At 40.2% G+C, this 130,889-nt stretch overlaps 5 protein-coding genes across 6 annotated transcripts; 2 read left to right on the forward strand and 3 right to left on the reverse strand.

The window, feature by feature from the left end:
• Nucleotides 1-3,861: 3,861 nt before the first annotated feature.
• On the reverse strand, nucleotides 3,862-17,805 carry ipmkb (inositol polyphosphate multikinase b). The gene is made up of 6 exons (XM_058406627.1): nucleotides 14,019-17,805; nucleotides 12,646-12,731; nucleotides 12,311-12,407; nucleotides 11,184-11,356; nucleotides 7,128-7,209; nucleotides 3,862-6,644 (listed from the first exon to the last, which is right to left on the reverse strand). The coding sequence occupies exons 1-6, from the start codon at nucleotides 14,353-14,355 to the stop codon at nucleotides 6,148-6,150; spliced, it is 1,272 nt and encodes a 423-aa protein (XP_058262610.1). The 5' UTR covers nucleotides 14,356-17,805; the 3' UTR covers nucleotides 3,862-6,147.
• A 146-nt stretch (nucleotides 17,806-17,951) lies between these two features.
• Nucleotides 17,952-24,388, reverse strand: ube2d1b (ubiquitin-conjugating enzyme E2D 1b). Its single transcript, XM_058406631.1, has 7 exons — nucleotides 24,133-24,388; nucleotides 21,155-21,218; nucleotides 21,037-21,068; nucleotides 20,519-20,596; nucleotides 20,329-20,434; nucleotides 19,612-19,705; nucleotides 17,952-18,470 (listed from the first exon to the last, which is right to left on the reverse strand). Exons 1-7 carry the CDS (start codon nucleotides 24,154-24,156, stop codon nucleotides 18,425-18,427), a joined length of 444 nt encoding a protein of 147 aa, XP_058262614.1. The 5' UTR covers nucleotides 24,157-24,388; the 3' UTR covers nucleotides 17,952-18,424.
• Nucleotides 24,389-25,111: 723 nt separating this feature from the next.
• Nucleotides 25,112-28,949, forward strand: tfam (transcription factor A, mitochondrial). Its single transcript, XM_058406630.1, has 7 exons — nucleotides 25,112-25,582; nucleotides 25,798-25,925; nucleotides 26,398-26,468; nucleotides 26,967-27,116; nucleotides 27,877-27,972; nucleotides 28,082-28,138; nucleotides 28,240-28,949. Exons 1-7 carry the CDS (start codon nucleotides 25,500-25,502, stop codon nucleotides 28,492-28,494), a joined length of 840 nt encoding a protein of 279 aa, XP_058262613.1. The 5' UTR covers nucleotides 25,112-25,499; the 3' UTR covers nucleotides 28,495-28,949.
• Nucleotides 28,950-29,594: 645 nt separating this feature from the next.
• zgc:171971 (uncharacterized protein LOC569690 homolog) lies at nucleotides 29,595-34,879 on the reverse strand. Of its 2 annotated transcripts, none has more exons than XM_058406628.1 (9): nucleotides 34,784-34,879; nucleotides 33,185-33,360; nucleotides 33,012-33,058; nucleotides 32,784-32,932; nucleotides 32,581-32,705; nucleotides 32,413-32,509; nucleotides 31,143-31,408; nucleotides 30,906-31,058; nucleotides 29,595-30,683 (listed from the first exon to the last, which is right to left on the reverse strand). In XM_058406628.1, the coding sequence occupies exons 2-9, from the start codon at nucleotides 33,350-33,352 to the stop codon at nucleotides 30,558-30,560; spliced, it is 1,131 nt and encodes a 376-aa protein (XP_058262611.1). In that variant the 5' UTR covers nucleotides 33,353-33,360; nucleotides 34,784-34,879; the 3' UTR covers nucleotides 29,595-30,557. The 2 variants fall into 2 exon arrangements, with proteins under 2 accessions (XP_058262611.1, XP_058262612.1); XM_058406629.1 differs by having other exon boundaries at nucleotides 34,796-34,866.
• Nucleotides 34,880-38,212: 3,333 nt separating this feature from the next.
• Nucleotides 38,213-117,524, forward strand: LOC131363494 (protein bicaudal C homolog 1-like). Its single transcript, XM_058406073.1, has 21 exons — nucleotides 38,213-38,603; nucleotides 59,874-59,920; nucleotides 68,398-68,467; nucleotides 85,630-85,709; nucleotides 95,713-95,871; nucleotides 98,595-98,648; nucleotides 100,918-101,106; nucleotides 103,195-103,446; nucleotides 104,702-104,833; nucleotides 106,348-106,570; nucleotides 107,778-107,939; nucleotides 108,945-109,117; nucleotides 109,216-109,357; nucleotides 110,010-110,163; nucleotides 111,223-111,379; nucleotides 111,776-111,815; nucleotides 112,449-112,603; nucleotides 112,988-113,141; nucleotides 113,266-113,426; nucleotides 113,628-113,727; nucleotides 114,590-117,524. Exons 1-21 carry the CDS (start codon nucleotides 38,414-38,416, stop codon nucleotides 114,718-114,720), a joined length of 2,925 nt encoding a protein of 974 aa, XP_058262056.1. The 5' UTR covers nucleotides 38,213-38,413; the 3' UTR covers nucleotides 114,721-117,524.
• Nucleotides 117,525-130,889: the final 13,365 nt, after the last annotated feature.

Below are 130,889 nucleotides of genomic sequence, written 5' to 3' on the forward strand. Positions count from 1 at the left end.
CACTGAACCCCATCAGTAAGTTCAGCAGAAACCCTTAAAGGGATTGAGATGTCTGCTGGCGGCGATGTATCATCATCGACAATCACTAGCAGAGACCATTCCTTAGCCTAAAAGATGCTGTTTACTTCACTGAACATCTCCAGCCAAAATATCTAAAGGCTGCAAGGCTTTTGCCACATGGGAGGAGACGTCTGCATCTCACTGCCTTTAAGACTAAATACTGCTGCATTATTTATAACTCACTAAAGCTGCTAGTGGGGGAAAAAATGTGAGTAACGTGAGTAAAATACATGCAGGAGAATCGTCGCCTGTTTCAGTAAACATTTACCGGTTTGCAGAATCGCCAGTGGCCAACACGTGAGTCTGGTCACGTCTAATCAACTGTTGACTGCTGAGGAGCAGAAATGCACTGACGTACAATATTAAACACCTAAAAATGAACCAGAACTTGAGCTTACAGGGTTGATTTAGTTATAAATGCACCAGATGTAATTAGAGATTGGACAGGATTTCTTCTTTTAATTCCAGAAAATGGAAAGTTAGTTAACCTAATTACTTAATTTATTAATAAAACGTTGAATCAGTTTAGCCGAAAGTCTGACTAGGATCGAGTTCGGATTGACCAGAACGTGTTATAATGCCATAAAACCTCGGAGCCTATCATCTTTCAATACGGTGAATCCGAGGAACCTGGTTTATTCCTCTAATAGGTGGCTAATTGTCTGTGTAAATGAGACATGAAGTAACTCTTTCATAGATTTAAGCATTAGCAGCTAATCAAGGCTGTACCGAAATTCAGCATAACTGCAATCTTGTTCAATATCGCTTTGATAAAACGGCTTGATAAAGATAAAGTAATTAATATCAGTTCAACGATACTTCATACACAGTTTGGTCTGTTTATTTTTGATCTGCTAGTAGAAATCGATCTCAGAGAAGTTTCGATAACTTTATAGCATGTTGGCTAGCTGAATAATTTTGGCTGATTTTATTCCCGTTAAAGTTGCTTCCAGTAAAATCGTCTTCAACTAACGAGCTTCTATATTTTAAACCACAAGTTATATTCCTGAAAAGTATGATTCATGATGTCCACTGATATGATGATGTCAAGGAAGAATTGTTTTATAAAAACATCCTTCGGTAAACTTTAAAACCTAATGTAACCTGAAAAACAGCATCTAAATTAAATCATTATAACTACATTACATCACGGCGTTTCTGATGTCAGCACAACATAATTAAGAACCTTCCAGACTGAACGGGAATGCGTCCACTCTGGCAACACTCTGAGGAGTATATTTGCAGAACCCACTATATAACCATTAGTATACATTAGAACTGCTCATTTTTTCCTCCGCAGGAAACAAATCAATCCCTGGAATGTTCCCCAGCACGTTTCTCACAAATTTAAATGATTTTTTTCTTTAAAAGAATGCTTCGTTTCGTTGGGCCTCGGCACTGAGGAAGCTCAGGGCATCGTTTTCATGCTGAGCAGCTTCTAACATCTCCAGATGGATCGACTGGGAAACGGTTGGGGTTGCCAGATTGGGTCTAGCACAAATGCCAGATTGGGTGGACTCTTTTCCAAACCCAATCACCCGTCCAATTTGACATAAACCAGCTCATTTAGAACTTTGCCAGCCTTGTGCCTGCCAGCCCCTAACTACAGAGATGGTGTCAGAGCAGAATTAATAGGGATATAGCACAATCTGGCAACAGCAAGTAGTAATCTTGATGAATATATTGGTGCCACCTAGAGGATAGACTCAGAGGAAACGTACAATTTTGACTCGAACCTTTTCAAGAGGTCATGTTGATTAATCAAAAAAATCAAAATATATTTGCATTTTTAGTTCTTAATTTCGGTTGTGAAATTAGAAGACGCTAAGGATGATGAGGGTCTCAGATACTAGATAAATGGAATAGATATCTAAGGAACAGAAGAAATAAGATAAATGGTAAAATGATATAAAGTTTGTTGTATCAATAAAAGTAATAACATCTCATTTTATAATTTTATTTACATTATAATTATATTTTAACATTTTTTCCTATGCAGCTCCATATTTCTCTCCTTGTTCTGCAAGTCAGACTTGTGATAGAGGTCATGTTAAATCCAGAGATAAATCCAGTGCATATAAAACTAGTCTTACACACTAGAACCCATTTAATAAAAATCTGGCATATTAATGAAGTCATTTCTGTTAGTGTTCAATATTCCAGAGCAGGCAGTCATCAATATTTAACTGTGATTACCTCCAGGTTAGCTCTTGTGCCTCCATCACTGAACAGCGGATAACTTCATCAGCTTTAAAGTATTATAGTTATAAAGTATTATAAAAAGGAATTTCTTGGTTCCGCTTTCTGACCATTCAGTTATAATCCAGTTATAGAAGGGGAATGATTTATAATAATGTTATCTGATGAGGATGAGGTTCTTCCTAAGGTTTTTTTCTTGGGGGGGGGGGGGGGTTCCTGAGTCCACCATCACTAGAATTAATATAGATATTATTTAGAATGAATATCCTGAACTGATCTATTTCTGTAAAGATGCTTTGTGACCATAATGCTACTGTAGACAAATCAAACCGAAATGAATAGCGGGGAGAGCCGTTTGGTTTAGTTGTGTCAAAGCCAGAGTGAGGAGTGACCGCTCTGTGTACAATGACCTCAGACATCTGAACAAGAATCTCGTCTCTCTGTTGCGATCAGAGAAGCTCTTCTGCTCCTTGAAGGCAAACACAGAGAGAGAGAAAATGAAGAGAAGCTTCTTCAAGGAGCTATTTAGTCTCTCAACCAGGACGCTTCTGGACACTACCTTGGCCAGATGTTTGCACAGCATGTATTATAAATATTGCAATAAAACCACACACATCTGCACTCTATAATATATTGCATCATATACAGATCTCTCTCCTTCTCTTTTTCTCCACTTTGCTGCTGTACAGGTGATTCTATTCCTATGTTTATTGCAGCTCTTTTATTCTATATTTTTCACCAACTTGAAGTCAATAGCTACAGACCTCCAAACTTCATGTGGCCTTCAGATTTTCTCAAGAACATTGTGTAGAGAGCTTCATGGATGGCAGAGCAGCTGCATCCGAGACTTACATCACCAAGTTCAATGCAGAGCGCCGGATACAGTGGTGTAAAGCATGCCGCCACTGGACTCTAGAGCAGTGGGCACATGTTTTCTGGAGTGACCAATCACGCTTCTCTGTCTGGTAATCTGATGGATGAGTCTGGGTTTGGTGATTGCCAGGAGAATGGTACTTACCTGACTGCATTGTGCCAAGTAAGGTTTGGTGGAAGGGGGCTTGGACTCGGTCCCTTAGTTCCAGTGAAGGGAACTCTTAATGCTTCAGCTTCAGACCAAGACATTTTGGACAATTTCATGCTCTTTGTGGGAACATTTTGGGGATGACCCCTTCCTGTTCCAACATGACTGCACACCAGTGACCAAAGCAAGGTCCATAAAGACATGGATGAGTGAGTTTAGTGTGGAGGAACTTGACTGGCCTGGACAGAGTCCTGACCTCAACCCCATAGAACACCTTTGGGATGAATTAGAGCGGAGCCAGGTCTTCTTGTCATCACAACATCAGTGCCTGACCTCACAAATAACCGTGCTTCTTCTACAGGAATGGTCAAAAATTCCCATAAACACACTCCTAAACCTTGTGGAAGAGTTGAAACTGTCCCAAAACTTTTGGCAATATAGTCCATCACAAAATATTGTATATTGATGAAAGTGATGACTAAAAATTGATGAATAAAAACTTTAAATAACTGTGTGTGACCTCACGTCTCGACAAGAAAACAAAACACGAGATGTCTCACAAAAGAAACGGAAAGAGAAAGTTATTAAGAGCGATTTTTTATTAATAATGATAGATTTGCCAAATATACACCTAATATATGAGTCTGATTATTAGATGTTATACAGTTATATAACCCAAAAAAAAAAAACAAAAAACTGGAATCGGTTTCATCTATAAGGGTTCACATGAGTAACGGTCATTCCAGTACTGACCCTCAACCTGGATTTAGTTCTTCCAGAGCCTTGGTTTAAGATTTTGCAGAACGATACAGCGCATGGGGGAAAATAAAAAACCATTTAAATTAAGCTCATTCCAGTAAACCAGGTCCAATTGTGCAACCCTGCGGCTTCATGGACTGGTTTTAAAAGATGGAAAAGAAGCCTGCGTGTTACAGGACAGCAAAAAATGATTAAACACGTTCCTCATGACATAACATCATCAAAGTTACCCTGATATCTCTCTCTTGATTAAAACCGAAAAGGTTATAAAAAGATTCTTCTGTTCGGAAACATCTAAAATGTAAGATGACTTTTTTTAATACAGTTAGGAATTAAACCAGTTCCAAAGGCAAAAAAATCCAGTCTAGCGAAATCAATAAAGTGCTTTGAGCACCAGCGCACGTCATTCAGGTGCAACTAATAATAATAATAATAATAATAATAATAATAATAATGAGAATAATGGATTAGTTCACAGCAGGAAAGTCGATGTATACATCATACAGTATTTCCACTTCAGTGCATGAATGAAATTAAACGCTGTAAATGTAAAGCAGGACTGAACAGAACCGGAATGCAAACAAAAATCCTAGATTTAGCGGCGCATGCTACAGAACAAATGCATCGGAGCTTGAGACCGGCCCATGGCCTTCTTCCTTCGAGTTCTTGCATACGGATGTCTTGACTGCTTCTTTGAAGTCCTCGTAACGTTAATACATTCCTGAGAGTGAGACAAGAGCCGGGGAATTAGACGCGCAGGTAGATTCGTCGACTTTGCCCAAAGACATCGCAATTCCAATTCCTTTTATTTTTCCTTTCCTTCAGGGGGGGGTTTGGGGGGCAGAAAGCACGCTCTGGTTCTGCTTAAATCGACAGGAATGTCAAAGTCGAACACGGCGGCAGTCATTCAGCATAAGACAAGGACATAAGACGTGTGTGTTTCAACCCAAACTCCACTGCCAAAGAACACTTTCCAGGGTTTTACAGTAAATGCAAAATAAAAGCAAAAAATTAAAAATATCAATATCAAATTAATATCAGCTTTGAGATGATTCATAAATTTCACAGGTTTTTTTTTTTTTTTTTTTTTTTTTTTTAAGTGTCAGTGTATACAGTGATTACGCACCTATACGGGAATCTCTAAAAAAAAAAAATAATAATAATAATAATAATAATAATAATAAAAATTTCAAATGCCCTAGAAATTAAAACGGATTAAAAAATAATTAATTAACATAAATAAAATTTAAAAAAAATTAAAGACTAATAAACAAACAAAATAGCTGTCTGAGGAAAAAAAAAATTGAGATTTTTCTCTTAATTTTGATATTAATAATTTCTCACCTCACCAAAATTTTTTACATTTTTTTTAATCCCTCTTTTTTTATTTTTCTATAACCGAGATGCTGGCTTTGCCTCTCCTGCATTGGAATCAATACTCTGCCCAATAAAGCTTCATTCGCTCAGGAACGTGTCTCAAAACACTTCATCAGCTGATACAGCAATAATAAAGCATGGCTTACAGATAGCTGGGAAAAAGGGTATGATCCCAGACGGGACGGCTCGTCGATAAAGGTCTGAGCTTTCCCGTCACAGGGTTTCAGCATACTGCGGGGTTCAAATCACAGAAAACATGACGGCGTATTTACACGGGGAATTAACATACGTGTAAAACATACACCAAACGTCATTATGGGAGCGCAGGGTAAAGAAATGACCTCTCCTCAACCGCAGCCATACTGAAGCAACTACATGTAAAAAGGATTTAAAAACAATTCCCGGTTTAACTCGGGTTAGGAAAATACAAGCCCATATACTGAAGCAGAAAGGTGTGTAAAGGTGAGAGAATTTCCATTTCTGCCATTGCCAAGAAAAAAAATACTATACATGACTATGTAAGGGGTTTACCTGAGTAAAACACTTTATATTCAAAGAAAAAACGAACCAGGCGCATGTAGACCAACTATAATACCAAGCTTTTTTACTTCATCATAGTCCAAGTAGTGCAGGGCCTGGATAAGGGAGAGAGGAATGAGAGAGTAGCTACAACGTTAAAAACCTCCTCTCTGATGAGATGAGCAGTGTGTTATGGCTGAAGAACCATGATTTCAGTCGTCCAGAATCTGCTGCAGCACCTTGAGCAGGTTCTTCAGGCCGTAGATGTAGCCGTGGTCGTGGACCTCGCTAGGGAAGACGTGGGCAAAGTCGATCATCCGGACCTCCACCTCAGGCAGCTCCTGTCCTCCGGTGTCTTGCTCGTGGGCGTCGGTCTGCGTGAGGAGGCCGTGCCATGCGCTGTTGTCCTGCTGGCTGGAGTGGTGGCTCTGCATGCAGGCTTTCTTGTGCAGGGAGTACATTGTGGAGAGGCTCTGCTCGATGTTGTTGTTGTACTCCAGAACCCCGTCGTTCTTCTGCAGGCTCCGGGTGCCGGATTTGTCCTCCTGTGCTGAAGGAAGGCCCTCGTAGACGAAGAGGAGCGAGCTGGCGTAAAAGTTTAACTGCCTCTGCTTCTCGAACCAGCGCAGGATGCTCTGGACCTTGGTGATGCCGGCAGTGACGACATCGCGACGGAGACGGTCGCCGTTGTAGAAGAACTTACACAGGCCTGTGTTGTTGAGAGAGACACCAGGGTGGTTAGGGGTGGAGTTAGAACCCTGAGCTTGTGATACTTATCACATGATAATTAGCCGCAGTAACGATAACGAAGTAATGAACAGAGCAAAGTTCCAGAATGCAATGCTGCTTATACATAGAGCAGTTTCGCCTAATTACACCATACACTCAGGAAGGCTAGTGAGTGACTTATGAGCTGACCGCAGCAACGGTGTTGATGTTAGTATTCGCCTGGAAGTCTGATCTGTTTGAGTGTTCGGACGAGGAGCTGAGAGAGCTGTGGATAAGGTAACAATGATTAAAGCGCTGCTGCATTTTTTTTTTTTTTCCTGAATCTCACTGGCGAGGACCGCTGAACGGCATTGTGGGTAATTGCTGGTGCTGAGGTCAGACTCATTCAGGGTGGACTGTTCCTTTAAATAACATGAGAATATATTAGAATTCATTACGGTGACACATGCCTGAAAAATCTTACCATCTTTGACGGTATCCTGTGTGAGACCACGTCCATAATGCTGGTCATATGTGTCAAAGCTGTCCAAGCCCACGTTGTACACCTATACAATCACACAGAGACACAGAGAGACAGAGAGAGAGAGAAAGAGATAGAGAGAGAATATTCATGGCTCTGAAATGTTTTAGTACGACATGCTCGCCCTCTTGTGGAAACTCAAGGATATAACACTTAGTTAACCAATTAAATAAACAAGTAAGCAAAGAATATCGGATTCTTGTTAAACGTCCAGGAAGGAGCCAAATTAATATTGATGCTCTGCAAATCTCTGGCTGTTAAGAGACAGGGAAAAAAATTTCTGGACCATCAACCAAATCAGTGGTGTAATTATCAGTAATGGCTCATGTTGCTCTGAGGCTTAACGGCTTGAAGCTTAAACTGATTTTTCCGTGATTTCCGCCAAAGTACAACCCGCCCGAGATGAGACGAACGCTTTCACACACTCGGGCACAGACATGGGTCCAGTCACAGTATTACGTGAGGCTGGAGAGACATCATTCACAAGTATTGATGTGTACACACACGAATATTTCGAATATAATTTGATTGAGTGTGTGGATATAATTGTTAATTATTAGAAACTCCCTTCAAAAACTGTGCGTTTGGAGATGCTTTTCTATTTCATTGTTGTAAAGTGTGATTATTCAGTTAGCGTACCCTTCTGTCCATTCTCCTTTGACCTCTCTGTCCACTCACAGCCTTCTGTTTACAGTTTCCTTTCATGTAGATATCGTGTGTAACCCCCACCCCACCCACCACTCTCTAGTATAAAACCCAGACATAATTATCTGTGAAAATCCCAGCAGATCCCCAGCGGTTTCAGAAACACTCAAGCCAGCCTGTCCGGCACTAACGAGCGTGCTCTGGTCAAGGTCACCGAGATCAGGTTTTTCTCCATTCTGATGTCTGATAATAATTCACTTTTACTGACGCTTTTATCTACTGAGTTGCAACAATGAATAAATGCACAGGGGTTCCTAATAAATTGGCCAGCATGCGTTTATATAAAATTACTCTTTTTATTGTGATTCTTCATCAAAGAGCGATAATAACCTGTCAGGAGATTCATACATCGCACTTGACCGTGTGACACTGCGAGAAGGACAGGCCACAACCCTCATAAATAAAAAATACCAGAATGCCTTACGCGACCGGTCAGACGAGCTCGGCAGCTTCGAGTCCACGTTTCCTCTTAGGATACTGAAAACGGCTCGGCCCCGCGTAACCACGACGGCTGTTGCGTAAACCACACGATGGACGACGGATAAGGACAAAAGAGCCGCCGGGGCGAGTCTGCGGAGACTGACCGGGGCTCTAGGGGAGGTCGGTGGAGCTGAGGGCTGATTACTGAGGTCTCTCAGGTCTGTCTGAGTGATAAGTTTATCCTGTCAGACTGAGAAGATGCACACATTCACACGGAATACTGATGACCAGCTCCGCGTCCAAAAGCTAAAAACGATGGCCTTCAAGGATATTAACCTACAGGAAAAAAAATAAAAATAAACAAAAGGAAGAATCTCTCCTCTCTCTCCCCAAACTTAGATCTGTTTCCATGACGATACATAATTCATCAGCCCATTACTCAAAGCACAGAGTTGAGCTGGACGACTCGAACATGTTACACAACACAAAACGCTGAAGCTGTCCACTCCATCTGCTGTGTAGGAAAATTAAAAAAAAAAAAGTATTTCCGGAAATGCTGTAGTGTTACTGTACTGTAGTAACTGTTACTGTAACCCAACTGTTGCAGCTGACCGGGTCCATTTAGGTCAACCTTCAAACCACTGAGCTTTAATTCTTCAAATTTGCCTTATTTTATTCTCTAGTCTAATTAGACGTGACGCCATGGCTCATTAAGAAAAATAATTTTACTGATGAAAATTAAATGGCAGAGGAGAGAGAACACCGTGTTTATCTGTCACTTCAGTTTGGCTCTGATCCGAAGTGGTAACGTGAAGCGCTGGTGGAAAACAAAACATAACCGCTTTGATGTCTTATTTATAGCCATCGACTAATAATTAATATTTAAGCACTAAAAGTAGATAGATAGATAGATAGATAGATAGATAGATAGATAGATAGATAGATAGATAGATAGATAGATAGATAGATAGATAGATAGATAGATAGATAGATAGATAGATAGATAGATAGATAGATAGATAGATAGATAGATAGATACTTCTCTTCTAGAAATATAGAAAATACTCAACACCTCAGACAGACCGAAACCTACACCATCGATCAGTAGAGCTTTTAATCTCTGCCACACTACTGTTATGATGTTACGACCCAATAATCTGACCTTTAACATCCTCACAGGAACCGAACTTATATATATATATATACACACACACACATTATATATATATATATATAGGTCCATGATGATCACATCACATGATTGTGTTGAGTATACACTGACCAGGCATAACATTATGACCATCTGGCTAATATTCTGTAGGTCCTCCTTTTTTCTCCTAAAACAGCCCTGACCCGTCCTGCACTGTGTATTCTGACCCCTTTCTATCAGAACCAGCATTAACTTCTTCAGCAGTTTGATCAACAGTAGCTCGTCTGTTGGATCGGATCACACGGGTCAGTCTTCTCTCCCCACGTGCATCAATGAGCCTTGACCGCCCATGACCCTGTTGCCGGTTCACCACTGTTCCTTCCTTGGACCACTTTTGATAGATACTGACCACTGCAGACCGGGAACACCCCACAAGAGCTGCAGTTTTGGAGATGCTCTGATCCAGTGGTCTAGCCATCACAATTTGGCCCTTTTGGTCAAACTCGCTCAATTCTTACACACCATTTTTCCTGCTTCTAACATCAACTTTGAGGACAAAATGTTGACTTGCTGCCTAATATATCCCACCCACTAACAGGTGCCATGATGAGGAGATACTCAGTCTGATTCACTTCACCAGTCAGTGGTCATAATGTTATGGCTGATGTATGCTCAGGTTTTAGACTGCTGTGAGCCAGCATGCCGAATGGTCAACATGAAGTCAGTGGATTTGAGAAGAAAAGATAATGCTGGTCAGAATCCAGCTTTTCAGGCCCAGTATGAGGTCAGTGCATCTTAAACCATCAACTATAAACCGAGTGGCTGCATTAAAGTGCTGTTGTAATCCAGCTGTGTGTTTACGATTCAGGACACTCCAGCAGCTGGCGCAGGTGAATACAAACACATCTAATACATCTGTCTGGGTCTATATTTGTCGTTCAGAGCTGGTTAGGGAATCCGGTCCATCAGGTTTGTGATGATAGTGTGAGTCATATCAGTGTGCACAGACACCAGGTTCAATTTGCATCAAATCATTTATCTGTTTTTTCCATTTACATAGAACTCATCTGTCCAGGTCAGGAAACTGCACAGGACTGCTGAGGAGCTCTGCTGTAGTGTGTAGTGTTGTGTTGTGTGTTGTACGTAGTGTGGTGTGTGTTGTAGTGTGTGTTGAAGTGTGGTGTGTTGTAGTGTAGTGTGTTGTAGTGTAGTGTGTTGTAGTGTAGTGTGTTGTAGTGTGTTGTGTTGTAGTGTAGTGTGTTGTAGTGTAGTGTGTTGTGGGTTTTCTGGATGCTTACATGCCCTCTGGCCTAAAGAAGAACTCTCTTTTCGAGCAGGAATCGTTACAGTAATCAGAAACAAAGACATAAAGAGACGAGACTCAAAGTACAGCGCTTTCCAGAACTCTACAAAATACGTGTATATTAAATAACCACTAATTAATCACAGTGTGACTTCATTATTCATTATGAAAACATTCCTGGGGTCGGGAATCATTTCCAAACAACTAGGAGACGTCCCCGTTACCGTGCGGATCTATCAGTTCTAATAAACCCCTCTGGAAGCTGGAAGGAAATTCCAGAAACTCGGAATTCATTGTGGAATAATTTAATGCTCTTAAAGGGGTGTCTGAGTAGCATTGGTCAAGAAAGGAACACATTTAAGCCTCTGGAGTGTGCTGTCTCTCTCACTGAACAACAGAAAGGAGCCCAGCATGTTCTTACCCTCATCCCGAGCAGCAGGAAGCCGATCTCCTCCATCAGGGGGTACTTCCTGATCTGTTGCTCACGCTTTTCCTGCGAGGCGAAGGGGTCGTAGCTGCGCTGGCCGATCTTCACGTCCATGATGCAGGGCTTCTGGAAATGGCGTGTGACATCCTCCAGTTTCAGATACAGCTCTGTGGGTGAAGAGGATAATTGTAAGCATTAGTATCTTCATCATAGCGCAATGTTATGACATGACTTCTTAATTTTCATGATATTCTCTCTGTTTAAACTACATTCTGTGTCAGACCCTGATGGTCAGTTTCATTCACTGAGACCATTAGACTGATATTACACCTGACCCTGGATATGCACACACACACACACACGGCTGCTACGCAAGCAACACTGCCTTCAGGTCGAACTGGAAAATGTTAGCAAGTCCATGATGACTCTTCTGGAATAAACATCTCTGAGGAGCAGCATGAAGAAATCATAAAAATATCAAGATTTCAACCTTCCCAACATCGTCATGGTTCATCATAATAAGCCATTTTATCATGAACATCTGTAGATGTTATGAACCTCCTCATTCATCAGAGGATTTTCTGAGATTTCACACAGACACACCAGTCTCTTTTTAGTTTACACAGAACAGGAAATAAATAAAAACATCCAGTGAGCACTTAGGAGAAGACAGGAAGGTTAACTCAAATCAACACTCTCTACAACCATGGTGAGACGAAAAGTATCTCAAAATGTAAAACTACTGAAGACCACGTCTGGTTACGCTCACCTCAGCCGAGAAACCAGGGATTCGAGGCTACAGTGAGCAGACGGTCATGAAAACCAAGGACTACGCCATTCCTAATAAAGTGGCCATCACATCACTGACATGAAAGAATAAATCAAGCGTCCATCTGTATAATAAGAAGCTCAGTAGAAATCAGAATGGTCAATATAAGATATACAGATTTTTTTCCCTTCGCTTTCACACTCTCATCGCCGATTCGGCTGAACTGGTACCAACACTGAAACATGACCCAGAACAGGACAGTATGTGGTTTGAATCATTGTGTTGTGACACATTTATGACACATGCGCTTCGGCTTGATTTCTGAGGAAAGGTCAGAACTGCTGCTCGTCACCTGTGGGGCTGTCCGGAGATGACCAAGTGCTGTAGTATTTGGGAAGGTGCTGCTGCAGCTCGAGTAGACACGGGTCACAACAATCCTTGGCATAAACCTGCGCGAAACACAAAATCGGACCAGGTGAAAGAGCAGTAATGAAGAGGAAACAGGAAACAGGAAACGTGCTGTGGTGAGATGAGGTGTGATGCAATAACCAGTGTGGTTGGTTATGTAACTGAACCACGAAATCCTGATTAAAAACACTCTGCATTCGTCTTACATCCATCTTTAATGCAAATCTGAATTGCAGTGTCCGATATTTATTAGTCGTGTATTATGGAAATATTACTTACCATGCTGTAGAACTGCAGCTCTCTGGGTCCTCTGGGTGGAGGCTGGAGCTGCTTTAGAACCGTACCATCAGGATGTTGCAGTATACCTACAGATCAATCCGACATCCACATGTGAGATCCAAACACTGATATGTATTTTATTGTTTAACTAGCAAGCCGATCGTCTTTCTCACAATATCCAATTCAATTCAATTTTATTTGTATAGCGCTTTTAACAAAGAGCAGTGTCTTCTAGCAGCTTTACATGAGAAACAACATAAGAAAACAACAAACATATAGTCGAACAGTCCACTCCGTCTGGACTATTGCACCAATTCCACTTCCTCTGATTCAGGGTCAATCAGTGTTTCGTACTGACCACTCCCACACTATCGTTTACAGACGTGAATTGAACCCGATCTCCACAGACACTTTTACGTCTTGAAGCTTCAAAACACCTCCTGAATGTAGAGATCAGGAACGAATACATTGGACAATCAACCTGATTCAACAACTCCAGCTCAGACTTCACTGAAATGAATGAATGAATTTCGACTGAGAAGAAGCTGTCTCATAGCTCTGCGCTTCAATCCTGACCTCAGGTCACTCTGTCCATCTGGGGTTTGTTTTCAGTTCTCCTTATAAACACGATGTAAGGTGGAGTGACCGTGTCCCTAGCTGTGAATGTGTGTGTGAAACTGTGTGTATGGTGTCCCTGCCTCACCCCCAGTACCAGAATACCACTACGCTCCACGCTCCCTGACCAGGATAAAGCGGTTACTGAGGAGAAATAAACAAACGAATTAATGAATGAAATATAAAACTGTTTGTAGTACACACCGGTCACTAAGGGGCAATTGATTTTTTTTTTTTTTATTTATTGCATTGCATCCTGGTATTTTTGTACAACATGAGAAAACATGTTCTGGTCCAGAAAACTTAGAACATTCATCCAGACTTCATCTTGGAAAGTCTTGTTTTGCTGGACCTTCAGCAGCTGCATAACATCTGTCACATAAGCATCAGCAGTATATGACCCTGGTATTGTCCAGATAAGGAAGACTGATACTCACCTAGCTAATATCTCTGCGCATGCGCGTTTTAAAGAATCGGGATTCATCGACCTCTTCTAAGCTGTGGCTAATCTTACTTATTGCAGCTTTAAACCTGACGTCACACCACTGACGTGTTCACGTGTTTATTGCTTTCTCGGTGTGGTCATGTGTGCACGCTCTGTGGAACTAAACTGTTATTAATCAGAACCTACAACTTGTTCTCAGCATGGCGCGCGCACTGCGTGGACACGTCATCCCGCTTGTTTGGAGAGTAACTTACTGTGTGAACGGGCGCACTGAGGTGGACACAAAAGATTCAGGGTTAATCAGTAAACTGACCTACTTTGTCCACGCCGTACTTGTGGCCCGCGACCTGGTGTGAGAGCGGCACACAGCCGAGAGGTCCAGAGCGCGTCCCCGTGTGCTGCTGCTGCGCGCTCCTTTCCCTCGCCCCCGGTCCGTTCAGGAGCGCGCCCGGGTTCACGGCGGCGCGCCCGAGCTCCAGCCTGCCCAGCGTTACCGACGAGTCCATTATCCGACGTAAATGACGCTTTGTCAGGGCACAAAAAAGGCACACCACAGTCCAGTCCGCTACATTACGACACGAGGGACACTTCTCAGTCTTCCAGCGCGAGGTGAATCCACAACGGACCTCGTCGTCGTCGTCCGGCTGCATGAAGCGGATGCCATCACTCACGTCTTTTTTATATCCGCGTGCAACAGAGTGTCAGTGCGTCCCCGAGGCGCCGTGATCGTGTCACACCGCAGACCGTGAGCGAAGATCCGGGCCACATCCCACTTCCTCACTCCGGAGATGTGTTTACACAGAAATCCTCTAATCACTCCGAGATACGGAGCCGCGGAACAACACGGCACCACACCCGCAATCAGGACACGCCATCCAATTAATGCGAGATTAGACTAAAATGGGATCAAAAACACAATTATTACACGCACTCATTCTTTCTCTCTCACACACATACACGCACGCGCGCGCGCTGCCTCCCCACCCCAGAAGACATGAGAGGCGCGTGACATCACGCGTGACGTAGAGCCGCTACAGAGGTCACAATATAACCGAGTGGAATGTAGGCTATGGAAAAAAAAATATGGTTTATTTTTCACTTCACATTCATTTTAAAAGTTTCAGATAGACTTTGAAATTAATTTTCCTTAAAAAAGTAATAAAAAAAGTCCTGTTGTGTAAAACCGCTGCTTACGGGTTGTTTTTTTTTAAATAACTTCCGGGTAATGAATGTATTTATCATGTTAAAAGTCATGAAGGCCAGAATGAAAAATTATATATGTTGTGAGAAATACAGAAACAAGCTTTAAAACCAGTCAATCATTTCCATTTAGAAATCTAAAGCGATCCTGGTGGAAACAAAAAGATATAACAGTTGTACTCTCATCCTTTGAGTCAGCTCTGTTATGCCATTGCACAAGTTTTTCCAGGAACACCACTGACTCAGAGGAAATTGCATCAGCTCTTGCCTTTTCCTTACGTCATATATAACTAATGTGAAGAGCTCCACTGTCCCATGTAGTGTAGGAGTGTCCAGTCTTATCCACAAAGGGCCTGTGTGTGTGTGTGTGTGTGTGTGTAGGTTTTCATCCCAATCAAGCAGGAGCCACACCCGATTCCACCTGTTTAATCAACCTAATCCTGGCTTTCCATAGACCCAGGTGTGGCTTCTGGTCAGTTGGAATGAAAACCTGCACCACACTGACCTTTTGTGGATGAGACTGGACACCACTGATATAGTGACTTCAAAATGAAAAGAATATCGAGGCCACAGGAAACCTAGAGACTCAATTCTTAACACACACTCACATACTATGGACATTTTAGAGATGACAGTCAGTCCACAGTGCATGTGTCTGGACCAGGGAGGAAACCGGAGAACCCAGAGAAACCCCTGAAGCACAGGGAGAGCATGCAAACTCCCTACAAACAGGACAGAGGCAGGAATCAAACCCCCAACCCCAAACACACACACATTCATCAGTTTCAGGATTATTGCTTACAGGATGAAACGTTGCAGGACAAATCAGCTATACGATAAATCCCTGACAGACTTCTTAATGCTCACAGCGACTACACATACACTATATTGCCAAAAGGTTTGGGACACCCCTCCAAATCATTAAGTTCAGGGGTTGGGCTCCGCCCCTTAGTTCCAGTGAAAGGAACTCTTAATGCTTCAGCTTCAGACCAAGACATTTTGGACAATTTCATGCTCTTTGTGGGAACAGTTTGGGGATGACCCCTTCCTGTTCCAACATGACTGCACACCAGTGACCAAAGCAAGATCCATAAAGACATGGATGAGTGAGTTTGGTGTGGAGGAACTGGATTGGCCTACACAGAGTCCTGACCTCAACCCCATAGAACACCTTTGGGATGAATTAGAGTATGAATTAGAATTGAACAGGCAAATATTCAATTCAAATTCGTGTAGCTTTACAGAAATCTAGATCTACATTTTATAGCGTTACCTGTCTGGCTGTGGCAGTTTTAACTCGTTTTACCAGGGAAAAAAAAGAGGAATTTCCCAGTTTTGTTGTGTTTATGTTCAGCATTATATATGTCTATCATTGTCGCACTCTATAATGGTGAATAAGAAGAAGCTCATATAAAAGTAGACACTCAGGAGTTTGTAGTGGTTCATAAGAATTTCTCTATTCTCTAATAATTTTAAATTATTATCATTATTACAATAACACTATGTTTTTTTTCTAGTCTACTTGGGGCAACATCTCTAAAGAAAAGAAAAAGTTTGTTTTTCCACACACATGTTCAAAGTAAATGTTGATATCAAACCCATTCCTGCCTCTGAGATGCTCCGAGTGTTTGTTCATAAGCAGCTCAAATGTGAAGGTGTTTATCTTCCAACAGAGGAAACACACACACCTCACACTGAAAGCCAACAGACTCATTTTAGATCAGACTCACAGAGATCAAATCAATTATTTCTTTATTCCGATTGAAAATGTCTGACCGGACAATTCCCTCTCCTGTGCCGTCATGGAAAGCCATTGTTCTGGTAAAAAATAGTCAATAACCAGATTGCGATGAAAGCCGAAGCCTTTTCAAACTCCGAGTCGTCTCCAAGGTCGTGTCCCAGTTTCATTTTTCCAGGTCATGTTATTTATCATCTTTTATATAACAATGTTTTCGGAGTGTTTGGTACCATGGTCCTGCACGGGTCATATATTTAAAATCCACTGTAGACAAATTGCCTGTAATGAGTAAAGGACTGAGGAAGCGACTGCAATGGAAAAATCTCTCTTATCAGTTAATGATGATTGCAGGTTATTATCCAGCTTACAAACAGTCCAAAGTAGAAATGTTATGCGACTTCCTGTGGGATGACATGTACAGACATGATGACTTTTTTCCATACCAGATGATGAGCTGGTTGAAAAGCAGAGTATTACATACACACGTAGAAGTTTATTCAGAAGAAAACATTCACTTTACTGCCTGTGACCCGGACCAGCATGTTGCCTGTACTGGACACTGTATGGTGCAGCGTTCTGGGGCTTCATCATACTCATCAACAGTGGCAAACAATATGATAGTAATTAAGATAAAATAGATTAAATTGACCTTGATTGTGTACATGTGAAGACTGTAAGATAATCTTATGTACTTTTATTTATCTGGAGTCTATATTGGGAGCACTGGACATGTGGCCTGACCGCTGTGCATCCTAGGGTTCATTGAAAGACACAACCGTATTCATGTAAAGGTCATTTACTCACCTAGTGTACCAGGAAGCCATGGTAAACATGTGGAGCTCCAGATAGAAAGGAACTTATGCTCTGAATCGAACCAATCCAACACACACACACACACAATCTACTGTACTTGGCTGTCTCCTGTAGTTCTGTGTTGTATGCACCACCATGATCCTGGCACCATGACACCAGCAGTATATGACTGACCTGACTCGAACCATGGACTCTGTGAGCTGTGAGGGTGGAGACTCTGGTTTACATAACATGTGAACCAGACAGAAACTTTCCTACAGATTTGAAAGAGGAAAAACGACATTAAATGTTTTAAAGCACATGCTGAGTGTCGAGTATTGGCATCAGCCCTCAGAGGACTGGAGATCTGTAAACAGGAATCATCATGATCTCACACTATTCATGATTCGTGATTCAAATGGAAGCAGGAGGAATCTGGGACCATCTAAAAGCTGCACCCGCTTTCTGTCTTCTTGCTGATTTGCGGTATAATTATGACAAAAAGCGTAAACCGTGTCATTTTAAAACAAATTTTAATGGAAAAAAAAATCAAGTATAGTTGCAATTTAACTATACAGTAAAAATATCTAAAGAAAATGAACTTGATTGAACGAGAAGTCGGTTAATTCCCCTCTCCTGGGGTAACTACAGCTGTACAACGGCATGCCAATCTTAAATACGATCGCGAATAAGGATAAAGAAAATGCAGAAAGTGCCCCGACACCGCCTGGAGGAGGGGGGAATGGGGCGGGGGGGGGGCAGAGGGGGCAAAAACGCACAGACTGAATAATGGTTTTCTGTTTTGTGCAAAAGAAAACGCTCCCCTCTGAAATACTAGTTCAGCTATCCTTATTGGTCATTGCAGATAATGGATGGTTATCAATACAATGTGTTTAAGAATATAACCTAAGTTCTCTCTCTCTCTCTGTTTTTTTTTAGATACTAGAATTGACAGTGATCTGTGACTTAAAAAAATGTCCATTAAGTCTTCACATTGCATACTTTTGGGTCCATTCTCTTGCTAGTCTGTTGTATCTGTAAAAAAAAGAAATAATAAAAATGTCAGAAATTCTCTCTCTCTCACACACACACACTCACACACACACACACATGTTCTGTATAACTGGTACATTCACACTGAGGGGAAAACGGTTCACTTGAGCAACTTAAAATGCTCTTAAGGGAAAACGGAGGATTTCCCTACATAATATATTCCAGGTAGAACCTGTTTGAAAGCTAGAATAATCCCTTTTTTCCCCTCATAAAAGTGTAGAATTACACTCGCTGAGCGTTTTATTACGAACACTGTACACCTCCTTATGCTCTCAAAACAACCTCATGGCATGGATTCCTCGAGAAACATTCCTTTGAGATTCTGGTGCATGTTGATATGACGACATCCATCACACAATCCCTGCAGATGTGTTGGTTCATCCTGTGAACCTCCAGACATCCAGAAGGTGTTACACTGGGTTCAGATCCTGTGAGTGGGAAGGTCACTGAAGAACACTGAACTCATTGTCATGTTCATAAGATACTCAACACTGTGGAATTCAAGTGATGACTGAGCGTGCCCAAAGTGTGTCAAGAACACATTCCCCACACCATCACATCACCTCCACCGGCCTGAACTGATCACACAAGGCAGGCTGAGTCCATGGATTCATGCTGGTGCCAAATTCTGTGATCATTCTCAGCAGAAATCTAGATTCATCAGACCAGGCTAGGTTTTTCAATCAATAGTCCAGTTCTGGTGAGTCTTCTTGACTCAGAGAAGCTGAGATGATCTTCAGTTGTAGCTCATCAGCCTCAAGGACTGACATGTTGTGCATTCTGAGATGCTTTTCTGCTCACTGCATTTGTACAGAGTAATTATTTTAGTTACTGTCAGCTTCGAATCAATCTCCATTGACCACTCACAGCAAGAAAAAACATTTTCCAAGAAATCAGCAGTAACAGAAATACTCATACCAGCCCATCTAAGCACTGGTCATTATATGAAAGTCCTTCCCTGTGAAAAATCTGTGTGATTTTATGTATCTCACTGCTGCCACACCAATGAATGAACATTTGTACAGGCGTTCCTAATAAAGTGCTTGATGATTGTATAATTCAATAACATAATAAGAATAATATTATTTAGAGCAGAATTCCCATGCCACAGTAATAGACTTACTTCTCTTTGTCTGATTTGTAGATGTGTGCTATGTCTGGGACTAACGGGTCATCAGGGTTTGGGTCGCAGAGCAAGGAGCATATGGACAGTAGAACTGTATAAAAAAGAAAACAAAGTACAGAGTGGTCAGCCAAGGCAGAGCAGAGATACTGTCACCACCTTTACAAGCTGTTTTATTCCTCTTATACCACAGAGACATGCAAACTATTACCATTTTTTTTATTTATTACTAAGTAATGTGTGCTTTCTTCCTTGAGACAAGTTTATTCCTGTTCTCACTTAACGTTATAGCAGCTATAAACACTCGTTCCCTCACCAGCATCACTTCCTCCTGCCTTCTTCAAAATAAAATTGTTTGCAGAGAAACTGGAAAATACAACGTCCTGTCCTGTTTTGGAAAACTTCCTGACACCCGAGATTCCTGTTTTTAGATGATTTAGAATGTCCACCATACAGGTCTCTGTATATATGACCTGAATATAAGTTCACTGGTCAGGGCAGTGATCAGAGAGTCGGCCATTTTAAAATCTCTCTACTTTTATAATGTATTTAAACAATGTCAAAGATGTCGGTCCTGCTGTAGTGGTGAGTTTGTAGTCGTACAGATCTCTGTATACGAGCTGTTACTATAGTAACAGTAATGTATCAGCCAGTCAGATTTGAGCATTCATTAGCACTGTGGAATAATTATAATATATCAGAATAAAGTGTCTGTACCTTTCGAAACCGTTAGTGCTGGGGACCACTGTGACCTCAGGATGTCCAGGCAAATACTTCCGTTACTGTTTATGTTGGGGTGATAGATTTTGGTTGTAAATGCTACCTGTTTAAAAGCAGAAAAAGATTTATAAGGATCTGTTAAGTGGAATTGCTGTTGGAATGGAAGGGCGGGGTTGTTGAGGATTACCTTCGGAGGCTTGAAGGGGTAGTCTGTGGGAAAGTGGATGGTAAGGAAGAAGACGCCGCCTTGGTACGGACTGTCAGTCTGTTAGAGGAAAGGAGAAGCAACAATGAATGACGTTATATTTCATTCACTAAATCTGACCGCGGTCATTCTGGCATATCTGCAGCACTGGTCTGATTCTGTCGAACCCCGGTGCACCGGTGCACATCTTACGTCATCACGAATACACAAACATTTCCATTCAACATGTATTATTTTGGTGCAAATACACGCACTAAGGCACCTGACTTGTCTCTTGTGTATCCACTCATACTGCAGGCGTGTTGTGGAAACTAATGATGTCACACGCTGAGGTCACTTTACTTCCTGAACGAGTGCAGACCCGAATAGCAGCATGGTTTCGGTGCGACACCTCCTACAGGTAGTCTCGAGCTCATGATTAGAGCTTTCACGTTAACAACTTTACATGTAAACTGTTTCAGACAAACTGCTAGTGTGAAAGCCAAAGAGAAAATACTTACAGGTCCCATTATTGTTGCCTGCCAGTGAAACACTGCAAGAGATCATAACATGAACTGGACATCAGAAAGGCTAGCGAGGACAAATAAAATGAATTCATTAATTCAAAAATAGACCTACGGTCATCTCCGACAGGTCCAGCTGAGCATTGTGCAGGAGGGTCCCTTTGCAAATCTTGAAGCTCCTGAATGACACACACACCATAAAAAAACACTTTTTATAAAAGTATACACCATAACAAAGCCCCATGATGGACAGGATTATATTGTGTGTTAACATGTTCCCCGACTACCAGGAGTTTATTATAAATATTTATCATAAAGTTCTACTTCAGAGGTCTTGGTATTTGGGTGTCATGATAAGTACTGATTATTCAGCATTCAAGTTACACCAAGCACCTGGATTTCTGTATTCAGGTAACCTGAGTAACGGGTATTTGGTGTTTAGGTGTCTGAGCTATTTTTAGCATTCTTTGTGTACAGTCTCAGATGTTTGGGGATGAGGTAAACCACCTAGTGCTCTGAATAACCACTTATAGACGTGTTAGGAGGAAGTAGAAAAGATCTAAGAGTCTTACAGTAAACCATTGTCACAGATTACACTTTTAAGCTGCGGTCATTAAACCTCCAGGTATGCAGGAAGTTATTGTAGTGATGGTAAAGTGAAAGTCATTAACTACACGGCCTACTACACTAAACTAATATGGCTGACTACACCAATCGGGCATAACATTTTGACCACATGCCTAATACTGCCTAATCATTCACTGTGTATTCTGACCCCTTTCTATCAGAACCAGCATTAACTTCTTCAGCAATGTGATCAACAGTAGCTCGTCTGTTGGATCGGATCACACGGGCCAGCCTTCTCTCCCCACATCCATCAATGAGCCTTGACCGCCCATGACCCTGTCGCCGGTTCACCACTGTTCCTTCCTTGGACCACTTTTGATAGATACTGACCACTGCAGACCGGGAACACCCCACAAGAGCTGCAGTTTTGGAGATGCTCTGATCCAGTGGTCTAGCCATCACAATTTGGCCCTTTCGGTCAAACTCACTCAAATCCTTACACTTGTCCATTTTTCCTGCTTCTAACATCAACTTTGAGGACAAAATGTTGACTTGCTGCCTAATATATCCCACCCACTAACAGGTGCCATGATGAGGAGATACTCAGTCTTATTCACTTCACCTCTCACTGCTCACAATGTTATGTCTGACCGGTGTATATGAGTGACTGAACTTATTTCAGTCATTTTTTATCATTTTTGGGCATCTCATATTCCAGCATGAATGTCATTAACAAGCTCGATTGTTTAAAGGTAATGTTAGTGAGCTGAAAGTAGATGTGGTCATCTAACCAACACACCCTTTTGTGCGCATTCCAAATCTATGAGCATTACCACTGAGATGTTTCTCCTTTGCTCTTATAACAACCTTCCTATTCTTCACTGTCCTGCACAGAGTCCTGCACAGAGTCCTGACCTGAACCCCATAAAACACCTTTGGGATGAATTAGAGCGGAGACTGTGAGCCAGACCTTCTCGTCCAACATCAGTACCTGACCTCATAAATGTGCTTCTACAGGAGTGGTCAAAAATTCCCACAAACACACTCCTAAACCTTGTGGAAAGCCTTCCCAGAAGAGTTGAAGCTGTTATAGCTGTAAAGGGCGGGACAACTCCATATTACATTCGTATACACTCTCATGTACATGTAAAGACAGATGTCCCAAAACTTTTGGCCTGATTTGCAGTCTCCGCTCGAATTCATCCCAAAGGTGTTCTATGGGGTTGAGGTCAGGACTCTGTGCAGGACAGTCAAGTTCCTCCACACCAAACTCACTCATCCATGTCTTTATGGACCTTGCTTTGGTCACTGGTGTGCAGTCATGTTGGAACAGGAAGGGGTCATCCCCAAACTGTTCCCACAAAGAGCATGAAATTGTCCAAAATGTCTTGGTATGAAGCTGAAGCATTAAGAGTTCCTTTCACTGGAACTAAGGGGCGGAGCCCAACCCCTGAAAAACAACACCTGAATTCAATGATTTGGAGGGGTGTCCCAAAACTTTTGGCAATACAGTCTATTATGACTGTAATGCTAAGGTTTTAGGGCATCAGCACTTCCAGCTGGCCAACACCCGGTCCAGCCTTAAGCTGTGTATCTAATACTGTACACACCATCAAACTACTCAATACTGAGTGTCGCCATTTTACCCCTGAGGAGCGGTTGCGTAGCAACCTCTGACGTCATATCTCGATATCAAAAAGTCAGCCGCACTTCCGCATTCCACAACACCGGAACTGGTTTCAGGTGAAGGCGCAGCGCAGGGAAGCAGCGGGGTTGTGAGTTCAGTGTAAACCAGAACACTCCAGAATTGTGTAAACTCACAACAACAACCGAGTCACATGGGGGCTCTGAGGAAAGGACAATAAAGTGCCAGAGTGGAAATAAAAAATGCTTAGCTGCAGTGTTGTGCTCTAGGTGAAGAGCGGCTAGGCTAAGCTTATTATTCCACAGCTTTGTTTAGCCTGGGCCTTTCTCCAAACTGACCGCTGGGTAAACAAAACAAACGTGTAAACAAGCACATTACAACCAAAATCTTGGATGTGTACAAAACCAGGGAAACGGACAACAAACACAAATATAGCCTTCTACCGTCAAACCGAGCTTAAATAAATAAATATATAAATAAATAAATAACGCCACGTCCGAGCACAACAAAGTAAACAAATAAATCTGACGTCAAATAAAGCGCGAGCAAAACTGAAAGCAGGAGCGATGACAAAGCACTCTATATGTAGATTTATAACTCTAATGTTCATACATAACTATAACACAGTCTAAGAGTTAGCTAAGCTAATGTTTAGCTAGAATCCTGTGTGTGTGTAAATAATATACACACAAGCAGAAAGGAAACGGCACGTGCACATAGACTATATAACACGCGTCTTCCTGGAACCAGACGTTTAGAAATAAATATAAATATTAATATAAATAAATAAATAAAACAATGCTAGGTTAGCTGCCTGGAGAGAAAACTTTATCCTTTATCTGTTTTGACTGTCAAATTCCTCCATGATGTCCACTTCTTACCTTCTGTATTCTTTTTAACGCCATAGCACCGCTGTGTGTGTGTGTGTGTGTGTGTGTGTGTGTGAGAGAGAGAGAGAGAGAGAGAGAGAGAGAGAGAGAGTGAGAGTGAGAGAGAGTGAGAGTGTGTGTGTCAGCTCTAGAACCGTGCCGATAATGTGTCTAAGTTTATTGCTATAGAAAGAGCTAACAATACTTTGTGTTTCCCTGAGAGAGGAGCTGGTGTAGATGATGGGAGCGAGACTCGAGCAACTTCTACTTCCTGGATCGAGAGGTTACGTTACAAACGACTCACCACGCCATGTATATGCACACTTAGACTTACGCAGGATAGGTATCAACATGGCGGCGTGTAGGGCGCCTATCTAGTGCAATAGTGCGCGGTTTAGGATCGAGCCGTAAGATGTTGACCGACGTCAAAATAAAAGTCTTATATCGGGCTAGTCGATTTGGTGAACAAGGAGTGCTTTCATTAGTGCTAGATTCGTCGGTGTGATGGAGAAAAAAAACACACAGAGAGCAATGTTCTTATGTAAATAATATTTAAATAATACACAAAAACGTGCATTAATTGATTTTATTTTACATATCTTCACTCTGGAGTTGGGAGAAAAAATGATTAAACAACGTCGAAACAATTACACTGAATAAATAAATAGTATTTATTTGTTTGTTTGTTTGTTTATTTATTTATTTATTTATTAACTAACTACTACAAAAAATACAATACAAACAAGATTATCTATAACGGTTGAGAACTACTCGATCCGTACCGGAAACACGATTTGTTCTGCGCATGCGCGAACAAGAGATTTCAACATTATATTATATTATTAGTAGTATTATAATAACTACAGTATTAGAAACACCCGAAAATCGTTTCGTCATACTTCCAGACAAGAAGCAGACGCATTTCCGCACATGCGCAGTACAAATCGTGTATAGTCAGTACACACTGAAACTTCCGCACATTTTCAATCACAGTGGGGTTTTTTTGCATCTAGAAAATAGTCTGATTCTATTCACATCTATTTAACAAAAAGCTCAACATAACATCCTTCCCAGACAGGTTTATCTGGTTGATCAGAGTCACGTGCAGCTACGATTAAAAATACACCGAATGTACCACTAGGAATTTCAGACTAGTCTGTCGTTATCCCACAATGCACCTGGGCTGCAGAAGGCGCCTTCCATGCTGCTGCAGAGGGCAGGGGTCTTCATGTAGCTTTAGCAAAACAAACTCGATAATCTAAAGAGTTTAACTGTGACTGACCCTCTGATATCCACACACCGGGTCAGAGTGTTGGAGTGTGTGTGAGAGAGAGAGACAGACAGAGTGAGAGTGTGTGGGACTGAAACTTATTTGCAGGATGGCTCCATTCGGATTGATGACAGTTGGCGCTAATTTTTTGGCCAGATCTTGGGGTGTGTTTTCGAGTGCAGTTACTGTAAGGTAAAGTATGATAACTGTGTGCGTGTGCATGTATGTATGAGTGTGTGTGTGTGTGTGTGCTCCTGCAGGTGCTCTTGTGTCGCTCCAACATTAAAATCATTGTGTGTGTGTGTATATGTATGTATGTGTGTGTAGTGGACTCCTTCACAAGCCGTTCACTTGCATGTCTTTCTCTGTATCTCTGTGTGTGTGTGTGTGTGTGTGTGCTCCTGCAGGTGCTCTTGTTTCGCTCCAACATTAAAATCCTTCAGCACCTCGACTGGTGGTCCCCCAAAAAGGCCCCTGACCGCGTACCTGCGATATGTGAAAGAGCAGCAGCCCATCGTGGTCAGACAGAACCCAGGTGAGGTGTTAGAAACTATTTGCCCCCAGCTGCCCCTCTCAGAGCTCCTTTCAGGGGAAATCTGACAGTACTCAGAATGGCACTAGATGATGTTGTGTGATGTCACCAGTTCATTTGCATATTCAGTGAATATTCATCTCCACCTTTTGAGTTGAAATGAAGGATGAAGATTCGGACCTATTCGGAGAGTTAATCGCAGGGAAGTGTGTATGTTTTTTTTTTTTTTGTTTTGTTTTAAAGTGATTAAAGTCACATTCAGAGAGCAGTCAGCGATTGGTCATCGGGTCCTTTGGAATTTTATGGGAATGCAAATGGAGTACTGATAACGATGATGTCCACATTCACAATGTGTTTATCTGCTGTATTTAAATATCTGACCACTTGTTTTGTGGATTTGTATCTTGTGTCAAGTGAAAAAAAACACCTTGTGTTTCTCACTGTTCCCTCTCTGTTATGTTCATCAAACCTCCAGACATCAAAGCTGTGGACATTGTCCGAAAGATTGCACAGCAGTGGAGGACCCTTACACCAGAGGACAAACAGGTAAGTCTGGTTAAATGAGTACAGAAATGGCCTTCGATTCAGAAAGGTCTCCTGATACTGTGTGGAAATAAAGTAGACAGTGCTGGAGACTCGTTTCTCGTGATCCAAACCTGAGCATAAATAACAAAAATGGGTATAATGAAGATGGTATGATCAGTGATCCGGGGAAGCTTTCAGTGAGGAAATGTTTATTTAATGTTAATGAGGGAGATTCCGGGGTCAGAAATTTGTAGTAAGTTTTCCGTTATGAGTCTTCAAGAACAAGAGGGTTTGTTCCTGTCTGTCTGTCTGTGATGGAGTGAAGGAATGTCTGTTTATATCTGCTATAAGTGAAAATAAGTGAAGGTCATTTGTTCTGTGTCCAGTCCACTTTGGAACAGTGAACATTTCCCCCCTGGTTAATTTCCATAAGGTTTTATTCTTTACTCTGTTTATTTACCTGAACTTTTTTGCTGAACAGATCATTGACATCATTTCTAATCGCTGTGACTCCTGCAGCCTTTTGAAGAAGCGTCCATAGCAGCCAGGGAGCAGTACAGAATCGACATGAAGGCATACCAGGATCAGCTGACCCCTGCGCAGTCTGCAGCTATCGCCGAGGAGAAAAGACAGAAGAAGGCGAAAAGACGAGCAATCAGGAAGAAGAGGGTGAGTGAAGGATCAGTGATGCCCACCATAGTTGCATAGCACAGGAGTGGACGAACCGGTCACTAATTAAAGAAACGAAGATCAGAAGGTTTTGAGTTCAAATCCTAGGTCCACTAAGCTGCCACTGCTGGACCCCTGGGCAAGGCTTCTCGACAGGGTCATTTACATTTCTGGCATTTAGCAGACGCCCTTATCCAGAGTGACTTACATTTATCTCATTTTTATACAACTGAAAGTTAAGGGCCTTGCTCAGGGGCCCAGCAGTGGTAGCTTAGTGGACCTGGGATTTGAACTCAACCTTCTGAGCTGAATTCCAACACCTGATGTCTGATGTGAACATTAACAGAATGTCACGTGATTGGCTGATTGGATAACCACAGAAATGTACATGAATTCCTATTAAATTGGCCACTGTGAGCATAAAGTATATAAAGTTTCTGCAGTTCTTTTGCACAGGAGTGCAACATTTTAACTTGAACTGCGCTAGTTCAGTCACTCAGAAATACTCTTCATGTTCAACCAGTAAACCAGCAGTGAAGCTGATATGACCGACATTAACCGACCCCCTGGAAGCTCCACCCCTTCATATCTGTAGCCTAACCTTTTGACCAGTGCTGATGTCTTCGCTGGTTTTCCCGAGTTGATTTTAAGCTGCCGTTCTGTGTATGATTTCTACTACCATAGAAAAGTGATTTTTAAAATATATCTACTTGTCTAGTAATTATACAATTGTTTATCACATCGTTTTGTTTTGTTGTAGGAACTGAACAGTCTCGGCAAGCCCAAACGCCCCAGGACGGCCTTCAACGTTTTCATGGCAGAGCACTTTGAAGAAGCGAAAGGAAGCACCATGCCGGTAAAGATCTGTCTTTGCGGTGTAATATTTATCTTCGAGAGCGATTATGGATTTTTCGTACCGTGAACGTCTCATGATCGTAACGTTTTAAAGCCTTTTCCTCTTCCAGGGCAAAATGAAGTCTCTGTTTGAAGACTGGAAGAGTTTATCCATCTCACAGAAACAAGCAAGTCCAATTTCACTGCAATTATCTCAGTCCAGATTTTATTAAGTTGATATCCATCTAAATCAAACTGTGTGTGTGTGTGTGCGCGTGTGTGTGTTTAGATATACACGCAGCTAGCAGAGGATGACAAAGTTCGTTATAAAAATGAGATGAAGGCGTGGGAGGAGCACATGACTGAACTCGGGAGGGAGGATCTGGTCCGACGGAAGGAGTCACGACGGAAGAAGGCGGCGACTAAAAAAGGCAAAAAGAAATCTAGAGTGAAAGTGTTAAAGGCCAAAGCACCGGTCAAGAAAACAGCAGGGAAAAAGACTGCGTCTGCCGAACCAAAAAAACCGAGTAGCACTAAGAAGTGAGCGGTACGTGTTGAGAAGGCACGCTCCGTCCTTAATAAAAAAAAACGTTTTGGAAAGATGTACGCTTCCCTGATTGGTGCTGCTTGTTCATGAGTATTTTGTACTGTGAGAATAGAAAAAAAGGCCAGTTTTGTGGTGGAGTCTTTGCTTAAACAGCCGTCACACATCGGGTGTAGTCCAGCCTGAGTCCGTATGACTACTGCGCTTTCTTCTGTTTATTACCTTCCTAACTGAAATAATCACATTCATTTTTTGTTTTGTAGAACGAATATCTTCTGTATCATGCGCAAAAAAAAATCTCAGTAGCCATGTTTTGCATCATATCATTTTTCTTAAATAAATACCAACATTTTCTACTAAACAAGCACCAACAGTATTACACATTACAACAGGAATTGATGACCACAAAGTGGGAATGTCATTGGAATTTGGAGTGGATCTGTGTGATGTCAAAATCTCTCGTTTTATACTGACCATACCTGGAGGTCACAAACATTTCGGCTGAACGACACCAAAGAGACGTTACAACTTTTGTGTGACTCCCTAAGCCTTGACCCCTGTACTTTTTTTTATTCCTGATTTATAATCTAGCATTATTGCAACACCACTGAATAAAAACCAATAGGTTACAGACTGTTAGTTATCTAGTGTGAATGGTGATTAAACGTGTTGTTAGAAAAAGTGTGTCTCCTTTCTACGGTCACACCCGACTAGCAAAGACCAGTAAAGAGTAGAACATGAGGCAGTTTGGGGTTATAGTAACATAATCCATGCTGGGATGGTGTGATCCTGTTACCTTCCTGATGTGTGTTCTTGTTCTATAACAGTGTACACAACACGTGTTATAAGCTCTCATAGAGCTGTGTGCTACTTCTTACAGAATGCAGGTCTTTTAGATAAACTGAACAGTTTTTGGTTGCTCAGCATGTTGGGTTCTCCTCATTATTCACCGTGACTAAATCTTCAGGATCGTAGAGAACCTGGAGTCTATACCAGGGGAGTCTGGGCACAAGGCAGGACACACACACACACACACTATGGAGAGTTTAGTGATGCCAATCCACCAATGCATGTATTTGGACTCCATACTCCACGCAGGATATTCAGTATATTCAGTGTCTGTTTAATCATCTTCCTTTGTTGCGATCGGGCAGAGCAACGCCGTATTGTTGAGGAATTAATGGTAGTGGATAGGATTTCAGTGGACGATGGGTATGAGTGTCAGGAGAGCTATAATTCCTTAAATTAGCCCACATCATTCAAATGTGTTTTACTCACAACACGGTGCGTTGTCATGACAACTAACTTGGGAAGCTCTGATTAATGCCATATTTCACTTACTTGGTAAAGATTCCATGTACACCGATCAGCCATAACATGTTAAAGTTAAGTGAATAAGACGATGATCTCCTCATCATGGCCCCTGTTAGTGGGTGGGATATATTAGGCAGCAAGTCAACATTTTGTCCTCAAAGTTGATGTTAGAAGCAGGAAAAATGGACAAGTGTAAGGATTTGAGCGAGTTTGATGAAGGTCCAAATTGTGATGGCTAGACCACTGGATCAGAGCATCTCCAAAACTGCAGCTCTTGTGGGGTGTTCCCGGTCTGCAGTCGTCAGTATCTATCAAAAGTATCCTTTAAGTCTTGTTAGTTGCGAGGTGGGGCCCATGGAGGCTTACAGGACTTAAAGGATCTGCTGCTAACATCTTGGTGTCAGATACCACAGCACACCTTCAGGGATCTAGTGGAGTCCATGCCTTGACAGGTCAGGGCTGTTTTTGCGGTAAAAGGAGGACTGACAATATTAGTCAGGTGGTCATAATGTTATGGCAGATGGGTGTAGTACACTGTAAGAAATAAACTACATTATACCAAGGAGATACTCCAGGGAGAAATTGTTATCTACAGTCAGCTGACAAGCAAGTTTAAAACGTAACAATAAAATACGACGTTTAAAACATTGCACGTGCCAGACAGCACTTCAGTACAAACATTCTCGGCTACACAGGCTGTCTGGAAAAGCTTATCCTGTATAAATAGTATTCAAAAATGGCTGGATGTGTCATGAAGCCTTGACCCTTTTTAGGAGAGCATCGAAGTCAGGGGAACACACCAGCTTGTGTCTGACGTCCCCAAGCACCGTCATGTCGCCGGTCAGACCCTCCGTGAGCCGGACACACACCAGTTGCTGTAAGAGTAAACGTAGAAACGTGTTCATAGTGTAGGTGTCTTCTCTAAACCGTTTCGCAGTACACATGTCGATGCTCCACAACAGTCATTTTGCCTGCTACACCCAAATGTGATGAACGGTGGCCTCTAGGATTAAGACAGCTGTGCTAGATGTATAAACAGAAATACAAGTGTACACGTTTACAGATTTCCACCTGTCTAGCAGTCTGTGTAATCTCACCTGGAGGAAAGAAAAAGCTGCTCCTTCAGACACGTCCATTGTAATGTCCCCTATGACTAGCTGCACTTTGCCCGATTTCCTAATTTGCACTTTTCCTATGTATCCTTCAGTGAAGTCTGAGAGGACAGGCGCTGCCTCTTTCTCCACCGGGTCCTAAAGCATGACAAACACCTGAGTATTAGAAATACGAACAGTGAACAAGCTGCGGATGACGAGAACGAATCCCAGTGGACTTACTTGCGTTTTCACATGAGAGGCACGCTTGTCTTCGACATCACATTTTTTCCCCAACTTTTCACTTTTTGCAGCTTTTTTTGGGACGGGTACGGTGTCGGGAAGCTGGATGAATAAAAGCTCTTCCTTCTCAGATATGCTCAACTGCCGGAAAAGTTCTCCGATGCTTGGTGGCTGAGGACCGGCGTAGGATCTGCTCGTCAATGTCGGAATCTTTTCGTGTGTTTTTACTGACTTGGACAAAGTGTGATCAGAGAGAGATTCTTTTACTGTGAAAACAGAGTTGGAGATGAGAAAGGATGGACATTCAGCTCTATTCAGTCATTGTATTACATTGTAATATAATTATATTGACCATCAGAATTGAGTGGCAAGTTTTGTGCTTTTCCTTGTGCTAAAATCTTTCCATATAGACCAGGCATCAAATTCAGAGCGCTACTGAAGAGCTCCTGATGTTCATGTATTCTAGCCACATGACAGTAAATACACTACTTTAGTAACGGTTAAGGCTCTGGGTTACTGATCAGAAGGTTCAAGACCCAGCACTGCCAAGCTGCCACCTTTGGGCCCTTGAGCAAGGCCCCCTTGCTCCAGGTGAGCTGCACCATAGCTGACCCTGCACTCTGATTCCAACCCTCCAAGGAAGGGATATGTGAAAAAAGAATTTCAAAGCACAGTAATGTACACCGATCAACCATAACATTATGACTACCTACCTAATGTAGTGCTGGTCCCCATTTTGCTGCCAAAACAGCCCTGACCCGTCGAGGCATGGACTCCACTAGATCCCTGAAGGTGTGCTGTGGTATCTGGCACCAAGATGTTATCAGCAGATCCTTTAAGTCCTGTAAGTTGAGAGGTGGGGCCTCCATAGAAACTTACAGGACTTACTTTTGATAGATACTGACCACTGCAGACCGGGAACACCCCACAAGAGCTGCAGTTTTGGAGATGCTCTGATCCAGTGGTCTAGCCATCACAATTTGGCCCTTTTGGTCAAACTCGCTCAAATCCTTACACTTGCCCATTTTTCCTGCTTGTAACATCAACTTTGAGGACAAAATGTTCACCTGCTGCCTAATATATCCCACCCACTAACAGGTGCCATGATGAGGAGATACTCAGTCTTATTCACTTCACCTCTCACTGCTCACAGTGTTATAGCTGATCGGTGTATATGTGACAAATAAAGGCTACTTAGTTACTGCAGTATATAAACAATATCAACCTATTCCTTCATTTAACACTGTCCTGTAAAAGATTTTGAACCTACATGACGCCTCTGTCTGCAAGCAGCTGGACGAGTGATGCAGTGGAAGTCGGATCGGTGTCTGCTTGGGGTCATTTTTCAGGCCTGGATCATCTATGAACTACACAGTAAAAAAAAACTGTTAGAGATGAATGAAAAAAACTTCACAGAATTAAATAAAAATTCACTTACATCGTCTCGCTGAAGCTTTTCTAAAATTTCATCATCATCATCTTCAGGAACGTTCCTCTCCTTTTTAACACTCCTAGTAAGGACTGAAGGATCACAGTCGCTTAGGTTTGTGTTCCCCCAGCTTCCTGTGAAAGGAAAGAGGTAGAGTTACTCTCACTGAGTACTGACACTGGGTGGATTCTGGTGTGAAATTATTTCTTCACCTGTTTTCCTGAAGGTGTCTGCAGGACCCTGTTCAAAAATGGAGTGTGATTGAATAGTCTGGGGTCTTTCTCTACGCCTGCGCTCTCTCTGCCTGTCTTCCCGGTCTCTTCTCTCCTTCTTCGGAGCAGAACGCGGCTCCTCCTTCAACCTGCGTGAAACAGAAGGGCTCGGTTTGTGAAACGCTACACTGACCTTGGCTTGGGAATTATTTTCACGCAGGTACTTACTCATCTTTGCTTTTACGAATGGAATTGACGTTTGGTACAAATGTTTTCTGCAAGAACAAGAACATTATTCGAGTCAGTATATTTATTATACATATCTGCTCGTACGGTTCCATAAGGTTGTTGGTTCAAATCCCAAATCCTGCTTTGGGTCTATGCAGTGTTAGCAACTGGACCTTTTTATATCCTCCGAGCGTCAGGTCTCTGGAGCGCAGGGACGTGAGTCTGCCTGGAGGTGGAGGACTCAGTAATGAGCGTCCTGCCAGTCCTCTTCCCAAAGAGAAAGTCGGACACAGAGACCCAGATGAACTGGCCACAGGGTCTCCGTCACCACCTTCTGCCATTCTGTAAACTGCCAAATAGTACTCATGTTCAGGCTAGAGTAATTAATATAGTATCGTGGAGATAATTACAAGATGATAATAATAATAATAATAATAATAATAATAATAATAATAATAATAATAATAATAATAATAATAATAATAATGAAAGAGTCCACTCAACACCAAAATGGATATCGACAGATAAACTAGTTTGTGTAGCGCATCATCTTCTTCTTCTTCTTTCGGCCTTTTCCTTCAGGGGTCTCCACAGTGAATCATCTCTCTCCACCTATCCCTATCTTCTGCATCCTCAACACTTACACCCACTAGCTTCATATCCTCATTTATTCCATCCATATACCTCCTCTTTGTCCTTCCTCTTTTCCTCCTGCCTGGCAGCTCCATGTCCAACATTTTCCTACCAATATACTCACTCTCCCTCCTCTGAACATGTCCAAACCACCTTAATCTGTCCTCTCTAACTTTGTCCCCCAAACGTCCAACATGAGCTGTCCCTCTGATGTACTTGTTCCTAATCCTGTCCAACCGTGTCCCTCCCAAAGAGAACCTCAACATCTTCAGCTCTGCTACCTCCAGCTCTGACTCCTGTCTCTTTTTGCATTTTCTTATTTTCCTGATTGCTTGCGAAATGCTTATAGACATTACCAAGAAAAAACAGACGCTCAGAAGCTGTGTCTAGTGCAAGTGATCCTTGGTCCCTCTGATGTCAAGAACCCCTGACCTCCTCACCCCAACACCTGAGTCTGATCTCTCTAATGCTCTTGAAGCTGGATGACCACAAATCCCCACAACATCTAAGTAAAAAGCCTTCACAGAAGAGTGGAGGTTATAATCAGGGCAGAAACAGGGATTTGATGTGAAATGGGATGTTCTGAAGCATACATGGCTCAGGTGTCTACAAGCCTTTGGAACTATTTTATTGAGACCCAACAGGTCCAACATCGATTTTCATGTCGTTTAGTAGTGCGACTTTAGGTTAACTTAAAAGACTTTTAGGTTAGACTTTAGGATGATGATGATGATGATGATGATGATGAAGAGGACACACTAGCTTACATTAAACGCACATAAGCTTTGTGTATAGTTATCGCGCCAGTGCTGAGAGAGGGCGTTACTTTCCAGGCTATATCCCAAATTCATCCATACTCCCTCTAGAAGTCCACTTACTCACGCAATGACGCAATGCTTTCTCCACTCGACCTAGTGCACTACGACTCCGAAAGGTAGGCTGGTTGAGGATACGGAAGTGCGCGCGCGCGCGAGCCTTTTTTCATCTTGTTAGCAAAAGGCTATCCGAGCCGACTAAAGAAAACCAGCGGCGCTTGTTTTCTTGCGCAACACGAAACAAACATCCACACTGTGTTACAGAGCGCGTTATTAACACACACACACACATATATATATATGTAATAATTATGCAAGACTTACGTTTGTTGTTACCTTTATAGCATATTTTGTACAATTGAGGTCTCACAGCCTCCTAGCTACAAACATCTTTGGTAACCTACGATCACGTGACCAAGCGTTACGCGTTTCTATTGGACGGCGTGTGAACCAATGGGAAGAAATACATCGTGTTTTTGTTTTTAGAGCGTTAGAGTTATTGTGTATTCGTGATATCCATAAATGATATAAATTCACCTTTTAGGTCGTTTATAAGATGCTTCTGTATATTTTCATAATTGTAGACATATTACATAGGTCATAAGTCAGCTTTATATCCAGCTGTTCTTTCCTACAGTCTATACTCTTCTGCTGTTTAAACTGTGAATAAATATGATGTTTCTAGGCAAACTTTCAAGGAGATTTCATCTTGAAAAATCTTAACAGCATCACATTTTTTTCAGACAATTTACGAAACAAATCTAATCCTAAATCGTTCAGAGAGACGAATTTAGACAATTTTCTTATGACGTAATTGTATGGCGGGAAAATTTCACGCCTTGCAAATATTTCTGAAATTAGCACTGAACACGTCACCATTTTCTCTCAGTAAATATATATTTCTAAAGGTGCTATTGACATGAAATTCTCACCAGATCCACACATGCAAAGAAATCAAACCATAAATGTCCATAATGTGCAATAATGTGACATGACACAGGGAAAAAGTACACATGAACATTTCTTCAGATGCTCAAGCTGGCCTTTCATAATACCAAGAGATGTCAGTATTTCTCTCTCGGTTGCAGGTGTAGATTTTGTAGATTCAGCATAATTTGTTGATGTTGATCTTTCGGCTGCTCCCTACATGTGTGAGGGGTCACCACAGCGGACTAAAGGCATAAAACCTGTGCCAAGTTGTTGTGTGGACTAACACAGTTAGTTAGATTACTGACGTAATTTTTTTTAACATGAATAACCTTTTATATGTGATCACATTTGCACATACCAATGTTGAAATGCAGTTGCTATGGCTAATTACATGTTTTTTTAAAATGAAAAAAAAAAAAAACTTGTGACCATATATTGAAATGTATGTGATATTTCCATAAATGTAAGGACTGTGCTGCTAAATGGTGAAAATCTGAACATATGGCCAAATGTATGTGGCCCCCTGACCTACACAGCCATATGTGCTTGTTCCAGATTTAGTGTCTCCTTTTGCTGCTTTAATAACTTCTACTCTTCTAGGAAGGGTTTCCATTAGATTTTGGGGCATAGCTATGGACACAAGTGTTTTCCTGAGGGTAGGGACTGATGCTCTTTTTTTTTACCTATCCTAAGGCATCTAGAGATGGACCGGCTTCAGCTGGATTCTGCTTCATGAAGATTTCAGACCTTCAGTGAGAAGATACCATCCCCATGTGGACTATGAGGACAACAAGCTCCTAATCAATACACAAAATAACATTCTACATTCCCTGTAACTCCATCACTGAGCATCTGAAGGCTAGAGCATGGAGGAGTTGGTGTTGAATCTATAATGAAGTCAGATGTTGAGCTAATTTATGAGTTGCTCAGGAGCTCCTGGTTATACGACTCCAACTGTTTATGACTGTAGAAAAGACATTATTCATAATCACACTGTCCAGTGTCCCCCAAATGAGGATGAGCTTCCCTTCTGAGCCTGGTTCCTCTCAAGGTTTCTTCCTCTTATCATCTCAGGGAGTTCCTCCTCACCACCATCACCTCAGGCTTCTCATTAGGAATAAATACAAATAAATTTAAATATATCTAACATTAATCTTGAACTTTTTGTACTATATTTCTTATGTTCTGTAAAGCTGCTTTGTCCATTTTTTGTTCAAAGTACTCTACAAATAAAATGAATGAATAGAATTGAAAATGTTCAGTGAGGAGACCTGATGGTTTTCAGTGTGGTTAAGATCAGAGCTCTGTGCAGGACACTCGAGTTCATCCACTTTATCTTTGACACGTGATGTCTTCATGGAGCTGATTTTTTTTGTGAACAGGAGCATTATGCTGGATCAGGTTTGGGCTTCTTGGTTTCAGTGAAGGGGAATTATAATGCTACAGCACATAAAGATGATGGTGATGATGATGATGATGATGGTGGTGATGATTATGATGATGATGGTGGTGATGATGATGATGTTGATTATGATGATTATGATGATGGTGGTGATGATGATTATGATGATGATGTTGATTATGATGATGATGATGGTGGTGATGATGATTATGATGATGATGTTGATTATGATGATTATGATGATGGTGGTGATGATGATTATGATGATGATGATGATTATGATGATGATGATGATGATGATGATGATGATGGTGGTGATGATTATGATGATGATGGTGGTGATGATGATTATGATGATGATGTTGATTATGATGATTATGATGATGGTGGTGATGATTATGATGATGATGTTGATTATGATGATTATGATGATGGTGGTGATGATGATGATGATGGTGGTGATGATTATGATGATGATGGTGGTGATGATTATGATGATGGTGGTGATGATGATGGTGATGATTATGATGATGGTGGTGATGATTATGATGATGGTGGTGATGATTATGATGATTATGATGATGATGTTGATTATGATGATGATTATGATGATGGTGGTGGTGGTGGTGATGATTATGATGATGATGATTATGATGGTGGTGGTGATGATGATTATGATGATGTTGATTATGATGATGATTATGATGGTGGTGATGATTATAATGATGATGGTGGTGGTGATGATGATGGTGATGATTATGATGATGATTATGATGGTGGTGGTGATGATTATAATGATGATGATGATGGTGGTGGTGATGATTATGATTATGATGATGATGATGATGGTGGTGGTGGTGATGATGATGATGATGATTATGATGATGATGATGGTGGTGGTAGTGGTGATGATGATGATGATGATGATGATGGTGGTCGTGGTGGTGATGATGATGATGGTGGTGGTGATGATTATGATGATGATGGTGGTGGTGATGATTATGATGATGATGATGGTGGTGATGATGATGATGATGATTATGATGGTGGTGGTGATGATGATGATTATGATGATGATGGTGGTGATGATTATAATGGTGATGATGATGGTGGTGGTGGTGATGATTATGATGATGATGATGGTGGTGGTGATGATGCTAGTGGTGGTGATGATTATGATGATAATAATGAGGATGATGATTATGATAATGAGGATGATGATGATGATGAGTTATTCAGTCTTGCTTGTGAAATAACTCACTGGACCCCACAAAATAAGCGCAGTTCGCCTTTTGTTAACTTGGTGTCGCATGTGGACCACCGCGCGCGAGATGAAGACAGTCCTCCTGTCCTGCTCAGAAGTTCCTCAGAAGGGCGGCGCTCTTCTCCTGAGCGCAGTTAAAGAGCGCGCTCCCGATCGGAGCGGAACGAGCGCAATGCCTCGCGCGTTTTCCTCCCGCCTTGGGAACTTAACGGGACCGCGTTCGATGGGAAGAAGACGTTATAACGCCTGAAGAGCGCTCGTAGGCAGTGTGTATCGCATTGTGTGTGTGTGGTGTGTGTAGGTGTGTGTGTGGTGTGTGTGGACACCGCGTTGTGTTGGTGGGAAACGCGCGGACACCATGGCCGCCGGGCGCAGCTCGGTGAGCGGACTCATGCAGCAGCCCGAGGCGCCGAGCTCCAGCGACTCCCCACCGCCACACGGCTCCGAGGACGAGGAGCAGCACGGCGGAGCGGCGGCGCCCCACGACCCCGAGTGGACCGAGGAGAGGTTCCGGGTCGACCGCAAGAAGCTGGAGCTCATGCTCTTAGGTAAAAGTTCTGCTCATGAGTTGAATCTAAACAAACAAAAAATGCTGGTTCCGCTGATTCGGATGTTTTGGCTACTAACGTCCACACTGAGTAGAACGCCAGATGTTCGAGCTCTGAACTAAATAGTAAGGCCACGTCCATACCTCTGTACACCATGGAAGAAACAAACCTCAAATAGTACTTTTTATATACATAAACAGCGTCATGATGCCATTTAAAGCGCTATTAGGCGTTATTCAGTGGTGGTTTGGACTGAGATTAAGACATTATTTAGACTGCTTTGTAAAGAGTGATGATCTCTACACTGTTCCACTCTCAGTCCAGTTTAGTGTCAGTAATGTTATAAAGGAGAGTTGAAAAGTTTTCACTTATGCTTCGAGTCGTCCTGCACCGTTATCTGGACAACTTTCTTTTCAGGGTTTCTTATTCAATGCAAATGTCATCTCTGGACATTTTTTCTTTCCTGACCACATCCGGTCAGCTTTACAACCTTTAATCACTGCTTTTCACATCTGGAGACTTTAAAATCCCAAAAACCTTTCCTCTGATGTCCATTCCTTAAGTTTTGTTTACTCCAGAGGACATTTATTTATTTTCTCCATAAACAAAAGCCAGTATTCTGACACAGTTTATTATTAATAGGACTGGTCAGTCTGGTAATGAAATGTGCTGCAAGACTTTGTTGTAACGAGCAAATACATAACTGTTACATGATGAATGAGATCGTTAAACGTTTTATTGTTTTGGTGTCCGCGTACTGACCAATCCCAGCCACTCAGTATTAGTCCTTTGTATTTAGTTTGTATTCGCTTGTATGTTTAACTGGATAACTTTAAATCTTGTTTGTGTGTGTGTGTGTGTGTGTGTGTGTGTGTGTGTGTGTGTGTATATATGTGTGTGTCTGTTGTAATTACAATATCATATTTTATCCATATTGTACAGATGCTGCCAATAGGAGTCAGTGTTGAAACACACAGTCCATGAGACTATCACAATGCTTTTACCAGGTTGTTTTGTTTCTTTCTTTCTTCCCAAAATGCTCTGTTTTTATTCAATATTTGGCAAAAGGAGGTCAGGTACGATTTCTGCACTTTCATAACAAAACACTTTTGACACTGAGGAAGCTAGAGACTCCTTTACATGTAAAATAAATTCCACGGACCTCAGATCCAGATATTAAATTTATACAGTAATGTTTTTCTAGTTATTAGAGCCATAAAGTTCCCACAGACAGAACTTGTACAGGGTTGTGATTTCCACCACTGCATCTAAATAAAAGACCACAGACCCCATGACCGTGCTTCACAGACCCCACTATGTCTTTTGTACCTTCGATTCAAGAACCTGCCAAACGTCTAAACATTCCATTAAACTCACTATCATAATTGTAGGTACTGTAACGGTGTAATAGAGTTGTAGGTACGTCACTCAGAAACACAGCAGCCAGAAAAAAATAACATCTACCCAAACACACCGGTCACTTTCAGCCTCACTTCACTCGAGTCACTCAGCTGTCTGCTCAGGGTGTGAGAAATAAAACAACATTCATTCATCTTCAGTAACCTCTTCGTCCTGGTCAGGGTTGCCATGGAGACGGAATCTACAGTGGGAATACACCCTGTATAGCATGTTTGTCCATTTCAGGGCATCATGCACACAGACAGGCAGAAACTGGTGTAATTTAGTGCCCCCAGTGCACACACACCCAGTACCCTGAACTCAGCCTTATGTCCACTTAAATCTTCCAAAGTTTACACATTTTGTGTAGCATTTTAACATGGGAGTATGTTGCTATTAGTTATCAAATGGTGATGGAGACCGGTCAGAAAGTCTGCTGACCCCTGTCCATTGAGGACAATGCCTACAATGGGCATGTGAGCATGAGAACTGGACCATGGAGCAATGGAAGAAGAAGGCCTGGTCTGATGATTTTTTTTAGATTATGTGGATGTCTGTGTGCATGTGCATCTCTTACTCGGGGAAGAGATGGTACCAGGATGTACTCTGGAAAGAAAGAGTTAGTGTGATGCTCTGCCCAATGTTCTTCTGGAAAACCTGGCATTCATTTGGATGTTACCCATACCACCTACGTAAACATTGTGCATTGTAAATACATTCCTTCATGGTAACAGAATTCCCTAATGGCTGTGGCCTCTTTCACCACCCTGCCACACTGCAGGAAGTGTTCAGGAATGGTTTAAGGAACATGACAAAGAGTTCAAGGTGTTGACTTGACCTCCAAATCTCAGTCTGATTGAGCTTCTGTTAGATGTTCTGGACAAGCAAGTCTGATCCATGATCCAAGGCTTCACTTCACAACTTACTATCTTGTGGAGCTGTTTTGGCAACACAAAGTGAATCTACACATTATTAAACAGCTGGTTTTAATGTTATGGCTGATTTGTGTATAACCCTGTTTATGCTTGCACTACAGTTCCTAACATTCCCTAGTGATTTATGAATGGACTATATTGAAAATATTTCCTCCCCCAGTGGCTCCAGAGCCAAATGGTGATTCCTTGGCAGTCCTAGAATGTGAACCCACAGCTTTTCAGTAATCCCCCCCCCCAAAAAAAAAAAATTGGCGGTGAGGTAACCATCCGATCGTACACCATGACCAACCGTGTCTGAGCATGACACTGGAACGACCCTGCTGTTCATCCGTAGTTCACATTGCATACAGATTCTCTTTTAGTACTGACCGCACAGTCCAGATCTTTGTCACAGAAGAGAAACTAAGCGTAATGTATTGTATGCTTTTCCGTACCGCTTGTTCCTGGAATGACATTTGAAAGCAGTTGGATGAGGAAGAGAGAAGTCTGACTATAATATGAATAACAAGCTCACCGTGCCAAAGTAAACGTAACAGACTTATGACTGTTTGATTAGATAGATTTAATGCACAACGTATACCGGAAATTCAGATATAAATTCCTCAACAGCTTTGATCTGAAAGCTGGCACAGCTGAGGTTCACCGAGTGATGGATCTGTTGACCAATCCATCAAAAGTATGTTAAAATAAAGCCCAGTGACAGACTTTGCTTAGTAACAGTTAAGCTTTACCTCAAAGTGCCAGGCACACAGGCCTCACACAGCATGTCCTGTCACTGCTCAGATGCTTTCTGCACTGATTTCTTTCTTTGGCTTCTGTGTATCTGAGTAGATGTATGCGTGTGAAAGAGATATTTTCCATTCCCAAGCTTTTAAAGAATTTTACCCGGCTGCTTCGTGTTGCCGTAGCTCTCGGTCATCAGCTTAATCGCATCGCACAGGGTTTATTTCTTCAAGTGTTTCAGTACCGAGAGTGTAAGCAGAACAGGTGCCAACACCGTTGAGACCTTCAGAGCCGATTGATCAATATTCAAGGTCCTCTCGGTCTCTCTTTTATCAAGCGTTATTATAACGCTCGGATGGTGACGTTAATTATTTGGCTTTAAAATGGGTTTATTTGGATTGGCGCTCGTGCCACGTCGCAGCACAACGAAAGGCTTCTGGATTTAAACTCAAACTCAGAATCGGCTGAAACTGGGTTTTTTTCAACGTCCTGGTCCACTTCCATTAAGCAGTTCAGTCCTGAAGCATTTGGAGCATGGGTTTGAATTCATCATGTGGGCCTGGAGGTGAAACGACACCAAGACATGAGCGAGAAAGCATATCTGTTTCCTGTCTAAAATTAAGGCTCTCTATGTGAATTCTTGGAAGCCCACCTGCTTCCAGTACCCAAGTCACACACTTTATGGACATATGGTAGTGAACTTCTCACGGAAATGTTGAGGAGTGTCACTGGTGTGTTTTGTGTTTCGTCTGGTGAAAGATAGGCGCTTGTGAGTTTGTGAGTTTGTGAGAGCAGCGTGCATTGGCATGGAAAATATGTAAAAATATGAAAAAGACTGGAGAACAGAAAACATACAACTGTATTAGGACATGTCCAGGAAACTCCCCCATATATTGTGTGTGTGTGTGTGTAATACATCTATCAGAGAATTATATTGAATTATATTATATATATAATTATATAGAGAAATGTATTACACACACACACACACACACACACACACACACTAAGCCCACTAAGTTATGAAATGCAAAGTAAAAATGACAAGAAGCAAACTTCTGTAAACAGACTCAGCTTGTTCTGGTTAAATGATAAACATTAGAAAGCGTACACCATAACGCTTTACAGATTATATATACACTATATTGCCAAAAGTATTCGCTCACCTGCCTTGACTCGCATATGAACTTAAGTGACATCCCATTCCTAATCCATAGGGTTCAATATGACGTCGGTCCACCCTTTGCAGCTATACGAGCTTCAACTCTTCTGGGAAGGCTGTCCACAATTTTTAGGAGTGTGTTTATGGGAATTTTTGACCATTCTTCCAGAAGCGCATTTGTGAGGTCACACACTGATGTTGGACGAGAAGGCCTGGCTCTCAGTCTCCGCTCTAATTCATCCCAAAGGTGTTCTATCGGGTTGAGGTCAGGACTCTGTGCAGGCCAGTCAAGTTCCTCCACACCAGACTCTGTCATCCATGTCTTTATGGACCTTGCTTTGGTCACTGGTGCACAGTCATGTTGGAAGAGGAAGGGGCCAGCTCCAAACTGTTCCCACAAAGTTGGGAGCATGGAATTGTCCAAAATGTCTTGGTATGCTGAAGCATTCAGAGTTCCTTTCACTGGAACTAAGGGGCCAAGCCCAGCTCCTGAAAAACAACCCCACACCATAATCCCCCCTCCACCAAACTTTACACTTGGCACAATGCAGTCAGACAAGTACCGTTCTCCTGGCAACCGCCAAACCCAGACTCGTCCATCAGATTGCCAGATGGAGAAGCGCGATTCGTCACTCCAGAGAACGCGTCTCCACTGCTCTAGAGTCCAGTGGCGGCGTGCTTTACACCACTGCATCTGACGCTTTGCATTGCACTTGGTGATGTATGGCTTGGATGCAGCTGCTCGGCCATGGAAACCCATTCCATGAAGCTCTCTGCGCACTGTTCTTGAGCTCATCTGAAGGCCACATGAAGTTTGGAGGTCTGTAGCGATGGACTCTGCAGAAAGTTGGCGACCTCTTCGCACTATGCGCCTCAGCATCCGCTGACCCCGCTCCGTCAGTTTACGTGGCCTACCACTTCGTGGCTGAGTTGCTGTCGTTCCCAAACACTTCCACGTTCTTATAATACAGCTGACAGTTGACTGTGGAATATTTAGGAGCGAGGAAATTTCACGACTGGATTTGTTGCACAGGTGGCATCCTATCACAGTTCCACGCTGGAATTCACTGAGCTCCTGAGAGCGACCCATTCTTTCACAAATGTTTGTAAAAACAGTCTGCATGCCTAGGTGCTTGATTTTATACACCTGTGGCCATGGAAGTGATTGGAACACCTGATTCTGATTATTTGGATGGGTGAGCGAATACTTTTGGCAATATAGTGTATATATATATATATATATGTATATACATATTAGACACACAGCCTCTAAATATACAGCATCTGCATTATCTGATTTTTGTTATCCAGTCAAGCACAGCAGCATGTACTTGAGATCTACAAATCTGAGATCAGTGTCAGTGCTTTTCCACTTTTCGCGTGACCTAACCTCAAATAGTTCTGGCCTGCAAAAAATCACCAGTTTTCTGTCTATTGCTTTTCTTCTGGAACTGAAGATCAGGGACTAAAACAAAAAACAAAACCCAAGTGTCATCTTGTAGCCACGGCAACGGCTCTAACAGGCCCCAGTGCAAAACAGTGTAAAAAAAAAATAAAAGACAAATATGCGAAAAATCTCATTTGCCATATTATTTTTGGAAACAAAGATGAGCTAAACCCCTAGCAGAGCCGTAAACGGGGCGGATTGCGGAAGAGACGAATATTTTGCTGGCAGCAAACTGGAGAGGATAAATAAAAACAGACGAAAGGAATATTTGTGTTTTTAATGTGTGGAAATAAAAATACACAAGCAGCCAGACCGTTAAAATAATTCCCTGTGATTAATCAGAATACTTAGCTGTTATATATTATTTTAAATTAAGAGTTAATTGAGAGATCTTTAATTGAACCAGTCAGAGCAAATGACTACAGTTCACCACTATATCCTGCTAGAAAGGACATTGTTTACATATACACCGGTCAGCTATAACACTGTGAGCAGTGCCAGGTGAAGTAAATAAGACTGATGATCTCCTCATCATGGCAGCTGTTAGTGGGTGGGATATATTAGGCAGTAAGTGAACATTTTGTCCTCAAAGTTGATGTTAGAAGCAGGAAAAATGGACAAGCGTAAATATTTGAGCGAGTTTGACCAAAAGGGCCAAATTGTTATCTCCAAAACTGCAGCTCTTGTGGGGTGTTCCTGATCTGCAGTGGTCCGTATTTATCAAAAGTATCCTGTAAGTATCCTCCATGCAGGCTCCACCTCGCAACATAGAGAATTTAAAGGATCTGCTGCTAACATCTTGGTGCCAGAACCCACAGCACACCTTCAGGGATCTAGTGGAGTCCGTGCCTCGACAGGTCAGGGCTGTTTTCGCAGCAAAAGGGGGACCGACACAATATTAGGCAGGTGGTCATAATGTTATGCCTGATCGGTGTAAATTATTTACTGTCCTGTCTTTGGCCTTTATGCTAGTTTGTGAATGCTAGCAGTGAATGAAAGCTAAAGCCTGTTAGTGGTATACAAAGTGTCATGCGAAGCTATTTCACCGGATTTGATGTTTGACGCATTGGCTTCAGCGTTTTTTCTGAATTTCTTTCTACTTTAGCAATCTGCATGCCAGTGAGATGCCATAGAAATCGAAGTCTATTTTTGGGTTGCTGTTCAACGCTATGCTAACAATGGCAAAACGTCTGGAGGCTAAATCAGAAAGCATCACAAAATCTTCTCCGCTGTATTAACGTCGTTTGCCAGGATAGTATTTTGGCGGGAGGATTTAGTGAGTAATCTGTCCTTCTTTAGAACAGTAAAAGTTATGCTGCTTTATTAATACACCGGCTAATGCAATCGACACATGGCTTAGTGCAGACATTACATGATTAGCAGCCAAGCCACAGATTAGCCAGTTAGCTGAGATGTATAGTTAACCTTAACTGCTGTGTTAAACAAGTGTAACTTTGTCACAAAACTTTATTCATACTTTAGTTTCATTTCTCTAAAAAATCAGTTGCTATACAAACAGTGCTAAATGTTTTACGGAAAGAAAATGTCCTGTACCTGACATGTTCAGCTAATGTTTCCTGTTTTTCGGAAAACTATTTTACTTATTTATTAAGCAGAGAGTCTTATTTTGCCAAAATGGTTCAGGGTGTTTTGAACTCATTTTAAATATTTTGGGGCAAATAATTCATTCTCCAAATCCTAAGCAGAAGTTTTTATTTATTGGAAATGAAGTTGGATGAAAAATTGGATGAAACATACAGGCTAATGTCTCTCTCTCTCTCTCTCTCTCTCTCTCTCAGGGTGTGTGTGTGTGTGTGTGCGTCTTGAAGAGTTCATCTTTGTGCTAGATGAAAGTATAAAGCAGTGAGAGAGCTCTGTCTGGAATGCACTCAGGCCTGGTTGTCCTCTGGACTCTAGCCTAGGGAAACACTTCTCCACGCTTTTTAGAGGTTAAACATGGCATTCTCCCTGAGAGCTACCTCCACAGCCAGCCGTTGCTATCCAGACCCTCCATTCATGGCAGAGAAAGCCATTTTCTTGGCTTGTCATTTTGGTCAAATAAATTAGTCCTAGAGAAAAAAAAGATCTTAATTGTCACATCATAAACCTAATACTTTGCTTCTGTCTGGTCAATAAATGCTGTAAATGACTTGAATCGGCATGCTGGGACTGCTGAGGCTCCAGCTCGGGCTGTTCTGGTCAGAAGGACCCTGGAGGAGCAGTGGGTGGAAGGTTCCCAGTGTTCACGACGCATAATTCAATACAGCTGTTGGAGAGACTCTGGTTTAAAAGACACACACACACACACACACACACACTCACACACACACAAAAAAAAACTCTGGCTCAGACCAGAGACTTTGTTATGACAAGGAGAGAAATGGTCCTGTTACTCCAGAGCCAGCTCGACAGCTTAAAGACAAAAACAAAATGGTTGTTGTTCACTATCAGAGCGCTACGTCCTCGTGTCTAGCGTGAGGTGATGGTGTGTCCCAAGAATTAGCTTTTAATATGGTATTCAGATGAATTCATTTGCAACCCTGATTGTAGAACCATGCATGTGCTTGTCTTGCTGATATGTGACAAGTCTCTAACATTGCTTTTCCTAGAATATTTTATCATTTGCTAGTCTTAGCTCGACCTGTTCTATAAAAGAGGCCGGATATTTTTGTGCCCGATATCTGTGTGAGATTTGTTTTCCTGAATAGTTGCTCTCACACTTCCACACACTTCTAGAAAGCTCTATTTTGGGCGCCTGCACATGTACATGTCCCATACCGATCACATGAGATGCAGCGAATCATCTGCATTTCTTAACCAGAATAGTCTTAACTCGCGAACCTCCCATGGACATAACATACTCCCGGTGTATGAGGCCAAGGAACACAGCTGCTGATAACGATTTCCCAACAAACCACTACATCCAACTTTCATAGATGGTGTGGACATCACTGGCTCATAACTCTGCATCACAGATAATCAGGAGTCCAGCACACATTTTTTAGGACCTGAATCATGTGTTAAATGAAGCCGGCCAGAACGTTCCTTTTTAATATAGTTTGAGTGTTTTTAGTGCAACACATGGTCAGTTTTGTTTTCGGATCAGTTAATAATACACCAAGTCGAGTACAGCCTTAAACTGGTGCTCACTAATACTAAAAGGGATGAAAACATGAATAGGAGACAATTTCTTTGACTAATATGGGGTTAGGAACCCATACACGGTTAACTTCAAAAGTATTGGCATCAATTATAAAAACACTTTGTATGCAGATGCTTCCTTTTAAATACAGTGGAACCTTGGCATACAAATGTCCTCGATAATGAATTTCCGGCCTTAAGAATTGAATTTTTGCAAGGAATTTGCATAGGCATACGAAGCATTTTCGGCATACGAACTCAACACCGGCTAAGTTCCGCTTACGTCTGGGAGCCGTTCACAACTTCTTAGCGTCAGTGGAAAGGCAACCGAAGCGTGGTTTTTTTTCAGTCACTGAAAGCTGTTTGGAAAGAGTCAACCCACGATACCGACGTTGCCTTCAGCATGCGTTCAAAAGCTAGGTGATTTTTTGGGGTGTTTTTTTGTTGACAGATTGGTGGCGTGGGCGGTCTGTTCTATTTTTAGCCCAAGCTTGGTGGCACGACTTCCTGTGAGGAGCCTTGACATGGAATGCTTGGCATGGGTCAGTTCTTTGTAAGCAGCCATACAGTTTACATACACTTCATGTTGGTCATATCGGATTATCTGCATTTACATTATTTTTGATGGGAAAATTCGTTTCTATACAAATTTTCACCTTAAGGACTCGCCTCCAGAATGAATTAAATTCCTATGCTGAGGCTCCACTGTATAGTGTTAGTGCAACACATTTTATTTCATTATGAGCAAGGATAGTATAATGCAATCATTGAAACATTTAATCAGAGAATCAAACCGGTGCTCACTGATTCACCTCAGTACTGTGTGTCAAATTTTCAGAAGCATGATTATGATCCAGTTTCTTTGTGCATTTTTTTTTTTACTAATTTGGGCTCAGGAATCTATACACGTTTGACTCCAGAGGTACTGGCACCCGTTTTTAAAAATTCACAGCATGCAATATGTCAAAACAGAGACGCTGATGAGGATACAGGTGCAGGTTAGCATGAGTTTTGTTCAACACAGTCCAAAATCGGGAAACGTTAATCAGGTAAATACAGATCCACAAACAGGATATGAAAGAGAACAAAATATTCCACGATCATCGGCAAAAGACTTGGGATCAACGGAACATAACGGAAAATGAATGTATACTTCGCAAAAAGTGGAGGTGAACAGTGTGTGTCTGTGTGTGTGTGTGCAGTCCGAAGTCCAGTGAGTGTGAAAGCTTGAAGCTATTATCATTTCTTCACAAAGCTCTGACACTAATTGTTGAAGCCAGACTGTATCTGTATAATGTACTGACAATGCTGAAGCTCTTCCTGTAATGTCTATCATAGTTGGAGAATTCTGGACCAGTCATTCGTGCAAAACATTTCAATCTCGGTTATTGTGTTAGGTTTGTGCATGTGGACTTCCCTCTTCATCAGATTTTTTTGCTTGGGTTGGATGTCGATTTGCGGTCGTTATCTTCTTGAGAGATCTACGGCCGTCTATGAGCAATTCTTTGTCTCTTGGCAGAGTTGTGGGCTAAAATATTCTAGAACTGAGCAGAATTCATGCAGTCATCAATCTTCACATGAGCTTACAAGGCACTAAACCCAAAAAGCATTAGTGATCCACCTCCATATTTTACACTGGGATTAGGGGATATTCCTTCTATTCAGTAATCTGGGGCCAAACCGTTTTTATGGTCTCATCTGACCACAGCTCCTTATTCCACTGGTATTTCCTGAGGCACTTGGTGAAGTTCAGGTGCTGCACTGAGTGGGCTTCTCTCAGAAAAAGCTCCTTTTGTATTTCTATTGCTGTTTAATAATTTTGGATAGGGATGCTCTGAAACCGATACTGCAGCAATCACTGGCTAAGAGAGAAATAAACATTTACAGACTTCCAGGTCAGTGAAAATAGCGACCTTTACCTAGAATTTTAATAGTGATATTGATGATTAGCTTTCATTGGTCTTGACAATGATGCATTTGTTTTCTGAAGTGAAACTAAACCCACTCTAATCAAGCCAAGCTAACTAATAATGCTACATTATGCACTTCAACTAGTTATTTATAAAGTCTGAGCCTAGTAGAGTAAGTAATTTGAGTATAGTTACATTTATCAAGTATTTTCAGAATCAGAATCAGCTTTATTCCCAAATACTGTGGATTTTACATGTACAAGGACTTTGCCTTGGTGTATTGGTGTACAGTAATGCAATGCAAGGGAGCATAAATATACAGTATCTCACAAAAGTGAGTACACCCCTCTAATTTTAGCAAACATTTTAGTATATCTTCTCAAAAGACAATACTATAGAAATGAAACTTGGATATATTTTAGATTAGTCAATATGCAAATTGTATAGCAGTATAGATTTACTGTCCTCTGAAAATAACTCAACATACAGACATTATTGTCTGAATAGCTGGCAACAAAAGTGAGTACATCCTATGTGATAACAACTGTACATCGTTTAACCATGCAAAGTCACGTCCTATTTATCATGTTCATGTGTTTATCAGCTTGATAGGACCATACAAATTTGTGTATCTTATATTATATTTAAAATATAATAAATATACTTATATTCAGAATTTGGTGTTTTGAGTACAATTCACTCATACTGACCACTGGATGATCAACATGGCACCTCATGGTAAAGAACTCTCAGAGGATTTGAGAATTAGAATTGTTACTCACCACAAAGATGGGTTAGGCTACAAGAAGATCGGTAACACCCTGAAACTGAGTTACAGTACAATGGCCAGGGTCATACAGAGGTTTTCCACTCGGAACAGACCTCGCAAGGGTCGATCAAAGAAGTTGAGTCCTCGTGCTGTGCATCAGGTGCAGAAGCTGGCTTTGAAAAACAGATGCATGAGTGCTGCCAGCATTGCTTTAGAGGTTGCAGAAGCAGGAGGTCAGCTCGTCAGTGCTCAGACCATACACTGCACACTGCAACAAGTTGGTTTGCATGGCCGTCATCCCAAAAGGAAGCCTTTTCTGAAGCTGGCTCACAAGAAAGCCCACAAACAGTTTGCTGAAGACAACCTGTCCAAGAGCATGAATTACTGGAACCATGTCCTGTGGTCTGATGAGACTAAGATAAACTTGTTTGGGTCAGATGGTGCCCAGCATGTGTGGTGACGCCCTGGTGAGGAGTACCAAGAAAATTGTCTCTTGCCTACAGTTAAGCATGGTGATGGTAGCATCATGGTCTGGGGCTGCATGAGTGCTGCTGGTACTGGGGGGCTGCGGTTCATTGAGGGAAACATGGATTCCAGCATGTACTGTGACATTCTGAAGCATAACATGATGCCCTCCCTTCAAAAACTGGGCCAAACGGTAGATTTTCAACATGATAATGACCCCAAACACACCGCCAAGATGACAACTGTCTTGCTGAGGAAGCTGAAGGTGAAGGTGATGGAGTGGCCATGTATGTCTCCAGACCTGAACTCTATTGAGCACCTGTGGGGCATCCTCACACAGAAGGGGGGGAAGTGCCATGTGTCTAACATCCAGCAGCTTCATGATATCATTATGGAGGAGTGGAAGAGGTTCTCAGCAAAAACATGTGCAGCTCTGGTGAATTCCATGCCTTGGAGGATTAAGGCCATGCTGGATAACAATGGTGCTCACATAAAATATTGAAACTTTGGACACAGTTTTGACGTGTTCACTTAGGGTGCACTCATTTTCGTTGGCAGTTATTTAGACAATAAAGTCTACATGTTGAGTTATTGTTAGAGGACAGTAAATCTGAAATTTAAACAAAAAGAAACATTAACTGTATAACCGTGCAGTATAATAGAATGTAAAAGTGAACGAGTGCAAATGCTAAATCACAAAGGTAAAATATTACCTTTACATTAACTATATATTACCTGTACATAGCCTATACATTACCTGTACATTATCTATACATTACCTTTACATTAACTATATATTACCTGTACATAGCCTATACATTACCTGTACATTATCTATACATTACCTGTACATTATCTATATATTACCTGTACATTATCTATACATTACCTGTACATTATCTATACATTACCTATACATTACCTGTACATTATCTATACATTACCTGTACATTATCTATACATTACCTGTACATTATCTAAACATTACCTGTACATTATCTATATATTACCTGTACATTATCTATATATTACCTGTACATTATCTATACATTACCTGTACATTATCTATACATTACCTATACATTACCTGTACATTATCTAAACATTACCTGTACATTATCTATATATTACCTGTACATTATCTATATATTACCTATACATTACCTGTACATTATCTATATATTACCTGTACATTATCTATACATTACCTATACATTACCTGTACATTATCTAAACATTACCTGTACATTATCTATACATTACCTGTACATTATCTATACATTACCTGTACATTATCTAAACATTACCTATACATTACCTGTACATTGCCTATACATTGCCTATACAGTACATATACATTGCCTTTACATTACCTATAGATTGCCTATTCATCACCTATACATTACCTGTTTATTACCTGTACATTGCCTATACATTACCTATACATTGCCTATACATCACCTATACAGTACCTATACATTGCCTATACAGTACATATACATTACCCATACATTACCTGTACATTGCCTGTACATTTCTTATACATTACCTATACATTACCTGTACATTATGTACATTACCTATACGTTGCCTATACATTACCTGTACATTATGTACATTACCTATACATTGCCTATACATCACCTATATATTACCTGTACATTATCTATACATTACCTGTACATTATCTATACATTACCTGTACATTACCTATACATTATCTATACATTACCTGTACATTATCTATACATTACCTGTACATTATCTATATATTACCTGTACATTATCTATACATTACCTGTACATTGCCTATACATTGCCTATACAGTACATATACATTGCCTATACATTACCTGTTTATTACCTGTACATTGCCTATACATTACCTATACATTGCCTATACATCACCTATACATTACCTATACATTGCCTATACAGTACATATACATTACCCATACATTACCTGTACATTGCCTGTACATTTCTTATACATTACCTATACATTACCTGTACATTATGTACATTACCTATACGTTGCCTATACATCACCTATACATTACCTCTACATTATGTACATTACCTATACATTGCCTATACATCACCTATACATTACCTATACATTGCCTATACATCACCTATACATTACCTGTACATTGCCTGTACATTACCTGTACATTTCTTATACATTACCTATACATTACCAGTTAATTACCTGTACATTACCTGTACATTAGTGGACCAGTGCAAATGATTGCAGTTTCAGGTAGGAAGGTAAAATAAGGGGCAGGTGCAGTATAGCAGTCTGAGATGTGTGGTTCTTCTGGTCATTTTAATTATCTCCTTCAAGAAAGAAGCGAAATGTTCTGTCAAAAGAACAAGAAGATGTTTGAAATGAGTAAAAAATGTCTTGAAATGGGTTCGATGATCTTCTATTTGGTTAATAGTAATTTTATAACACCTCAAAACAAAAACAAAAAAAGTGCATGTGCAGTTTTCATGGCTGTTGTGTAAACTAGGGAACTAAACAGAGTTTTATAAAACGTCACGTTCCCTACTGATTAATACAAAGTAATAGTAAAAAAAATATTCAGACTTTTTTACTGATGGGTCCAATTACTGGCAGATTTTTCCAGACTTTTAAATGTTTTATACTGGTCCTGATTGTGCTTTTTTCCTCAAATAAATCTTGTTAGCTGTGTATTGTGTGTTGTGTTACAGCATGTCCATTAAGTAATTTGTGCCACAATCGTGTGTCTATTCTGTGTGAAAGCTCTCGGTATTTCTAATAGCGATGGATGACTCTGGGATTTTCGGAGTCGAGGTTGACTGAGGGCAGTTTTATTAAAGTTTTAAGAGAATGGTTTCTGTTAGAGGAATAGTTTCTCCAGTTGTGTGAGTGGGAAATGTGTGTAATATTTCTTTTAACCGGTTACTTGTACCCAGTTTGCCTGAGGTCAGGTATACTCTGCATGACGGCGAAATCACTTTGCTCCAAAGTCAGGTATTAGATGCAACGTATTGCTGGATGACCGCATGGACACGTCTATTGTGTGTTTGTGGTTTTATATCATTTGACCATTTTATGCGGCATGCCATGTAATAGACCTTTTGCTCTCCTCAGGAATGTCGTTTTGGAAACCATTAATCTGTGATATATTTAACTGGCTCCTTCTAACCGTGCATCTATAAGTGTACATTATTCAGTCTTTCCCTGATGTTCGCTCTGCAACTGATGACACCGTGGCCGCATGTTTAGACGTCCGGCAAATCCAAGTTTGGAGGAGATCATCACTGAACCACGTCAAACACTAAACTTTCTTGAATTTGTTTGGTTGTTGCCAGGGCAACAGCTGATAATCATTTCCTCAGTCAGATGGTTACACAATAATGTGAGATATTAGGAAGGTCAGTAGTGTGAATGTGTGCTAAGCATAAAAATGACATCAATCTTCATATTACAAGAAATAAGTTTAGTAAAAAGTTTAAGCTTTGAAATATATTTCTACTGGCAGATACCTTGGATCATTTTAAGCATTTCTCTCTGCAAAGAAGCAAAATTATCTGCTAAAAGAACAACAGAATACTTTGAGTACTGATGTATTCAGAGCTCTTCTGTGTGGGTCATGTGCCAAATGCCATGAATGTAAATATACACCGATCAGCCATAACATTATGACCACCTGCCTAATATTGTGTCAGTCCCCCTTTTGCTGCCAGAACAGCTCTGAACCCTCGAGGCATGGACTCCACTAGATCCCTGAAGGTGTGCTGTGGGATCTGGCACCAAGATGTTAGCAGCAGATCCTTTAAGTCATGTAAGTTGTGAGGTGTGGCCTCCATGGATCGGACATGTTTGTCCAGCACAGATCCCACAGATGCTGGATTGGATTGAGATCTGGGGAATTTGGAGGCGGAGTCAACACCTCAATCTGGTTGTTGTGGTCATCAAACCATTCCTGAACCATTTTTCTTTGTGGCACAGCGCTTTATCCTGCTGAAAGAGGCCACAGTCATCAGGGAATATCGTTTCCAGGAAAGGGTGTAGATGGTCTGTAATAATGCTTAGGTAGGTGGTACGTGTCAAAGTAACATCCACATGGATGCAGGACCCAAGGTTTCACAGCAGAACATTGATCAAAGCATGACACTTCACCTGTCAATGGTCATAATGTTACTCCTGATGGGTGTAAATAATAGGAAATATTAGATAACTGACTACATTCGAGATATTTTTACTACCCATTCAAATGCGCAATTCAATTTCAATTCAGCAATTGAGATGAAAATTCAGAATAAAAATGATAATGAAATTTATATTTATGCCTAATGATCAAGCCAGAAACAGCAGTACTGAGAAAACAAAACTCCCCGAGAAGATGTGAGGAAGAAACCAGATTGGAAAGGGAAACCATCTCGTCCACACCGGGTAGAATAATTTCCTTTATGATACCCGAGCGCAAAGCGAACCATGTAAGCAGCCATTAAAAGCCACTTATTCTTGCGTTGCCAGACCTTCGGACTGATTCCAGAAGGTCTGGAGTCCAGAGCAGCTTTTAATGGATAAGGACTGACTGACTGACTGACTGACTGACTGAGATCCAGTCACAGTTTGTTTTGTTAACCAGCTTGTTTAGTATTGTGAGAATGTAAAGTCCCTACAAAAACAGACAATGCAACCTTACATCATTCATTTAAGAAATTCGAGCCAATGGATGAGTCTTGAACATAATGAACTTCACATCATTTGCATTCACGTCATAAGCACTCAGTGTTACAGCTGTAAACAAGACAGCTTCCTTCTTCCATGAGGGAAGTAGAGCATCATGATAGCTTTGCTTCCAGGACTTTTAAAAAGATTCGACACATGTCTCCCGAAAATGCTGTAGAATCCCATCAGTCAGATGACCAGTTCAAAACTCCTGAAGTGCTTCCAATTTTGTGTGACATGCATCACACACCCAGTCAGTGGTTCGTGTGTGTGTGACATGAGGCTCAGACTAAATCTACACGATATTTCCAAAAGTTTTGGGACGTCTGCCTTTATATGCACATGAATGTAATATGGAGTTGTCCCGCCCTTTGCAGCTGTAACAGCTTCAACTCTTCTGGGAAGGCTTTCCACAAGGTTTAGGAGTGTGTTTATGGGAACTTTTGACCGTTCCTCTAGAAGTGCATTTGTGAGGTCAGACACTGATGTTGGACGAGAAGGTCTGGCTCTCAGTCTCCGCTCTAATTCATCCCAAAGGTGTTCTATGGGGTTGAGGTCAGGACTCTGTGTAGGCCAATCCAGTTCCTCCACACCAAACTCACTCATCCATGTCTTTATGGACCTTTCTTTGGTCACTGGTGTGCAGTCATGTTGGAACAGGAAGGGGTCATCCACAAACTGTTCCCACAAAGAGCATGAAATTGTCCAAAATGTCTTGGTATGAAGCTGAAGCATTAAGAGTTCCTTTCACTGGAACTAAGGGGCGGAGCCCAACCCCTGAAAAACACCTGAACTCAATGACTTGGAGGGGTGTCCCAATACTTTTGCCAATATAAGTGTAGCTCTTTGATTAATGGGGGATTTACTAATAATTGAAATATATACTGTAGTTTGGCTTTGAGAACTAGAAACTGTTTCCCTTCAGCCATGTTTATTTTTGACCCAGGGTTTAACTGTAGTACAGAGCTTGATGTGGCTTGAAACCATTTCATGCAAATGTAATCCAAAAGTCTTCCACCAAATGCGTCCTGCTGCTGCGAGCTGAATCAGTAACCTGAAAGAGGTGATATTGGCCTTATGGGTTTGTCCATCATATAATTATAGAGAAATATAAATATAGAGAAATGAAAGCAAAGGCAGACCAGTTTTGCTTCAGGAAACCATTCCACACACCATGTGGGATAATGATCCTAATGATGATTCATGGACTTTTGCTTCATGTTTTTTTTTTTCTTTCTTTTATTTACTGCAAATGTAGTGACAGGCTGGACATTTACCTGCCACCCTGATCATTCATTTGATTAATCACAGCGTTCTGCAAGTTCTCAGCTGGAATTGGACTACTCTTCATATGTCAAGCCTCATTGCATTACCTTTCTACTTCAGAGAGTTTTGTGGGTTTGGCTTCTGTATCCAGAAGTTGGCTCAGAATAAGAGCATGGACAAGAAGAGTAATAGCTTCAAAAGAGTGATGATTTATTTGGTGTTTTGACTATGTATAATCAGTACTTATGTGTTAATAAAGGTTCTTTACAATGTTTTGTGTCAGAGTGAAAAGAGCTTGATGATGTTAGTGACAGGAGTATTAATGTCGCTGTATCAGGTTTATTGTCAGGTGATAAACAGTGCTTTTAAGCTTCCATATACAATGAAATCCCTGCAAATGTATGCAGTGGCCTAGTGGGAAATAATACACATTCATTAATATAAATTCTTAATATAATATGTGCATAAAGTATAGGGAAATTCAGTCTGATATCAGTACAACCATCAGGGTAGGTGTAAGTGATCAATCTGGTCAATCTGTGGTGGTGAAATCTCTGTTTACTGATCTATCTATGTTCCTATCCTCACCTTTAACCACTGGCGATGAACAAATGAGTAGGATTATAAATACAGGCTGATGGAATGAGGTTCCTCTTCATGAGGTTGCTGATGAGCTCCATTCATAGGGTTCATAGAGCTCAACAGTCTGGGGTCTTGTAGTAGAACACCACTGGAGAAATTACTATATATCTTAACTGTTTTGGAATATCTAGGGATCACCCAGGAAAATCTAGAACCTGTGGCTGAGGATAGGGAGGTCATAGAGTGACCTGCTCAGCCTGTTGCCACTGACAGCCAGCAGGAAAAGTGTAAGGAAAATTACTAAAGTCCCTTTATGAAGTGCATAAGCCACATAATCAGGTTTATAAATGTTTGGATTGTGGAAATTGTTTTTAAAAACTGGCACTTCATGCCCCAAGAAATTGTCAACATTTCATAACGAACCCTGTGTAAAAGCCACATTCTTACATAATAATGGGTGTCATAAATATGGAGGTTTTTTTTATATATATATTTTTATAAATTGTGAGAATAAACTTGGTCTTGCAAATTCATTAAGCATTTATACACACGAGAAAAAAACAAAAGAAAACAAAACAGACACAAGCGATGTTTTTATCGCCGTGTGCAGATCCTCGAACGAAATTCTGTCTGCGTTAGCAGTGCAATTAAATGGTTATTTCTTCCACAGATCCAGTGCTGCAGTATAAAATGAAATGTAAATAAGATTCAGAACTTTACAGTGCTTCTTACACGTGATGCTGCTGCTCAAGATTTGGCTGGAAATGCACCAAGATTCAGCTTATTGGTGAAAAGGGGCTGTAAGTGACCAGTGTTGTTACTGTTCTGTTGAACTTCTGGCCCCTTTATTAAGTGTTGCTGTAATTCATTACTCTGTTTCCTAAATTGAAGTCTTTCCTACATGTATGGGATATACATAAGCAAATGGCTTTAACAGCTGGTGGATATATGTCCGGTATAGGAATTTAATCTGTTCTGGAGGCGAGTCCTTAAGGTGAAAATTTGTATTGAAACAAATTTTCCCATCGGAAATAATGTAACTGCAGATAATCCGTTCCAGGTCCCAAAAATATGATCAATATGACCAATACGAAGCGTATGTAAACTGTATGGCTGCTTACAAAGAACTGACCCAAGCCAAGCATTCCATGTCAAGGCTCCTCACAGGAAGTCATGCCACCATGCTTGGGCTAAAAATAGAACAGACCGCCCACACCACCTAACCTGGAACAGATTCCCTAGAAATATATCAAACACAAGAAACACCCATCTATCAACAGATATATTCTCAACTGGCATTTTGATGGTGGTGGTAGAGAGAATATCTGTCCTAAAATCTCTAAAAGGTGTACATTAGGGTTGATATCTGGTGAAGGCAATAGAATATGATTTACAGAATTTCATCCTCATGAAACCAAGCCATCTGCTTCCATTAGGATAGAAATGTTTCATGGTATTCAGAAGAACTCTGTATCGACTTTAGTATAGTGACACTTCACTCCAAGTGTAAATCATACCAGGGAAATAAAAGCCCCCTGTAGTATTAACAGCCAGCTTTTAATTCATCATCCGTCTGTATATACAGCAGTAGTGGCTCGAGGCCAAAGAAACCACACCTTATAGTCTGGAAAATATGATATATCGATGTGTGGACTTAATATTTTCATACACTCATGTTATTACAGTTTTTACAAGTCGGTAACCCTGAAAATAGACATGCATGTAGAGACAGATCATATTTATATCCTGAGACTCTTTTTGAGATAATAGTTCAAGCATGTGCTTATTTATCTTTAGACGTTTAGACTATATTATACCATACAGCCAGTACAGACTTGTCAAGGTTTATTTTCTTAGACTTTCACTTTCTCTTTCTTCATTCTTGACTTTCATGACTATTATCCCAATACCATATCAGAACCTGATTATCATTATAAACTCATATGTACGTATTTCCTGTATCCTTTTACGTAGGATGCGCTTTCACGACTTAGTCGTAATGCAGAGCTGATTCATATATACACTGCTGTGCTGGTTTGTGCAGTTTGTAGTGAATCTAAAAACATCCCTGTAATTCCAAGGATATAAATACACGCTGAGGATTTGTTTGGCTTAGCTGGGCTTGTGGCAACAGGATTTTGCCCATGTCACCATATAAACTGTAGGTCATGCCGGTTTGTCGATTTTTCCTTCACAGGCTTTTGTGTCTCCAACCTTGATCATTTATTACCTTTAATCAAGCTCAGGCATGTATTATTTGTCATATGGTATGTACAAGAATCCAAGTTTGCTTTCAGCCTCCTGAACCGGACCTGATGATCAGTGGTTTTAAATCGTCCATTAAACAATTCAAGCTTCATGTTGGATGAATTATTTTAAAGTTCACTGACTGCAGTTTAACCCTTCAGTGCATGGAGGTGTTTATACGTTGATATTATATTTTGGATTGTTAACTGACTCCATGTCTGTTGAGGAGAACATGGAATTTCCTCAATATAACACTGTCTGGATCTCTTCATACACACCAAACACAACCCGTATACGAGCCTTAACCTAACGCGTTTCCCGCAAGGACATCTTGTAGCCAAAGGAGCAGGAAATTGGCTTGCGCTTGCTACCTGCTCGAATACCAATGACAGTGATTTTTCCGTTGCTGGCCATGTGGTAAAATGTGTTAAGATTACTTGCTGATTTTTGTTCATACACATCCATAAGTGAACCCTGATGTTGTATTCTTTCTAAAATGTCCCATTCTTCTCCACAGCTGCAGCCGAGGGGAGGGTGAACGGAGGCGAGGATTTCTTTCAGAAGGTAAGGGAAACCACATTGCCTTGGCAGGCCCGAGTGTAGCGGTGTAAAATAGGTCAAAATCACATTGCCTACACAGTTAGGAGAAAAGCAAATGACATATGGACGTGCTTAACTGTGCCCCGTTGTCCTGGTAGCGTGAACGTTTGCAGAATAGTCAAATTTTTCCGATTGGCTGAAGTGCCACTGATTGGTGCTGCGCTGCTGATTAATAACTTTTACACCCTGACCGGTGGGTGAACAGTAACTGGTCGTTTTTGCTGAGGTGGACTTTTGCTGCCAAAGCCAAGACAAGCACATTTGTCCCGTGTCGATACCTCGATAGCGGAAATGGTTGCAGGCTTTTAAGCAGAACACTGGCAGGAACGGGGTGGATAAACACAGAAAGGCGAATGTGTATGAATGGCCAGATGGCCCAGAGGTGGGGAATGCAAGCCAGGACCTAAGTGAGACCACGGCAGGTGGCCCACTCCTGTAGAAAGCCTGGCTACTTTACAGGCAGAATGTAGTAACGCCTTCAAAATAAATACACTCTCTACCATGCCGTAGGTCTGATCCAGTGAAGAATCCCATCACACCGAAGACTAAAAGGTTTGCATAAACCTGAAAGGTGTGGGGAAAATAAACCCACTAGACCGAGGGAGCCTGCTCTGGAGGATTGAGTGTGTCGTGGCCTGGACTTCAAACTGCTTCAGATAGTAGCAGCCAGAGCTTCAGGAATGCCAGGGCCGGCTTTACAAATAATCATTTACCAAGTTGTCAGCCAAGTTGGAAGTGAAGGATTTGGTGGAAGAGGAGGAAAGAGTATGAAATGACAGATTGGTATAAAAGATGTTTTAAAAATAGTGAATTCTTTGAAGACAGTAGCACTTTTGTAACACATCCCACGCTAGAATTCTTACACAGCAGCAATGGCACCCTTTACCGGCTACGATTTTCAACCACGTTCATTAAGTTCTTAACCATTTAGAGAGTCTAAAATATCACACAGTAAAATAAATAGCTGTTAGCTTGTAATGACTGAGTGGTTGACTGCTTCGTGTTAAACTGGCATGTAAGCGACATTAAATCACGCTAAAAGTAATCTCTCAAACTTAAGAATTATTTTAAAACCTGTGTATGCCATATGTCCACTTTGTGAGGTGAACTATTCCAGCTGTGATTGGCATTCGTTCTGTCTGAGGTCACAGGTCTGCCCCGCTCAGACCGACCTCAGGGATGTTTTCAGTCACAACAGCCACTTCCTGTCTGTCACAGTCTCAGCTTTAGGCTTGAGCACAATGAAAGGATTCAGTCACTATGGGTGTTTACACTCAACCTGAGAGCTGAGATCAGCTCTCCAACGGAGACTAAACCTCAGGAACTCTCATCGTTTTCTGTTATGCACAGAGGAAATCTAATGCCCTCTTTACTGTCGGAGGATTTCCAGTGAAGGCCGTTGATATTAGCAGACCGCGGTGAAGCGATGTACTATTTTATGAGCTTCTCCCCTGGAGCCCACGTGGACAGTGTAGCAGTAAACATAGATAATATTGTTACTAGAATTAAAGGTTATTGAGCTTAAAGTGGATCTCATGTCAGGATTTGTGAGTGTTGCTTTTAGCTTGAGTTCAGCTGTTCCTCCTTAGATTTAATGCGTTTATCAAAAATGAAGTTAATGGGAACAATCATCATACCTGATTGATTCTATAAGTGATTTCTTGAGCACTTCACATTCCTCAGCAAAACACTTTCACCAGTGCAACAGCTTTTATGGAACTGGACCATCACAAGTTTTCAAAGTGAGTTATCGTCTATCCTTGCGACCGCTCCAGGACTGAGACTTAAACCAGACGTCCGATATCTCACATCTAGATGATCTTATCAAAGGAACTTACAGTACATCAAAACTTCTTGCCAAGTAACGAATACACTTTTCTGATCATGGCTATTGTCTGCTTTACTTATTCTTTCAGCATGCATCTTTTCCTTAGTCCTGCCAAAAGAACCGCAGTTGTTTATCGAGTGAAGGCAGATTGTAAACAGAGAATTATTTGTAGTGGGTCTAGTGGAGGAGCTGGAGGTAATGAGAAGCAGGTGTGTGAGTCCTGGAACGTAACAGCTCTATTAGCACTTTTCATTGGGGCTCAATGTAAAAGCGTGTTGGTAAACACCATGTTACATGCGAACCACCATTTAACATGCGTTCTCAACCGGACGTGGACGGTAACACGAGCCTGACCGAAAGCCTCGGCAAATGATGGGTAGATGTTCTGACCCAGAGCAGGCCGTAGTTAGAGTAAATGCTAAATTTCGTCCTGATTGCTACTTTCTGTTACAATAACAACCAGCTGCACACTGAAAGCATCGAAATCATAGAGTGCAATAGTATTTACCCCGCTTCAACTTTTCCACATTCTGCAGTTTTACAACCTGGAATTTAAACAAACTTGAAAAAAAAATATTTACACAATATTTAAAGGTGGGCCTCCTGGTGGTCCAGCTGCAGGATCCCATGCTCTTATTGCCATGGCCCGGGTTAGATTCCCGGGCAGGGCGCTAACCCAGCCACTGAAGAGTTAGCTCTCAGTGCCGGTCCCAAGCCCGGATTAAATGGGAGAGTTGGATCAGGAAAAGCATCCGGTGTGAAACCTGTGCCAAATTTAAACATGCAGACCAAATGATCCTCTGTGGCGACCCCGAACAGGAAGCAGCCGAAAGAACGACATGAAAAAATGAGCAAAGGTTGATTCAATTAAAAAAATCAGAATTGGTTTGATAACTTGGTAGATCCGACTCAGATGCATGTCTACTGGTAAATTGTTATCTATTCTTCTTGGCATATTTGCTTCAGCATGGTCAGATGGAATGGAGACCACTGGAGAACATTCTTAAACAGATTGACTGAGGATCAAATACACAGTGAACGACTTGGTAACTTCGGCAGTATGTTTAGAATCAGCCTCCTGTTGGAAGGTGAGCCTCTACCCTAGACTCAAGTCTCTTGCAAACTGGAACAGATTTTATTAGAGTAGCACTCAGTATGGTTCCATCCATCCTGCTCTAATCCTTGACCAGTCATTTTGATGCTAAGTATTCCTGTTACATGATGCTAACACCACCATGCTTCGCAGTAGGGATGGTGTTCTTAGTCTTGGGTTTCTCCGAAACATAACACTGTGCCAAGGCCAAAAAATGTCGCTACTATTCCCACTAGACTAGAGTACCCTTTCTCCAGATGTTTAACAGATTCACTGGGGAACAGATACCTGGGGAACCACCCACCAGTAACTTTGCCAGTATGTTAAAAATCAACGTGATCCTCTAACCTAGTCTCAAATCTTTTGCAGACTGGAACTGATTTTATTCTAGGATTTCTCTGAAGTTGGTTCCCTCCATCCTGCTCCCAACCTTGACCAGCTTCCTAGTTCCTACTGATGAGAAGCATTTCTTCTACATTATGCTAACACCACCATGCTTCTCTGTAGGGATGGTGTTCTCAGGCTGATGGTGTTCTCAGGCTTGAGTTTCTCCTAAACATAACACTTTGTGCCAAGGCCAAAGAGTTCGATTTTGGCCTCACTGGAGTAGAGTTTCTTTTTTCCAGATGTTCGGAGTCTCTGCATGGGCTTTTGTTTCAGTAAAAAGTTCCTCCTCACCACTCCTTCATAAAGCCTGGCTTTGTGGTGTGTCTGGGTTACGGTTGTCCTACAAACAGCTTCTCGCCTTTGAGCTGTGGATCTCTCCAGCTCGGTTTCACTCAGAGTTTCACTTGGCCTCTTGGTTGCTTCTCTACTGCCCTCCGTATTGACGTTTGGTAGATGGCCTCATCTGAGCCGGGTCGTTTTTTTCACCGTACTCTTTCCACTTTTAATAATGGATTTAATAGTGTTCCGCTGCAAAAAAATAAAATATATTAAAATAAATATATTATAATTGACAGTTCTGAAAACCTAATGGGGGCTTTTTAGGTTCTCCCAGAGTAAAAGAATCCTGACTTCCTGTTTTAGTTCAAATAAACACTCTCCTCCTGTTAGCACAAAGGCCGACATTGTACTGTGTTTCTGTTCTTAATTTTACTGTTTCATTTGCATCTGGCCTTGAAATGGAGATGAAATCCTCAAAATTCACAGCCCCTTTCACAGCAACTCCCTGCGGAAATGTATTGATTTATCATCAGATTTTCTTAACCATGATACCTTGCTTTTTTTTTTGGCTTATTTTTTTCCAGTGGTCCCAGCTCAGTGTGATCACTGCAGACAACCAATTGAGGCAGTATTAAATTTAGCCAGAATGCTAACTACAAAGAAAAATGCAATCAGTGGAAACGGTGATCTGGTGCTTGGGACTATCCCATCGCTCACTCTTCCACTCTCTGGACTGAGTACACAGGCTGTGATGTAAGTTCCTCAGTGACGGTTGAGACTCCCGGCTCTCGGCATGCACTCGGAGCTCATGCCAATTAAAAAACACACTTCACCCTGGGACAAGGATACTGTGGAAACAGTGGTCTTGCTGGTCTGTGATGTGGGCCAGGCCACTCCCCACGCCTACAAACAGATGACTCCTCACGGCTTTGCTCACTGTCTGTCTGCCTTCTTTCCGCTCAGCTCTGTGATGAAGTGTTCTGCTTGGCCTGGATTGGTTTTTTGCCTTTTTTCTTCATGCATGTTTATCCTGAAACAACAGAGGCAAGGTTTTTTTTTCCCCAAAGCCTCAGACCAGGGCGTGTATGTAACTGGATGTGTGTGGTCGAGATATTATTTAGAAAAAACTTTGATTGTGAGAGGCTTGTGGGTTTTTTTCACTGTTTAACCTAATGATCTGCAATGCCCTTACACTTTGTGTCATCGCACACAGTCACTATAAACCGTACCGGTGTGAAATATGACGGTCATCTTCAGGGTTAACGACTTTGCTTTAATCTGGAAGAAGAGTCTGCTTCTTTTAACAGAGGAAATGCAGAGCGGTCTGTAGATTAACTCTCATTTACGACTTAAACACCCAATCCTCTCAGAGCGAAAGCCTTCTTGAATGAAAAAAAAAAAAACAGTACATGAACTAAAAATAGGAAGGAATGTGCTTATAAATCATGAGGATCCTGAGTTTAGAGGTTTTAGGGCTTTGTAGCGCTATTCCTTTGAGGAAGGGTGAGGCAGGCAATGATATAGCAATGATCAGGTTACTGTGTGTGTGTTAACGTTTACATGAAACAAGGGAGTTTTCCATGTTAGGAAAGCTGTGTTGGATCTGGAGGATAAATAATCAAATTATGTACGCAGTCAAATAACTTAGCCATATGAGTCACACTTACACTGAGCAGCCTGGTTTACAGACTGAAAATGATAAACCTGTTTGACAAAATGACTCCAGATGAAGCTTCATTCAGCTTTACAATGCAGAAGACTTGCACATGAGGAGGACATGAGGAGAAGCGTCACACAGACCAGGATCAAACCAGGCTGTGAGGCAAGAAACCTCATATCAGTAAGCTCAGTTCAGATTTCAGAGCTAGGTTTCAAATGCTAGTCAAGAAAAGGTACCATATGTTCTCTGTCTGATTTCACTGACATTTATGGAGATTCTGAGATCAGCCATCTCCTCCTATTCCTCGTATTTTAGAAGGCCTTCAGGACCGCCATGGCATTTTCATTTTCCCGGACGGACTGCTTCATTCTCCGGGACCCGTGAACTTGTGTGAACTTGTGCAACTCGTCTCTGAGTTCCTGTGTACACACTGTGTACTTTGAACCTGATTAAAATATTAAGTCTTCACCCTCTCAGCTGAATCAATAGACAGGAACAACATCTTTTTTTTTCTTTTTTTTTTTAAACACGGACGAGTTTCATAACAACAGCCAAGAGCTGTTTACGCAAATTAAGTTCCTGACCGAGTCGGGTTCTGGAGCCGAGGGTGGCGCGGGAACAGCTGTTAGTGTCAGTGGGACTACGGCAGGAAGCAGGTGCCAGAGCCGAGCTAGCATGGCAGTCGTTTCTCACACTTAGCTCAGCTGGAGCATTAAATATCACAGTGTGGGAAATTTTACAGCTTTTTCCAAAATCTGATCATCACAGTGTGCTGAATTTTGGACAGCGTTGAGTGTTGGATTTTTTTAATACTCAATACTCGTTGCCATTATTTATTTATAACAATACTACAATATTAATTCCACTGTATTTCATCAGTAATTGTACAGTTTTATATGCAGCATAATTTTATACATTTTGTTTATTAATTTTTTATTATTTTTTAATGATTCTTTATTATTTATAACACTACTCAACATTTTATCTTATTTTATATTATCTCATTTTTATTTTATTCTACTTTATTTTATTTCATTGTATTGTATTGGATTGTAATTTTTTAACCCCCCCTTTCTTTTTTTTAACCCTATTCTATTTGATTGTACCTCTCATTTCACTGCACGTCCAATAAAAGTTGAATATAAATTTCCCTGTGTGATTTATAATTCTACTATAAATTCTACTATGATACTTTGTACAACTAACTGGTCAGTTTATAGCATGTTCATAGCATCAGAGATCAGATCTTACGTATTGTAGCTAGTTGAAGTTGTTGAAATGTCCAATCATACTAGATAGAGGTGTGTGTTATGTGGAGAAAAACCCAGTGGCTGTATTAGCCCGTCTGTAGTGTGTGTGGTCTGATTGAAAGTGCCGCTCACATGGGCACGGCGTTGCCAAAATCAGCAATGATCTCAGAATGGAACAGCGTTCACAATAGAGTACGAGTTTACAGTCATCTGTTCAAATTTGCCCACCGAGGCAGCACTGGCCGTAACACTCTTAATCACTAATGAAGCATGAAAGATGTGCAAAAGCATGAGTCAGATCTTTCACTGAATCAAACCTGACGTCTTCAGATCGCGGCTCGGGCTCGGCCATTTGAAACCTCTTCAGTGGCGTCTGTCAAGTTTTGTGGCTCAGAGTGAAAACATTACGAGTCTGGAAAAGGAAAATAAAAAGAGGGTGTTATGTAAAAAAATGGATCGGGTCATGTACTCCAATTTGGGATTCTGGCCCGGCCAGTCGATTGCGCAACATTCTGGACATTAACAGAGTACGCCTACGTCGAACGGCTTTTATTGACCGAACATGCAAATCAGCTAGGTGGACATGAAGCCATGTTCATAAACACCACCACCACCACCACCACCACCACCGCTTCTGTGACTTTCCTCTTCTGACTGCTGTAGGCGACTTTCTACTCCATTTGTAATGCTACAAAAATTCAGAGGGATTTTTTCTTTTCTCCCGCCCTCTAATAAATCCCTCGTTTCCAGCAAGGAACTGAGCAGTTTGGCTTTTTTTACTGTAAACGTTTCAGCTCGGATTGTTTTAATTGGAGGACGTTTCCCTCTTTCAGCTGGACATGTGTTATTGGGTGATGCCGAGCCACAGCACTGCAGGCCTGGCAGCTTTCAGCAGCACAGTGGCGTGACAAAGAGAGCTATGTTTTTCCTTTGACTTTTTCAAAAACCGCTAGAATGAGCGCTCCAGCACTAGAGCCGTCTGTAAAATGCCCCAAGAATTTATTAGCATGTCATCTGTTGAACTACCTACCTCAGTCAGGAATGAAAGAAATAGGGGAAATACAATAATCACTTTGAAAAATGTTTATGTTCGAATAGATTTTGATGAAGTTTGCTTAGAATATTTCTTGCCTTTGGAAAAAACCTCTGTTCCTGGATGTTGTAGTGACTTCATATGTGAATCAGAGACTCCACAGATTTTCTTTTTCTCGGCTCGTGAAGCTGGCGCATAGTTATTAATCACCCCTTAAGTGGCCGTACTCTTGACTTCTTAATTCCAACAGCAGAAGTCAAGTGGTTGGAATGTGAAGCCATGTGCCAAGTGCGATGCGTGTCTTTCAATATTGCCACTATGAGCAGATGAAAAGGGCAAGCCACCAGTGTAGCTGAGCTCTACTTTAACACTGCCCAACATATTCCAAGTACTTTCAACACACACTTTCAACCTGGGCACGTGCAGAGGGCATGTGAGTGCAGCTGAACAGGATTCAAACCCAAATACTGATGTCCGATTATAGCTGGAAAGATTTGTATGTACTGCACTAGAAATGTGGATGGATCTGTGTAATAGGTTAGGTGTAATTCCCAATTAATTTACACTTGATTCCCATTTGATTCCTAGTTGTTTCCCAATTGATTCCCATTTGATTCCCAGTTGATTTCCAGTTGATTCCCAGTTGATTCTCATTTCATTCCCTATTGTCATTTTCAACATATAATCATATCATGTGTTAAAACTCTCTAATGTAAAGCGAATGGATACATTTCTGTTTTGTATTGTCTTTAAAATTGTGTTAATCCGATGAAAATGTCATAAAGTGTTTATGTGGATAGTCTTTAAGCAGAAATGCTGTAATTTACGTGCATGTATTTATCGAATCATTTTGATGTTTTACACTGCGCCCATTTTCTAATCTCTGAAACATTTGGCTTCCATTCTTACAGGTCATGGAGGAGACCAATACTCAGATCGCATGGCCTTCAAAGTTGAAAATAGGCGCCAAGTCTAAGAAGGGTAAGACTTCTGTATGTTTCTGTCACTGCATCTGTGTACAGAGCAATCCTGCAGGGAGCGAATACCATGGAAAAATCTGAAAACTGATATATGCTGTGCTGCTGTTGGTTATTGTGGCTAAGGAAAGACTGATATTTTTATGTATTGCAGCCTCGAAAACCCTTCACATGGTAAAATTTAGATATATTTAAAGTCAAAATGTATTTGTCACATAAACAACTGTACATAGTACGACATGGAGTCAAATACTTTTCTGACTGTTTGGGTCATAAAAATAGAATAAAAATGGAGTTACAATAAAAATAAAAATACAAAGGGAGTAGTTTGTAAAAGACAGATCTATTGATAAGTTAATCAAATATATACATATAAATATGGATCAGTGGCAGAACAGAGTGAGGGTTATGAATAAAGTGCATTTGTGTGCAGTTTTTCTCCAGAAAAGTCTTTAGTTCTACGTGTTGTCTGGATTGAGGGCTCCAATAGAATATGCGCCAAAATATGGTCAAAAGTGTGTTTTTCTGCCTGTGACGGGTGTGACAGTCAAAACGGTGTCATATAGTGAGGGGATGTGGAAGCTCAGTGGTGAAGGTGTTGGATTACTGCTCAGAAGGTTGTGTGATTGAATCCCAGATCCATAAAGCTGCCTCTGCTGGGCCCCTGAGCAAGGCCCTTAACCCTCAGTTGTGTAAAATGTGATGTAAGTCGTTCTTTACACCCTTTATAAGGGTGTCTGCTGAATGGCGGAAATGTAAATGCAATTTCAACTGTTTAAACATTTAAGTTTACTTCAGGCTGAAAAAGTGAAGCTTTATTTATATAAAGTTCCAAAACCTACGAGCATTTTTAATATGTAATTCACAAAAACACACACACACACTATTTCTACACAGTTCCTCTAGGATTTCTACAAATCCTCAGGCATTCCTGAATTCTTTTGGTATTTTACTAAACCCAAAGTAAATTTACAACATTTTTAAAGTTTAACCTCGAAAGTGAAATGGAGAAAATCGCATTTTAATGATTCATTTCCGACTGCAGCTCACGTCAAGGTACGACATAGGCAGAAAAACCCAACTTTAGCCAAAATCTGATTTTTATTCTTTTTTGCCTGTCAGAATTCAGCCACAGTGATGGACAGGTTTTTTCTAGACTGTCACATATTTAATAATAGTTTCACAGCTCAAAGGAAAATACTAGAAATGTAACACACACACACACACACACACACACGCTCCAAACCATGCCTTACATACTGCTGAAATTGAAGAATTCCTCTTCTATTAGGAACATTTCATCTTATCATCTTATTATCTTAAGTCTTCCATGGGAAAAATGTCTTTAATAGAACAGCACCAGCATCTTCTTGGCACCTCACCACCGTGTTTTGCGTCTTATCTCGGTTTCGGCTGTCTTTATTCTGAAAAGGTTTTGCAATAACTATCATGAAGGAGGAACATCTCGCACATACATTCCACGCGGCTATTAGCGTAATAAGATTTACACTACACAGTATAAAATCATCACTTTTTTTCTTCCTTCCAGTTTATTCCAGTCTGGCGCTAAATGTGCAACACATTGAATTCTCAGGCCCTTAGCCTAGGATTTGCTTGCTATTATAAAATAATATGTAAATGATATAATAATGAAAATAATAATGATATTATTTCAGGATATTATTGTACTAGCCTTTTAATTGTGTCCTAAATTGCTCAACATTCCTCTGAGTCGTTATATAGCGATACGCTAATCGATGACCTGCCAGGAAAGATCAGTTTTGTTTTTTTCCCAAACGCAGCTCATATTCGTTTACTAAAAACCCGACCCAAGTTTACACGCTCGTCCAGCAGGCAGGAGGTCACAGCCGGGTCGGAGGCCATTCAGATTCCAGCGCACGTTCTCTCGTGTTGGCCATCGGCCCTGGGCATCGGCTGCTCTTCCGATCAAACCTTACATAAGCTTTCGAAGTTATCTGGTGACCGAACGTGGCGAGCGTCCCGGTTAATTAATGATGGAAAACACATGCAGAGGCTCAGACATGTGGTCTGCACCAGGCGCTGCGTCGCACTGCCCTGTCCTACCGGGGGACTCCGCTGTGTCGGCAGAGGTTCACTGAGAGTCTGAGAGCGTGAAGCTTATCATGACAAAACGTCCAGCATGTCCATCTCCGGTGCAAAACAAAGAGATATCAAAAGAGATCAAAATATCAAAGAGACCATCTACTCTTTACAAAACAGGTAGCTTTAGTCTTGACTCATGCTTCTGTCAACATTTTAAATGCACTTATTAGATCCAAAGTGACTTACCAAGTGAGTCAGAACACAATTAAAGCACTTACTCGAGAGGATTAAGGTTAAGATCTCTGCCAAAGGGCTCAACAGTGGCTACTTACAGCATTATTCACTAAACCTGAGCGTTCTCCAGTGACTAAAAGCTCTTCAAGTCTCAGGCTCATCAGTAATGTCATTACTAATTGAGAGCAGATGTTTCTCAGCTTCTTCAAAGTCTTCACACCTTCATGCTCGGCTAGAAGTGTGATCTTTTGTTAGTCTCGACCGGTCCAATCGACCAAAAAAGCAATGAGCTCAGAATGTCCAATCTCTTGAAAGGCACAAACAAGGACAATCTGCTGCCTGAAATATTAGCATAGCGGTTCCAGCAGAGCTGCTGCCAGCTGCACACTTGTGCGTCTCAGGAGGACGCATTCCGATCCACACACTCCGAGGTGATGCTGGGTAACTCTGGAAGCGCTTGCCTGTTTAACTCATTTGACACTGTAAAGCTCCAAGTGATTCTCAACAGACCTTATTGTGTAGCAGCTGTAGGAAAAATAAAACTTTCACTCGTGATTTCTCACCGCGCGCTAAACTGTAATACGCTTCTCTGTTGGTTTTATACTTTTTTCTAATCCTGTGTCGGACATCGTACAGGGACCTGGACGGAAATGTCCACCCTGAAACACGTTATATTTGCTAGAGCATTTATAATGTCATTTAACAGAAGAAAAAAATATCAGTGATCTCAGATATAATTGATAATGGTCAGGTTTTGCTGTTAGGAGCAAGAGATGATTTTCCAGCAACGTCATAGTCATGGAAAATCCAGCTTAGAAATACTGGAGACAGCAAATTCCAGACTCTAAGCTTTTCACACTTTCCCAGGGTGACTGTAAACTCCGGGGGAACAGAATCCTGGGTTATCTTCATACTGCTCATACTTTACACTGAATCCTGGCTCTTCATAACCTGACCTTTCACACTCTACATTCCTAAACCCTTCTCATTTGCATATTTACACCATCGACAACTATGACTGGATAAATACATCATGTGACCATTCTAAATAACGGCTTTTCTCACGCTTCTGCAAGCGTCACTGAGATTAAAGGACAAGCCTGCTGTATTTTCACAGCTTTATAATGTTTTTTTGCCTTACATAGTGAGTATCCAACTTGTTCAGTGTCAGGTGTTTGCCACCTGACTCTATCTACCGAGCAGTTTTTGTTGTTTTCACTTGATATAAGGCATGAGCTGTTCAGTGTGTTGGATTAACACTGCAACAGCACAGAGCAGGGTTTCATAACCCCGGGGTAAAGAGCAGTGCGAACCCTTCTTCTAAACTACACATGTAAAACCTTCCCCTAGCCGGGGTTAAAAGCAGGGTTAGAATAAAAGTGTGAAAAGCCCTAGAATGTGGTGTTACTGTAAGATGCATTTAGACCAAGTTACCGCTTTAATTTTGGTTGGAATGGTATTAGCATGAACGCTGAAGCTTCAAGCTTTGTACAGTGTGTCCAGATGAGACAGGACCACAGAAGTGCTGCTGCATCGCTGTCTTTAGTTACTGTAGAGACAATGGTGTGGTGTGTATTATAGGAAACCAAACCGACATTTAAAAGTAATAAAGTTTATTTAAAATGAGTTTTTATTAGAAAATATATCTACAACTGAAGATGTTAAACTGATGTCTAGCACAGAGCTCATTCGGAGGATTTTTCATTTAATACAATGACGCTGCGTTGACTCTGGAACATTCCGGGCCCAGGCCACAAACCTCAGCAATTACTAACATCATTTCACACTTAGTTACTTTCCAGCTTGTTTTTTCTTGCCTTTATCTTTCAGCATTACAATGTGTAATAAACGTGTAATAAACATTCATTTCATCCTGACGTGTTTCTTGTATGCTTGTACATGATGTCCTCTGGCCTTAAAGACCTACATCACAGGCTTACAGCTTATATTAAAGCCTAGTGGACAGTAAAGGATGACCATGTTAAAGAAAACGTGCTAATTTAATACTCGGGTATTTCTTTCAGAAGGGTTTCATTAAAAAATTAATAAATGAGCCCATTCACATTTTTACTGGACAGAAGCAGAATCAGCAGTAGGTGTGGGGTCACCCTGGATTGGACACCACTACACTCCACAACGTAAACAATTTAGAGTAGCCAGTCCACCTTCTGGGATGTCCAGGAAACCAGAGAAGCCGTAAGGAACCCACACAGACACTCGTTCGAGCTCGGGTCCGAATCTGGGACAAACAGTCTGAGATACAGGTCATGATATTTCAGGTCGATTGATCAGATGTCCTGTTTACAGGTCAGATCTCGTTAAAATTTCATTTAAATACTGTGTTTCCTCAAGATTTTATTCATTTACAGCTAAATAATGTTTTCTAGTTTGGTTCTTATTTGCGTTCCTTGTTGTGTCAAAGCATTACTATCACAGCCTAAAATTAGCCTCTTCGGGTGTTTGTTGGCCGGCGCTTATTTACTCCTCTCACTTTCTGAGGTCAAAGCACTTTTTTTTCACATTATTCTTCTAGCTCACTGATGGAGCACTAAGCAATTTAAAACCACAGTTTGTAAAATGGGAAGCTCTCCAGCCCTTTTGTTTGCTGTAACTGTGAAGGACGTGACAGGAGGAATGTTCTCAGGTTCACTGGCCAAGCCCTAGATGCAAAGCCTAACATTTATAAAAATGCATGTTTATGTTTTCTATTTCAATGAGCACTGGGAATAAAGTCTGTATAATTTGCATTGATTATCGGCGTCTTCAGTGGGAGTAACACAGTAAAAGCAGATTCCACGAATGTGGAAGATTGCTGGAACACAGGGAATAATAATAATACTAATTTGTCATTTTTATGATTATTTTAATTTATTTTATTTTATTATAATATTAATTAATTATGAAACTAATTACATTTATGATTATTTCATTTTATTTTGTTTTTGTTTTATTTTATATTATTTTATTTTATTATTTAAAAAAATATATTGTGTGTAAAAATGACCCATTTAAAAAATAAAAAGTCGGCATCTTAAATGAGCATGAAATCTTTTTTGTTTTTTCAAGAAATCCTATTTATTTTACATAGATCATGGGCCAAGTACAGAACCTCAGGATTCTATATAGAACCCTAATAAAGAACCTTTTTTAGAGTGTAGAACACGGGGTATACACCAGTAACACATTCCCAGTTCAGTGATGATTGTTTGCATTACACATTTTCTCCTGATAATGTAAGAAATAGATTCCTTCTAAGTCTCAAATTAAAAGTCAGTTCTTCCATATTGTATATTTTCTGACAACTTCTACTCAGTAGTGGGAATCTCCCGCTTATATAAATGTCGAGTAAAGTTCTTTTTAAATGCTGCACTTAATATTAACAGGATATACAGTGCAGTGTGTGAAGTGTTCCCAGGTTCAGTGCTGAGAAATCCCTCGGTATTTGGTATGTGGTGTGGATAAAATTTTTTATTATTTTTTATTTTGGAGGCAATGAAAATGCACACTAGGTTTTTCCATGTAAACTCTTTCCCTCTCTACGATTAGATAATTGTATGTTGTGTTTTGCGAGCGGAATGCCATTCTTCATTTGGGATTTATTTCTCTTTCCCATTTACACTTGACATAAATATGAAGAGGTATCTGTTCTCCATCATGATGTTAGAGAGAGAGAGAGAGAGAGAGAGAGAGAGAGAGAGAGAAATTATTCTGGGATCAGCTCTGTTAATTGAAAGTGTTTTTATGACTTTTGGTGGAGATGTGATTCAGATGAAGATAAGAGTAATTAGGGATTTTAGAAATAAATTGTATTTTTATACATGAGAATAAGCAATAAATCCCCTGACGAGCCTCAAAGCTGTGTGTCCTGAGAGTTTAAACCCTTTTGCACAAAATTATTGGAAATAGGAACACTTCTGTTATCAGAAACCGGAATTGAATCTATCCAGACTGCAGTCTGGACCGAGCGTCCACTCACTCAGAATTATACCGATAATTCTCTTTTCTTTCCTCTCCTGCTGTCTCACACGGGCCGATCAGATCCGATCTGAAGCCACTGATAAATCTGTGTTTTCTTGTATGGAGTGATTTACAAGCAGAGCAGAACAGGTCTTAGTGCAGGGGTGCAGCAGCTGGAATAACATCTCCGAAGCGAGCTCCCCTCTCTCGGCCCACACGGCATGGCCGCCGCATGCGTGGCTATTTCCATGGCAAATCGTGCTAGGCTGCTGGAGCTCTGTGATCTGGTATGCCACTGACTAGATGGTCCTGTTAGTCCAGGGGGAATTTAAAGTCTGTTGCCTCTAATGAAGACCTTTTGCTCTTTTTTATTTTTTTTTTAAATAGCGATCAACTCTTCAACCAGATCAAATAAATTGCTCGCTCTGAAGACAGGCTACTAAAGGGCACACAATGAAGCTTTGCTGTGACACCAGATGGGGAAGACACTGGAATTTACGGTTGGTTTTAAGGAGCCACTCTTGTTCTGTTAAACCCGGTTCTCATTACAGGACACGAATCTGCAGTTCCAGACCATATCATACAAACAAATCCAACGGCTAATCGCGCGCAGAGGTGCTAGCGTATACCGTTTAGGTGTAATTTAGAAGCTACGATTTCCTTCAAAGTGATGGAAAACACCTGAAAAAATGTTTCTATTATTTTGAGATGAAATGTGAATGAAACTGAACTCAAGGGGGGAAAATGACTCAGGAACTGAAAGATTCAGATTTTCTCATGCTAGCAGAATCTTATCTAGGTGACCTTTGACCTGAAAAGACAACTTTTTGTGTGTTACTTGCTTGCTAAAACAAATGGCGGAGTGTTGTATTATTAATAGCAATCACACGTTATTTTCTTACTTGGAGAACATCTTGGGGAAAAACAAGCTGTCTCATCCACCACCATGTGCTACGGGTTTCTGTGGTCACATTATTGTTTTTTTCTCCGCATGCCTACTTGGATGTTCTTGTTAGCAATGTTGCCACTTCGAACACACTAGTGCAGTGAGGTTGAAGTGTCCAGCTCATTGTCGTGTGTCTGTTGACGTACAGGACATTACGTGCAGGCTTAAAAGCCAGAAATCGCACGAGCCTGCAGCTTTTAGAAGTGAAATAAACACGCAGAGTCTTGCAGGAGGATCAGCGGAAACTTCCCTCGTCTCCCTCGAGGCCTTTCAGAAATATTTCCTTGCTCGTGTCTCTGGCATAGCAGTGATGTTTCAGTTTTAAAGACTCCAAACACAGAGCCACGCTGAAAACTTTGTGTCTTGCGGCATCTGGATCTTAATGACGACGCAGCGACGCAAAGTATGTCGGGGGGGAACAAAAAAACACCAGGGCAGCTTCCTGCCTTTTGGCGTACCTCAGCCACTCCAAGCTAGAGCCATTTGGTGTAGATATGATCATTACCGCTCCTTAATGAAGTACGTTTGTAATTTCAGTGCTCTCTGGGGGAGGAAAAATATGTCTGGGATGCTGTGAATCCTGCCAGCATGCGTGAGTGTGTCAGTTTTGTTTTTGCGAAGCTCAGGAACATCTGTCGGGTCACACGCAGTGCGAGAAAGTCACATTTTTTCAGTTTTGTTGTTGAAGGTCCTGCTTCCAAACACGCCGGCTCGGGTGATTATTGCAATACATCATCGTGATTGTAAAATACAAGAACAGAAAGGGGACATAGTAAGACCTTTATTTTTCCTAACCCTGAAAAAAAACCAAGTTTATTCACTAAGACATAACTGCAATCACTTAATGTTTCACAGTGCTGCATTCCTAACATCAGTACTCAGTGGTAAGTGCTTCAGTGTTAGTCGCTGCCTGATTTGATTCACTTGTCCTTTGTTGTGTGTGTGTGTGTGTGTGTGTGTGTATGTGTATGTGTATGAGAATTAACTGGGTCCCAGTCTGCATGACATAATTCACCACTCCAGTCTCTGATTACTACATTCCCCATTCAGAACACAGCGCCACCTATGGACTAAACAAAAGGCATGACGCTGGTCACTGCAGCTGGACGTGAAGTTCTACAGATAACAACAACAACAAGCTGTGTCCTGACTAGTGTATGAATTTCAGAAGGGTATCGTTGTCTTTTAGAACGTTTTTTTTTGTTTTACTAACTGGACATCATTTCCCAGTCGAAGGTGAAGGACGTGACGCCAGGAGCTTTAACAGAATACGGTGAATTTTTATGCATCCATCCATCCATTTTCTATACCCGCTTTATTCCTAATTAGGGTCACAGGGATCTGCTGGAGCCTACCTCAGCACACATATTCCAGCAAACAAAGGCAGGAGTACACCCTGGACAGGTCACCAGTCCATCACAGGGCCACACATATAGACAGACAACCACACACACTCACACTCACTCCTATGGGCAATTTAGAATTAACAATCAACCTAATGTACATGTTTTTGGACTGTGGGAGGAAACCGGAGTACCCGGAGTAAACCCACACAGGCACAGGGAGAACATGCAAACTCCACACAGAAAGGCCCCTGACCTGTTCGAACCCAGGATTTGAACCCAGGACCTTCTTGCTGGAGTCTTTTTAAGTCTGAAATGAAAAGCCAGTTCTTCTGTATAGTATATTTCTTTTACCCGTTCTCCTAGTAAGGCGATGTCCTGATTCTAGCTTTTTTTAGATGCTTCATTTAATATATTGACAGGATAAACATCACAGCGTGTGTCGTATTAACCGAGTTCAGCATTAAATCTGATTAAGGAATCCTAAAATCCGATAAACAGATCCATCTTTTTGCCCTCACGTCCTCAAGTGGATGTGATCCTGAAAACTGTTCACTGTATATAAGTGAATATATACCACTGAAAACATCTTAATCACTTCCTCATGTCTTGATTGTGGATGTAACACTTCCTGTTTATGGAGGATCGTGTTTCTGATTAGTTGGTGATGGTGAAATAAATCAGAATTCTGATTCCTGGACCACTAGTTATGATATTAACTAGTTACCTAAGACACCAAGAGTCTAGGTGCAAGTGAAATTCTACAGCTTGCTTTAATCTTGTTGTTTGGTTTAGTATTGAACTCATTTAATATGTTCGTATTTTAGTAACCTCAGCTGGAGCGAGCTCCTGTTCTGCTACGTAGCAGTAGCTGGACATCTCATCCCAGTTCTGTGTGCTATGTGACTGACTTCACGTCAGAGATATGTCAGTGTGTCATTTTGTCCTCCTCTCACATTCCAGAAACGCACCTGAATCGAGCTTAAAGTAAACGTTCTGTGGATTTTATTTGGACAGATGTGCCTCGCACCATCATTAACACTTATCAGAAGCAGCTGTGCATGGGGGAGCGGTGAAGCAGGGAGGTGGACTGGGGTGTTTTGGAGGTATATTAGCAGCTCCAGATGTGGCTATTTTTAAAGCTGCTAATCTAGTGACAGGGCTGGGAGTGTGTAACGGCATCAGACACGCTGCTGTGTTCAATCAAATCCACTGCATTCCTTCCTGAAATCTGCCTCTCTGCATGTTGATGCCAAGTTCAGTGCAGTGTCTCGGTACAGATTCGATCCCGGATGGCTCGATGTGATAGGGTATTTGTCCATAATGAAGACAGTTGTATTTAGTGCACACATCATTCCAGAAAGCCAAAGCTTTTCTTTTTTTTTTGAGTAAACATTTTGAACACGTGAGGCCAGTGAGGGAAAACTGAACCTCTAGGATAATGAACTTTTAAAAAAATGATTAACTTTAATAGCTTTCGTGTGCGGACCTGAGCTGTCCACACTCTGTGATTTAAAAAAAAAAAAAATTTCACCAGAAGAAAAATTGTAAAAGGTCAGTGAAAGGGGTTATAAAAGCATTTCTAAAAAAATTGCTTTCAGGACCTTAGAAGCATCAAGAGAGTGACAATGAACCTCAAGTCAAGTAACAAAGATTATCATCATTTCTGATTAATTGATAAGATGGATGCTTTATATACAAAATTTTAAAAACAGTTCAGATTTTTTTTACCAGCATTTCAGACACTCTTAACTAGACTTTATTTAATTCAGTAACAGGATAATACGTGCAATACAGCAGTAATAATATTTTTCATGGTATGAGTATATTATCAAGTGATTCTGTCAATAAAATAGCTGAAAAAGTTGGGTGCTATATTTATTTTCCCTACTATTATTCCATGAGTTAAATGGAATCGACTCCAAAGCTTTGTGTTTGACTCTTTGCTTTTAAAGCTTGGAATTAGGGAATCGATTCTTTTTTTGTTAAGTCGACTCTTTTATGAGTCAAATGTTTTTGAATCGACTCTTTTTTGAGTCGACTCTTTTTTAATCAACTTTTTTTTAATCGACTCTTTTTGAATCAACTCTTTTTTAGTCAACTTTTTTTAAATCGACTCTTTTTTGAATCGACTCTTTTTTGAGTTGACTATTTTTTTTGTCAAATCTTTTTGAATCTACTCTTTTTTGAATCGACTATTTATTGAGTTGACTATTTTGCAACATGTTAAAAATAAACACTGATCTATCTTAATATTAATAAAACGGACAGGTGAAGTGAATAAGTTTGATTATTTTTTACCTGTCACCTGTCCAGGGATGGGATTTACTTTACTAGCCAGCAGGTGAAGAGTCATTTTTTCTACATTGATGTGTTAAAAGCAGGAAAAATGCATAAGGGTGAGTAGGATCTGAGTGAATTCGGATTAGACAGTTAGACACTGTGATTGCAGGTCTTGTGAGGTGTTCCTGGTTTGCAGTGGTTAGTAAAAGTGATCCAAGGATGGACGACTGGTGAATCCGTCTGGTCCACAGAAGAGCTACTGTAGTACATATGGCCTAATAAGCTGATGCCAGCTATGAAGGAACAATATCAGAACACACAGAGTTTTATATCAGGCTGTGTATCAGAGGTTTCAGCAGCACAAGAAGACTTCTTAGGAAGGTTATAATGTTATGGCTGATGGATGTATGTTCTAAACATTAATAAAATGAAACAATTATCTGTTATCTGACAAACAAATGGGCAACATATACAATGCTAAAGGTTCTTGATGTCACGTAGAATTTTAAAAACAGTTACCAGTAACACTATAAAGTAAATGAATGCAAAGATTTTAAATATATGATCTATTTATACTGATATAATATAATTATAATGTACATACTGTTAATTCACAGATTACACACCTAGTTTATCTATCTATCTATCTATCTATCTATCTATCTATCTATCTATCTATCTATCTATCTATCTATCTATCTATCTATCTATCTATCTATCTAAGCAGTGTGAATGAGGTGGCTTCAGTGCATTATGGGGAAAAAAGGTGTTTCCTAATCTGCTGGACTTAGTGCAGTTTATTTTTTCCACTCTTAAGTCAAGAGTCCTTAAAGGTTATTCAGATATTTTAATATATATGTGTTGAATTCTGTTTTTTTTATTGATGTCATTGACAGCAGCAAAAATGCTTTGGTTATTTTTATGCTAGCTGCCACGCTTTTGTAGAGCTAGTTTCGAGATGTTGTGAGCTTTACTCATGCTCATTTCAGCTGTGGGCAGTGTAAGTGCTAGCTTCTCTTGGGGGCAGCTTTAATGGCTAGTTCTCTGTTAAAAATATCAAACTATGCAGAAAATATGTTAAGGGTTTTTTTTTTGGCAGAACCTTCCACTGATTTAGCGTGTATGTTTTTGCTTGGGAGTCTGTTATGAGTTAAGAGTTATACTGCCTGCTACATTTTCAGCTCACGTTTTAACCCGTGTCACAATCTCTTTTCATGCCTTAGCTTCACTAGATGCCTGCCCAGATTTTCAATATGTGGTCATCTGATTCAGATTTTTAGCTCAGATTTTATTGCCTTCAGAGTGAAGCAGTGGTGTAGTCAGTAGTTTTCCTGCCTCACACTTTCAGGATCCAGGGTTCAATCCTGAACTGTGTAAACGTGGAGTTTTGCTTGACTTCACCTCACAAAAACATGCGGTTTGTTAAAGTGTAAATCACCTCAATGTGTGAATGATTGTGTGTATGTGTGTGTGTGCATGGTGTATTGATTGTGATTGACTGGTTTTCATTCAGGGTGTGTCCATGCCTTGCCTAGCCACCAGATTTCCCGGGATTAATAAAGTTACTAAAAATGAGAGAGAATAAAGTTAATGAATAGGTGACTGAATGAAGGAATGAGAGAGATGACCTGAGATAGACTGGACGGTCATAAAGAGCGTGTTCCTACCTTGTGCCCAGGGTTTCTGGCGTAAGCTCCAGAGCCACCATGATCCTTACCAGAGGCCCAAAAATGGAATTTGGGCCTGTTTGGTTGTGTCCATTTGTTTGTCTCATCACATTCCACAGTGATGCTTCATCATTAGTCTCACTGTTCATAGGCAATTTCCAAAACAACGGAACGGTCAGTTTTGTTCAAAGTAAATGTTGATTTCAAACATTCCTGCTCTCTGAGATGCTCAGAGTGTTTGTTCATAAGCAGCGAAAATGTGAAGGTGTTATCTTCATCCACTAAAATTCTGTGTAAGGTTCTCCAACAGAGGCAAAAACACACAGATCTCACATTGAAAAACGTCTGATGCTCACAATTGTCCACTAAAATGTCAGCTAAGTCGATTTCAATATACTGAATAAACAAATCGTTTTTGCGATGACGGAATACTTAGCTATAACGTCATTCTCACATTTGCTGTGACTAGCATTACATGCTGCAATATTTGCTTAACCTCCCCAGGAGCAGAGCAGCATCTCCGATCAGACTCCAGTTTAAATCACAGAAAGCTGGTTTTGTGTCATATCCTTAAAGTTCTATGTGATGATTTTTTTTTTTTTGGAGTTGTTGATCTTTCAGCTGCTCCCTACATGTGTGAGGGGTCACCACAGCAGACCAACTGGCCCCCACAACAACTTGGCACAGGTTTTATGCCAGATACCCTTCCTGATCATTCCCATTTTATCCAGGCTTGGGACCAGCTACTGGGAATCAAACCTGGGCCTTCCACATGGTAGGCAAGAAACCTACCACTGAGCCACCAATGCCCCATAATTTTGTTTTGGAGTAAATTAGCAAAATAACAGACAGGGTTCAGGCTATGTTTTAGCCTTGTAAGACATGTAGCAGGTCTCTGTGGAAATAAAGGCTCAACAGTCATTAAGATCATTTCACACTGCAGAGGAAGTCTGATCTCCTCCACTTTATTCTGCGGTGGCCAGATGTTGGCAAGGCGAGAGGTGGTGTAGCTTTACATCAGACCTTGTTTGGATTTTAGTATAGACCGATCAGAGAATATTTTTTTTTTTTAATTTGTCAATGTTTTCAGCATTTATCTTAACATGCATTAAGCTTGATAATGATATCCAGATGTTTTCTTCTAATATTCCGTCTTTGCTGATACTCTCTTCTGAGAAGGCTTTCATTCAGCCACAAGCACTAGTGAGATCAGACACTGAGGTTAGATGAGGAGGTCTGGGGTTCAGTCAGTGTTCCAGTTCATCCCAGAGGTGTTCGTTGAAGTTGAGGTCAGAGGCTTTGTGCAGGACACTAAGGTTCTTCCACTCTAACCTTGGTAGGTCATGGCTTCATGGACTTTTTTTTCTTCACCGGAATATTTTCATGCTTGAAGATGTTCCAGGAATCATAGTTCTATGAAGGGAAATTGTAATGTTACAGTATACACAGACTTTCTAAATAATCATGCCTCTCTTCATCTCTATGGCAATGGTTTATGGAAGGCCCACATCTGGTCAGGTCACTTGTATGATTAGATATCTTTGTTTCACCCAGTGTAGAAGTTCCTTGAGGTTCTATATTGAATTTTGAGGTTCTGTATTTGGCCGATAGAAACTTTCTCCCAAAAAATGGTTCTACGTAGTTCAGCAGTTCAATCATTCTAAGAATATGTGAGATGAAATCAGTGGCATTACTTTTCAGAGTGTTGTCTCTATGTAGATAACCGCGTGAAATGTTTATAAATGAAATGACGTGTTTATGAATGACGTGTTTTAGAAAAGATCAAACAGTTGATTAGATTTGTGAAAAAGGGAGGAGTTTTGCTCTTATCAGTACTAGAGAGAATTTTTTCATAATGTTGATGTTTATGTTAAAATAATTCTACACTGTTCAAATGTGCTGTATGTTCTTGTCTAAATAAAGTAATAATAATAAGAGGAAGAAGAAGAAGAACCATCTAACTAATCCAACTGGTGTCTTTTTAGTAAACTTTTCAAAATGTTTCTCTTCAGAATTTTGGGGTTTCTATATAATAAAGCAATCGAATTTTTCAGTTCCATACAGATCTTTTCCTGTTAAGTGTGTAGATCAAGTTCAGTAACATCTAGCCAGACATGAAAAACCAACTCAAAACCTGGAAGACCAAACCCTTGTGTTAAAGTGAAGAATGATTTAGGGAGTGTTGAAGTGCATCACTGGCTCAGGTTTAGCTCACTGCAGAATTCAGGCAATTTGTCTGTGATTATGTCTAAGACTAAATTGGTTGGGTCGCTGATCCAAAAGTAAATCAACAACAGAACCTTTTTTTTTTTTTTTCTTAGAATGGCTGAGTCAGTGTCCTGATCGATCCCAGTCAAATGGTGTGAACTCTGGTGTGATCCAAAGCAGGCCAAAACCCCCAAGTGTACCAAAAAAACCTGCAAGAAACTTATAAACTGAAACAGTTGTGACCAGAGGAATGGAAAAATACTGAACTACTGAACACATTCTAACTGATCAACTGCTACTGAAAGCATGTGGCTGATGTCAATGCCAATAAAGCAGATCCCAAATGTTTATTTATTACAGACTTGTTCAGTGTATGAATATTTGGGCTTTGTGAATTGTTAAGCAGATTGTTTGTTTGATAAAACTGCCTTTATTTATTTTCTTCTATATTCGGATGGCGTTCACGCAACACCCGCAGAAATCGTCCCGAAGGTCTCGCATGTGTCTGAATAGTGATACGCCTGTGGAGCTGCTGGGCGAGTGAACCGCCTGCCTGGTGCCTGGGGATACTATCTAGGCTAGCTTTGTTTTTGTAATTGTACAAAAAACCACCAGCCACTTTCCAGCTCTCTATTACACTCAATTTAAGACCATGCCAGTCAAGATCAAGGACAGAGCGCTGACAAGAATTATGGCTAAAAAACGTAAAGTGAAAGATCTTTCATTCGTGTAATCCTACTACTTACACCACCAGGAATTAGCCCCTCAATATGAAACCGGTGCTTTAAATGCACTTTATTTTTTTATTTTTTGCTTTTCTCCCAAGTTCCTCCTGGACCACAGTGCAAACAGAGAAACCTCTGGTGAGCACTTGAGTTCGACCGCAGAAAACGCTTGCATTTCATGCAGTTAAACCAAGGTCAGTAGTGGCTAACTAATAGCCTGTCATTTGACCGACGCACGACAAGCAGCCGGAGCCGCATTCGGTTGAGCTCCTTTTCCAGGGTCCACCTAATCGCAGCGAGCTTGTTGTTCCGTGAGATTTTGCGGCGGACGAGTCCGCCTCTGTGTCGCGCAGCGATTCGGCCTTGTTTTTTTTTCCCTCATTGCTTTTGGCACCGAAAGCCATCATTATGAAATGAATGTTTAAATGCAGTAGCCGCAGTATGCACGATGGAGGTCATTTTAGCATAAAAATGATGCCTTGCCTGAATTGTCATCTCTTAATTGTAATTGTGACTTCAGGCTTTACTTCTGTAGTCTCTACCCTTCACAGCGTACCATCTCTGTTGTTCAGGCCTCAGGCTTCACGATGCTGAAGGTGGACTCTGACAGTCTGTTTACATTTCTGGGAAATTCACAAGAAAATAAAATTGAATTCTGTATCATGATATGCTTCCTGGAGCAAGATATAGTCACTGGACTGAAATCTTTTTTAAGTTAATAAAATGTTTTTATTTGAAGCAGTAATTTCTAAGTAAACTGTATAATCTATAATGTTTTTTACAGAGTCAAGAGTTTGGTTTAGTTTTTGCTCATCTCACTTAAACCAAGGTAGTTTTTGGAAATGTTTATTGACAAAAAAGTACCAGATTAGTACTAGAGCTATCCATCCATCCATCCATCCATTTTCTATACCCACTTTATTCCTAATCAGGGTCACGGGGACCTGCTGGAGTCTATCCCAGCACACATTGGGTGAAAGGCAGGGGTACACCCTGGACAGGTCACCAGTCCATCACAGGGCCACACATATAGACAGACAACCACACACACTCACACTCACTCCTATGGGCAATTTAGAATGACCAATCAACCTAATGTACATGTTTTTGGACTGTGGGAGGAAACCGGAGTACCCGGAGTAAACCCACACAGACACGGGGAGAACATGCAGAACTCCACACAGAAAGGCCCCTGACCTGTTCGAACCCAGGATTCCAACCCAGGACCTTCTTCCTGCGAGGCAACAGTGCTAACAACTTCTAACCACATCTAGTACTAGCAAAAGCCTGACATGTGAGACTGACTAAAAAAACTGCAACGGCAAGCGCTAATAGACGGTTAGCTTCAAAACACAGCAAAAAAAACATCATGTACTGTGAAAATTAGACATAATGAATGAGTAATGGAAACTTAGCTTAACACACAGAGATTCTGTTTGGCATCAGAGGCTAAGAACGGCTAGCTGGAATGACAAATAAAAGCATGGCTTTAGCTTAAATTGTGTTCGTAAAACTCAGAACCAAAACAAGCCTCAGTCAGTCAGCCTGATGGACGAAACACAGGATCACAGAAGGTTGCAATTATTGTGCTGGGTTTTTTTTTTTCCACTAAAGTATTCTTCATGCTATTAGCTAACTACACGCAAAACACTGTGGCACGGTGAAGACCGACGGCAGGACGTTATCTTCTTAACAGTGTTCAGATTGTTGAGGTCACATGTTCACCTTCTGCTTTACAGATCCTCATATCAAAGTGAGTGGGAAAAGGGACGATGTGAAAGAAGCTAAGGAGAAGATCATGTCTGTTCTCGATACCAAGGTGAGCCATTCCTGAGCTGCGGGAATTTAGCTGCACAGCTACAGGAAGTCTGTTTTAATTCTGGTCAGGGTTTTAGCAGTAAATCATAATGGAAGGTGATATTGTTTAGCAACCAACATAATGATAGAGATTGTTTTATTACTGTAATAAATTAAAAAAAATAATCTATCAAATAATATATATATAATATATAAAAATATACATAGATAATACACAGAATGAAGAAAAAGAGAGAGTGTTTTTTTTTATTTTTCCAAGCAGTTTTGCTTATATTTATTTATTTATTTATTTTTTGCTTATACTTTTTAATATTTAATTTATTTAATTAAACCATCAATAATAATAAAAGTAATAATGTAATTAAAAATAAAAGCTTATGACCTGAAATTTTTTTTGAAATAATTTAAATTCATAATTAATTGCAATAAAACTACTGTTAAAATAATCTACACTGGGGTTTAAATTTTATTTAATGTTTTTCAATAAACTTTACACAAAGGGACAGATGACAAAAACTTAAACAATAAAACAATACAAATATTTTTTTAAAAATTGGTTTATTTATGATTTTAATTTTAAGCAAAATACTGTGATTTTTATGTTAGTTATTTTTGCCTTGACTATCTATCTATCTATTTTATTTATTACAAACAGGCATCATTTAAGTCACTTATATAATTCTGATATTTCAGCATTACTTTTTTTAATATGAACATTTTACACAGGTGTTTGTATATGAGATACAACAGGATGAATAAATAAATAAATACATAAATTACTCAGAATCGTTAGACACATTTTATTATAATACTTAAATGTAGATTAGACACGTCTTATTATAATACTCTGATGTAGATTAGACACATTTTATTATAATACTTAAATGTAGATTAGACACGTCTTATTATAATACTCTGATGTAGATTAGACACGTCTTATTATAATACTCTGATGTAGATTAGACACATCTTATTATAATACTCTGATGTAGATTAGACACGTCTTATTATAATACTCTGATGTAGATTAGACACATTTTATTATAATACTTAAATGTAGATTAGACACGTGTTATTATAATACTCTGATGTAGATTAGACACATTTTATTATAATACTTAAATGTAGATTAGACACGTGTTATTATAATACTTAAATGTAGATTAGACACGTCTTATTATAATACTCTGATGTAGATTAGACACGTCTTATTATAATACTCTGATGTAGATTAGACACATCTTATTATAATACTCTGATGTAGATTAGACACGTCTTATTATAATACTCTGATGTAGATTAGACACATTTTATTATAATACTTAAATGTAGATTAGACACGTGTTATTATAATACTCTGATGTAGATTAGACACATTTTATTATAATACTTAAATGTAGATTAGACACGTCTTATTATAATACTCTGATGTAGATTAGACACGTCTTATTATAATACTCTGATGTAGATTAGACACATTTTATTATAATACTTAAATGTAGATTAGACACGTGTTATTATAATACTCTGATGTAGATTAGACACATCTTATTATAATACTCTGATGAAGATTAGACACGTCTTATTATAATACTCTGATGTAGATTAGACACATCTTATTATAATACTCTGATGAAGATTAGACACGTCTTATTATAGTACTCTGATGTAGATTAGACACGTCTTATTATAATACTCTGATGTAGATTAGACACATCTTAGACACGTTTTATTATAATACTCTGATGAAGATTAGACACATCTTTTTATAATACTCTGATGAAGATTAGATACGTCTTATTATAATACTCTGATGAAGATTAGACACATCTTATTATAATACTCTGATGAAGATTAGACACGTCTTATTATAATACTCTGATGAAGATTAGACACGTCTTATTATAATACTCTGATGTAGATTAGACACGTCTTATTATAATACTCTGATGAAGATTAGACACGTCTTATTATAATACTCTGATGTAGATTAGACACGTCTTAGACACGTTTTATTATAATACTCTGATGAAGATTAGACACATCTTATTATAATACTCTGATGAAGATTAGACACGTCTTATTATAATACTCTGATGTAGATTAGACACGTGTTATTATAATACTTAAATGTAGGTTAGACACGTGTTATTATAATACTTAAATGTAGATTAGACATGTCTTATTATAATACTCTAGATTAGACACGTTTTATTATAATACTCTGATGTAGATTAGACATGTCTTATTATAATACTCTGATGTAGATTAGACACATGTTATTATAATACTTAAATGTAGGTTAGACATGTCTTATTATAATACTCTGATGTAGATTAGACACGTCTTATTATAATACTCTGATGTAGATTAGACACGTCTTATTATAATACTCTGATGTAGATTAGACATGTCTTATTATAATACTCTGATGTAGATTAGACATGTCTTATTATAATACTCTGATGTAGATTAGACATGTCTTATTATAATACTCTGATGTAGATTAGACACGTCTTATTATAATACTTAAATGTAGGTTAGACACGTCTTATTATAATACTTAAATGTAGATTAGACATGTCTTATTATAATACTCTGATGTAGATTAGACATGTCTTATTATAATACTCTGATGTAGATTAGACACGTGTTATTATAATACTTAAATGTAGCTTAGACACGTTTTATTATAATACTCTGATGTAGATTAGACACGTCTTATTATAATACTCTGATGTAGATTAGACACGTCTTATTATAATACTTAAATGTAGATTAGACACGTCTTATTATAATACTCTGATGTAGGTTAGACACGTGTTATTATAATACTTAAATGTAGATTAGACATGTCTTATAATACTCTGATGTAGATTAGACACGTCTTATTATAATACTCTGATGTAGATTAGACATGTCTTATTATAATACTCTGATGTAGATTAGACACGTGTTATTATAATACTTAAATGTATGTTAGACACGTGTTATTATAATACTTAAATGTAGATTAGACATGTCTTATTATAATACTCTGATGTAGATTAGACATGTCTTATTATAATACTCTGATGTAGATTAGACACGTGTTATTATAATACTTAAATGTAGGTTAGACACGTTTTATTATAATACTCTGATGTAGATTAGACGCGTCTTATTATAATACTTAAATGTAGGTTAGACACATGTTATTATAATACTTAAATGTAGATTAGACATGTCTTATTATAATACTCTGATGTAGATTAGACACGTCTTATTATAATACTCTGATGTAGATTAGACACGTCTTATTATAATACTCTGATGAAGATTAGACACGTCTTATTATAATACTTAAATGTAGATTAGACACGTCTTATTATAATACTCTGATGTAGATTGGACACGTGTTATTATAATACTTAAATGTAGATTAGACATGTCTTATAATACTCTGATGTAGATTAGACACGTCTTATTATAATACTTAAATGTAGGTTAGACACGTGTTATTATAATACTTAAATGTAGATTAGACATGTCTTATTATAATACTCTGATGTAGATTAGACACGTCTTATTATAATACTCTGATGTAGATTAGACACGTCTTATTATAATACTCTGATGAAGATTAGACACGTCTTATTATAATACTTAAATGTAGATTAGACACGTCTTATTATAATACTCTGATGTAGATTAGACACGTGTTATTATAATACTTAAATGTAGATTAGACATGTCTTATAATACTCTGATGTAGATTAGACACGTCCTATTATAATACTCTGATGTAGATTAGACATGTCCTATTATAATACTCTGATGTAGATTAGACATGTCTTATTATAATACTCTGATGTAGATTAGACCCGTGTTATTATAATACTTAAATGTATGTTAGACACGTGTTATTATAATACTCTGATGTAGATTAGACACGTCTTATTATAATACTTAAATGTAGATTAGACACGTGTTATTATAATACTTAAATGTAGATTAGACATGTCTTATTATAATACTCTGATGTAGATTAGACACGTCTTATTATAATACTCAAATGTAGATTAGACATGTCTTATTATAATACTCTGATGTAGATTAGACACGTCTTATTATAATACTCTGATGTAGATTAGACACGTCTTATTATAATACTCTGATGTAGATTAGACACGTCTTTTTATAATACTCTGATGTAGATTAGACACGTCTTATTATAATACTCTGATGTAGATTAGACACGTCTTATTATAATACTCTGATGAAGATTGGACACGTCTTATTATAATACTCTGATGAAGATTACACACGTCTTATTATAATACTCTGATGTAGATTAGACACGTCTTATTATAATACTCTGATGTAGATTAGACACGTGTTATTATAATACTTAAATGTAGATTAGACACGTCTTATTATAATACTCTGATGTAGATTAGACACGTGTTATTATAATACTTAAATGTAGATTAGACATGTCTTATAATACTCTGATGTAGATTAGACACGTCTTATTATAATACTCTGATGTAGATTAGACATGTCTTATTATAATACTCTGATGTAGATTAGACACGTGTTATTATAATACTTAAATGTATGTTAGACACGTGTTATTATAATACTTAAATGTATGTTAGACACGTGTTATTATAATACTTAAATGTAGATTAGACATGTCTTATTATAATACTCTGATGTAGATTAGACATGTCTTATTATAATACTCTGATGTAGATTAGACACGTGTTATTATAATACTTAAATGTAGGTTAGACACGTTTTATTATAATACTCTGATGTAGATTAGACACGTCTTATTATAATACTTAAATGTAGATTAGACACGTGTTATTAGAATACTTAAATGTGGATTAGACATGTCTTATTATAATACTCTGATGTAGATTAGACACGTCTTATTACAATACTCTGATGTAGATTAGACATGTCTTATTATAATACTCTGATGTAGATTAGACACGTCTTATTATAATACTCTGATGTAGATTAGACATGTCTTATTATAATACTCTGATGTAGATTAGACACGTCTTTTTATAATACTCTGATGTAGATTAGACACGTCTTATTATAATACTCTGATGTAGATTAGACACGTCTTATTATAATACTCTGATGAAGATTAGACACGTCTTATTATAATACTCTGATGAAGATTACACACGTGTTATTATAATACTCTGATGTAGATTAGACACGTCTTATTATAATACTCTGATGTAGATTAGACACGTGTTATTATAATACTTAAATGTAGATTAGACATGTCTTATTATAATACTCTGATGTAGATTAGACACGTCTTATTATAATACTTAAATGTAGATTAGACATGTCTTATTATAATACTCTGATGTAGATTAGACACGTCTTATTATAATACTCTGATGTAGATTAGACACGTCTTATTATAATACTCTGATGTAGATTAGACACATCTTATTATTATACTCTGATGTAGATTAGACACGTGTTATTATAATACTTAAATGTAGATTAGACATGTCTTATTATAATACTTAAATGTAGATTAGACACGTGTTATTATAATACTTAAATGTAGATTAGACACGTGTTATTATAATACTTATATGTAGATTAGACACGTCTTATAATACTCTGATGTAGATTAGACATGTCTTATTATAATACTCTGATGTAGATTAGACATGTCTTATTATAATACTCTGATGTAGATTAGACATGTCTTATTATAATACTCTGATGTAGATTAGACACGTGTTATTATAATACTTAAATGTAGGTTAGACACGTGTTATTATAGTACTTAAATGTAGATTAGACATGTCTTATTATAATACTCTGATGTAGATTAGACACGTCTTATTATAATACTCTGATGTAGATTAGACATGTCTTATTATAATACTCTGATGTAGATTAGACATGTCTTATTATAATACTCTGATGTAGATTAGACATGTCTTATTATAATACTCTGATGTAGATTAGACATGTCTTATTATAATACTCTGATGTAGATTAGACACGTGTTATTATAATACTTAAATGTAGGTTAGACACGTGTTATTATAGTACTTAAATGTAGATTAGACATGTCTTATTATAATACTCTGATGTAGATTAGACACGTCTTATTATAATACTCTGATGTAGATTAGACATGTTTTATTATAATACTCTGATGTAGATTAGACACGTCTTATTATAATACTCTGATGTAGATTAGACACGTCTTATTATAATACTCTGATGTAGATTAGACACGTCTTATTATAATACTCTGATGTAGATTAGACATGTCTTATTATAATACTCTGATGTAGATTAGACACATCTTATTATAATACTTAAATGTAGGTTAGACACGTGTTATTATAATACTTAAATGTAGATTAGACATGTTTTATTATAATACTCTGATGTAGATTAGACACGTGTTATTATAATACTTAAATGTAGATTAGACACGTCTTATTATAATACTTAAATGTAGATTAGACATGTCTTATTATAATACTCTGATGTAGATTAGACACGTCTTATTATAATACTTAAATGTAGATTAGACATGTCTTATTATAATACTCTGATGTAGATTAGACACGTCTCCTCTCTGCCGCAGAAACCTCAGCAGGTGGGCTGCGACATTGTTGTTCTGAGACTCCCGCTGGTCTACACATAGTTCAGAGGTCTCTCTTAGCCAGTGACCCTGCGCTCAGCGGTCACACTCAGATTCCACTGGCCAACGGAACGGAGATAGACATCATTCATCGGTTAGATAATAACTCACAGAGGGAGGCCTGAGCTCCACTGTGATAATAGCATCTGCAGAACATTCCAGCGCTACAGGAGGGCAACCTTTGCACCGAGGACGAGCAGGACAGCTAAACTGTCTTATATCTCATTAGATCTATTAGTTACAGCTTCAAGAGTTAAAATCTGGACTGAGATATCTGGAATATGACCCCAAATCAAAAAAAAAAAAATTAAATAAAAACCTCCTCATGGATAACAATTACATGTACTAGATGTAACAGTGACAGCTGATTACACAATCCATCCATCTCCTAAAGGGAAACAGGCTCGTTTGTCTTTTATGTAATAGCAGAAGTAATAACAAAAATAGTTTAGCCATGCCAGAGCTTGGAGAGCTTCCAGTAGAAAGACAGGAATGAAACCAAACTATCATTTAGCCTGGATCACGTATAACACAATATATCTGAATTACACTGTAATACACATGTACACTGTAGTATACACAGTAACACACAACACGCCATTGTGTGTACTCTTAATGATCAAGACCAAGGTTTTGGATAACAAAACAAAACTTAAAGGAATCTAGTTACTCACATCATCAAAGCATCAGGTGATTTTAGGTATCTATGTTACACTAAAATAAGTGTACCTGAGGAGAAATATTACTACGAAATACAGTTGAACAAAAAGAACAATTCCTTTTTGTTCACAAATGTCTGATTATGTTGAGCAATTGTGGAGCCAAGAGCAACAGCACCCCTAGTGGTTGTAAGAAAAATACATGTAAAGAAGAAGCCAGGTTCAGGCTGATTTTTTTCCAGCCCAGTCTACAGATTCAGGCAGCTTATCAGTGACATTATAAACCATTATACAGAATCTAACGCTGCCTGAATCATCTGTAACATTACCATCAGTGATGTGAAGTGCTCTGAGCATGACAAAGTGGATTATTTACTCAATCACGCTAAAATAATGCCTTTAGAAAAGAAATTAATAGTATGTCAACTTATTAACTAAGCAGGACAGGACAAGAACTAACAGAAGGGTTTCTGTTTAACATGACTGGCATTTGCCGAAGACATGGCATGAACCCAGACACTTAAATAAATAAATAAAACATTAAATCGTCTATGTGTCTCTGTGTATGTACTTCATTCTTATTGAGCCATCAATCAAAACCTCTAATGTAATGTATTGCTCAGACTTAATAGTTCCTATTGATGTACAATAGATAATACATTAGAGTTTAGCCATCACTACATTTAAAGAAGGCAACAAGGGAGGATTTTATTCAACTTTATTTATATAGCGCTTTTAACAAGAGACATTGTCTGAAAGCAGCTTCATAGAAATATAAATTCATGATATCATTATCATTTTAAATGTGTCCATAATGAGCCAGCCAGAGGAGACGGTAACGAGAAAAACTCTCTGAGATGATGTGAAGAAGACTCAAAAGGGAACCTCATCTTCATCCTCATCCACACTGGATAGTGTGATTATTAATCATTTCCTTACTATTACCTTTATATAACTATAAATGTTTTAACATGAAGTCTGTGTTGTTGAAGTTGTCAGCTGTTCATAATTGCAGTCCAAAGTCAGCTTCATGGTTTCTATCACAGTGGTCAGTAGTAGTAGAGAGATCCATCCACAGCAGTGGTCAGTAGTAGTAGAGAGATCCATCCACAGCAGTGGTCAGTAGTAGGAGAGAGATCCATCCACAGCAGTGGTCAGTAGTAGAGAGATCCTTCCACAGCAGTGGTCAGTAGTAGTAGAGAGATCCTTCCACAGCAGTGGTCAGTAGTAGAGAGATCCTTCCACAGCAGTGGTCAGTAGTAGTAGAGAGATCCTTCCACAGCAGTGGTCAGTAGTAGGAGAGAGATCCATCCACAGCAGTGGTCAGTAGTAGGAGAGAGATCCATCCACAGCAGTGGTCAGTAGTAGAGAGATCCTTCCACAGCAGTGGTCAGTAGTAGGAGAGAGATCCATCCACAGCAGTGGTCAGTAGTAGGAGAGAGATCCATCCACAGCAGTGGTCAGTAGTCGAGAGATCCATCCACAGCAGTGGTCAGTAGTCGAGAGATCCATCCACAGCAGTGGTCAGTAGTCGAGAGATCCTTCCACAGCAGTGGTCAGTAGTAGAGAGATCCTTCCACAGCAGTGGTCAGTAGTAGTAGAGAGATCCATCCACAGCAGTGGTCAGTAGTAATAGAGAGATCCATCCACAGCAGTGGTCAGTAGTAGGAGAGAGATCCATCCACAGCAGTGGTCAGTAGTAGGAGATAGATCCATCCAGAGCAGTGGTCAGTAGTAGTAGAGAGATCCTTCCACAGCAGTGGTCAGTAGTAGTAGAGAGATCCTTCCACAGCAGTGGTCAGTAGTAGGAGAGAGATCCATCCACAGCAGTGGTCAGTAGTAGTAGAGAGATCCTTCCACAGCAGTGGTCAGTAGTAGGAGAGAGATCCATCCACAGCAGTGGTCAGTAGTAGGAGAGAGATCCATCCACAGCAGTGGTCAGTAGTAGGAGAGAGATCCATCCAGAGCAGTGGTCAGTAGTAGGAGAGAGATCCATCCAGAGCAGTGGTCAGTAGTAGGAGAGAGATCCATCCAGAGCAGTGGTCAGTAGTAGTAGGCAGCAGTCATGGTCTGTCAGTTTGCTCATTTGCAGCTTGTTTAGCTTTTATATCAAGTCTTTTATATGATTATTTAAAATAAATTCTTCTTAATCTAACACTCTGTGAAGTTTGGCTTTTTAATATCAGCTAAACAGCTTTAAGTTGTGATTTTAGATGGCTTTGCTTAATCACAAATCAACATATTCTGGAAAGATGTTTGTTAATTCCTGAGAAATTTTTGAACCCAAACCTGGAATGAAGTTATTTTCAAACCAATTATGTCATGTCTTTTCTAATATTTTTCTTTAACCAATTTAGATAACTTGATAGCAATCCTTTAATCGACTGGTTTCTCAGGCTCTCCCATACAGAGCATTACATTGTTTTGTTAGCTTTTGTTAGCATGGATTTCATGTGTTAGAGAGGACAGAAAAGGCAAGCCTGAGTCTTATTGGGAAACTATGACTCACTCCTGGAGCTCACAGATCTATATCAGCACTTTAGTGACAGGTTCTCTGCTGCTCTTAGTCATCAGGGCTTCCATAACATCTGCTTCAGTGAAAGTATGGTCTGTGCTAGCAACGCCGTGGTGACACATCTATCTGCTTGTTAACGCAGAGCAATCGCGTGACTCTGAAAATGGACGTCTCACACACCGAGCACTCGCACGTCATTGGCAAAGGAGGCAACAACATCAAGAAGGTGATGGAGGATACGGGCTGCCACATCCATTTCCCTGACTCCAACCGCAACAACCAGGCAGAGAAGAGCAACCAGGTCAGATCTTATCACGCTTAGATGCCATCTCATGCACATATATACACAGCTTTTTATCACCCATGTACTGTCTGAGTGATTGTTAGAACTGTTGTATTGAGTGGTAATTAATATTAAGTGGTGAATAACATGACTTCACTCAGACAGCTGTATGTTGTCTGTATCTGTTATGGTGATGAGGTCAGTTTCCCAGAATGCATTGCAGCCTAACAAAATGACCGTTCCATTTTCCCATCATCCATCACTATATCCTCATTATTACACACGCCTGGTTTCAGTTGAACTTTGATTTTTTTAATTTAGGTCCTAATGTTTTTGCATCTTCTGCAGCTTCCTTGTTGTTTTTGTTTTAGCGATTCTGGTTTTAATCGTTTCTTTTGTTTACTCGTTTCGTCTCGCCCAATAAGTGACATCTGTTACATAAGTCTACGGTCACGCTTCGGGCTCGTGTGAGTGAACGTTGCAGGAATTTTATCAGCTTAATCTAGGAAATCTTATTACCTCCTTATTGATTGAATAATCTCCCGAGATGAGCCTAGAGCAGCTCTGTTCACTTAGTAGCCCTTGAGTAAAGTTTTTCTGGCCCGTTGTTTGATAATTTCCAGATGATTAAATTAAATTTAAAAGATATTTTGTATGTATTATGGGCTTTTTAACACAAAAAGTCAAACACATTTGCCCAATATCCTCCATTTTGTTCGTGAAAGTATTTGACACAGATACAGAAAATTAGCATTGATAATTCTGCAGTCATTACGAGTCATACCTGGATCCTGTATTAACGTGTCTGCTTTTAAACCAATTAGTCACTACACTAAAGCCATTGTTCTGCCTTAATCTAAGCTTGTTATGTTGCTTAGCAACCACATCTTACTTAAAACAGACTACACAGGATTACAGAAAAATTACTTGCAACAAATAATATTAATAATAAATTCAATTACTTATTGAACGTTGCTTTAATAACCACTTTGCTTTGTTCCCAGGAATGGCTTTATCCATTAAAAATTAAAGTAACAATACTTTTTGTTTAATTAAATCGTATCAATGATGTATCATTACTAAACACAGACACCGATCAGTCATAACATTAAAACCACCTGCTGAATAGTGTGAATGTCCCAATCGTGTGACGCCAAAACAGCCCGTGAAGGGATGGACTCCACAAGACCTCTGAAGGTGTGCTCTGGTATCTGGCACCCAGACGTCAGCAGCAGATCCTTTAAGTCTTGCAAGTTGAAGCTGGAAGTGGAGCTTCCATAGATTGAACATGTTTGCCCAGCACATCCCACATGTGCAATCTTGATCAGACTGAGATCTGGAGAATTTGTGGGTCACCTTGAACTTTTTGTCATGTTTCTCAAACCGTTCCTGAACACTTCCTGCAGTGTGACAGGACACATAATACTGCTGAAAGGAATATTGTAGACCTGAAGGGGTAAAGGTGGTCTGCAGTAATGTTTAGATAGGTGTAACAACCACGAGAATGCCAGGACCTGAGGTTTCCCAACAGAATATTTCCCAGAGCAGCACACCATCTTGCCTTCTCCCCATAATGCACCCTGGTGTCATGTCTTCCAAGTAAGCGACCCACACGCAGCAGTCCTTCTACCTGATGTAAAAGATAATGTGATTCATCAGGCGAGACCTCCTTCTACCTCTGCTCCATGGTCCAGTTCTGATGCCCACCTGCCCATCAGGGGTCAGTATGGTCACTCTGAAGCTACACAGCCTAATATACATCAAGCTGTGATGCACTGTGTCTTTTGAGACCTTTCTAAACCTATCATAACCAGATGTGCATCAGTGAGCCTTGGCCTCCAGTGACCCATGGTTTTAATGTTTGGATATATAAATGGATTGATGTAACTGTATTCACGTGGCTGATGATGCAGTATGATACAGTTGTATGCTATATAGTTAGTTTTGTGACACAAAGATCATTAAAATATGACTAATGAAAAAAAAGTTGTACATTTTTAGTTTGATGATCGATATTCCTTTAACTGGATATAAGATAAAAGAGTTTGATCTCTATTAACAGAGCTAAGATAAGTTTCCAGCTCAGTATGCACTGGGATGGAGCAGATCTTCTGGTTACTACAGTAATCTTTGCGGTGTCCTTTGTTGGATGTCATGATGGTGCAGCAACTAGTACCACCAAATCTCAGCTCCTGGATCCTCTAAAGGATTCCTCTCTCTGCAGAATGTCAAATACTCTCCCCATGTTCACCTGGGTTTCTTCAGGGTTCTCCAGTTTCCTCTCAGTGTCCAAATTCATGGCAGTTGGTCAGCTGGTTACACTAAATTGCCACCAATATGAGTGTCTGCATGCACGTGTGCAATAAAAGAAAGAAAGCTACTGATCATGCCTGGAAAGATCCAGACTCTTGGTTATGCACCAACAATAACAAGTGATGGCGAGGAGCTTGTTTATGTACTTTCTGAGAGATGCAGTATTTCATTATGACAACACATGTTTCATTTTAAAGTAGATTGTAGGAATGTTAAACATCTCGAGCTGTGTCTCCAGTTTCGACGAAAAAAAAAAAAAAGTTTAATGCTCTTTATCATTTGTCCCGAGTTACACCCAGCTCTGTTGTTTTAGCTAATCATTTCGGGAAAACTTTGAAGAGCTGAAGGTCAAAATGATCAACAAACATGGCAGTAGATTTGTTATGGGACAAGCAAGTCATGTGAATTTTCTGTCTCCGTCTCTGTAGGTGTCTATCGCAGGCCAGCCGGGAGGAGTGGAGGCAGCTCGAGCCAGGATCAGGGTACGCAAAAACCTCATAAATACTTTATAGCTGTTTATTACGAGCTCTGCATGAGAACACACGGTCAGTTGCTTAACACTTTTTTTCTCCAGTCCAACATGCTGTCCTGGTCAGTAGATGAAGGATTGGGAGTGGCGGTCATGGGTTGTTGGAGATGGATGGTGTTGACTTGTGTAACATTTTTAACAGATTTTTTCACCTGCGTTCTTGTGTGAGAAAAGGAAACCCGTCTGCGTGGAGGCTTGAAGTGCTGCCCCCTGCTGGTTGTAAGATACGAAGCCTAATAGGATTCTTTCTAGTCCTTGTCCTGGAGTAACCTTGTTCTGTACATTTTAATGTTTTCCCTGCTTTAACATACCCAGGATCTACCCAAGGTATAGATTATTACTTACAATACCAGATTAGTACAAGAAAAGCTAAACATTTGCCATGCATGAGAACTCGGAGTCCAAAAAGACATTTGTTGTATGACTAAGGTAGAAATGTAAAATATGGTGAAAACATAGCATGAGATTAGCATTGTCTGATGTAAAACACATGGCAGTGACCCGGAGCTGTGCTGTTAAAAATTTTAATCCGTTGGCGTCCCGAGCCGTTTGGCCGAGCCCTGAGACGTTTTTGCAGCTCTGGTGTGATAATCGTTACTTCCTTACTTTTTCCTCAGGTTACAAGCCTACTGAGGTTCTTCCTAACTTATGAAAAAAAAAAGAAACAGACCAAGCACAAGCAAGACCAGATCCGGTCTCTCCTTGAGGTTTTTGTTCAGAAACTGAGCTCCAATTAATTGTAGGTTGTAGGTTTTTACACCAGAAATGATAGCAAGCTTTTTTTTACCATTTATAAAGTAATTTGTAAGAAATGAAACCAAGCCAGGAATTCCTAGTGTGGGTTTTTGAGTCATAAAAGTATAAGCAAAGTGATGTGGGTGAAACGTATACGAAAGACCAACAAGCTTTCTCTCTCTCTCTCTCTCTCTCTCTCTCTCTCTCTCTCTCTCTCTCTCCATCTTTCTCGCGTGACTTATGCTGCTGGAAATTCCACTCCTGACCACTCCAATCATCTCCACTTTTCCCTTTTCCTCTCGGTCTTTGAAGGAGTGCCTGCCTTAGTTTTTCTCATTTGTCTTGACAGCTAGTGGACAGCAGAAAGAGAGATGGAGTGCCTTTGACTGACCCACTTAAGTAGGAGACTGAAGTTTGAAAGTTTTCCTTTTCCCTTTCCCTTCCAGCGTGAGACCAGAGCTCTGCAGGCCGATATTAATATTCATAACCTTTCAGGAAGGCACTGTTACTCTCGTGAGAAGCATTTTATTCTGTCTGACTGTACTTGTATTTCTAGGTATTACCAGTAAAACCGACCAAAAACCATGTGTCTTACTGGCTTTCGGAGATTTAAACGCTTGTTTTAACGCTTCGGTGAGATTAGGTGATTTAAAAATTAGCCTCACATTTTTCTTGGGGCTGATTTCATTCTTTTTATTACGAGCCAAGATGATTTAAAAAGGCTCTTTTTTACAACCATGCAGAAAACCAAATGCATTACAGTTAGTGATCCTCCGTTCAGAAACGATCCTTTCTGATTAAAATCCAAATATGATGCTTCTATGGACTGAATCAGAACGTGGGTATTGGTTTTAAGTCCCATGAGAATGAGAAAATTGTTAGCTTACATGCACCATAGGAATGTTAAAGCGTAAGCACTTTGTCCTCGACTGATGCCGATGTTTCTGCTCAGCCTGATGGATGGAGGCCTTTACATTTTAGGGGGAAGTTCTTTCCTTTACCACATCTGAAGGGGTTCACAAGGCCTTTCATTTTGGCCTCTGGTGCAGAATGGGAGTGCACGTGCAAGGCCCTGTCACATATGGGACTAATCAAGGGTGCATTTCGTCTGACTGGTTGCTCTTGTTTACCATTTCTCGGGCACGTGAAGGATGAAAATCATAGATGACGGTAATATAGAGGAATGTTTTTGCTCATGATTCATGATTTGTGCAGGGACTCGTCTCTCCGGAGTCCTCTGTAACATGCGTCTGGGGCCGCAGGAATTTAGCAACGGACTTTCATTCTTCTGGGCATTTAGAAAGTTTATGTGGCCACCGGCCAAACACAGCGGTTTTGGGTGTGGATTTGGCCGAGGGCATGCGTCCCCGGTGATGGCGCCAAACGGTTGGTTCCCGTTTATGCTGATCAGCAGCTATCAGATATCCCAGATAGACGATTTCAGTGAATACAAAGACAAAGCCAGTTCTTTTTTTTTTCTTCTAAAGGAGCTGCTGCCTCTGGTGTTAATGTTCGAGCTGCCGGTTATAGTACAGCTGAACCCTGACCCCAGCTCTCCAGCCATCCAGCACATCTCTCAGACTTATAACATCTCTGTGGCCTTCAAGCAGCGTTCCAGGCTCTATGGAGCTACTGGGGTTGTGCGAGGCTCCCAGAACAACATTGCAGCTGTGAAGGTATGTACCCCAACACACACACACACACACACACCTTTAGAGACTGAGAATTATTTCTTTCAACCCAAACTGGAGTTAAGATAAAAGACCAGGATTTAGACTCATTTCAAAGCCTGGGTCACTGAGGCTGCAAGGTGAAGGTGGCCACAGTCTGCGTGCACTGTAACGAAAGCTTCCAAAGGCTAGTATTGGGTTTGGAAGCCTGATCTATTACCCATGATTCCCCTCTCACTTCCAAGTGGCCGACTGGGGCCAGATCTGGAGAAAGAGGCTGCAGGTCTGCCCCCAGAAGCCCAATTGAAATGTGCGGTATGTTCTGAGAGCTGGGGTGGTAACACTCGTGCCAAAACCAAGCGCCACGTTCTTCTCTTCTTCCTGTCCAACAACTAACCAATAAAAACATCTGGATCATTCCAGAAAGCCAGAAGTGCATCTAATATTATTACAAGAATTTCGTATTGGTGCAGGTTTTTTTGCGTTAGCACGGATCTGACAGCTCTTACTGTACCATAAACAAGAAGTTTATATTAATACACACTTGTTTCTATAGGAACAGCTCACACACAGCGGCCTGTATGACAGAGAGACAAAAAAATAAAAAGAATAAATTGACGATTTAAAAGAAAATAAAACATGTAATGTGTAATCGCTGAGGTGTTTTCTGTTAGAAAAAAGCATGAGTTCATGCTTTCTGGTTTTTCTGTAACATGACAAACTGCATATTCTTTTATGTCTTATTGACTTGATCAGAGAAAATAAAGAGAGACAGCTGAGAGAACGTCTCTTTTACCTTGTTTTTACAACGACTGCAACCATAAATAGCTAAAAAAAGTGCTTAGTGAAAAGTGTTATTCATTAATAAACTGAAATTTGTCATTTTTGACACATTGCTGTAGTATGAGCAGAGTAACACAGTCCAGGTCATGCTGTTATAGGAAAATAAACCACTTTGGGGGGATTTTTTACTTATTTATTTTTATGTCTGATGTCAAAATGACCCCAAAGCTTCAACATCCCTGATAAATATACCAACCCTAATTTTAATAACCTTGACTTTTGCTGAATTCTTTTTTAGATGAATTCATAAACATACACGCCTTGACCCCAAACTCTTTTTGTGTGAAAAAAAATTTCTATGCAGATTATTTTTCTGTTTTGTTTGACCTTTTCCTGTTGACTCTCTCTCTCTCTCTCTCTCTCTCTCATGACACTGGCAGCTTATTAAGTCAATATTATTTATACCTTATTGGTCAAATCTGAGCTTTTTCTTTATTTCACTATTATTTGAAAGACAATTTTTGACTTATGTTAAGTGTTTCATGTATCTGAAAACAGGAAGAAAAAAATATTGTTATAAGGAAGTAAGGAAGAAAACAATATAATAAAGCACACACATTTTTACACACACAAATCAAAAAGCATCGCTTTCAATCTACAAACCTGAAATGCACCTTACACCATCACAAAGAGACGCCTGACCTCTTCAGTGTCCCGTAACGTTCCCCTGTAACTCATGCTACACGTGTACTACAGAATCGAATGATGTCATCAGCTAAAACACACACATACAGGTCACTTTACTTCCTGAACACGTGCAGATCCAAGTACAAGTTCATGGGAATCGCGGCACAGTTCCAGTGTAACCGAACTCACACCAGCTCCTACTGGGAGTCTCGGGTTCGGTACCACTGTGTGCTGCCTGGTCCACATGACATCTTTCAGACGATCAGATGATCATGTGACCTGTGCTCACACTAACACACTGAGAACAAAATTCTCAAATTGTTGCTTGTTAATTTTGTAAGTGTAGATGAAGCAATGAATTAAATATGTAAATAAAATATTGAAGCATGTTTTGTCCCATCATTTTATTAATTATTTGGCCTAATATTATTTATTTATTTGTTTGTTTAAACAAATATTGGTCAGAAAGACAGGGTGTGTAAGCAAAAAATTGAATGAATTTGAATCAAGAACCAGAAAGTTATTTAAAGACGTAGTTTAGTTGCAGCTGATAGGTTTGATTAAATCCACTGGAGAACCTGAGTGATGTTTTCAGACTGTCTTTGTGGTTCTGTGGTTGTGCAGAGGGGCACGGCCATGCTGCTGGAGCACTTAGCCGGGAGCTTGGCGAGCGCCATTACCGTCAGCACTCAGCTGGACATCGCGCCCCAGCACCATCTGGCCATGATGGGACGCAACGGCAGCAATATCAAGCACATCATGCAGAGAACCGGCGCTCAAGTGCACTTCCCTGATCCGAACTGCCCTCAGAAAAAATCCACCGTCTATATCCAGGGCACCATCGACTCTGTGTGTCTGGCACGCCAGTACCTCATGGTAAAAAAAACCCCAAACAAACTCACTGTTATCTCCTGTCCTGTTGATTTTCCATTCTTTTTCTTCTCTTTTTTAATGTGTCTGCATTCCTCCCTCAAGACACAACACACTTCACCATCTTGTCTTCTTCAGGTTTTTTTGACCCTCGGGTCAGCTAGACGCTAGAGGAAGAAGTTAAGGAGACTGGTTATGAGGTGGTCAGTGAGAATGAGAGCTATGGTGGTCAGCACACAGAACAAAAGAAAAGAAAATAGCATAAACATAGGATCCTCGTGGAGGAACACACAAGAAGAGAAAACAGAGTAGTTACAGCCCTGAGATGAAGAATGAGATGTTTCTTCTCTTCTTTGTCATGAAGAAACATTTATCAGCTTTTACTGGAGCTGGTCATGATTAATCGATAGATTTTCTGTGTTCTAATTTCCTGCTTCACCCGGTCAGACTTTCTTTCATAAACGCTCGATGGCAAACTGAAAACTCCATGAGAAGTCATGAGGAACCCATCCTCTTCAGGATGACACCTGATTATTAATGATTAGTGTATACAGCAGCCCAACAGTACAGGATATTCCTGCATCCGGGTCTTTATGATAACAGCAGAAGTTCTACACTATCCAGGTGAGTGTAGATGCTGAACCAAGGCTCGAACCCCAACCCAGACGTAGCAACGTAGACAGTTAAGTGTACATACATACATACAAGATCAAAATCTTTTTAATCAACCACATCCCTGATTATTTCAGTGCTACATGTCTATTAAGATCTTTTGAGGCCTGGCTATGTGTATAAACAAATGAAGTTAAAGGTTCTAGATCATTCTCAGCGGTTCCAGAGCACCTGCTGGGTTTGTTGAGTTAATGTGCAGGGTTTCCTCAGTGTCGTACCTGCTGATGTTGTTCTTTTCAGCATGAGAACGAGAGGGTGGATCACAGTACAATAACTGAAGCTTCGCTACTTTAGGATGCGAGCCAAGAAGATCTTAAAACATTTAAAGTTCAAGGATTTAAAAGTGTGATGAAAATGGCTTTCCTTTCTTCCCATCTCACTGTCTGGTGTGTGTGTGTGTGTGTGTTGGTGGAGACAAAATCATCTGCTCATTAAGAATGAAATATCGAAATTAAAAAAATGTTTGTTTACTTTATTAATGCTGTTAGTTAATTAACACTAATCTCAATTATGTCTATGTTTTTCACAAGGATAGTAAGAACAATGTGTGTGTGTGTGTGTGTGTGTGTGTGTGTGGGGTGTCCCCCAGGGCTGCCTGCCACTGGTCCTGATGTTTGATATCAAAGAGGACGTTGCAGTTGATCCTCAGTGTGTCACATCTCTCATGGAACAGCTGGATGTGTTCATCAGTGTCAAACCCAAACCTAAACAGCCTAGCAAGGTACATACACACACACACACACATGCCAACAAGGTTGAGAAAAGTTCTAACCCATCATAACTCTAAACCTGAAGGAGCCTGAGGGTCTGATCTCACCTCAGGCTGCAGTCAGACTGCTGTATCGACGCAGTGTATGGCAGTCACATGTAGGAGCAGTGTGTGGTTTGTTTTTGGGAATCTGGGAACTGGAAAGCTTTTCTCAGCATTCATTTTCATATCCTCGCTCACGGTCAGACGACGAAACAGGATCTTGTGTTTTTCCCCAAGACGGCTCCATTCTAAATCAGCAGACTGTGCAAATCGCCATTTCAGCGCATAAATCTGCCTTCCTCTGAATGATTTGCTGATTGGCCGGTTTGCTGCCCCACTTTTTAAAGGGTCCTCAAGGGGGGAAAATGCTAGGATGGGCAAAAAGTTTATCCTACATACAGTAAATCAGCTGCTCATGATGATCAGGCAGACTGTCACGACTTTGTTTCTAGAATATTTGATTAGCTTTGAAGGACACAAGGTATGTTTTTCACTGGGGTTTCATTCATTTACACATTTTTTTACTTCATAGGCAGTCAGTCAGCCAACGTCGTGTTTCTCACACCTTTGAGTTTACACTTTGCACGTCTGAAAAGTGCAAACCTTCATAACTTGCTTGGTATTGTGTAAAACAATGCCAGAAATTTTCCAAGATGGCTGCTATTGTCATGTTGTGTTCACTTGCATGGTTTTTTACAGATTATAGACCATCATACCATGCCCTAAGTCACATCTGTAAGTGTAATTAAAATTATTAACGACCCGGATTTGGTTTGAGGAATGCAGTATGTCTCAGTTTGGGTGAGGCAGACTTCTATGAAGCTACGTAGATAAGCCTCAAAGATTCCAAAAAAAAAAAAATCCAAAAAAAGCTAGGCCTAATCCTCCATCATTTCCCAAGCAGTGACCCAAAGCAACACTGATTAACATTAATAACATTATAGAACTACAGAACTTCTGTGAAACTTTTTGGAGGCAGTGGTTAAGGACGTTGTTGGTCAGGTTTCAAGCCCAAGCCCCAGTGACACCAAACTGCCACTGCTGGGCCCCTGAGCAAGGCCCTTAACAATCACCTCTTCACCAGAGTTGCTGTATCATGGCTGACCCTGCGTTCTGACCCCAAGCTGAAATATGTAAAGAAAAAATGTATTGTGCTGTAATGTAAATGTGACAAAAATAAAGAAGGCTTTTTCTTCTTTTTTATATCAGATGAAATAAACAATTCAGCTGTTCTGTTCTTTATCACTTTCCAATGGATTCATGATTGAACTCCAACGCTACAGATCATACAGAGCTGTGAAAATGATTTACAGCGGAACCTCGGCATACAAATGCCCTCTATTATGAATTTTCACCTTCAGATCTTATCTCCAGAACCGATTAAATTCCTATACCGAGGTTCCACTATAAGTGAAATTCAATCGAAGTGGATTTTAGGATCAGGTCAGTGACTCCATATTGCATGTTGAATCATTTGTCTGTAGTCAGTGATCGTGAAAAGTGTGGAGAGGAACGCTCTGAACATGTACGAAGCCCGGCGCTATCTGCTGGGTCTGGACAGCAGCGGAGTGTGTGTGTCCATCTCCACCAGCACCTCCTCCAGCAGCAGCAGCAGCAGCAGCCCTCCGTCCGCCCTGACCCCGACTCTCAGCTGCCCCGTGGGCATCGACATCCTCACCTCTGCCAGCTTGGGGCTCACCAGCCTGGGTAAGAGAGATGTGTAGCTTTCTTCCTTTAAAAGTATCCTATAATGTGTTAATTTGCTAATGCATTAAATAAACAGCAGTAGATTTTCTTTTTTAAGTAAATTGTTGCTGAAATGTTTTTATGTGTGATTTATTGTAACTGGTGGTGTTTTGGGTCTCAAGTTGTGTGTAAATATCTCTGTAGGCAAAAACAATCTCTTCCAGATCCACCACAGTTTTAGTAATGCTGATTTTCTTTCGATTATCCTGTACGAGTTCTGTTAAATGACACTCACTCTTAAATTACAGATCACAGCTGAGGTACATTTTAGTGCCAGCCACAAAAGTCCATAAAAGGCAAAGCTCACCAAGCTGTATACGACAAAACGATGACTAAACAGCGACAGAGCATGTCTAGCGCAGCGTGCAATAAATCTAGCAGTAACGGAGCTCGTCGTTTGCAGCACGTCAGCTTGCGTAGCCACAGACATCATCTTCCTCCTTTTATAGGCTGGTATTCCTTTTGTCCAAATTCAGATTCATCTTTTGTGAGTCATTTGATTTCATTTATGAGTTTGTGGATTCACATGACTGACTCTCCTTATGAGCAATTTTCACAAACCAAAGAAGACTTTGTTTTTTTGTTTTTATTTATTAATTTATTTATTTATTTTTGAACTAACTGGGTTTTCATGAATACCACATTTCTTGTGTAAATGCTGATAACGGTTTACGAATAAATCGAATAAGTCGTTCTTTATTTTCTTGTTTCGTATCACTTGCTATGAAATGAAAACCTGCTCTGCTTCTATGCATGTAAATAACAAATGAAAAAGAAATAGGATTTTTAGTTACAAAAAGTAGTCAGGCACAAAATGCACAGTTGTGTTTACAGTAACAGTATAAATTCCCGATAAAGCGCATAGTGACTTTATGAGTCTTTATGGAGTGTTGAGGGATCTGGATTTTGGACTTGTTGGCCCATGTTGAGGATTCTGATGGAGTGAGAACGGAAGCTCCTCCTGATGATCCATCAGACTACAGGAGCACTTGTCTGATTCCAGACAGTTCTTTCAGTTGGCAGAGTCTTTAGGAACTGCATCACCTGGTGTAGATGTTGTGCAGAGTGCAGACCCTGGATATCTACTCAGCTAGACACTCAGTCCTGGGTTGAGCAGTTAGAGGAGGGTCTATATGGCTGATGGTTCTGATGTCCACTTCTGTTTCAGGTCTACTTGGTCCTACAGCTGCTTCTCTAAGTGCTCCGTCCACCCCCAACTCTCTCCTTAATGCCCTCAACAGCTCCATCAGCCCCCTGCATGTCCCTTCCTCTGGAACACCCAGTCCTACACTTTGGTCTAGCTCACTGGCCAGTCCAACCAGCACACCAGGTGTGAGAAAAACACACACACACACAAACATCAGTTTTTCAACTGATTATTTACCCAGTCTTCTCAGTTTTGAACTTGGACTAGACATCAGAGTTCTATTCTAACTTGGACACACAGTACAGCAGATTTAATGCATCACTGCTACGTTAGCTAAGCTAGTCAGCTGCATCAGTGTTAGCTTGAAGTGTCTAGTTTAGATAATGCTACCTCTCCTGTAGTACCTGTCTGATTTAAGTCATAAGCTAATTCCACAAACAAACTAGCTGTGTTATGTGTTGTGTGGATCGTGTAGAAAGCATCATGCATCAGCTAGCTGCTTTACATTAGCCTAGGCTGGTCTGTTAACCACTAGCCAAAGTAGCTAGGAAACCAGCTAACATTAAGTTATCTATTATATTTCATAAACTGTAAAAAGGCTTCAGCATTTAAAGGAATATATTAACAAGGAATATCTTAACTGAAAAAGATATCAATTATCATTCAACCTAAATGTAGTCAATTAACCAATTAGCAAAGACATATTCATTTTTATCACAAAACCCTTCATTTTTATCACATGAAGTGAATTAACACACAGTACGTCCAAAACATTGTGGACACCTGATCGTCACACCCACATGTGAGCCATTTCAAAATGTTCTCACAAAGTTTCCAACATGACAATGCTCCTGTGCACAAACCAGCTTCATGTAGACATGCTGTGTGAAGGTTGGAGTGGAACCACTCGAGTGTCCTACACTGAGCCCTGACTTAACACCTTGAGGATGAAAGAAGAACTCTAACTAAACCCCAGACCATCATTATCTGATCTCAGTATGTTCTTAGGGCTAAATGATCACTCATCCCCACAGCCACAATCCAACATCTAGTGGAAATCTCTACCAAAACTTTAGATTGAAGATTACTATAACAGGACTAAATCTAGATTGGACTCTCTCAAAAGCACATATGTTTAGATGCCCACAAACTAGTGTATATACTGAGCTTTTGTACCAAAACCTCCAGGTTTTTCTTCACCCATGATGATCCATCCAGCCACTCAGGCCACACTGACGAACATCCTGCTCCAGAGTTACGCCCAGAATACACCATCTCCTCCACCCGGTCTTGCTCCAATAGATCCGCAGGTCAACGGAGTCACAGACTGCAGCAAGGCCGTGTCCTCCCTTAACGGCAAGGTGCTTCAGCCTCGACTATTTCACCATGTGCTTGTTACCATTTAGGATAGAAAAGAGGAAAACTAGCTTATGTCATATGTGTCTGTTTTGTGTTGTAGCACTCCAGCTCAATGTACAGCAGAATCGCCACTTCCTCACTGGCTGACAAAGTTCTGAATGCGGCACATGGAGATCCTGTCCAGGATGCCAGCACACACTGTCCATCTGAACCACTGTCCAGCAAATCCAGTCAGGATCAAGGTACTCTCACCCTGGAGTTAACATCCTGTTCTTCTCACATGAGAAGAAATTTCTTTGTCTTTCATACATTTGGGTTCAGTCAGGTTTTAGTTCATCGTTAAGGTTCAGTAAATTTTTATTAACCTTGATTAGTGAAAACCTGATTAGAAGAAAAATGTGTTATTCCATTTGTAGTATAGTAAGTGCTAGTTGTGAAGTAGTTACACAGGGTTTTTTTTTCCCGAATTCTCATGTTTTTCAGGGGTAAATGTGGTGAACTGCTTGACTGGGACTAACCCCCTGACCTTCTTCAGACTGAAATTGGATTGTATTGACTTTGGCCAGTTCATTTATGTATTAATGTGTGTTTGGTTCCAAATGGTTAAGCCATGCTTTCCTGAAGGCCAAGCATTTCCGTATCCCTGCTTTGTAACCATTAAGATGTGTTTGGGTTGGCTGAACTTCCAAAAGCCAGGATAAGGGTATGGTTTTTGTCCTTCAGTCAGACTAGGAGTTGATTAAACTAGAGTTTCCTGTCTCTGGTGAGCAGTGAAGCTGTAATGAGGGCAGTCGACTCTGGATTCCTTTATGCCAGGAGTAGTCATGCTATACAATTGTTAACCAAAGATGTCTGTCATTTTGCTCATGGGTGTGTGTGTGTGTGTGTGTTCAGGATCTGATACTTTCGTAGAGGTGGGCATGCCGAGGAGCCCCTCACACTCGGGCAACAGCAGTGAACTAAAACAGATGCTGGCCTCCTGTAAAACAGCTTCAGGCAAGAGGCAGGCTGTGGAGTTACTTCAGGGCACAAAGAACTCTCATTTACAGTATGTTCTTACACACACACACACACAAACACACACACACTGTTCTGAAACTGTCTCTGGACGAAATCACTTTTCTAGCTCATAGCATGGCAATCATCAGTCATAGCATAGTGATTATCTGACAATGTTTTGGTCTCTTTTCTAATGTGTTTTTTTCTGCCATCTTTAGAAAACTATTTCCCAGTTTATATATGGGGAACTGTGGCTTACTGGTTAGCACATTTGCCCCCCACCCCGCCACCCCACCCCCCCGGTGGGTGGGTGTGTGTGGGTGTGGGTGTGATTGTGCCCTGTGTTGAGTTGGTACCCTGTCCAGAGTGTCACCTTCCTTCTCCCTTTTTCCATATATGTATGTTACATATTTCAACACTTTAAGAACCCTAAATTGCTTCCTGTTCACTATATTTGTTCACTACGTAGAGTATAAGAATATTACCATGTATGCTAACTAGGGTCACTAGAATGCTAGTTACTTCCTCCACCAATGTTTTCACTCATCTCTTTCTTCCTTAATGTAGTGTCACACTTGGGTTTATGTGGACCACTGTGCCATATTTATTACCAGTGAAAGAAAATTAATTTATGAAATTGTTGTTCCTGGGTATCTGATAGGAAACGTACCCAGCTTGTCAATCAGGATGTGTTTAATCAAGGATCTGGTTTGCTAACTGTTATATGCTGGACCACAATGTTTATAGGAAAACTCATCGCTATTATCCAGCATCAGCTGTGTGTCCCAGCAGGTCTTCTTCTGCTACTCAGAGTAGTTTTAAAGGTCAGCAGTTAACGACAGCTTTATTAAGTAGAAAAATAAACCGTGATTAAATTTATGCCTGGAGCTATGAGACCCCTGTAACTGAGGCAGAGAAGAATTGCATTGTATCATGTGTACTGGTGAAGTTCTTCTGAAAGAGATGACTGAAGGAGATTTTGAGAGCTAGAAAGTTACTGAAATAATTACTGTTCTAATAGGTGTCACCATCTCTCTTTCTCGCACTTCCTTTCTTTATCCCTTTCTAATTCCCTCTACTCTACCTTTCTCTGTCCCTGCCTCTCCAGTTCAGACTGTTTGCTTTCCGACTCGGATTCCAGCACTTCCGAGAGTCCCGTTGCAGATAAACGGGCTCCGGGCAGCGAGAGAGCGGCCGAACGAGCCGCCCAGCAGAACTGTGAGCGCATCCGTCTCCCGCCGCAGTCGTCTTTCTCCAACATGCAGGTACTCCAGCTTGTTACTTGTTATGTCCTAGATCTTCTGAGCCACACTGCCTACATTGGGTTCAGGAAATGGACTCAACTTCTGCATCAAAAATTGATGAAAATCTTATTTCAGTGAACCGTGCTGCAGGTTGAACCGCAGTACTGTGATTGCTGATGGATTTTGGAGTATCACATGCTCAGATGTCCACGCAGACATTGTTCTGTTTCTTGTTTACTGTAAACATAAGTCTGTTCATTAGTATATAGTAAATACTTCTGACAGATTGAGGCAGTGTTTAGCTTGTGCCTTTGCTTCTCTGTAAAGCAAGTTGACAGGCGATATAGGACAACCATCTTCTTCCCCACATACCCTAAACATGCTCTGTTTCTCTCTTCTTCTTCTTTTTTTCTCCAGGCCTTTGATTATGAGCAGAAGAAGTTGCTGGCAACCAAAGGTATGTGGAAGACAAACTTAATTTCGAAAGTCTTTGAATTAATTTCACATTCGAAAGTATTCTGTTCATCCCTGATTTCCTGTCTGCGGTTTTCTCCTTCTGTCCAAAACCATGCCAGTAGTTAGGCTGGCGACTTGAAATTGCCTCTAGGTGTGTATGAGTGTGTGGTCACGGTGCCCTGAGATGGACAGGCATACAATTCAGGGTGATAGGCGTCAGGTCCAATGCAGCGCTGATCAGGATCAAGCGGTTACCGATGATGAAGGGACGAATTAATGTTCATGTGCAGAATAACAAAATGAGGTAGCCTGATATGTTTAATCCTCCATGCCAGAAGAATAGAACTGCTGATTTTCCAAGGGCAGAAGATCTGGCAGTGTTCAGCATGTCATTACAGCCTTGGTTCAATTTACAATAAACATCCTGTTACAATAAACAAGTTCCTAATAAGCACTTTCTGGTCCGTGTTCTGGTCATGCATTAACACTGCCAGATTATGAACTATTATCATGAATAGAGCGTGTCTTAGCCAAGGTTCTGATTTTGATTGACTGATTTAGGACGCGTCTATAAAAGTAGTATGTATGTTTGAATTTATGGTAAGTAAGATTTTGTGATTCAATGCGTTTTCAGCCATGCTGAAGAAGCCGGTAGTGACGGAGGTGCGAACGCCGACCAACACGTGGAGCGGCCTGGGTTTCTCCAAGTCCATGCCTGCGGAAACCATCAAGGAGCTGCGCAGGGCCAACCATGTGTCCTACAAGCCGACCATGTCCACAACGTATGAGGTGAGAACAGCAGCTGTATCTTCACCATCATGTTCTAGGGTTCACTGGGATTGTCTAGATCTTAGTTGGAGGAATTTAAACTTGCTTATGTCAGGTCAGTTTCCCAAATCCAGAATTCTTTAGTTTTCCCTACCATCAGATCCAGCATTAGTTAATGAGCTGTGCAGAAAGTGATGAGAATATTTAGGAACCTGTTTGAGAGCGTTTATTAGGCAGTGATGAGGAAATGAAGAGGCTGTGTATCAGTTCCAGTTCCTGTGAGACAGTTGATACTTGATCCTGGAATTTTGAGTCAAGGCAAATCTTTCAGGTGTTTTTACAAGCTGGTTTAGGGCAGCTTGTGGCTACAGTGAACCGTAGTGATGGAGCTATGTGTCATGGCAGGGATCTCCGCTATCGCTGTCACGCTCCAACAGCAGGGAAGGAGTGGGAAGTGGCAGCGACTCGGACAACTGGAGGGAGAGAAATGGGAGCGGGCTCCCGAAACACAGCGATTTCCCAACACCTATCAGTCCCAAGAGGAAGCAGAACAAGTCGGGTAAGCTGGTCAGAAATGCAGTAGAGATCTTTCTACAAGACTGTTGATGTATCTGGAATAGATCTTTGGGTCAGTCAGTGATAAGAAAACACTGAATAGAGCAGTTCCTTTCACTCTCTTGTAGTGGAACACTATTTGAGCAGCAGCAACTACATGGACTGCATCTCGTCAGTGACCGGGAGTAACGGCTGTAACCTCAGCACCTCTCTGAAAGGATCTGACCTGCCGGAGCTCTTCAGCAAGCTGGGCCTCGGGAAGTACACCGACGTCTTCCAGCAGCAGGAGGTACTGACCCAAATATATCTCATATTTAATAGATTTATTTATTAAATAATCAGACTGTGTTTCTAATGAGAGTCTACAAAAACTTGGACCCATTTGAGATGCTGAAATTGAAACCTCCGCCTTAAGAGCTCGAGAATCCAAACTCTGAACTGTGTGTTAGACTTTTCAAGATTTTTCAGCTCCATTTCTTCTGCCTGACAGATTGACCTGCAGACGTTCCTCACTCTGACCGATCAGGACCTGAAGGAGCTGGGCATCACCACATTTGGAGCACGCCGGAAAATGCTCCTGGCCATCTCAGGTACGTCTTTGCTTTTACTTTCCTAACTGATTTAAAAAAACAAAAAAAACGAGCAGATGAATGAATGTGTGGATGGAGCTGTCAGTTGTTGCAGGCTCCGTGTGATCAGACTAGAATGTGACCCGGTTCGAGTTAGTTCCCATGTCTGCCAGTCTTTGGTTTCAATCTAAATTGCACAAACGATTGCAATCCAGTTTGAACAAAAAGGTTGCGGCAAAACACCCACAATCAAATAACAATAACGCTTTTCTACAATTCGTCACGGTTGTTTCCTTTGATGCCGAAGTTCCCCCAAGGGATTAAAATATAGAGTCTGGTTCTGACAATAGCTCAGTATCCCTTTTTTTTCTGTGTTAATTCTTGTTCTCTTTGGGCAATGCTGACATCCTTGTGAATTCCAGCACTTGGAGGTACAGAGAGGACAAGGCCAATTTGTGTTGAGGACAGGAAATGCCTGTGGGCCAGTGTTTATTTCTCTTGCTGAGGTCTTGAGCCAGTCAAAAATGTAGTGTAGTCTGGGTTGATGGAATCATGGGCTGAGAGAAGAGCATCTTCCTTCACTTACTGCGTTGTCTATGAGAAAAAAGAATACATTTCATGAAGCTGTGAATCCATCAAGCCTGTTTAAATGCTCTCTGAAGAGCAACGGTGTATAATAGAGAGAGAGAGAGAGCACTTTATTGATCCCTGAGGAAAATTATTTTGTCTCAGCAGACTGTTACAGACTTGTCACTTAACAGACACCAAATATTACCAAAACACATATAGCTGTAAGTCAATAATTAAGAAAAATGAACACAACTCTTGCAGTGTTTAAATGGACATATCTATAAGGGACAGTAATGTTTCTGCTGTTTTACAGACCTGAACAAGAACCGAAGGAAACTCTTCGAGCCGCCAAACATCCGGTCCTCGTTCCTGGAGGGTGGCGCCAGCGGCCGTCTGCCTCGTCAGTACCATGCGGACATCGCCAGCGTGAGTGGGCGCTGGTGAGCCCTGGTTTCATCTGCCCGTCTGTTACTGTTACTGATACACAGACAGCCTTAACTGCACAAAGCCATTCCTGATGCCTTAATAAACAATACTGGACCAAACCCTAGGAATCAGTGCCAAAAAAAAACCCACACAAAGAATGTCTTTGGAAAGGAGGTTGAGTTTGGAGGACTGGTGTAAATGTTGATTATTATGTACAATATGGTACTCTATGCAGTATGGTACTCGTGTGGAATTGAAGAAGGGAATGCTGAAGGATTCGTAAAGCTCCTGCACTGCTGTTGTATAAGGAGCTATCTGTGTACTTAGTTCATATTTTTTTTATTTATATCCTTGTTTTAGATTTGTGTCATACTAATTCTTTGCACTTTAAGAGTACTAAAATACTTTGCCTGTGGGCTGATTCCTCTCTGATCTGCCCTACAAGATGTGCATGGAGCGTATATAGCACTTATAAGGTTTCGATTAAGACCCTGCAGGTCCCTTTTTTTATTTTCCAGCCTTTTTAATCACGATGTATTGGAACTCTGATCTTTTACTCATCAGTTTCATTCGTTCGAGATATAAGAGACGTTCTAAGAGATATTTTTTAGCTCCCACAAGGACAAAGACCCTAACTACAATCAGAGATCGTCATCAACAAACCACAGGTTAGAGGTGTGTGTGTCGGGACTAGGAACAACAACAACAACTAAAATCTCTTTGTACTCAGTAATCAAACACAGTATGTCTCTTTCCAACAGCATTGTCTTATTTTGTAGAGTATTTTGGTTCATTGAGTCATTCTTTATGATGTCATGTTCCAGCAACGTATTTAGCATGAATTTAGCAACCGTATAAAAGACAAATGCAATTTAATATTGGCTTAAATTACTTATTTATTTAAATTTTGAAAAATGTTTCCAATTAAGTTCATTTAAAAATATTGCAGAAGGATATAAACAGGAATAAGAGTAAGAAGTAGAGAGGATTGGTCAGAAATGCCGACTTTAGCCAGTTTAGCCAAAGCATTTAAGACTTTTTGTGCCTTTTATCGCTATGGCGATTTTGGTGTTGCCCGAAAACGTTGATTTGGGAATGGAAATCTCTGAGTGGGAATTTCTGAAGTGGAAATCATGCCAGTAGTTAACCTGTGCTGACCCTCGGTAGTGGTTACTTTTGTTTTGTTTTGAGTTTTTGAAATTTTACCTGTGAATTCTTAGAAATCGTGGATTTCTCATCCATGAGCCTCTTCGATTGTGGTAACATTGATTTGGGAAAAATTGTAGAAGCTGCTTATGATTAAGCATCACTCACACCAAGCTTTTCCACTTATTGAAAATATCCGACTCGTCCACCAGCATCGTCTTGTTTGTTTCTTTGTTTGTTTGTTTTCTCTCTAACTTCTAAAACGTTCACGTTAGCATTGTTGCCGCCTTTGCGTCCCTCGCACACCTCTCCCGAAGCCTGAAACACACTCTCACACCCTCCGTGTGAACATTTGATCAAATCCTGAGCATTACTTATGCAACACTTCCATCCAGCTGTTTTAACTACCTCTTTTTCTGCCTTTCACCACTTTTTTTCCTTTAAAATAAGAAAAATAAGAGTACAGTTGTGTGTGTTTTATCAGATTCACGCTAACTGTAGCTTCCTTATGTGACATTGCAGCAGCAAGGGTACGAGATTCATAGTCTGGTCAGCGTATACGCATGTAAAGCTGTGAATGTTGCCGGTCATCCTCACAAGGTCGAATCCCATCAAGTGCCTTTTTTTTTTGTTCTCAAAAACATCTCTAGTATCTCATCAGCGTTTCAACACGGATGTAGCTAAACCACTCGTGGAGTATTCTCGCCGAAGAGCATCGCTTATCCTTTTACGTGTATAGTATTATTGTATTTGCATTTAATTGTTCCATATGTTGTGTATGACCTTCCATGTGATTAGAGGTACTGTTGAAATACATATTGTGCATATTGCAGTTTTATAGTCTTTTATACTTTTGCCTACCAGTTTGTCGTGGTCATTTCCAGACAGCAGCGGATGATCAATTAGCAGTTGGGTATGTAGCGTTTTAGGATTTTTAGACCAAATATGGTATGTACAAGTGGAAGAAGAAACTTCCTGTCAGTATTAACTGCAAAATCGAATCGACCGACTATGCAAAGAAATCGCTTTGCCATATAATGTTATAAAATGTTTTCTACTTAAAGCACCGCAGTCTTGTTCCAGTCCAGTTCACAGGCTGCCTGATTTCAGTATATTGCTGCCTTGATATACCTGATTAGTGCTTTTTATGCGTCAAATACTATTTTTTTAATTGTGTGATTTCCGAGCGACCAAACTGTTTTGTAGATTTATTTTCCTTTGGCTCCCTAACAGGTGAAAATAAGGGAACAGAAACGATTTTTGTCGTGATGTTTTGACATGGCCTTGTGACCAGGGCCAGCACTTTTTTCTTTTCTTTTCTATTTTTTTTTTTTTTTTTGAGTCACAACCAAATGAGGAAATGCTCAAATGTGATAATCATGTACAGTGACGTACAGATTAACAGTATTGGAGCATAAGGGAATAAACAAAAGCACTAATCTGTATTGCTCTGCCAAATCAATTAATTCGTTTTCTAATCCCTTTCATACATATCTGTTGGCCAGTGCCTTAAAAAATGACTCTTTTGTATGTATCTGTGAGTTTGACAGATAAAATCCTCCTTCTGTTCTGATATACAGTAAAGATGTATTAACGCCATGAACGTGTGGTCCGGTTGAATGTCCTTTACATGTCGGAGGCTTTGTTACGAAAGAATAAAATGTACGTAAACTTTCCGACATTGCATTTCTCATTCTGTGTGTGTGTGTGTGTGTGTGTGTGTGTGCTCTCGCTTGCTTTCAAAATGTCACAACCTAAGCCAAGACTTACTCGAGCCCTTAAAATCCTGGTAGTTCCGTTTAATAACAAAATCTTTTTAAAATACAATGAAGAAAAGTACAATTTGCCAGATCCTCGGTGATCCGTCTCTCTGGAATCCTCCAGTGAACCCGTCCACCCCTGGTATGGCTATTTGCCGGCTCAGCTTCATCCGTCCAGCCACTGTCACTAGGCCATTCTGTTACCAAGGAGAACTTACCCATGTGTTTTAACGAGCCGTGAACATGACCACACCCATGCTGACTCATTAGAATGACACAAATCTACCATGACCTCAGCAGCACACACGTTCCTCTAGATGGACCTCATGAGAGCGGGCATTCTTTTCATGTGTCACTGTCTGACCTTTGCCAAAACTTGACAAATTACAGATAGTAGAGGTAGAGAAGAGCTGGGCTGCTATATTTGATCTGAAAAGAACTTTTTTTATACTGTAAATTTAGATCTCCATGCCAAAGTCAGTCTAAAATAAGGACGAGTGAAGCGCAGCCTGCGGTGGAGGCATGAAAAAAATGCAACAATTCCCTTTTTTTAGTCTTGTTTTATTTTCCTCCGATGAGGTTTTGTCTTTGCTCTTTAAATCCAGCCACATTGTTTGGATCAGGGATCCATGAGAGAGAGGACAGAGTCACTGATTTCTCCACACCACATTTAAAACCATCATGAATTCAACAGATGCAGCAAATGGGAATTCAACCACCAGGGCCAATTAGGAAGGATCTTTTCTTCTTCTTTTTTTTCTTTTAATGAAGCATATACAGAAAATGACTTTTTTTCCCTACCAAATTGTGATAGTTGTCATTTCCTTTCCTTCCAAATCTGGTTCACATTAAGGTATTAGAGTTACCAGAGGATTTCTAAATATCTCACCAGTATGTACTCTGACCACATGCCTGTTTTTCATTGCAGAGACAGAGCGTGAATGATCTTCCATCTTGGAAAAGCTTCATCGCTCATCAAGTATCCCAGCACATGGGGCTTGTTTCAGAGCTAAACTTAAGACCCGGAGGTGTTGATGGGTTAATTAAATCTAATTGTATAGAGTCAGACCGGACAAAAACAGACAGGCCGAGTGTCCGAGTCTTTACGCAGCTTGTCTGCTTTTCTTTAAACGCCTGGCTTTATAATGTTTTGCTGAGAAGAGCGCAGATGACTCAGTGATCTCCTCAGCATTCATGGCCAGAGAAAGGCTCGGTTTCCTCTCTTTTCCATTTCCGAGCTGGCCATATCAGAGCCGTCCTTAAGAGAGAAAAGCAAACATGAAAAATTAGGATTTTGTAAATTCTATGACTGTAGATTTGCAATAAAAACAACCTTTTATTTTAAGATTACATGTTACAAAAAATGAAGCAAATAAACAACAAATTCTATCATGAAGGTTTGAGCCTCATTATGTTTTTTTCCCCCTCATTTTCACTAGAGGGCAATAAAAGCACTATAAAAGAACTTGTGCACTAGCATCTGGCTCCCCCTCCTGATTAAATTATTCATAAGTACAATTTATTAATAGAAAGGCTCATAGATAGTACAGAAATGACTGCGGGGGGGGGGGGGGGGGGTGTACTGTTCCATTATTGATGTTCTTCCCTAGAGTTCCTTCACAACACCAGCCTTGAGAAGCTTCTCATTTGTTGACTTTGTTGGGATCAGTTTATAATAGCATCACTTTATAAAAGCCATATAACATTAATAGGTTTATCACAGCAAAAAAAATCCACCCTGAGCAACTCGGATATTAATCTCGAGTATTCGATTCAATTCAATTCAGTTTATTTTGTATAGCGCCTTTTACAATGAACATTGTCTCAAAGCAGCTTTCTAAAAGAAGAAAACAGAGAAAGGGGAGGGGAAAATGAAAAATAATAATAAAAAATAACTAATTAACTAGAATTAAGAATAAATTATTAAATTCTATAGTTAGACTATTTTATTTTATCCCTAATGAGCAAGCCTGTGGCGACGGTGGCAAGGAAAAACTCCCTGGGATGGAAAGGAAGAAACCTTGAGAGGAACCAGGCTCAGAAGGGAACCCATCCTCATTTGGGTGACACTAAACAGAAAATAATGTAACTGTAGCTAATTAATGTCCTTTCTACAACAGAAATCAATGACCCATGAGGAACTATTAGGTCATTGTAGTTTCTAAGGTCATTATAAACACTAGTTCTTTGCTGTCACGGGCTGACAGATGAAATGGCAGATCTGTGATGGTGTGAAAGTCCCCAAGTGGTTCTGTCCATGGCTGTCTCCTGGTCCACACAGATCCATCCACAGCACCAGTGGGCACCATCACGCGGCGAGACTCCGACCAGGGGTAGGGCAGTGGTCACACTGGAAACTGGCAAACACTGGGAGCTCAGGAGTGGGGTGTATAGCTCCACAGAGAAGGTAGAGAGAGAAAGATATTAAGTTTCTGATCATGTGATGCTTAAAGACAAAGTAGAATTATGTGTAAAGTGCAGGCAGGGACTCCAGCAAGACTAGCTATGACATCATAACTAAAAGGGAGAGCCAGAAGGTCACAGACATGAAGGCTTCCCGGGACATAAAGCATCCAACCACTTCACAGTCAGCAAACCTGAGCGACTTGTGAGGGTGGTAAGATGACAGCATCCAAACACAGTACACCCAGTACACCAAACACTCTATGACCATGAACCTTCCAGATCTGCTCCTTTACCTAAGAAAACTATACATTAAAAGCTCGACTAAACAAGACTGTAGACTGAAGACTGTGTCTTCAGCCTAGACTTAAACTTTGAGACTGTGTCTGAATCCCCAACACTAATTGGAAGGCTGTTCCATAACTGTGGGGCTTTAAAAGAGAAAGCTCTGCCCCCTGCTGTAGCCTTTGCTACTTGAGGTACACAGCACCTTTTGATCGGAGTAGGCGTGGCGGATCATAAAAGACTAAAAGATCGCTCAGGTACTGCGGTGCGAGACCATTTAGTGCTTTATAGGTTATTAACAGTATTTTATAATCAATGCGAAATTTGACTGGGAGCCAATGTAGTGTGGCTAAAATAGGAGTGATGTGTTCATATCTTCTGGTTCTGGTGAGGACTCTAGCTGCTGCATTCTGGACTAACTGGAGCTTGTTCCTGCTCCTACTGGAACATCCAGACAGTAAGACATTACAATAATCCAACCTAGAGGTAACAAATGCATGAACTAATTTTTCTGCATCATGAAGTGACATCATATTTCTTATCTTAGCGATATTCCTAAGATGGAAGAAGGCTACCCGAGTGATATTATCTACATGAGCTTCGAATGAAAGACCAGAATCAATAATCACACCAAGATCTTTTACTGCTGGACAAGATGAAACCAAAAGACCATCCACCGTTACTCTGTAATCAGAAAGCTCACTTCTAACTGCCTGTGGTCCTAGTACAAGCACCTCTGTCTTGTCCGAATTAAGCAGGAGGAAGTTAGTGGCCATCCAATGTCTAATATCCTTTACACATTCTATCTTAATAAGCTGGTGTCTCTCATCTGATTTAGCTGAAACATATAGCTGTGTGTCATCTGCATAACAGTGGAAGCTAATACCATGTTTACAAATAATTGCACCAAGGGGTAACATATATAGGGAGAAAAGCAGTGGGCCTAAGACAGAACCTTGTGGAACACTGAACATAACCTTGGTATGCATGGAGAAGTCACCATCTAGATCTACAAACTGATAACGGTCAGTTAAATAAGACCTGAGCCAGGAGAGGGCTGTTCCTTTAACACCAACAACATGTTCTAGTCTATCAAGTAGAACAGTGTGGTCAATGGTGTCAAAAGCTGCACTAAGATCAAGTAACACCAGTAAGGAGACACAACCCTGGTCAGAAGCCAGTAACAGGTCATTGACCACTTTAACCAGTGCTGTCTCTGTGCTATGATGAGGTCTAAATCCTGACTGATACATTTCATAAATGTTATTTCTATGCAGGTCTGAACATAACTGCTGTGCTACAGCCTTTTCTAGGATCTTGGAGATAAAGGGCAGGTTTGATATCGGTCTGTAGTTAGACAGCTGACCGGGGACGAGGTCCGGTTTTTTAATCAAGGGTTTGATAACTGCTAGCTTAAAAGATTTAGGTACATAGCCAGTGCTTAGAGAAGAATTAATTACTTTTAGAAGGGGTTCAGTAGCTGCTGGTAATATCTGTTTAAGGAAAGATGTGGGTAAAGGATCTAGGATGCAGGTAGAAGATTTTGAAGAAGAAATTAGTGAAATTAGATCAGGCTCTTGAAGTGGAGTGAAGCACTCTAAGCTCTGATCAGAAATAGTTATATTATCTAAAGGATTATCTATCAAATAATATGGTTTTAAATTAATAGTCTGAATTTTTTTCCTGATATTGTCAATTTTTTCATTGAAAAAATTCATGAAGTCATTGCTGCTAAATGTAGATGGTGTGCGCTTTTCTACAGTGGTTTTACTCCTAGTTAGTTTTGCTACAGTGCTAAATAAAAATTTTGGATTGTTTTTGTTATCTTCGATTAGGGCAGAGAGATACGCTGATCTAGCAGCACTAAGAGAATTTTTGTATCTCAGAAGGCTTTCCTTCCATGCAATCTGGAATACTGCTAATTTAGTTTGACGCCATTTACGCTCTAGTTTCCTAGCTGATTGTTTTAAAGCTCGTGTTTGGTCGTTGTTCCAGGGTGCTAGTTTCTTGTCTTTAATTTTTTTCCTTTTAAGTGGAGCTACAGTGTCTAGGGTGTTCCGAAATAATGACTCCAAGTAATCAGTCGCCTGTTCAAGTTCTGTAGGGTCAGAAGGTGAATCAATCATGTGTGATAATTCTGGGAGACTATCAGTAAATCTCTCTGCAGTAGCAGACGTAAATATATGCTTCATACGGTAATGCAGCAAGTTGCGCATCTCGTGACTAAGACGCATTCTAAATGAAACTAGATCATGATCTGAGATAGCTTCCGACTGTGGAAGAGTGACTCTGTTTTCTATATTTAATCCGAATGTAAAAATGAGATCCAGAGTGTGACCTCCATTATGAGTGGGTCCTATTACATTTTGATTAACACCTAATGAATCTAAGATGGACACACCTGCTGTTCTTAGAGGGTCTTCTGGCTTATCAAAATGAATGTTGAAGTCTCCTACTATTAATGCTTTGTCTAAAGAAACAACAAGGTTTGAAGTAAAATCTCCAAATTCACTGAGGAATTCAGAGTATGGCCCTGGAGGTCTGTAAATAACAATTAGTGGAACTGACTCTGTGAACTTATTATTAGTACTTGCATACGTTAGGTTAGTATAAAGAACTTCGAATGTGTTGAATTGATGTCTGGGTTTTTGTGTGGCGCTTAGCTTATTATCATGAATAACTGCGACACCTCCTCCCCTTGCCTGTTAGACGCGATTGATGTATATAGCTATAGGCAGGCGGACAAGCTTCATTTAATGCTACGTACTCGTTTTGTTTAATCCATGTTTCTGTTAAACAAAGAACGCTGAACGAAGGCGTATATCATTAGCTCCTACATGGAAAACTATCTTGGAGAACCTGTGCTTGCCTAGGACCCTAAGATTACCTGCAATGTCCGGTGCCCTGGCTCCCGGAATACACCTAACAAATGCTAATAAATGCTTTTTAACAGCATCCAAGATTTATTTTGTAATGAATTTTGAATTTGACTGCAAGAGAACGATGCAGCAGCACTTTAGTGTGTTTGAGTCTCATGACTCTGTATCTGTATGCACTGATTAAACAGATCAGGATCCAAAGATTCAACATTTATTTATAATCACACCTCCGTCAATGCCATCATGCTCGGCGTAGAACTCTGACTAGCCAAGATTCGAGTCGTAAACATGTCGTATCGCTGCATTCTGGAGTGTTGAGGCTGTAGATATTAGACTTCTCATTGAATATCACTAAAAAATAATGAGTCAGAAAAGAAGCTCTGGCTCTGTTAATATTAATTCAAGGATCTGCAACAAAATCTGACTATGACTATGAGATATTTCAATATAAACATATATCTTAATTATCTTTTATCTTTATTATCTGATACATTTCAATCTATATGACCATCCAGACCATGCAAAGGTTAAATCTCTCTAACTACATTTTCCTGAAAACTAAAATAAACAGCAGGGAGGGATTGTGGGTAAATAAGAAGTGTTGTTCTAGCGTTGAGGCACGTGGATTAGACTGAACTCAGTCCAGAGCAGCTTCATTAGGGAGCAGTCATGCATCAGCATGAAGTGTCTTCACAGCAAATTCCCCGGAGTTCAATTAACACCTACAGTGTTGAAGGAACACGCAGTGCTGTGTGCTGCTCAACATGGCCAAGTAATGCTATAGTCTTTTTAAATTCTGGTCAGCTCTATACATGAAAAAAAAGAAGAAAATCGCATTTATTACATTCTCGACTGTGGCACAGGAGCATCGAGGACATTTTGACAGCTGAGATCTGATTATATCTGAACTGATAAAAAGTACATCATCATCATCATCATCTTCGCAGTGTGATAGGAACTGTCTGAGGTAAAAGCTAGCGAGGTTTTAGGCAGTTTCTACTGCTATGTGGATGTTCAAGTTCTTCTAAAAGAACATGAGGCATATAGGGAGGTACTGTTGATAGCGTAGGCAAAATTCAATAATTAAAATAAAAACAAGCAGACATTGTTTTGGTGGAATATATGTGTGTTTTTAAAGTAGAGATGTTCCACTCCTACACCATGCCCCCTACACCCTGCTTCCTACATACCACCTGTACCTCCTACCCCTGAAAATTCATCCAACAGGTTTTCACAAATCACTACGTATGTGTTTATTATTATTATTATTATTATTATTATTATTATTATTATTATTATTATTATTATTATTATTATTATTATTATTTATTTATTTATTTATTAATTAATATTATTTTATTTAATATAATCTTTTTTTATTTTATTTTATTTTATTTTTTAAACACACTGTTGCTGTAAAACATTCTGTTCCAGTTCTCATATTTCTCCTGAAGTGAATTCCAGTCCCAGCTTTACCCCAGAGCCACTAGTATGTGAATGAGACTCTCAATCTGTCAGTTGTTTACCTGTTTAATCATTAAAATGTCTTCTGAAATATAAGTGTAACGGAGGCCAGCGGTAGGTGCTGTGCAGGTAAACTTCACTCCCCTGATCTCAGGAGGCGAACTAGCGACTGATACTAGAGCCTGCAGTCTTTAGCCTTCTTGTTAGAGTGCCTGCCTCCCATGCTGGAGACCCGGGTTCGAGACCTGCTTGGAGCAGGTGTTAGTAGGATCCGGAGAGGTTACATAAGTCACTGATGAAGACTGATGAAGATGGATGTTAATCAAACCCCGCCTTGTAGCTTTCACTTGTCAGGACTACATCATGCTTGTGTATCATGTACCAGTTCATACACTTGCTTCCATCCTGCACTTTTTAACAATGAGAATCAGTTAGCCATGCTCTTATAACTAAAATAGCTTCAAACTGTAGACCCAAGCCTCATTCATTATTCTATAGATAACTTGACACTTTATTTATAGTTACACTACAAATATATCTATTACACTATATTTATAGAATTTAGATTGTACTTTTCAACACATTCCGAACTTTATAGTTTACAGTTTTGGAAGAGTATTGACTCCTAATCACACTATTTAGAAGAGGATGGACTCCTGTTTGAATCCTCTTCAGGTTTCTTCCTCATCTGATCTCAAGGATTTTTTGCTCTTTTTTGTTCTTGCTACTCTCGCCTCTAGCTTTGCTCAATAGGGATCCGGATTTAATCTCCAGATTTCTGTAAAGCTGCTTTGTGCCATGAATGTACATGTAAATCTTCATAGCTGAAACTCAGTGTAAAGACAAATGTGGTGAAATGAATCGTATCCTGAAATGCACTGTGCTCATTATAATCAGAGCACAATCAGGGACTCCTGTAGGTCAAGCTGTGACAGCATCACTGAAAAGGAGCACCATAAGGTAACACAGGCATGAGGTCACGCTGGGATATCGGTGTCTGGTCACTCTGTCAACAAACCTGAATGCCTGACAAATCAGATCTTAACCTCGATTGGCGTTTATAATATAAAGTCACTTGAACACAATGGAACACTATTTATCCTTTAATGCAATTTCAGTGCGATTCTTTTGTCTATTTTGGCTGATTGACTTAAAGTTTATTGGAAAAGGTGTTTACATTTGTTATCAGTTCAACTAAAATGGGCCTTTAGGAGCAGAAAATCTGATCTGATGAAGAATATGCGATCAAAGCATCACTACAGGAAGCTCAGATGGTGGGATGGTGATGCTCTCTCATGATTACATAACCAGTTCTAAACCTCCTGTGGCTGCTCCATACAGCAAACCAGACCAGCCTGTGCTTTGATATATTTGTTGTTTAATTGCAGTATAACCCCAGAAAGAATGTTTCACATGCTTCATATTGTAAGAGACTATTATAATATGTTAACGTAATCACAATAGAAGAGTAAGCAATGCAACTGATTTTATTTTTTTGCCATTACTTTGAAAGGATACCGAGATACCAATCTCTCGTCTCAACAACCTATTTTAATTCTGTCACTGTCTGACTCGCTGACATCACTGACACATCTGTGCTGTCCTAACATCAGCTAGCGTGTGTGGTCGGCTGCCTCGCGGCACACGGAAAGTGACACAGCTGTAATAGTACTTCAATATAATGAGTCGAGTCAGACAAAGCTCAGAGATCACAACATGGCACAACAAAGACAAATGTATGGAGTGGTAACATTTTTAACTTGCAAAAGCCTTAATAAAGGCATAATAAGCATTGCGTAAATGATTCATGAATGAAATGCCTATGTTGAAAGATCATATGTAGTATTATGTCATATTAATGTCTTTTTTAAGAAATAATGAAGAAGCCTGACTTATCGTTATGAACTAACAGCACACTCACTCAGCCTCGAGACAAATCTTCACCAAGTGTCTATTACAGATCTGTTATTTTAGCTGACATATGTGTTTATATAATAATTAAGTACAGTTATGGCGGATATACGTTACATCTTCATAGCAATGGTTTAAATGCAGCTGACAAACATTTGTGTTGGAGAAGTGCTAGATACTTACATGTAGATGGATGAAAGGTTCAGGATCGTGTTATTATTAATGAAAAAGAAATGACTCACTTGACTTAAATGACTGATGAAAGCTTTATATTAATCTTCGTCTGTTTCTATAGCAAACATTTCTGTTATAATAAATCTGTTATACTGCAGAACTGTTGAATTTTTAATCCTGATTAGTCAGTAGGTGTTGATTTATTTTCTATAACAGCAGCTCTGACAGTGGTTTCTGGCTGCAAAGCAAGTCATAGGTTTATAGTGAAGTAAAGTGTTTATTATAATATTGTGGACATATCAAATAATTCATCCATGCATCCATCCATCCATCCATCTGTCCGTCTGTCCATCCATCTATATTCACAGGATCACAGGGAACCTGGAGTGTATCCCAGGGGATTCGAGGCACAGGGTGTCATCACAGGGCACACACACACACACACACACACACACACACCACATACACAATTTTAGTCCAGTTTAGAGCTGCTGTTTGGCCAATATATGCCTTTGTACTGAGGAAAGAAACCAGCATATATGTATAAAAATACTCTCACAGTGGGAGGGATGGCACACCTTCTCTTCTCTTCTTTCAGAGACACTAGCCAGTCATGTGTATCAGTGAGTTCTTGTATGGAACAGAGGGCAGATAGCACTTTGAGTATTAAACTTCCCTGTTAGGCAGAAGGGTGCAGAGGTTTGGCTGTTTTGCTGGAATCTTTGTGGAAGCAGAATGTACTGGTGGGAGGAAATTGGGGAAGGAAGGAAGGAAGGAAGGAAGGAAGGAAGGAACTTCAGAACATTCAGAGATGAATCTGCTGCTTTATATTTTCTGACATCATCAAATCAGAGGAATTATTATTATTATTGTTGTGTCTTGCTAACACAGTGAGCCATGCTTTTTTGTCCTATTCAATAAAGAGAGAGAAATAGAGGCTGGTGGAGAAGCTGCTGTAACATAGTAGTACTAGAATCAGGCTTGTTTCCAGAATGTTCTACAACATTAAATGTAAGTACAAATTGATAAAACGTGTTTTTTTTCAATATGTAAATTAAAAAGTAAATGTGGTATAAGAAGAATAAAGCACTTAAGCATATGCTTTTCTATAATAAAAAAAAATTATAATAATAATAATGCTGCCATAAATAAAACCATGATTTTATTCCCTGCAGCATCAATACTGCATGTTTTTACTCAGTTCAACTCAGAGGAATCATTAAATCCTGTTAGTTTTTTAGTACACGGTCTATAATACTGCAGGAAAAATGCTCAATAATGGTATTTTTGTGTCCATTCTTGGTGTCAGTGATGCTGAATCATGATGGGATCATGTGCCTGTGTGTTGTGGGAGGAGCTGAAGTCCACAGCCTGCAGCAGCAGATTAACATTAAACCCCCTGCCTCAAAATCACCTGCCTTCATCACTGTTGTGCTTACATATGTCCATGTGTCTCTATCTACTGCCCCCCCCCACACACACACTTTTTGGAAACTCTATGAATAGCTTTCGGGAATAGATGCATCACTGTATCAGGATCTGCTGTGAAGCCATTTTTCAGTCCACCACCCTCTAATGGACCAAATAAAACAAATGGGAGTATATTAGGCCTGTAATATAATCATCGGGGCTCAGTGAAGGATTTTAATGGGGGAAAAAAGAAAAGAGACAGAGAGAGCCAGTTAAAGAGAGAGAAAAAAAGAGAGAAAAAAGAGAAAAAGAGAGAGAAGATGGGGGTTGGTAGAGCTGAATGACCCTACTCTGGGAGCAGTCTGCACCCCAGGCATTAATCTACAGACTGGATTACCGCTGCTTCTGCATACCTACACACACTTCCCCCATGCTACCACTGCACCGAGCTCTACACCCAAGCGTAAGACCACCACTGAAGATCTTCCTGCATGTCTGGCGTGATTTATGTCGGCGTGCCTAATTACATGTGACTAGTCAGCCAGCTAAGCTCGTCTTCCTCAGGAACACAGCAGCACTCTCCCGGCTGGACTGTTTAACCACAGGAATGCCAGATTGAAGGCTCCGTAGGAAACGTTTAAAAATTAAACAGCCTTGAAACCTCAGGCAAAAATTCTCATAGCCACCAGATACACCAGGTTTCTCTCGCCGAAGGGATGTGGTTATTTGTACCAGTAAAGGAACCGAATACTGTGTTAACTATATGCTATAAATTGGATAGACTTTGTCATGGGTTCATGCAGAAAAAAAATCTTTAAGTCGCGCATAAATTCATGAAACAAAGGCAAGGCTGTATATTTAAAATAGTCACCTGGCTTTATGAATGAAAACAACGCTAGAAGCTCACTGGGAGAACGGCTTATCATCACAAAACCCGTCAATACAACAAGGTTATTTATGATCTTTTCCTTGGATGTGTTGTCCAAGGAAATCACTTGTTAAAGGGCAAACAGCGTTCAATAGATATTTTTATGCATGGTTTTAGTCATTAAATCAACCGAGCTTAAGTAAAGGTAACAGCATTTTCGTTCCAAGAATAACTTATTGTTGGATGTTTCATGAAGAGTAGAGAATACGTTTAATTCACATCCATTCAGCTCAGTGTTTTGGCAGCTCCAAGAAAGAGTAATGCAGGCAGCATATACTGAAGGTATTGCCTTGCTTTCTTGTCAGTATCTTAATGAATGTGGAGGAAAAAGTATGAAATGCCCTGCAGTGATCAAATTTGACCATAAACTCGTGGTTAAAGCCTGGACACAATGGAAAGGAAACCTGTGATGTTAAAAGTCAGAAAATATTTAATTTAGCATTTAGATTTAAATGTGTAGAAACTCTACTATGTGCTTCTGCACTGATGATGTATTACAAGTTAATTCCTTTTGTGATGGCTAGACCACTGGATCAGAGCGGTATCTATCAAAAGTGTTCCAAGGAAGGAACAGTGGTAAACAGGGTCATGGGCGGCCAAGGCTCATTGATGCACGTGGGGAGTGAAGGCTGGCCCGTGTGATCCGATCCAACAGACGAGCTACTGTTGCTCAAACTGCTGAAGAAGTCCATCCTGGTTCATCCAAAAAAGCCATACCTTGAAGGAGAATGCCTCATTGGTGCTGTTGCTATTCTTTGTTCCAAAAATGAAAATTTGAAACATTCAGTAACGGACCTTCAGTTGTCACGGCACACTGTTGAACAGAAAATATCGGACATTGACAGTTCAGTGGAAACGCATTTATTATCAGATCTTCCGCTATTTTAGCATTGCGTTGAATGAATCTTGCGATGTTCAAGACAAGCCACAATTGCCACTATTTGTACGGTTTGTGACAGAAGACTGCACAATTAAGGAAGAGCTGCTTGACATTGTGCCACTGAAAGACAGAACTCGTGGCATCGATCTGAAAGAGACACTGATGACTGTTGTCTCAGCAAATCTGCAGTTATCAAAACTAACAGCAATAGTCATGGACGGAGCTCCAGCCATGTTGGGATTTGAGAAAGACATTTCACTGCATTATCCATCAAGAGCACTTGGTATCTAAAAAAGGTTCATCAGATAGACCATATCATGAAACCTGTGCTGAGCTGTGTGACGGTTCAAAAATCTGAAGAACATGAAGATCTGATCTGCTTCTTTACTGCGCTGGTTTCTTTGAGCTTTTGAATCCGGTGAAGCTGTTCCTCGCTGAGAAACATCAGGACTATCCTGAGCTACATGATCCCCAGTGGATTGCAGATGGATATCTGAATGGACTGAATGTGGATCTGCAAGGGAAGTTAAAGATGCTGCCTGACCTGGTGCGGAGTGTTTTCACATTTGTCAACAAACTCAAGCTGTTCAAGACTGTAAGGCAGGAGTGTCTGAATCCATATGCAGATCTTTATTTAAACACAGCAGGCAATAATCATAGTCAAGAAGGCAAGGCAAAAGGTCAAAACCGGAAAGCAAATACTAGGAAACAAAACCGAAACACAAAACAGAAACTTGAAGTCACTATGGAACAGGTAAGGGTCATACATGTAGAAATCTCGACAGAATAACAGCAAGGCTTGGTATGTAACACACAGATACAATACTTTGCGTTTGAACAGAGGGAGCACGCTGTATAAATACCCAAATAAACCGGAAGTGAGTTCGTAAAGTTAATACTCGGGCGAATGGCTCCCTCTGGAGTTCTGGCTCTGCTTGCATTGTGAC

The sequence above is a fragment of the Hemibagrus wyckioides genome, linkage group LG13 (assembly GCF_019097595.1).
Source record: "Hemibagrus wyckioides isolate EC202008001 linkage group LG13, SWU_Hwy_1.0, whole genome shotgun sequence".
In the NCBI taxonomy this organism is placed as follows: Eukaryota; Metazoa; Chordata; class Actinopteri; order Siluriformes; family Bagridae; genus Hemibagrus; species Hemibagrus wyckioides.

What these genes read in the sequence shown, in the direction of transcription:
- zgc:171971 (XM_058406628.1), bottom strand. Translation starts at nt 33,352, where the DNA reads ATGGCAGAAGGTGGTGACGGAGACCCTGTGGCCAGTTCATCTGGGTCT. An exon ending in ATTCGTAAAAGCAAAGATGA is followed by an intron (nt 32,933 to 33,011) that starts GTAAGTACCTGC and finishes TGTTTCACGCAG; the next exon opens with GTTGAAGGAGGAGCCGCGTT. An exon ending in CTTGCAGACAGAGGCGTCAT is followed by an intron (nt 31,409 to 32,412) that starts GTAGGTTCAAAA and finishes CTGTTTTCACAG; the next exon opens with TAAAAGAATCTCTCTCTGAT.
- LOC131363494 (XM_058406073.1), top strand. Translation starts at nt 38,414, where the DNA reads ATGGCCGCCGGGCGCAGCTCGGTGAGCGGACTCATGCAGCAGCCCGAG. An exon ending in ACAACATTGCAGCTGTGAAG is followed by an intron (nt 101,107 to 103,194) that starts GTATGTACCCCA and finishes GTGGTTGTGCAG; the next exon opens with AGGGGCACGGCCATGCTGCT. An exon ending in CCATGTCCACAACGTATGAG is followed by an intron (nt 112,604 to 112,987) that starts GTGAGAACAGCA and finishes GTGTCATGGCAG; the next exon opens with GGATCTCCGCTATCGCTGTC.
- ipmkb (XM_058406627.1), bottom strand. Translation starts at nt 14,355, where the DNA reads ATGCAGCCGGACGACGACGACGAGGTCCGTTGTGGATTCACCTCGCGC. An exon ending in ATCTCCGGACAGCCCCACAG is followed by an intron (nt 11,357 to 12,310) that starts GTGACGAGCAGC and finishes CTTCACCCACAG; the next exon opens with AGCTGTATCTGAAACTGGAG. An exon ending in TCCTGCTGCTCGGGATGAGG is followed by an intron (nt 7,210 to 11,183) that starts GTAAGAACATGC and finishes GTGATTGTATAG; the next exon opens with GTGTACAACGTGGGCTTGGA.
- ube2d1b (XM_058406631.1), bottom strand. Translation starts at nt 24,156, where the DNA reads ATGGCGTTAAAAAGAATACAGAAG. An exon ending in TGGACCTGTCGGAGATGACC is followed by an intron (nt 21,069 to 21,154) that starts GTAGGTCTATTT and finishes GATCTCTTGCAG; the next exon opens with TGTTTCACTGGCAGGCAACA. An exon ending in AGGCAACAATAATGGGACCT is followed by an intron (nt 20,597 to 21,036) that starts GTAAGTATTTTC and finishes TTCCTCTAACAG; the next exon opens with ACTGACAGTCCGTACCAAGG.
- tfam (XM_058406630.1), top strand. Translation starts at nt 25,500, where the DNA reads ATGGCTCCATTCGGATTGATGACAGTTGGCGCTAATTTTTTGGCCAGA. An exon ending in TTACACCAGAGGACAAACAG is followed by an intron (nt 26,469 to 26,966) that starts GTAAGTCTGGTT and finishes TGACTCCTGCAG; the next exon opens with CCTTTTGAAGAAGCGTCCAT. An exon ending in CGAAAGGAAGCACCATGCCG is followed by an intron (nt 27,973 to 28,081) that starts GTAAAGATCTGT and finishes TTCCTCTTCCAG; the next exon opens with GGCAAAATGAAGTCTCTGTT.